The following is a 144179-nucleotide window of genomic DNA, read 5'->3' on the forward strand; positions in this document are numbered from 1 at the left end:
CCACAAACCTAGTCTGCAGAGCAATTTCCCAAGGCATTTTCATACACACCATTAATTCTCTGACCACCCCAAGCAACCGGCTGCAAAGAAGCAACCTCCTCATCACCCAGTATCATCCCAAACTTGAATAACTGAACTATATCCATTGCAAGAGGTTCAACCACTCTTCATTGTGACCAGAAATGAGGAACATCCTACCCACAATATTTTCCACCCCTTGCAAAGTGATAGCCTGCCACCACCCAATGTGTGCAAGCTTATGTAACACCCAGTGTTCTTCCTTTGCCACTTACATCATATCCCTGTGGGAGAGCCCGGTGCAAGACCTCTCCAATACTAGCCCCCACCCCTGCATATCCTACTCCTCCTCTTTTATTATATTACAAGCTTATCATATCCTATCAGAGGCCAGGCTACTTGTGAATGCAATCATCTCATGTACCAGCTCTGTTATAATTTCTTCACAGTACTACATGTAGGCATGACTATCAACTGTCTATCCATCTTAAAATGGCAAACACCAAATTGTGGCCTAGTGCAGAGTTGACCATCCAATGGCAGAACAGGCTGCTGAGCGCAACATGCTTGAATTCAATAGCTGATTTCCAACCCGTGCCATATGGATGCTTTCCTCCAGCTCTTCTGAATTATGTATATGGGAGTGACATCCTTTAATCTTTCTGGCTTTAATCTCCACTAGGCCTTTCCTCCTGCTCCACATTTCAGCTTCACTCCTCCTGCATTCACACACTTCTCCACCCAGTCTCTTTCTTCCTTTGTTCTATCTCCCCCTCCTAATCCACTCATAACTGTCCTCAATGGCAAATGTTCATCAGAGACAAGGCTACACCTACATCCATAACTGGCAAAATATCGTCAGGAGTACCCCATGGAAGTGTGATAGGACTGCTTAGATGGCTACTTCTTTTATATAATGTATTGTAAATGGTGATTAAGTGGATGATGTGTACTAGACAGAGTCAACGACTCTCACATTGGCTATAGATAATGTGTTTCTATGTACATTATCTTCTGAAAGAGAAGATTTTAAAACCATCGAAGCCATGAATTGAAGCCATGAATTGAATTCAATAGCTGATTCCCAACCCATGCCATATGGATGCTTTCCTCCAGCTCTTTACTGGTAGAGTAGCATAGAGAGGTGCATCAGGCCAGTCTTTGGACTGAAGACCACAACAAAAACAGGCATATGATCAACATGCTAGTGTTAGAGAGGTGCTTTATGAACTCCTGTGAATTATTATGGGTGGAGGTTACACTCAACAACCGAGCTAGGTTAATAATTGGCTCCTTTTACCGACCTCCCGACTCAGCAGCATTAGTGGCAGAACAACTTAGAGAAAATTTGGAATACATTTCACATAAATTTTCTCAGCATGTTATAGTCTTAGGTGGAGATTTCAATTTACCAGATATAGACTGGGACACTCAAATGTTTAGGACGGGTGGTAGGGACAGAACATCGAGTGACATTGTACTGAGTGCACTATCCGAAAATTACCTCGAGCAATTAAACAGAGAACCGACTCGTGGAGATAACATCTTGGACCTACTGATAACAAACAGACCCGAACTTTTCGACTCTGTATGTACAGAATAGGGAATCAGTGATCATAGGGCTGTTGCAGCATCCCTGAATATGGAAGTTAGTAGGAATATAAAAAAAGGGAGGAAGGTTTATCTGTTTAGCAAGAGTAATAGAAGGCAGATTTCAGACTACCTAACAGATCAAAACGAAAATTTCTGTTCCAACACTGACAATGTTGAGTGTTTATGGAAAAAGTTCAAGGCAATCGTACAATGCGTTTTAGACAGGTACGTGCCGAGTAAAACTGTGAGGGATGGGAAAAACCCACCGTGGTACAACAACAAAGTTAGGAAACTATTGTGAAAGCAAAGAGAGCTTCACTCTAAGTTTAAACGCAGCCAAAACCTCTCAGACAAACAGAAGCTAAACGATGTCGAAGTTAGCATAAGGAGGGCTATGCGTGAAGCGTTCAGTGAATTCGAAAGTAAAATTCTATGTACCGACTTTACAGAAAATCCTAGGAAGTTCTGGTCTTACGTTAAATCAGTAAGTGGCTCGAAACAGCATATCCAGACACTACGGGATGATGATGGCATTGAAACGGAGGATGACACGCGTAAAGCTGAAATACTAAACACCTTTTTCCAAAGCTGTTTCACAGAGGAAGACCGGACTGCAGTTCCTTCTCTAAATCCTCGCACAAACGAAAAAATGGCTGACATCGAAATAAGTGTCCAAGGAATAGAAAAGCAACTGGAATCACTCAACAGAGGAAAGTCCACTGGACCTGACGGGATACCAATTCGATTCTACACAGAGTACGCGAAAGAACTTGCCCCCCTTCTAACAGCCGTGTACCACAAGTCTCTAGAGGAACAGAAGGTTCCAAATGATTGGAAAAGAGCACAGGTAGTCCCAGTCTTCAAGAAGGGTCGTCAAGCAGATGCGCAAAACTATAGACCTATATCTCTGACGTTGATCTGTTGTAGAATTTTAGAACATGTTTTTTGCTCGAGTATCATGTCGTTTTTGGAAACCCAGAATCTACTATGTAGGAATCAACATGGATTCCGGAAACAGCGATCGTGTGAGACTCAACTCGCTTTATTTGTTCGTGAGACCCAGAAAATATTAGATACAGGCTCCCAGGTAGATGCTATTTTTCTTGACTTCCGGAAGGCGTTCGATACAGTTCCGCATTGTCGCCTGATAAACAAAGTAAGAGCCTACGGAATATCAGACCAGCTGTGTGGCTGGATTGAAGAGTTTTTAGCAAACAGAACACAGCATATTGTTATCAATGGAGAGACGTCTACAGACATTAAAGTAACCTCTGGCGTGCCACAGGGGAGTGTTATGGGACCATTGCTTTTCACAATATATATAAATGACCTAGTAGATAGTGTCAGAAGTCCCATGCGGCTTTTCACGGATGATGCTGTAGTATACAGAGAAGTTGCAGCATTAGAAAATTGTAGCAAAATGCAGGAAGATCTGCAGCGGATAGGCACTTGGTGCAGGGAGTGGCAACTGACCCTTAACATAGACAAATGTAATGTATTGCGAATACATAGAAAGAAGGATCCTTTATTGTATGATTATATGATAGCGGAACAAACACTGGTAGCAGTTACTTCTGTAAAATATCTGGGAGTATGAGTGTGGAACGATTTGAAGTGGAATGATCATATAAAATTAATTGTTGGTAAGGCGGGTACCAGGTTGAGATTCATTGGGAGAGTCCTTAGAAAATGTAGTCCATCAACAAAGGAGGTGGCTTACAAAACACTCGTTTGACCTATACTTGAGTATTGCTCATCAGTGTGGGATCCGTACCAGATCGGGTTGACAGAGGAGATAGAGAAGACCCAAAGAAGAGCGGCGCGTTTCGTCACAGGGTTATTTGGTAACCGTGATAGCGCTACAGAGATGTTTAACAAACTCAAGTGGCAGACTCTGCAAGAGAGGCGCTCTGCATCGCGGTGTGGCTTGCTCGCCAGGTTTCGAGAGGGTGTGTTCTGGATGAGGTATCGAATATATTGCTTCCCCCTACTTATACCTCCCGAGGAGATCACGAATGTAAAATTAGAGAGATTAGAGCGCGCACGGAGGCTTTCAGACAGTCGTTCTTCCCGCGAACCATACGCGACTGGAACAGGAAAGGGAGGTAATGACAGTGGCATGTAAAGTGCCCTCCGCCACACACCGTTAGGTGGCTTGCGGAGTATAAATGTAGATGTAGATGTAGATGATTGAGGTTTAATAAACCTGTATTTTGCAACTGGTTGGGTGTCATTTCTAATCCATTGAAGCACATGTAGAACACTTGGGCGACCCATTATTGAGTACTGGTCGAGTGTTTGGGATCCCCACCAGATTAAAGGATAACATTGAAGCAATTTAGAAGTGTGTTGCTAGATTTTTTACTGGTAGAGTAGCATAGAGAGGTGCATCAGGCCAGTCTTTGGACTGAAGACCACAACAAAAACAGGCATATGATCAACATGCTAGTGTTAGAGAGGTGCTTTATGAACTCAAATGAGAATTCCTGGAGGAAAGATGATGTTCTTTTTCTGAAATGCAATTGAGAAAAATTAGAGAAGAGACATTTGCAGTTAAGTGTAGAACAGTTCTAAGAACTGTGCAGACAAATTAAGAGAAATTAGGGCTTGTACACAGGCATGTAAACACTGGTTTTTCTCTCACTTCATTTGCGAGTGAAACAGGAAAAGAAATGACTTTTAGCGATACATGTCATCCTCTGACATTCGCCATATGGTGGCTTGTGGAGTATGTATGGAGATGTAAATGTAGATCAACATCATTGTGTGCTGTGCCCAACTTTTTCTGTCTACAGCCAGAACAGACTCACAAGTTCCACATCATAATGCCATGCACCTGTTACCTCTCTGTCTCAGGCGCCAGTCATGATAACAACAAATTCACATGTTGTTTATGGCATAATATATTCTATTGTACATTTTAGCTGATGTGTACTACCTTTATTGCAGATGTGGATAATGATATCGTATGGACCAAATATTTTTACTGGACATATCCTAGGGGGTCTGCAGCATAGTTACTACCAGCAGAACAGGGACGTTTTCACTAAAATCAGTGGTAAAAAAGCAGCTATTTGAAAAATATGGTGAACTACAAATGCATATGATTTGCAAGTGATGTAAATACGAGGGTTGGAACTTAAATAGTGGCAACTATTTATTAACAACAGATACAAAAGAGTTACATGTCTGCACCAGTTACCGTCCTTCAGAGTAGTCACCAGCATTGTGTAGAACCCATTGCCAGTGATGTGGAAGGCAGAGTATATCGTTAGCAGAGCCTGTTCTGTTCATGGTGCGAATGGAGCGGTCTACTGTCTGTCAAATCTCTGGGACATTTCTGAAGTGAATGCCACAAAGTGGTTCCTTCATCTTCGGAATCAAATCAAAGCCACAACGACTTAAGTCCAGGGAATATGGTGGATGGTACAGTACTTCCCAGTCCCATCGACCGAACAGAGAAGCCACAGCTTGGGCTGTATGCGCCCACACATTGTCATGCAAAATGATGGGTGGGTTGCGCAGAAAGTGTTGCCGCTTCTTTCGCAAAGCTGGTCACAGGTGATGCTCCAAAAATGAACAGTAATACTGTGCATTGACGGACTTCCATGGAGGAACGTAATGCGTTAGGATAACACCATCATAGTCGTACAAGAGAATCACCATAACTTTCACCATACTGGGGCTCTGACGCACTTTCGACTTTCATGTTGACCCATAATGATGCCATTTGTTGCATTGGCGTTTCAGCTTTGGCCCCATGTGGCCCATGTCTCATCCAGTGTTACGATACGGTGTAAGAAAGCCTCTCCTTCACACTCATAGTGCTCCAAATGCATCAGCGCAGCATTGTAATGCATCCTTTTCTACACTTCCATCAAGTCATGTGGAACCCATCGTGATACAATTTTTCACATGCCCGGACATTCCTTCATGATGCAAAGCACAGTCGTATGCACTAATCTGGTTTCGTGGGTGAGCTCACAAATCATACGGCATCGATCACTGTCCACTAACATGGCAACAGCATGCACTTCTTCTTCAGAGATGCTAGGACGACCTGCCCAATGCATGTCTGCCACAGTTTGCCGATCTTTGTTGAAGGCTTTTACCCAACGTGCCACTGTTCTGTACGGCAATGCCGATTCCCCGCACGCCTCTTGAAGACCTTGATGATATTAGTCATGCTGTACGACCTCTGGCACATTCAATCTTGATCCAAGACTGTTTCAAAAACATAGAGACACCGTTACGTTAGACTGCTGACTTACAAGTGACTGTGTTTCCCTCGATTGTGCGCACACCGGTGACGTGGGACGGGTGAGTCCATTTGCTTGGAGGTAAGGTAGGTATGTCTACATGTGCTATCAGCGACAATAGTACATTCCATTGCTTAGTGTCTCCACAGCAGTGTTGCCACTGAAACTTCCTGGCAGATTAAAACTGTGTGCCGGACCGAGACTCGAACTCGGGACCTTTGCCTTTTGCGAGCATTTGCCCACAAAAGGCAAAGGTCCCGAGTTCGAGTCTCGGTCCGGCACACAGTTTTAATCTGCAAGGAAGCTTCATACCAGCGCACACTCCGCTGCAGAGTGAAAATCTCATTCAGTGTTGCCACTATTTAAGTTCCAACATATGTACAAAATCAAAGAAAAGGAATGGTGCCAGGCACAATTGTCCAGCACTTACGTAGCCCATTTTGATGAGGCACCACTAAATTTCTTCAGTTAAATTACCTATAGTTTGTGTTATATTCATGATGAAGAGCCTTATATAGACTCTAAATGAGTTTTAGAAGCCTGATGCGAATAAGAGGAAAGATTTATGAACATTTCCTTTGTACTTCTGTAGATCTGGGTAGATCCATGGAGCAGGTCATGAGCTGAAAAATCAGTGGACTGTTAATTTGAAGAACTAAAGGTTTAGTAGAGTCCAACAATGAAACAAAGAATTGTTTGCTCCATGTACTAGAATATGTAGGTGCATAATGCTTTTCATGGTGCAGATTTTTTAACAGTGTAAAACTGGGAACAGCTGAAATGGACCTTCCTGTTTTTATTTGTAAATCTGCAATGTGCATTAAAAAATCTCAAACTGTCTTCTTTCCTCCATAAACCAGTGAAGTGCAGGAGACTTTCTTCAGTGGAGATGTGGCGAGGGATACACATGGGCAACCATGATTTTTTTTGCACCAGTAGAAAGCGTTAGTCACTGGCAACCAGCTTGTGAGTAAGGATGCACAGTGAGTACTCATTGGATTCCAGTAAGCTGTAAAACGATGGAACAAATTGTGCAGTGATATTGCATCAAATTTTTGTCAGAATCTTGGGAAGACCCTAGGGGAAGCAACTCACAAGATTTTACTGTGTCTTGGGGACAATGCCACCAGCAACTCATGGATAAAGGAATGGTACATCTGCTTCAAAGATGGCCACACTTTAGTGAGCAGTGTAATACATTCATGCAGACACCCAACAAAGTGAAATGATAGTTTCATTGGGCAAGTGCAGTACAAGAACTTGCAAATGAGGTAGGGATATACACTGGATTGGTTCATTCAATTATGACCAATGACTTGTGCATGAGGAAAGTGTCTATGAAATTTGTACCAAAACTGCTGGCACTGGTGCAGAAGCAACACTGTGTGGAAATTGCACAGGACATGATGAACAGCACAAACAGTAATCCCAACTTTTGGAACACTTTAATCACAGGCAAGAAGACATGGATTTATGCATAGAACCCAGAAGCCAAGATGCAGTCATCACAGTGGAAACATCCAACACCCCAAAGGCCCAAGCAAGGATATTGACCATTTTCTTTGACTCTCATGGGGTGATGCACCACGTGTATCCATCCCAAGATCAAACCACCACAAACAAATAGTATTAAGAGGTCCTTTGTTGTCTTGCAGGAAGTACAAATGAACAGACCTGTAAGCAGCAAAATATTGACAGCTCCATCATGGTAATTAACTGCTCATTTTTTGCATTTGCCTCAGACCTTCCTCACCAAATGTAACATTCCTCTCGCTAGTCATGCTGAAAACACTCCTGAAAAGGAATACAGTCTGACTGAAGAGAAGACATCACGCAGAATGCTCTGCCTGGCTGATTACCATTCCAGAAGAGTTACCAACAGTGGCAGGAGTGGTGACAGATGGGTCTGCACACCAGGGAGACTAGTTTGAAGGAGCTTAGGGTTATGTATCTCTAAATCAATAAATTTATTTCTGTCAACAAAGGTGGTTCTTTTTCTTCAGTTACCAAGTAGTGAACCTTATGATTTATTGTAGCCATAATTCCACTTCTACTGAATATATCTTTTGTTCAATCTACAAATATTTATGCCTTCTCCAGGTTGGTAATCAAGCATTCTTTAGGATAATCTTTGCTTATATTTATTATTTTTTGTCTCCTTCTGACACTCAGAATTAACTTCAGGAATCTCACACAGATTAGCTATACTGCCTAAGGGGAACACAGTGATCACCTTGTAAACAAAATCTTTTATTGTATTTATTCAGCCTTATCACACAATTTGTATGGCCCAGGGCTGGAAAAATACAATATAGAAATACCATTCAAAAATCTCATTTCTGCAGCCTGAATTCAGCTTTTGTCCTATTTCAATAATGTCACAGAAGAACCTGAGTAGCACTACTTTTGCCCACAGACTCATCGTGGGAGGTTTCTATGACACTCGTCTGTTCTTCAATTAATGGCTCAGCATTTGCTACGCACATGGGTCTTGAAAGGATCTGCTGTTCTCAGCGACAGTTAACTATCCACAATTCACCAAATCCATTCTTAAACGAGATGACAGAGGCTGGGATGACCAAGTTATTCTCCAGTAGTATGCTCCATGGGTTGATGATTGGCATGACACGTGACAGTTACCTTCCTACTGCTGACTGCAGGAATGTTCACTTCATCCAGCACACATAGTCTCCACATACTCAGATACGCATCTTCCTGTCCACAGTATCTCATTTCATCTAGCATAATCTTCAACCAACCACAATCTATAATTGCCTGAGAAGCTTTCAAAAAGTCCCATCCAAAAATGACGTCATGACTACACTCTTGTAAGATGATGAATTCTAAGGGCTGTGTACGGCCAATTATACCCACACAAGTGACACATCTTCCTGTAAGTTTTACATATTTCCCTTTAGCCACCTTCAGCAGAGATGTTTTGTTGTCGATGAATGTGGTTTTCTGCAGCAGGCAACGGTAGTTCTTCAAAATGACTGAATATAATGCTCCAGAGTCCACAAGAGCTTGGGCTGTTAAGCCATCCATGAGGATATTGACATAGTTTCCTGTCATTTTTGTAGTGATCGAAGGCAGAGGATTTTTCTCTTCAGTGGCCTCACCTCAAAGGAAAGTCGCACACTTTAGTTTTCCAGGTTGCAGCAGCTACGCGTGATTGGCTGGAGCTTCTAAATGGTGATGGAGACCTTGATCGGTGTGTTGGGGAGCATCCTCTCCAGCGGCTAGCTTGCAGCGATGGTGACCTACATCGCCCTGCACCCACATCTTCTTGTTCATCTTCATCGTCCCGGAGTTGGCGTTGGCCAAGATTGGTCTGCTGTCTTCTGGCATGGGCATCATCAAATATCCATCGCCTTTCTTGACAATAGTGCACCACATGTCCCAGTCGACCACAGTGGAAACATACTGGTCGGTTATCCTGGATCCTCCAGACATCAGTCTTCCTTGGTACCCAAACAGTTTCCTCATGTGGCATTACAGGAACGTAACTCCACCTGGGTCTCGACTTTTTCACCATTTTAAAGGGAAATGAAGGATGAGAGATTGGGTTCAATGTCTGTTCCACTTCCGCCCTTATGACCTCCTGAAGTGTCTCAGTTTTTTGCTTGTCATACAATCCAAGTGCCTTATGAACTTCCTCTCTCACTATATGATGAAGAACACTTGTGAAATCAGTTGGTTCCTCCATCACAGACATTGATACGATGTTTGGAAGCCGTTCAAACTTCTTGCGTGTAATTCTGTTTTTGATGCATTGTCTCGATATACTGGCACCATTTTATGAAGTCATTTGCTGTCGAAATCTCCTTCAGGGGTAGGGCTTGATACATGTCCTCAGCAACACCCTTCATGAGATGTGCAACCTTACTTCCCCCTTCATCCTAGGATCCACAAATTTTCACAGCTCCAAGACATCTTGAATGTAGGATGCTGTAGTTTCTCCTGGACGCTTTGCCCTGCACTTTAATTTATCTTCAGCCTTGCACTTCTGTCGTGTGTAGCTGAAATACTTACGCAGTTCCACCTGGAATACTTCCCAGCTTATGAACTTCTCTTCGTTGTTCTCATACCATTGCTTGGCAGTGCCCTCCAAGTAGAAAAATGCGTTAGCCAAACACATGGTGTCATCCCATTTATTAAATTTGGCTATGCGCTCATGTACCTTCAGGCACTTGTTTGGATCTTGGCCATCATCGCCAGAGAATCTGGAAGGATGTCTCATGTGGTGGTACACAGTTGCTGTCATCGTAATGCCCTCTTCTACTTCTGTCTCTGACAGATTGCGGTCTGTTGAATAGGGCTCGAACTCGGGTATCTCACCACGTAAACAGTGGCTCTGTTGTGGCCTGATGGAAGCCAATGTGTCATCGGTAATGTGCACTATCACAAGTTCCAATACCCAGTGCCTCCACAAGAATAATGTCACGTAGAACAAGGTGTAGTTAGATGAATGACGAACACTAACTTCACGTAACGAAGGTTTATTCAGCACTTGCAGATAAAAGAGCACGGAGCAAACTGCCTCTGGCTAGAACACTTACAGTATATATACAGCTACAGAACATTCCAGTAAAATGATTCTTGACATTTGTGGATACTCCTAGAATATACTCAAACTGAATATAGAAATTAAAATTGCACAGTTCAGGTGAGTTTTGAACTCACAATCCTCCATGCAACAGTTTAGTATCATAACCACTACACCACAGTGCTACTCAGCTTCTTCTGTGACAATACCCATACTCACTGCCAACAGCTCATCACAGTAATTATTTCATAGATTTTTCATTGTTGATTGTTGTATCTTTCTTAGATCTTTTGTCCAATGTTGTTCTACGGATTCATGTACAGTATTTGTGTGGATTTGTAGGTTATAGTCACTAGCCATTTCAATGAGTTCACTTGCTCAATGGTATTGCTTCCAGGGATTACCTTGCATTTCACGCTTATCCCAGAACTCTGGGATTTTGCACCAGCTCCACATCCCCCCCCCCCCCCCTCTCAAAGTCAATGTCATACTTTTGTCCACAGGTATTAAACTCAAGCATCACTCTTGCCCCCACTTTGAGCCATTAATAATTCTTTGATCCAATCTCATGGCATAACTAATTTAAACCTTCAACTGCAGGACATTAACACTCCCTTACTGTGGAATTTCATTATCTCTGATGTGGTAGATTTTCTCTTAGCCCACACTCTTTCAGCTAATTTACAATGAGATACACTAATCTTTAACTAGGTAGACCGTACCACTGGTTCTGATATTTCTTCCATCTCATGCAAGAGCGCCACTCTATTGTGCGAGCTAGCTGAAACCGCCACTGCAGTGCTCTCTCTTAGATCACACAATGACGAGCTTTGGGACAACAATGAAGCTCTCTGCTTATACATCGCCGCCAAGCAAGCCAAGCTCATGGATGCTCAGAAGAAGGTCATCCGTCACACACGGCCAATCCCACAGCCCCCGCACCACCTCCTCTCGCCCACCGCCAATACCGCGTGACTTTTCTACTGCTGGACAGAAGCTGTGTTCACGACACAACCAAGTACCCCACTGAGCTCCATCTGCCGGCCTGGGACACACAAGCATGTGCATTACAAGTTAGTCATGCTTCATCGGGTGCGGGTCCATCATCCCCATCAGTGTTTGCGATCAACAACAATACTGTCCATAGAATCAATACCATGGAAGGTCCACCACTGCATGCAAAGGCTAGGTGTTTAAACTCAGAAAAACTTAAACATGCCAAAGCGATTATTCGGGAACTTTTAGACAGTAAGACTATTTGCCCTTCTTCTTGGTCGTCACCCATTCATTTGGTGCATAAGAAAGATAACACTTTCTGTCTCTGTGGAGACTATCGAGCACTTAACTCCAGAACAATTTTAGAAAATTATTCTGTCCCTAATATTCAAGATTTTGCTTCCCAAATGCTCGGGGCACAAATTTTCAACGTAATCGACTGTCACAGGTGTACCACCAACTGCCAATGGTACCCAAGGATGTTGAAACAACAACCATCATCGCCGTGTTTGGATTGTTCAAGTATCTGTTTGTGCCATTTGGTCTTAAAAGTGCCGCACAGATGTGGCAATGGATCACTGACTCATTGGTTGGAAAATTGGGCTTTGCATATGTGTACCTGGTTGACTTGTTAATTTTTTCTTCCTCACTCGAGGAACATGAACTCTACTTAATTCATTGTTTCAACTCTTATAAGCAAATGGGGTCACAGCAAACAATGCTAAGTTTCAACTCCGCCGCATTAGTGTCACTTTTCTGAGCCATGTGGCTTCTGCCGATGGCATCTGCCCCCTTCCCAAACAGGTCGGTGCCTTTGCCCAAAGACTTTCAGGGCTTCTGCCGCTTCCTAGGAACTGTAAATTACTACCATGCCACTGACTTAGAAGCCACATGGACACTCTCACAGGCAACAACACTTCATGGTATTGGGCGGTCTTGTAGACCCCAGACTTGCGACATGCATTTAATAACGTCAAGTCAGCCTTACAGACAGCCATTACACTCAATCACCCCATCACTGATGCTCCCATCTCACTTACTACAGATGCGAGTGATACGGTAGTGGGGGCAGTACTTCAGCAATCTGTGGGTTCTGTTGTACAGCCGCTCAGATTTTTCTCCCACAAACTGTCCACATCTCAATGCAAATGGTCGACCTTTGATCAGGAACTATTTGCTATTTATGCTGTTGTCAAACATTTCCAAGATGACATCAAAGATCGTCATCTCTTGGTATTTACTGACTACGAACTGCTTGTACACGCTTTCCGCAACCCAGGCAAGGACTCATCCCTGAGACGTTTCCGTCATATGGACTTCATATGCCAGTTTATGGACAACGTACATTACATCAGAGGGGCAGACAACGTTATTGCCAATTTTTTATCTCATGTGTCGGACCTCAGCAAACTCCTTAGATTGCAAACAAATGTTACTGAACTTGCTGCATTGCACTCTGATACTACAACCATTCTGAAACTCGAGTTATGGATGCTTCCCGGGTTCTTGTCACCCATCTGGTCCGACGTTTTAACAGGATGCATACATCCAGTGATTCCTGCACCTCTCCACCGGGACATTTTTAATAGTTTTCTCGACTTGGCACACCCTGGCGTATGAGCCACCTCACATCTGGTATCCAAACACTGTGTTTGGCCCAGGATGATAACACAATGTCGCAGTTGAGCACGAGGACGTGTAGCTTGTCAGCATGCAAAAATAGAATGTCATGCACAGCTCCCCATGGGTACGTTCAACGTGCCAAAATGAAGATTTCAACACACACACATCGATATCGTCAGGTCCCTAGGCCCCTCAGGCCCCTTTCGTTACATACTGTCCACCATTGACAGCTTTACCCACTGGGTGGAGGAATTCCCCTCAATACTACCACACGCTGAGCCTTTTTATTAATGTGGATCTTGAGCTTTGGCTGCCCAGCTTCTATCCCCAATGACTAGGGCTGCCATTTCGAGTCCACCCTCTTCCGGTAGCTTTGTGAACTGTGTGGGCTGAAATGATTTAGGACAACAGTATGCCACCCCCAGAGCAACGGGCCTGTCAAATGCTGGCACCGAATGCTTAAAGCTACACTGATGTGCCACAGAGGTGAGTGGGCTGATGCCCTACCATGGGTAATGTCAGGCGTTTGGGCTGCATACAAAGAAGACCTTGGCACATCTCTGGCGGAAGTACTATACGAAGAACCTCTCACACTCCCAGCAGAGTTAATTGAGCTATCGCTCTCTCTGGATCAAATCAACAACTTTACCTTCATTGGGCATGTTAAGCAGCTAATCACAAACATTCATGTGCCACCTCCTCGGTCGCACTCACTTTCTCCCGTATTCCTGCATAATGACTTAGCGTCATGCACTCACATCATGGTGTGTGATGACACCATCTGACCGGCGCTCAGCCTCCATACTCGGGCCCACACAAAGTCATCTCATGGCGTAACAATACATTTAAAGTGCTCATTAACGGCACACCTCAAACCGTATCTGTCTGCTGCCTCTAACCTGCATGGTCTCTAGGAGAACTGCTCGATAATCCACCCAGTCGGCTCCCATTTCCTTCTACACATGCCTCACACGAGGTATCTACCAACGGTTCATGCCATCCCCACACATGTGACGGTAACTACTCCCAGTAGTGTGACACTGCTACAGGTGTGTGTGACATCACCCTACAGAGTGATGTGTGTGACGATTCCTTCTCCTACAGGCAGCCCCCTGCCTCTCCCCTATTAGTATTTAGTGATGTATCAGGGGTCAGCCTCAGAATTTGTGATGTTGCTGATGATGATTCATGTGGAGATTCTGTCACCCTCTCTACAGAAGTGGTAGTTAATGTAATCACTCATTTCATTTGTAGTTATAAAGTGTTTTTTGTTGTTCATCCTGATAATGTGTGTGTATTCTATGAACGGGCCAGCTTCCCCAATGACAATTTGACCCACATTCACCTTCTCCAGTTTGTCCCCTTGCCTGTTGGTACTGACCCATCAGTGGTCAAGGTCCTTCATACTGCAACAGGCATTCAGGTTCACTATGCCGACTCCTCAGAATCCACTGCCTCCTCCCCAGATTCCTCTGCTGCTGTACGAGGGTTTGCCTGGTTGAGCAGGACCATCCGCCCTCCTCACTGGCTAGAGGACTTCATTTACTAATGTAATGTATTGTTTCTGTTTAAACACCCTCTAGCCCCCCCCCCCCTCCCACTATATGGGGGAGGGGCTAATGTGGTGACTGTCGACCGAGTAGTGTATCAACATCTTTGTTTTCAAAGCTCTTTGGGAGCAGTTTGTGGTCTTGGGCAGAACTGTAGACACATATATGGGTTTCATACCAATAAAATCATACTTATTGTGTGGTGTATAGTGTACATCATTGGACCCAGCAATTCTACAACACTAAACCTATAGACTTATTGGTCTTGTAACATAATATGCTCATATGATAGCATAAGGGCAGAAATAAAATTATTGACAATAACTTCTCTATTGCAGTTTTGAAGCTCGAGTTCTATTTACTCTCTCTCTGGTAATATCAAGACATAAATTAAAAATAATGAGTGATAAACTGCTCTGTTGTCACATCACTATGTTAGGTTTTACTGATAATGACTGTACATCTTTCTCTATGCTTGTTTCTATATACAGGGTGGACCAGAAGGCAGAGTACGATTTAACATGTATATATCTTGTTTGATAACTGTTCTGTTTCTTTTGTTACAGGTGAAACACTGTGCTTTGGAGACTGTGCATGATAAATTACACCACGGAAGAATGACTAAAAATAGTGGAATTTTATCTTCAAAATAATAGGTCTATTATTCCGATGCAAAGAGCTTACCACAACCATTTCCAAAGCAGACATCTGGACCCTCAGTGATGATGATTCAGAAACTAATGGCTCGCTTAAAAGAAAAGGGTTCTGTGATGAACCTTCAACCTACTGGCAGACCATGTTTGGCTTGCAATCAAAAGAACATTGAAAGTGTCAGGACCAGTGTTGAAGAAAAACCAGAAACATCAATGAGAAGACATTCTAGGGAAACAGCGATGTCCTGAACATCCTTAAGGGGAATTTTAAAACATGGTTTAAAGATGTTTCCTAACAAAATACAGTTAGTGCTAGAACTGAGGTCCGTGGTCCATGAACTGAGCCATTTTGCGATTTGCATCAAAGAACTAGCCAGAGAAGACAATGAATTTATTCATCAACTTATCATGACAGACAAAGCTCATTTCCATCTGAATGGCTTCATCAATAAACAGAATTGTCAGTTCCGTGGTATGGTAAATCGAAGGATAATTCATCAGCAACAACTTCATCCTATCAAAAGCACAGTTTGGTGTGAGGTGACATTGTAGGAAGTTATCGGGTCTTATTTCTTCGAAACTTATAATGGTGACTTCTTCTTCTTCTTCTTCTTCTTCTTCTTCCTTAGCGTTTGTACCGCATGCTGGGAGGGTCCACTGTTTTGGCTTGTTGTTACAACTTCTTGCAATCTTGTACTTGATCAGAGCGAAGGCCTGAGATCTTGAGGTCTTCATGCAGGGTGTCCAGCCATCGCTGCCTTGGTCGTCCTGCTGGCCATTTCCCATTTATGTTTAGGTTGAAACTAGTCTTTGCCACTGTTGTCTCGTCTGCTCTAAGGACATGCCCATACTAACATAGGTGGCTTTCTCTCATTTTGTCTATTATTGGTGCAACACCTTATAGCCTGTGAACTTCATTATTTGTGACGTGGTCATGCAGTGTTAATTCCGTTGTCCACCTAAGCATTTTCATCTCTATTACAGCAAGTCTTTGCTCTACTTCCTTTGTTGAAGGTCAGCATTCAGCCCCATACAGTGCAACTGGATGGGTTACCGGTTGGTATACTTTTGATGTGAGCCTGTTTGGAATTTTCTTGTCGCATAGTACTCCAATAATGGAACGCCATTTGAGCCATGTGCTGCTAAGGCGGTTGGAGATTTCTGCATTGAGATTTCCACTGGCAGCAATTGTCGAGCCCAGTACTTAAAAGTCCTTGCTGTTGGGAGGTCAACACCATTGATTCTGATAGTCTCATTTAAATCTTTGGAAAGGTAATACGTTTTCAACACATTGAGTAATAGTCCAACATCTGCAAGGCGGTAATTCCAGGCTTGGACTTGAAAATGTAGATCATTCTTATCTTCACTGGCCAGTAGCACATTATCAGCTTACAGTAACGTCCAGGGAGAGGTTTTCTGCAGGTTTCTTGTGACGGTATCCATGACAATGATAAATAGGAGTGGTGAGAGAGCAGATCCCTGATGAACTCCCACAGAAATAGAGAAGTCGTCAGATAGTCCAGCAGCTGACTGTCCAACTCTTCGAGTTCTGGTAGAGCAGTGTGACCCACATAACAAGCTCTTCAGGTGCTCCATGCTCTCGCAGGGCAAGTCAAATTAACTCATGTGGCACTTGGTCAAGGGCCTTTTCGAGGTCGAGAAAGGCAAAGTGTAGATGTTTTGACTTCTCATGGTGCTTTTTGATAAGCAGGTGAGGTGCATGGATAGCATCTGTCATCCCATAGCCCTTCACAAATCCACAATGATTGATGGAGGAACTGATAATTTGTCAGATCCTTTTATCAATGATGTGCTCGAATACTCTCATGGTGTGTGACAGAAGGTGTATTGGGCGTTAGTTGTTACATTCAGCTGGACTTCCCTTCTGCTTCCAAACTGGAACTGTTGTGCTACATCTCCAGTCAGCTGGAATCTTTCCTTCCTCAATGATCTTATTAAAGTAGCCCATCAACCATTCAGCTGAATCCCAGTGTTTTGCTTTCCACAAGTCTGCAGGAAGATCATCTGGCCCTGTTGCCTTTCTATTTTTCATTTTCCGTAATGCTTCAACAACCTCATCCTTGGTGACTGGTGCAGTGGGACCCTCTACTAGAGTTAACACTGGAATTGGAGCATATGGAAACTCCTCATTGAAAACTTCCTCAAAGTATTTCCTCCACCGCTCTGCTACTTTCTTTCTGTTGGTGATAAGTTTGTCTTCTTCATCATTGATTTCATCATTGTATTCTTCATCATTGATTTGTTAGTGTCTGCAGTTTGTTTATGGCACTGCTTCATCAGTCAATAAATTTCTCGTTCTCCAGTAGGTGTTTCTAGTTTATTGCAGACTTCACTGAAGTGGGCTGATTTGGCTGCCACAACTGCTTTCTTTACTGCATTCCTAGCTTCACAGTAAGCCTTCCAGTTTTCATCTGTCCTAGAGGAACTTTTGGTATAGCTGCTTTTTAAACTGCACAGCCTTCTTCATCTCTTCAGTCCAGAGCCATGTTTGGTGATCGATTTTACGTTGGCCTGGTTTTGCGTAGCCTAATTTTTCCTGGGCCGCTGTTATGACATGATCTTTCAGGGCATCCCATGTTGTTCCTATGTCAGTAACAGGGGGAAGACTCATGGATGAAATAATGTGTCTTTCTGCTTCTTTGAGTCGCCACCATTTAGTATGCACTGGGCCATTGCATTCCTCTTCCTTTGATTTGGAGGTCTGATGCACAATTTGACAACTAGCAGGTGCAGTTGTGAAGCAACTGTTTCATATGGAATAGCTTTTGCATCCAAAATGAAGTTTAGGTTGCATCACTGTACAAGAGTGAAATCTATCTGACTCATGTTGTTACCACTGTAATAAGTCCAAAGGTTGGACATCCTCTTCTTGATGTAGGTGTTCATGATGACTAGTTCATGTGTTTCTGCAAAGTTCAATATTCTCTCCCCATCTACATTTCTTTGTCCAGCCCCATTACTACCATGGCATCAGTATCCAGCTGCATTTGAACCAAAATGACCATTGAGATCACCAGATACAATGAGACTATCTTCAGGTGGCACTTCTAAGATCTTATCGTCAAGCAACATCCAAAAGTCATCTTCTGTCTTTTGCATGCATCCTGTTTGCGGAGCATAACACAAGAATATATGGATGTTCCTCTTGTCCATAGCCAAGACAACTTTCATCAAACATTCGTCAAATTGCTCTACTTTTGCTACAGTGTCCCAAAATTGCAAGCTAACAATTATCCCAACTCCAATGATTTTGGGCTGCCATTATATATTATTTTATATCCACCTCCAGTATCTCGTGATTTTGCTCACTCCACTTGGTCTCCTGCACTGTGCAGAAGTCAATTTTATGCCTTTTTGATGCTGCCACTACTTCACATGCTCTTCCTCCCATAGAGTGGACATTAAGAGTGGCAAATTTTGTTACTGGAGCTTGCTTGTTTAGCCGACCACACTCTGAAAAAGTTGGTAACCCTTGCTCATTCCTCACGCCATTCGGGCCTGAATAACGTGCATCACCTGTGGGGGTTGCCTTAGCCTTTTTCATTCCTTTATATTTCAACATTGAGCCATGATGATGTGATGGAAGTGTACTGCCCGGCCTGTCGTGAGGGTCTGTCGCCGATCCTTGATGAGCCAATATCCAACTGCAGGGATGGCCGTTTTCCTGTTGGTCCACAGGAGGTATTTCATTTCCCTCCTACCACCCATATCTGGGAGGCATTCCCTTATCCACCACCTGGGAATGCGCTCTCTAAGGGTTACAGGCTCCCCCGAGGGAAACTGATAACGGTAACAATTATTTGTCAATTAACAAGGTTTTGAAAACATTGTTCTTGTAAAACACAACTACCTCCTTACACACACACAGTGTTGTGTGCTATTCTCAAGGGATTTAAAATTGATTCCATATTTGTAGATTTCCAAAAGGCTTTTGACACTGTGCCACACATGCAGTTTGCAGTGAAATTGTGTGTTTATGGAATATTGTCTGAGTTATGTGACTGGATTTGTGATTTCCTGTCACAGAGGTCACGGTTCATAGCAATTGATGGAATGTCATTGAGTAAAGCAGACATGATTTCTGGCGTTCCCCAAGGTAGTTTATAGGCCCTTTGCTGTTCCTTGCCTATATAAACGATTTAGGATACAATTTGAGCAGCCGTCTTAGGTTGTTCGCAGATGATGCTGTCGTTTATTGACTAGCAAAGTCATCAGAAGATCAAAACAAATTGCAAAATGAGTTAGAAAAAGATATATGTATGGTGCCACCGTTTAAACCAGATGAGGCAAGAAATCAAGGTGGCGGTGGAAGACCACAGGAACTGAAACTGGGCTGATCTGGTTGCCTCCCTAAACCCAGATGATGGCAGCGCATCACGAATAGCGAAAAGTTTCCTTCGCCGGTGGCACTGTATCCCGCCACTACAGGACGGACAGAACTACGTCTGCTACCTCGATGAGAAGGCCAGCATAATAGCAGACACTTTCACAGAGAACTTCACAGCTATTGAGGATGACATGGACCTGAATCACATCTGAAGTGTGGAAGAAGAACCTCCAATGTACCTATCAGCGAGGCAAGAGAATGATGATATCACCCCCATCGAGGAAGAGGACGTAGCAGAGCAGCTCTGGTCACAAAACGTCAGAAAGGCAGGAGGAGCTGATGGAATTGACAACCTTCTCTTATGAAATCTGTTTGCAGGAGCTCATTGGACCCTGACGACCATCTTTAACAGTATCCTTTGGACTGGAGTCTTCCCTTCTGTATGGAAGCATGGGAAGTCTTGCTAGTGCCAAAGACAAACAAGGATGCTCATGTGGCCACCAGCTACCGTCCCATTAGTCTGCTTTCATCCCTCTCAAAGGTATTCGAGAGACTCTATATCAAGAGGCTGCTGCATCACGTCGAAAAAGAGTCCGTCATCCCTGATGAGCAGTTCAGGTTCAGGAGCGGAGATTCCACCAACCACCAGCTGCTGAGGCTGGTGGAAGAAGCCATGCACTTCCTGGAGATGCAAGAGTACCTTGGGGCAGTGCTACTCGATGTTTCCAGGGCCTTTGACTCCATGTGGCACAATGGCCTCATGTACAACATTCCACATCTGCACTGAAGATCGACACAGTGGCCGATTGAAGCGGGAGTGCTGCAGGGATCAGTGCTTGGGCCCCTGTTATACTCCCCCTACACTGTCAATGCCTGGCGGGTAGCACGTGTGAAATTAGCCCTATATGCCGATGACACGGTGCTACTCGTGTGGAGTATGAACGTGGCAGAAATGACTGCAGCAACTTGGCTGTGATGCGCTCAGAATGTGGTCAAACAAATGGCGGCTGAAATACAATGCTGCCGGAGCCAGACAGTGGTGTTCTCAACAAAGTTGCTGCCACCTGACTTGCTGCCAGTTACCATCGTGGGAGACCCCATCCCATGGAGCAAGACCGGCCACTACCTTGGAGTCGCTCTGGACCAAAGACTGACATGGCTGCCCCAAATCAGAGACGTCAAGAGCAAAGCATTAGGGCGACTTCGCACACTATACCCTCTGCTCAACCCGTTGTCCTCGTTGCCTCCACACCATGGTTGTCACACTATACCTAATGCTAATCAGGCCAGTGTTAGAATATGCGGTGGTGGTGTGGGGAAACACGGCCAACACCAACATTGGGACACTGCAGAGGGTGCATAACCAGGCTCTGAAGCTCGCTCAGCTCCTTCCGAGCAGATATAGCACGCAAATGCTACACGAAGATACTGGCATCCCGCTACTGCAAGATAGGTACAAGCAGACAGCACACTGGATCTATGCAGAGATGGAAAACTCTGAAAACCGGCTCATCAAAGGCCTTGGCCAGCAGATCCACGTGCTGGCCTGACCTGCTGACGGAATAGAAATCTATCACACCAGCCTGAGGAAGGCCTAGCAGCCATCCTCAAAAGAAGAATATCCAAGAACTGAGGCACAACTACCCCAAACCAAATAAGAAAGGTAGGAATAGTGCACTAGGCGCTTAACCTACTTACAGTCAAGCCCAGGAAAGGCTTATCATTTTGAGCGAGAATCTGAGCAGCCGTCTTAGGTGTTTTGCAGATGATGCTCTCGTTAATTAATTAGTAAAGTCATCAGAAGATCAAAAGAAATTGCAAAACTATTTAGAAAAAGATATCTGTATGGTGCAAAAAATGGCAATTGACCCTAAATAACGAAAAGTGTAAGGTCATCCATATGAGTGCTAAAAGGAATCCATTAAACTTTGGGTACACAATAAATCCATCAAATCTGAAGGCCATAAATTCAACTATATGCCTAGGAATTACAATTACGAACAATTTAAATTGGAAAGAACACATGCAAAATGTTGTGGGGAAGGCAAACCAAAGACTGCATTTTATTTGCAGGGCACTTAGTAAATGTAACAGATCTACTAAAGAGACTGCCTACACTTTGCTTGTCCGTCCTCTTTTAGAATACTGCAGAGCAGTGTAGGATCCTTACCATATAGGATTGACAGAGTACATCAAGAAAGTTAAAAGAAGGTCAGTCCATTTTGTATATCACGAAATAGGAGAGAAAGTGTCACTGAAATATTACAGGACTTGGGGTGGACATCATTAAAACAAATGTATTTTTTATTGCAGTGGAATCTTCTCACAAAATTTCAATCACTAACTTTCTCCTCCGAATGTGAAAATATTTTTTTTGATGCCAACCTACACAGGGAGAAACAATCATCTTAATAAAATAAGAGAAATCAGAGCTTGCAGGGTAAGATACAGATGTATTCGTTTTATCCGCACGCTGTTCAAGATTGGAATAATAGCAAATTATTGTGAAGGTGGTTTGATGAACCCTCAACCAGGCACTTAAATGTGATTTTCAAAGTATCCATAAAGATGTAGATGTAGATGTACCAAGAATTATTACACAAGTCTGTGCAGTCATACCTGTGATGTCATCTGAAACACGTCATATCATTCTCATCACAAACTGACTTCATCTGTATCCATGTACAGAAAAGACGAGGAGAATCTACATCCATAATCTGTGAACCACTGTAAAGTGCATGGCTGAGGATAGTAGGATACTTACAACTTTACCAAATGTTAGGTCCTCTTCCCACACAATTCATGTGTGGAGTGAAGAATGAATGTTTAAATGCCTCTGTGTGTGCCACAGTTAATCCAACCTTGTCCTCATGGTCCTTAAGGGACTGACAGAAGGGGGCTGTAGTATATTCCTGGAGTCATCATTTACAGCCTGTTCTTGAAACTTTGTAAATAAGTTTTCTCGGGATAGTTTGTGTCTATATTCAAGTGTCTGTCAATTCTGTTTCTTCAACATCTCTGTGACACTCTCCCATGGGTCAAACAAACATGTGACCATTTATGCTGCCCTTCTATGTATATGTTTAGTATCCCCCATCAGTGCTATTTGGCATGGGTCTCTCACACTTGAGCAATATTCTAGGATGGATCACACAAGTGATTTGTATGCAGTCTCCCTTGTATCTGAGACCAATGCATACTTGATTAACTACTGTAAAGATGAGTTGTTGATCAATGAAATTGCAGGCATGCTCAGTGGGAGAAACACCGAGGTATGGGCCAGAGAATTGGTGGCACCTGCCATACAAAGAGGAGGTGCAACATGTGAATGAGTATTGTATTGTTGGAATACAACAACTTCAAGAAGTAGAAACTCAAATCCACAGAGACAGAAACTGAAACTGCGCATGAGTCTGTACGGGCAAGGATCGGTATCAAGTATGGGCATAAATATATTGCTGGGTCTTTCTGTCAGCCACAAAACTCACTTCCAGATATAATCAATAACTTTATAAAAAACTAAGTTCCCCATTATATAAGATCCCCAGTCACACTGTCGTCATTGGAGGAGACTTTAATCATCCAACAGTCAATTGAGGTAATTACAGTTTTGCAAGTAATGGGCATGAAAAGACATTATGCAAAACACCGCCATATGCTTTCTCTGAAAACTATCTAGAACATAGAATGAGAGTCTGCCAGAAAGTTTCATATCTAGAACATAGTTTGGATGGATACTCATGATGCAAATACAATGGGTTTAACCTCAACAAATAAACTTGATATGAAGAAGGAAGGAAAATTAGAGTTTAACATTCCGTTGGTCTGAAATGAGATCAATGTTTCGCAAGATTATGTTGTTGTATAAAAACATTCTCAGTTTACTTATCATGTATGTGTAAAATCTTGAGCTTTCAACAAAGTCCTCCACTACTTCATCTAAAACAATTTACTGTCACAGACACAATCTCCAGCAGCATGAAGTAATGATGACATATGTATACAGATCAATCACAACACATCTATGGGCTATAAATGGTCTCCACAACAGCTCTCATAATATTCAGCTGTTCCCGATGAAGATGATGGAAGATTTTGTAAGAAGCTCAAGATTTTAGACAAATGTGATGTGACAAGTAAACCAGGAATATTTTATACAATAAATAAAACTGACATGTTTTAAGATGTCCACTTTGAAATTGGTGTCAGTGACCATGAGGCAGTTCTTGCAACAATGATTACTGAAGTACGAAGGGCAACTAAACAATTAGAAAGATTTTTGAGTTCGACAAACTAAAGAAAGAGACAGTAATGTCATATTGTCACATAGAGGAAGGTGTAAGTAGATGAATGACGAACACTAACTTCACTTAATGAAGGTTTATTCAGCACTTGCACATACAAGAGCACGGAGCGAACTGCCTCCAGCCAGAAGATATAAAGTATATATACAGCTACGGAATATTCCAGTACAATGATTCTTGCCATTTGTGGATACTTCTAGAATGTACTTGAACCGAATATAGAAATTAAAATGTTTCAGTTCAGATGAGTTTTGAACTCATGACCCGCCATGCAACAATCTAGTATCAGAACCACTACACTACAGTGACTGCGGTACTCAGCTTCTTCTGCAACACTGCTCCCTCCTTAAGAGAACAGCATCTTGGTGTTACGGCCTCTCAGTCTGGGAATGAGTCATCGGTCCTGCATCACTCCTGTTGAATGATGTTCACCCTGGTGGTGATCTTCTTAGAACTTCTCTTGCCACTACATTCTTCAGTACCTTTCCACTTGTTGCCTGTTGCTGGAGCTTCGAATTTACCCTGGGTTGCAGGATGCTTATAGGGCTTCATTCGAAGGACGTGGACCATATCTCTGATCTTTCATCATCTTGTGTCGGGGTCAAAATCTTCAACTTCTTAAGTAACATCAGACAACTGTCGTACAACCTTATAAGGTCCAACGTAACACCTGAGGATCTTCTCAGAGAGACCAACCTTCCTAACAGGAGTGAAGATCCAGATGAGGTCACCAGGCTGATAGACAACAGGGCAGTGGCTCGCATCATACCTTCGGCGATCGTTTCCTTGAGCCTGCAGCATGCAGAGTCGAGCTAACTGCCAAGCTTCCTCAGCTCTGGTTAACATCTGGCCAATGTAGTCATCGTCCATGTCATCAGGATGCAACGGAAACACAGTGTCAATCATTGTCATCGCCTCATGCCCATGCACCAGGAAAAATGGTGTAAATCCTGTGGTGTCTCGTTTGGCAGTGTTGTAGGCAAACGTCATGAAAGGTAGCACCTCATCTCAGTTGTTCTGCTCAACACTGACGAACAATGATAGCATGTAGGCCAAGGTCTTATTAAGGTGTTCAGTAAGCCCATTAGTTTGCGGATGGTAGGCAGTCATCATGTGACGAGTAATGTTGCACCGACGGTTTATCTCTGTCACAAGATTTGATTGAAAAACTTTCCCTAAATTCGTAATTAACAACCTTGGGGTACCGTATTTTAATACAATGTCTTCTATGATGCATTTGGCTACCTTGAACGCTTTGGCTGTTTTCTCGGCTTTTGTAATGACATAGCACATCACATAATCAAAGCAAACAATAATCCATCTATTGCCACTAGCAGACATTGGAAATCGTCCGAAGCTGGTGGAATTGGTATGAATCGACCAGGTGGTTTCTGAGGAACCACCTTTCTCCTCTGCCACTCTCGACAGTACGAGACATAGTGATGAACACTCCTAAATAAAACTGGCCAGAAAAATCTCTTGTGGATCCTATCGTATGTCTTAATAAATCCTAAATGTCTGGCCTCAGGTGTGTCATGGAATTTCTGTAGAACATCTAAGTGCATGTGTTTAGGAATCACTGGTATCCACCTCTTTCCAAATGGATCAAAGTTTTTCTTGCAAAGTAATCCATTAACTACCTTAAATTGTCGTTTCACATCCTCTGACTGATTTAAGGCAGCATAATTTGAGATATCTTGATGTCCTTCTTCTGCTCAGCAGAGAGATCCTGGGGTGCAGTGAGACAGTCACTATCTTCATCAAAGTCTTGATGGTCTTGCACAGGGTTTCTTGAGAGACAGTCGGCATTTTTCTTCCACTTTTGTACACTATGGTAATGTCACACTCTTGAAAATGTAGTGCCCACCTGGTGAGTCATCCTGCTGGGTCCTTCGGACCTGTCAACCAACAAAGTGAATGATGGTCTGTAACAACTGTGAATGTCCTTCCATACAGATACTGTCGAAATTTGCACATGGCCCAGATCACAGCAAGACATTCTCTTTCTGTAGTTGGAGAGTTTCTCTAGGATTTTGTAAGTGTCCTACAAGCATAGGCTATAACCTTCTCTTTTCCATCTGAAATCTGCACCAGAACAGCACTGATCCCATATCCACTGGCATCTGTGTGTAGTTCTGTAGGTACTCTCTCATCATACAGACCGAGTACAGGGTCAGTTGTCAGAGCTCTTCGCAGCACATCAAAAGAATCTTGTTGAGCACCACCCCAGATAAATTTAGCATCGGCTTTAAACAACTCTTGGAGTGGCCTGGCTTTGATACAAAAGGCTTTGATAAAACAATGGTAATAAGAACACAATCCGAGGAAGCTTCTCACATCTCTAATACTTCCTCCCTTACGACCTCCTGAAGTGTCTCAGTTTTTTGCTCGCCATACAATCCAAGTGCCTTCTGAACTTCCTCTCTCACTATCTGATGAAGAACACTTGTGAAATCAGTTGCTTCCTCCATCACAGACATCGATACGGTGTTTGGAAGCCGTTCGAACTTCTTGCATGTAATTCTTTTTTTGATGCATTGTCTCGATATACTGGCACCATTTAATGAAGTTCGCCTGCTGTCAAAACCTCCTTCAGGAGTAGGGCTTGATACATGTCCTCAGTAACACCCTTCATGAGATGTGCAACCATATCTAACTCCTTCATTCGAGGATCCACTATTTTACACGGCTCCAAGACGTCTTGAATGTAGGATGGTGTCGTTTCTCTTGGACGCGGTCCCCTGCACTTTAATTTGTCTTCAGCCTTGCACTTCTGCCATTGTGTGTAGCCAAAATACTTGTGCAGTTTCGTCTTGAATACTTCCCAGCTTGTGAACTTCTCCTCGTTGTTCTCATACCATTGCTTGGCAGTACCTTCCAAGTAGGAAAATAGGTTAGCCAAACACACGGTGTCATCCCATTTGTTAAATTTGGCTATACGCTCATATACCTTCAGCCACTTGTTTGGATCTTGGCCATCATCACCAGAGAACCCAGAAGGGTGTCTCATGTGGTGGCACACAGTTGCTGTCATCGTGACATCCTCTTCTTCTTCTTCTGTCTCCGATAGATTGCGATCTGTTGAATATTGCTCAAACTCTGGTTTCTTGCCACGTAAACGGCAGCTCTGTCATGGCCTGATGGGAGCCACTCTATCGTCGATAATGAGCGGTATCACAAGTTCCAATACCCAGTGCCTCCACCAGAATAATATCACATAGAGGAAGATGTAATTAGTTGAATGATGAACACTAACTTCACTTAATGAAGGTTTATTCAGCACATGAAGATACCAGAGCACAGAGCAAACTGCCTCTGGCTAGAACACATACAGTATATATACAGCTACAGAACATTCCAGTAAAATTATTCTTGACATTTGTGGATACTTCTAGAATGTACTCCAACATAATATAGAAATCAAAATGTTTCAGCGACCCTCCATGCAACAATCTAGTATCATAACCACTACACTAAGGTGACTGCAGCACTTGGCTTCTTTTGTGACAATATCAGTGAGTAATTTTTAGCTTTGGACAGGAGCATGCATATGTACTGTGGCTGAAGTTTGAAAGAATAGTTGACCAAGCATGAGGTGTGTGAGAAAATTAATCAATCTGACAATACTCTGAGCGATCTGGCAATGTTGTGTTGTTTTACCTGTGTAGACCAGTGTGTTCATCCTTTTCAAGTGCTCAGTCCGAGTTTCAGCTCTGTACAACCATCATGTGATTTTCTGAGAGTGCCATTAGTGAAATTGTGTTTTTGTTGTGTGATACGAAAATGGAACAGTGGAATTTAGAGCAAAATTGTCCCATCAAGTTTTGTATTAAACTTGGTAAATCCATGAGTACGAGTTTATGCCCACTGAAAAGTTGAAACTAGCCTGTAGGGAACATTCCTCATCAAGATCACAAGTTGTTCAATGGCACAAATCATTTTTGGAATCAACAAAGATGTTGAATGTGTGTGTGCTCTTGTGACACTGTTCCCCCAGCACACACTGTCCACCAATTGTTTTAAAGATGTCCTTGAAAGACTCAGGAAAAGTGTGACTCGAGTGAGATTGGACATTGCAGACAAGTGGGTGCTGCATCATGTCAATGCCCCACGTTACACAGCCACTTCCATCACGGAATTTTTGACCTCAAAAGGCACTCCTGTTGTTCCACAGCACCCCCTAGTCACCTGATCTGAGTCCTTGTGACTTTTTTATTTTCCTGAAATTGAAAAATGTCTTAAAAGGACGTCCTTTTGGGACTCTGGAGAATGTTCAAAAGAATGTGACCGACATGTTAAAAGCCCTAACAGTTGAAGCCTTTCAGTGTTGCAACCCAAGACTGGGGACAATGATTCTACCAGTGTATAGCCGCCAAGGAGAACTACTTTGAAGGGGACAATATTGTTGTTTGAAAAAAATAAAAACTTTGGTAGACAAAAATTAGTCTCCTTACTTACTCACTACTTACCGAGTGATGAGAAATAAACTGATGGAGGTCTGGGTGCTGCAGTGCAGGCTGTATACATTGCAAGATGCTGAAACATCATAGGTATGTTCATTAATCAGCTCGCTTGTGGAATATGCTGAAAAAAAAAAAAAATAGTTCTACTGTCTGCTGCCAGCTGGAAACATGATGCTGTAAGCAGTCAGAATGTGAAATGTTTCCCGTTTTGACATCAGTATGCTGTTTGTCACTTGGTGACGTGTTGATTTCTTTTGTGAAGTGGCTGTTGATATAAGCAGTAAGAAGTTTGACGTTTTCTGTGTGTAACCCAATGACTATTGAGAAGAAAGACAGCTGGTAAAGTTGTTTTATGAGAACAGCAGCTCTGCATTATGGGAATATCACTGACAGAAACAGCTGTGAAGGGACCCCATGTGATAAAGAAATATGAAGAAACAGGTGAATTATTTGGTGTAGCAAGGAGAGGGAGACATCCATTCCCATGGCAGTTGTCAATGAAGTTGCTGTAACTATAGCCGATCATGCAGCACATGCCCCAAATTCTGCAGCCAGTGCTTGAGCTGTGTCATAGGAATTCTCTCTTCCCTGGTCAACAGTTCAAAATATTTTGTGGCATATTTTACACTAGTATCCCTATAAGATTCAGAACGTGCACCAAATGAAGCCAGAAGATAGGATACAATACTGTGACTTTGCCCTTCATTTTTTGGCACACATGGAAGTGAATGACAGGGAATATTCTTTGGATGGACGAGGCACATTTTACTCTGCATGTTGTCATGAATGCACAGAACTAACGCAGATTGGGTTCTACTCTGCAACATGTGCAGGAACATCCGCTGCACTCAGCTTCTGTGGCTGTGTGGTGTGATTTCACAAGCTCTTTCATTCTCTGTTCTTCAAGGAGATGATCCCCCCACAGGCCTGTTAGGTGTACAGTGACATCTGCATGTCATAAGGACCTCCTCGTGCAACATGGGACTCCAGCTCTGCAAGAATTCAACTGTGTTCACTCCACTATCTCCATAAATCTTTGGTAATTACATCATCTCTAGGCAATTCCAAGATGTGTGGCCTTCCAGATCCCCCCAAACCTAAATCCATGTGACTTCGGGTTGTGGGGATATATGAAAGATTATTCTATCAGGGATGTATCTGGACACTTCTGATCTGATGGACAGCATACAATGGCATATCACTCTGATTATACTAGATATGTTGTGAGAAACTGTCGACCATTCCATGTTACGAATGCAGCATGCTGCTGAGTCGGGAGACCATGCTTAACACATGTTGTAACTTGTGGCCATATCCTAATAAACATGCCCGAACCATTGTTATCATGTGTTTGATTATACCTCCCCTTTTCCTGCCCCCATACCACATTCTGACTGTTTACAGTGTCATATTTTCACCTGGTGGCAAGAAATGGAACTATTATTCTTTTCAGCATATTCCCCGAGCTTACCTATTAATGAACTATGCTATTTCAGCATCATGCAATGTATACAACCCTCACTATACCACTCAGAACACCATCAATTTAATTGTAACCATCCAGTACCTAGAAGAAACTACCCCACAATAGGTGTAAAACACAGAATAGGATTATAAACAGCAGTGCTACATGTAACATGATTAGGTTTAAAAAGGCTTATGCATGAAGCCTACAATGAATGCAGCAGCAGTATCTTATTGAAAGACCTTTCACAAAACTCAAAACAAATTCTAATCGTATGTAAAGAAATTGAGGGTAGCAAAGCAAAATTCTGAACTTTACAATGGAAAATCCAATAGTATTACCCTAATTTAATTCTCGCACCACAGAAAACATACATAATATAGATATTATTGTCAGAGGCATTATGAAACAATTGAATTCACAAAAACAACAAAGCTTCATAGCATAATGGAATCCTTATCAGGTTCTACAAAGAATTTGCAGCTGAGTTGGTGCCTCTCTTAACCACAATATACAGAAGAGTCCCTGAACAGAAAACTATACTTAGCAGCTAAAAGAATGTGCAGGTTACATCTCTCTACAAGAAGGGAAGCAGAGCTGAACCACAAAACTATCATTTAATATCTCTGACATCATTCTGAGCTCAAATGTGATGAGGCATCTCAAACAAAATACTTCTCACATGACATCCTGAAATCCATGGTTCAAAGCAATCAGGAGTATGCAGTATTTCATCACTTCCAAAAAGCAGTTAACTCAGTACCACACCTAAGATTATTATAGAAAGTAGGACTGCACGCAGTATCAAGTGAAACTTGGACAGTATTGAAGAGTTCTTAGGATGGAGGATGCAAGATGTTACTTTGAATGGAGAACCATTGACAGGTGTAGAATTAATGTCTGGCTTGTTCCAGGGAAGAGTGTTGGAACCCTTGCTACTGATGTTGTATATTAACAGCCTGGTTGACTATATTAATAGTAACCTCAACTTTTTGTAGATGATGCAGTTATCTATAACGAAGTATGCCTCAAAAAAGCTGAAAAAATATTGAGCCAAATCAAAGTGGTACAAAGACTGAAAACTTGGTCTAAATGTTCAGAAAAGTAAAGTCGTTCATTTCATAAAAACATAATATCCTGTGACTACAAAATCAGTGAATCACAATTGGAATCAGCCAGCTCATACAAATATCTGGATGTAGCAATTTGTACAGGCACGAAATGATGTGATCACATAGGCTCATTTGTAGGCAAAGCAAGTGGCAGACATCGGTTCATTGGTAGGATACTGAGAAAACATGATCAATCAACAAATGAGATTGCTTGCATCACAATTGTGTGTCTCACCCTAAAATATGGCTCAAGTGTGTGGGACCCTTACAAAATAGGAGTAACCCGAGGGGTGGGGGTATTGAATGTATACAAAGAAGGGCAGCAAAAATAGTCACAGACTTTTTCCCCACAGGTCAAGCGTTTTAATACATATGTAGGGCAAACAATCTACATTTACATCTGCATCTATGTGATTACTCTGCTATTCACAATTGAGTGCCTGGCAGAGGATTCAATGAACCACTTTCAAGCTGTCTCTCTACCATTCCACTCTCAAACGGTGCACAGGAAAACCGAGCACTTAAATTTTTCTGTGTGAGCCCTGATTTCTCTTATTTTATTGTGATGATCATTTCTCCCTATGTAGATGGGTGCCAAAAGAATGTTTTCGCAATCGGAGGAGAAAACTGATGGATGAAATTTAATGAGAAGATCCCGTTGCAATGAAAAATGCCTTTCTTTTAATTATTGCCACTGCAACTCGCGTATCACATCTGTGGCACTGTCTCCCCTATTTCATGATAGTAAAAAATGAGCCCCCCCTTCTTTGAACTTTTTTGATGTCATCCGTCAGTCCTACCTGATGCGGATCCCACACTGCACAGCAATACTCCAGAACAGGGTGGACAAGTGTAGTGTAAGCAGTCTCTTTAGTAGATCTGTTGCACCTTCTACGTGTTCTGCCAATGTATTGCAGTCTTTGATTTGCTCTAACCACAACATTATCTATGTGATCGTTCCAATTTAGGTTATTTGTAATTGTAATCCCTAAGTATTAGTTGAATTTACAGCCTTAAGATTTGTGTGACATATCGTGTAAATGAAAATTAGTGGATTTCTTTTAGTACTCATGTGAATAACATCACACTTTTCTCTAGTCAGGGTCAATTGCCACTTTTTGCACCACACAGATATCCTATCTAAATCATTTTGCAAGACAGCAAACGACAGCATCATTTGAAAATAATCTAAGAGGGCTACTCAGATTGTCTCCTATGTCGTTAATATAGATCAGGAACAATAGAGGGCCTATAATACTTCCTTTGGGAACACTGGATATTACTTCTGTTTTACTCGATGACTTTCCATCTATTACTACGAACTGTGACCTTTCTGACAGGAAATCATGAACCCAGTCGCACAACTGAGGCGATATTCCACAGGCACACAGTTTGGTTAGAAGACACTTGTTAGGAAAGGTGTCGAAAGCCTTCTGGAAATCTAAAAATATGGTATCAATTTGACATCCCCTGTCAATAGCACTCATTAGTTCATGAGTACAAAGAGCTAGTTGTGTTTCACAAGAACGATTTTTCCTGAAAATGTGCTGCCTACGTGTCAATATATTGTTTTCTTCAAGGTAATTCATAATGTTCAAACACAGTATATGTTAAAAAAATCCTACTGCAAATCAAAGTTAGTGATATGGGCCTGTAATTCAGCAAATTACTCGAGCAATTTTCCAGTCTTTAGGTACAGAACTTTCTATGAGTGAGTGGTTGTATATAATTGCTAAATATGGAGCTATTGCATCAGCATAGTCTGAAAGGAACCTGACTGGTATACAATCTGGAGGCCATGCCTTTATTAAGCAATTTAAGCTGCTTTGCTACACTGAGGATATTTACTTCTATTTTTCTCATCTTCACAGTTGTTTTTGATTGGAATTCAGGAATATTTATTACGTCTTCTTTGGTGAAGGAGTTTCGGAAAACCACGTTTAATAACTCGGCTCTAGTGGCACTGTCATCAGTGACTTCACTGTTGTCATCGCGCAGTGAACGTATTGATTGCGTGTTGCCACTGGTGTGCTACGTATAAGACCAGAATCTCTCTGGGTTTTCTGCGGGATTCTGAGACAGAGTTTTGTTATGGAAATTATTAAAGACATCTCTCAATACACAATATAAAATAATGTTGCATTGAACACCAGTGATACACTTACTTACTACACTCAACAAATTTGCAGGGACTGTACACTGTATTTCCACTAGCCATTCCATGGATTATGGCAGTTGAAGTATTGGTACAAGACTTGATAATATCCCGGATGCACTCCCAAAAAATGATGGAATAGTAATTTATGTTTTAAACACCAGGGAGAGCACCACAGAGTTGCCGAATAACTCAAATTGGCACACCCTTCAAACATAGATGTAAACTTTCCCATGAAAGTCTGCTGATAAAGTTTGAAAAACCAGTTTTAAGTGAGCAGTCTAGGAATATACTACAACCCTCACATATCGCTCCTGTAGGGTTCACAAAAACAAGATAACACTAATTACAGTGCAAACAGAGGCATTAAATAAGTCTTTCCTTTTGCTTCATACACGAATGGGAAGGGGAAGAGGCCCTGATAAGTGGTACATTGGAAAGCACTCTCTGCCATATAGCTCACAATGGTTTTTAGGAAGCTGGGAGGTTGAAATCCCCACCTAACAATCCAGATTTGTGTTTTCCTTCAATCATGTGAGGCAAATCCTGAGACGCCTCTTTTAACATGACTTGGCTGATTTCCTTCGCCATTATGAGCTTCTGCTCTGTCTCTAATGATTTCATCATGAACAGGACATTAAAGCCTAATGCTCCTTCCTTTTTGTGGCTGTTGAGTTCAATCACAATATCTGTAATATCTTAGCCCATTTCACCAGTATTTCATCCAGGGTGGTGCTCATGGCATGATGTTGTTCATGTCTCTAGTTTCTCATGTGTACCTGGCCGTCACTGTGCTTCAGAATGATGAAGAGAATTTTTAAGCAAGACAGTTGTTTGTCTTTTGGTATGCCATTGCCTGTACTGAGAACATCACTGTGGCTGGAGGCATTTTAGATTTTATAAGCAGGAAGGAATGGGTGGGGAGGGGCAATGGCAGGAGGTGGAATTTGCCAATGCCATACTTATAACAGTGCTACAGCGTTGTGCTCATGAGAGTGATGGGTCTCTAATTGTGCTGACAGCCAGTTTCAGATGTTTTACAACCATATTTGAAAGATACACATTTATTTATTGTTAACACTGTAGATAATTGCATACGTAAATGCAGTTTTTACTCATTCAATTCCGTGAATGTACGTTAACTGTGTGACACTGTGCACCCACGTAAGATGGATGTGAATCACTCATAATATAGGGAAGAACATGAAGTGTTTTTCAAAATCTAAATAGTGACCAGTTACAGTAAATCCTCTCATCAATAATATATGTCACAGTCAAACTGCTCAACAAACCATTACAGAGGGAAACATGTACATTTATGGGGGTTGCATGAGTCATAAAATGTGCATGTTGCTTTGTGTCTTCTTTGAAACATACAAGTAAATAATTTAATGTGTTGAACCCTGTTGTTGTTTTTTGAGCCATCAGTCTTCTGATGCCCCCCCCCCCCCCCCCCCCACACACACACACACACACACACGCACGCCCACCCACAAATTCCTCTCCCATGTCAACCTTTTCATCTCAAGATGCCACCTATGTACTCAATTGTTTGCTGGATGTATTCCAATCTTTGTCTTCCTACTCAGTTTTTATCCTCTATAGCTCGCTCTAGTACCATGAAAATTATTCCCCGATGTCTCACCACCAGATATCCTATCATCCTGTGACTTTTTCTTATCAGTGTCTTATATATGTTCCTTTCCTCTCCGTTTCTGCAGAGAATCTCCTTCATTTCTTACCTTATCAATCCACCTAATTTTAAACATTCTTCTGTAGCATCGCATCTCAAAGGTTTCGGTTCTCTTCTGTTCCAGTTTTCCCACAGTCCACGTCTCACTACCATACAATGCTGTGCTTCAAACATAATCTCGCAGAAATTTCTTCCTCAAATTAAGACCTATGTTTGATATTAGCAGACTTCTCTTGCCCTAGAGTACTCTTTTTGCCAGTGCTACTCTGCTTTTTATGTCCTCCTTGCTCATACATGTAGGCTATTTTGCTGCCTAGGAAGCAGAATTCCTTAACTTCACCTGCTTTGTGACAATAATCCTGATGTTAAGTTCCTTGCTGTTCTCATTTCTGCTACTTCTCATTACTTTCATCTTTGATTTACTCTTAGTCCATATCCTGTACTCATAAGACTGTTCACATGCCATGCAGAAGATCATGTAATTCTTCTTCATTTTCACTCAGGATAACAATGTCATCAGCAAATCTTGTCATTGATATGCTTTCACCTGAATTTTAATCCCACTCTTGAACCTTTCTTTCACTTCCCTCATCGCTTCTTTGAGGTATAGATTAAACAGTAGGTGTGAAAGACTACAACATCCCTGCCTTACACCGTTTTTAATCTGAGCACTGTATTCTTAGTCTCCCACTCTCATTGTTTCCTCTTGGTTCTTGTACATATTACATATTACCCATCTCTCCCTATAGCTTACCTCTTATTTTTCTCAGAATTTTGAACATCTTGCACCCTGTATTCTAAGTACAATGTCTGCTGACATAAATTTAGAATTTATCTGATAAATATGTCATGAAGGGTAAGACATAAATGGGTTCTAATCACCTCACTTGACAGGTTGTGTGCCTGCATCAGTTGGATAACACAATGCCTTCTCCACTGATTATCTTCTTCTTTAAATAAGTGAAAATGAGTATTTCTCACAAGGCACTAACACCATACAGTTGAATTTCACATAATGTGTAATGGCACAAAGAACTAAATACTTTAAAAGTAATATGAAAAAAAGAAATATTTTTTATTAGTCTTTTTCTGATAACATTATTCTTCCTCACAAAGTTTAATACTTTCACACTACTATGAAAGAATGAGATCCAAAATTCTCATCTTGCCTCCAGCTGTTGTTTATGATTTTGCACTTCATCATCTCTCCCACCATATCATTACATCAAAGAAATTTTGGGATTTATTAATATATACTAGGGCAGTCACAATTGATTTGTTAACTGTATCATACGAAATCACTACACTGAATGCTGTTCCACTTGTTTTCTGTATTTTGGGCTAATGCCTGTCCTTCGAAATTCAGTTCTCTCTGACAAATATTCCTCCTGGCATTCTCTTTTGAAATCTTCATCTTGATACCACCTTGTCAGACAGTCCCTCAGGGCATCATTCTCCTTGCGACACTTGATGACCATTGATAAACTGGACTCCTTGCAACATTTGTTGAAGTCTACAACAAAATAACTGGGATGAATAACCAAGCATTAAAAATCTTTATTTTAAGAAATGAACAGTAGTAGTAGTAGTAGTAGTAATAATAATAATAATAATAATAATAATAAATACCTTCAACCTCTTTTGCACACTTGTCAGTCTTGGCCTTCTCTCTCATTTTTTTTGGTATGAGTACCTCTACCTCCACTTTTCTCAATGACTTGTCATTAGGGTCACCTAAAATTTTGTGAAAAAAATTAATAAATGAATTCATAAGCACCTGAGATAAACAGTACAATTAAGAATCAACAAATTATACATCACAGTTCATGGGGCTCTGGTTGCAATGTTGGAAAGTATTAATATTATTCATCTACAGAACATTTTAATATGGTTAAGGGATTTGTCAGCTTAATAAAACCAAAAACTTAACAAATATATGCAAACAAACGAATATGTACAAATGTGTTCAAGGAGGAGCTGACAGGTGGTCCATTGTAGCATTGTTGAAAGAACCACCTCAGCATGTGTGTGAAGAGATCTATGAAAACTACAGAAAACCTAAACTAAGATGGCCAGAGACAGCATGACCTTCCATCCTCCGGAATCTGAGACTAGTGTCTTAACAAATGTACCAAAAGACATGAGATGTTCAAAAATATATGAGACACTTTGTCACTGAACCACTTGGCAGTATAATCACACACACAACTCTTTAGCAACCTTACTGGCAATGTACAAATGGTGGACGATAAAACAGTGCATTCATGTGGACTTATTACATCTTATGATAGTTGTTTTTGATGTGTCATCTAGTATCAATACATGCTCTCTGTGTAGATAACATAATGTTAGATCTTAATACATTTTAAAATGTAGGTGAAGCCTAAGAGCCTTCCAAGTAGGAAATTTAGTCACAGAACAAACTGAAAATAATACAGGACATAGTGAGGACAGTGTAAGAAAAGCAATACAAGTATTCACTTATCAGTTCATGAAAAGCAGGGAATGTTGCTGTCATGAGACTGAGGGTAAACAGAAAATTAACTCTTGTGAAGGCACATGTACATAACAGGAAATTAACTTTTGTGGAGACACTTATACATCATCTTCTGTAGAAGATACTTTTATCAATTTGGTAATGGAGGGAAGATTTTGTGTGTGTGTGTGTGTGTGTGTGTGTGTGTGTGTGTGTGTGTGTGGAAAGGGGGGGGGGGGCAGGGAGGTGTATTGTAGAGGACACAAAGGCTTAACTGTATTAATGAAAACAAGATAATCTAGTGTGGAGAGCAATTTCAGACCAATCGAACCAGCCCCTGCACACAACAACAACAACAACAACAACAACAACAATCTTCAATTGCAATTAGGAAATCTCAAGTTCTCACTGTCATTACGATTAACTCAAGCCAGGAAACTTAGTGGTCTTGGTTTGCACTCTGGTGCTGTGCTTTCCTCCTGTCGCTCTGTCCAGCACAGTCATGTGGTGCCAGGGTGCAACATTACAACAGAATGCCTGAAACACTGAGGGGCATCCAGAACAGGCATAAAGAGAGACTCCTTCTACATACAGGGTGTGACAAAAAGGATGGCAAAAACTTACACGGCTGAAAGTATACGATAATAGAGGCACAAATGCCCAGTAAACATGTGCTCTAAAATGCACACCTTAAAAGTTATGAGCACTTGTTCATTAGAAGAGTTGTGTTATAAAGTACTGAAGATGAACAGGTGCTCATAGCTGTTAAGGTATGCATTTTAGAGCACATGTTTACTGAACATACCACCACCATACTACCACTTCCCAAAATATGGAAAGCAAAGAGCTTGCAGTAGAAGAGATTTGTTTCACAATACTTAAAATCAAGAATCTCACATAGCTCTTAAGTATGCGTGTTTAATTGACATTTGTGCTTCTATTATCATGTACTTTCAAACGTGTAAGTCTGCACCATTCTTTTTGCTACACCATGCATAGGCACCAGTTTATATCTACATCTATTCTCTGCACATCACCTTATGGTTTGAATGGCTGGTACTTTTCTGTATCACCATCACTTCCCACATTTACCTGTTCAATTCATGAATGGTGGATGGGAAGAAAAATTGTTGGTAAGCATCAATTTGATCTAAATCTATTGAATTTTATCTTCATGGTTCTTCTGCAATATACATGATGGAGGAAGCAATATACTGATCATCTCTTCTAAGAACATATTCTCTCAGAATTTTAACAATAAACCTCTCTGCAATCCACAACGCCGATCCGTAGTGTCTGCCACTAGAGGTGGACGATCATGTCTGCGATATTTTCACAATTATTAAACATAACTGGATGAAATGTGGTATCCTTCTTTGGATCTTCATTATTTCACCTAACAATCCAATCAGGTAAGGACTCTAGACTGGCAAGCTGGAAAGTACCATCAAACAAGGGTTTTGTAAGCTAGTTCCTTTCCCCGTTGACCAAGCTTCATCTCTACCCAGGTAGTTGTCTGCATGTGGGGTGCACACAAGGTTCTTCCTTTTTTTTTTTTTTTATAGGTTAGGCTATCACCATCTAGTCTAGATAATGACAGCTGTAGGAGACCTAGAAGTATTAGTATGATATCAAAAGGAAAGCCCCCCCCCCTCCCCCCCCCCCTCCTGGGTGAGAGTAAGAAGTCCTAGTTGTAAATTGCCAACACATTCACAACAAAGTGCCTGAGGTTGAAGTGCTTCTGAAAAGCAATGAAGCCCACGCCCACACCACACACCAGCAAGCTGGTTAAAATGCGATGTTCATAGCTGTAGAATTTTTGGTGAAAATTTAAGTGTATATCAAAAGGATAGGCTAGTGGAAAATTGTGTATTTGTCACAACAGGCAATATACTAAATCCACTGGGACAGAAACTGAAACTGCATGAGAGATTGGTTTGCAAGACTCAGTGTCAGGAGTGGGCATAAAATTTTAATTGAATCCTTCAATCGACCACCAGACTCACATCCTGGTGTAATAAAAAACATTAGAGAAAAACCTCTTCACTTTATGTAAGTTTCCCAATTATACAGTAACCATCCAACAAACAACTGGGAGAATTTCAGTCTTTTTACTGGTGGGCATGATAAGACATCCTGTGAAACATTACTAAATGCCTTCTCTGAAAGCTACTAAGAGCAGGTGGTTTGGAACCCTGTTGGTGATGGAAATGTTTTAGATCTAATGGTAACAACAAGACCTGACCTCTTTGAACATGTCCACATTGAAACAGGTATCAGTGACTGTAAGGCAGTTTAGCAAGAATGATTACCCAAGTACAAAGGATGCCTAAATTAGTAGAAAGATGTAGATGTTCAGTAAACTAGATAAAAACAGTAGGGTCATATCTCAATGAGGAAATTGAAAGTTTCAGCACAGTACAGGAGCACGTAGACTATGACTCAAATTTAAGAGAGTAGTTGACCATGCACTGCATAATTATGTACCTAACAGAACAGTTCATGATCGAAGGGACCCTCCACGGTATACAGTCACTGTAAAGAAACTTTTAAAGAAGCACAGATTACTGCATAATAGGTGTACAACTAGCATAGGACTACAGATAGAGAGATGCCACATGAAACACATTTGGCTGTCAAGGGAGCAATGCATGAAACTTTCAATGACTACCACAGCAAAAAATTGTCAAACGGTCTTTTGAAAAACCCAAAGAAATTCTGGTCATATGTAAAGGCTGTTAGTGGCACCAAAGTTACTTCATTATGTGTGTGGAAGTGCCATGATGAGAAGGTCTGATGATAGGTGTCACCTAGGAATTCATGTGCATGGAAGCGCTGATCCAGGTGTTTGGCTGGCTTGTCGCAAGTGGGAAACTGTGGCAGTGCTGCGTGAAGTCCAGAGTCTGGTGGTGCATCACAGTAGGCAGTTGGGTAAGTCTGGTGGTGCATCACAGTAGGTGGTGCAGCAATGCCGGGGAGCTTCTTCATGGTGAGTTTTTGTGTTTGTTGCACGGATTGCAATGATAATAGCACTTGGCTTTTCAAGTCTGTGGTCATACTGAAATGATAATTACACATCGTCATACCAGATATATCAGAAAATGTCTGAGGAGCATCACCTAGCTTGCCACTAATGATAGCCAATACTTAAGACTGGGGCATAGGGCACAAAAAATAACAAGCTCCCAACTAGACAAAAACATTACTCATTTTATTAGGAATAGCATAAATGAAGACACTGCAATAAACATGTGCCACCAAATCAGTAATTTAAAATACAAAAGTAACTAAATGGCTCTGAGCACTATGGGACTTAACATCTATGGTCATCAGTCCCCTAGAACTTAGAACTACTTAAACCTAACTAAACTAAGGACAGCACACAACACCCAGTCATCACGAGGCAGAGAAAATCCCTGACCCCGCCGGGAATCGAACCTGGGCGCGACAAAAGTAACTTCTGAATGTAGTATGCACTGCTACTGTCTGACCATTTGTTAAATGTAGACACTTCTTAATTAGATGTCCGCAATGAAGCACAATCACTGCGAGTTCTAGTCTAATGTCTATGTGTGGGCATGCCACAAGTTGGACTGCTATCTGACAGTCACTAGAATAAAGGCTATGATACTTTGATACGAAGTCCAATGACAAAGTCCACAGAGGCCAATGCTTGGTGAGACAAAGGCTCTTAGTAAACTTATTGACTGCCCTGGAGGATGGTGCAGCTCAAGTGGTCCTGGATTGGCGACTTTACTGCATCTTGGTTTGACTGCTAAGTGCGACACGTTTGGTTGCTGGGATCAAACTGTCTGGTTGTAGTTGAGTGTCAGGGTCAATTCTGCAGTTGCATAGAAATACAGCACAGCACATGCCCTGGCAGATGCAAGTAGTGTTGTGATTGTTATGCCTCCTACTTGTGATGAAAATGCTGCCTGTTGATGACACAGGCACTCCTGGTTGCAGCAGTGGCTGCCATAGTTTCTTATGACAACAGTCTGTTGCTGCTGTTGTCGTCCAGGCTGATGTGTTTGGTTTGCAATGACAGAGCACTGGAGGCCCATGTTGTTGCTGTAGCCATTCGGACTGTTGGGTGTGTTCATGTTATGAGTCAGACTATAATGTAGATACATACCTCAAGTTTTGTTTCACACAGTTTTGAAAATCATATCAGGAATGTGATACTCCCTGAATAAAGCAATTTCTGATCATTATCAGCATAGCAGTAGTTTTGGCAATTTCTGCCTGTATTTTGGCCTTAAAACGCAAGAGGCCAAATCAGGGGAGCAGGCTGGCCACTCCAAACTCCCCTTATTGAGGTGAACCACTCTCGAAAGTGTTCCCTCAAAGCAGCCATTGATGCCCTTGAAATGTGAGCCATTGTTCCATCCTGTTAGAACCAAATGTCCCCCAAGTCCATTTCATCAAGTCATTGAGAAACAAGTTTCTCCAACATGTTCACATACCAGTGTGAATTGACAGTCACTGTGACCCCATTTTCTTCAAAAACATGAGGGGCCAACAATTCCAGCTGAGGAGATTGCACACCATAGTGTGGCTTTAGATAAATGCAGAGGCCTTTGATGCCATTTTCAGGGACTGGTGCCAGCTCAGCAGCACATGTTCATTTGTTGACGTATGCAGTCAAGTGGAAATAGGCTTCATCATTGAAAAAACAATTGTATCCTCAGAAATATTTTTGAAAAGAGCTTCAAGTATGTTCCTCCATGAACTGAAGCTGCTTTTGGAGAGTACCTGCACAATTTCAAATTTGTATGGATGGTAACAAAGGTCATCGTGAAGAATTCGACTGACTGAAAGGTCAGAAAGACCAAAGGCACCTGCATGTCTGCATGCAGAATGCTGTGAGGACTGCAAGACTGAAGCTCAATGTTCTCATGGGATTTGATAGACTGAGGGACTCCAGTTCTTTGGCTCATCATACTCGTAATTTGTCCGACTGTAGTGACCCTTGTAACAATTGATTTCTGGTATGGGACACGGCCCAGTGGGGCTATATTGATGGTGCACTGGGTTGCAATGACAGAGCATCTGTTTGAAAAGTAGGCTTTGACAGCAAACACATGCTCCACACGGTTCTAAAGCATGATGGTGACTAACCTGGAATACAACAATGCTTTAGAGCTGTGCCTGTTGAATGAAACCATTCCCACCATTCTGCAACCATCCCATTTGGAATGGTGCGCATGTCGATCAAGGAAGTTATATTGTTGTAACTGGGCATGGGAGGTGCCACCTACCCTATGTGATTTTTAAAAGTGTGTAAAACAAAAGTTTTGATATGTACTTACATTATTAAAAAATAAATTACAAAATCTAATTCATAAAATGGGTTTTATTGTGTTTTGAAATCAGGAAGTTACATTGTTGTACCCTGTATATAAATGACATAGCAGACAAAATTGGAAGTTCCATGAGCCTTTTCATGGATGTCACTGTTGTATACAGAGAAGTCGCTACACTGGAAAATTGTAGCAAAATGCAGGAAGATCTGCAGGGGATTGACATTTAGTGCAGGGAGTGGCAACTGACCCTCAACAAACAAATGTAACATATTGCCCATACAAAGACAGAAAGACCCGTTGTGGTACAATTACACAATTGCAGAATGACTGCTAGAAGCAGTTACCTCCATAAAATATCCAGGAATATGCGTAAGAGGTGATTTCAAGACTACATAAAACTAATCACAGGAAAGGCTGATGCCAGACTGAGAGATTCATTGGAAGAATCTTCAGTAAATATAGTCCATCAACAAAGGAGGTAGCTTACAAAATCCTCATTTGACAAATACTTCAGTATTGATCGTCAGTGTAGAATCCACACCAGATAGGATTGATAGAGGAAATAGAGAAGCTACAAAGAACAGCAACATGTCTCATTTCAGGTTTATTTGGTAAGCACAAAATTTCACAGAGATAACCAACTCCAGTAGCAGATGCTGCAAGAGGGGCATTCTGCATCACACTGTGGTTAACTGTTAAAAGTTCCAAGAGTGTACGTTCCTGGGAGAGTCAACAAATATAATACTTTCTCCTACATATATCTCACAGAAAGACCAATTCAAACCTGCAGTGAGTCTTACCTGCAATTGTTCTTCCTGCAAACTATTCATGACCGGAAAAGGGAAGAAGGGAAGTGACAGTGGTATACAAGGTGTCCTTCACCACATACTGCATGTTGGCTTGCAGAGTGTAGCTTTAGAAGCAGATGTCCTGCAACACTCCCTTGGTTTATGCCTGGAGTTATTTTTACATCACAAGATTTCTCTCCATTAAGAATAACATGCTGGTTTATTTCCTAATAAGTCTTTAAATTCAGTCACAGAGTTGATCTGATATTCCACACAGTTGTATTTTATTTATTAGGTGTCAACGCGCAACTTATCAGATGCCTTCTGGAAGTTAAGAAACACACCATTGACCTAGGTGCCAGCATGTAATGCCCTTTGAGTCTCATACACAAACAAAATGATTGTTGTTTGCAAAATCCATGTTGATTCCTACAGATAAGATTCACCAGAAATGTAATAACATATGAGTTCGAAAGTGTTCCAAAAGTCTACAGCAGACTCATATCAGCAATACAGGATGTAGATAAAGTCTAGGAACACTTTCAATTATTTATTGCACAAGAACTAAACATTGTAAAGATGTTATACATATTGCATTTTGAAGAGAAACTCTGAAAGTTTTTTTTACAAACATTCGATTTGTGAACCATGCGTGACCCGGCAGATGTCAATACAGTAATTCATACAGTAATCGAATTCTTGCCATACCCGTCACAGCATGGCGTTGTCGACTGTAGCAGTCGCTTTCCGTATTCTCTCCTGGAGCTCTGCTACATCATGTGATAGAGGCGGTACACAAAGCAGATCTTTAATGTGTTCCCACAGAAAAAAGTCACACGGAGTGAGATCTGGTGACCGGGGAGGCCATTTCATGAAACAGCTGTCCCTTTCTGTAGCACGGCCGATCCATTGATGCGGCAGCTCCGTGTTCAGGTATCCATGAACTTCACGATGAAAATGGGGTGAAGCCCCATGCTGCTGAAAGGTTAACGGAGAGTCTGACTGTATTTGAGGCATCAGCTATTGCTGCAACATGTCCAATTAGGAATATCTCAGCGAAGAAGAATGGCCCGTACAGTTTACAATGTGGCAAAGCACAAAAACAATTTACCTTTGGGGAATCACACTCAAATTTAATGGATGTTTTGTACCCCAGAATCGACAATTATGCCAGTTCATTTTCCCATTAGGGTGAAAAGTGGCTTCATCGCTAAAAATTAAGTGATCAACAATGCCATCCCCATCCTCACTCAATTATTGCAACTGCAAACAAAACTCAAAAGGCTTGTCCTAGTCACTTTCATTGAGCTTTGCACTAGCTCCAATTTGAATGGTTTCATAGACAGCTTCTGTTGCAGGAATTTCCACCACACTGCCATTGGAATCATTTCGAGTTCACAGGGTGCACGACGCACCGATTTCTTTGGACTCCTTATGAATGTCTCTCGTACGCACTCCACATTCACTTCACTCACACTGGGACATCCACTTCTCTTTGCTGGGCACAAGCAACCCGTCATAACGAATTTGTTGTGCAGTGGTAAATGGACTTGCTTGTTGGTGGCTTCTTACCATAGCTGGTTCTAAACATCCGCTGAACAGCTGTAGCACACTTGTTTTTGTCAAACTCCAACGCACAGAAAGCTCACTCCGCACCTGAACTCGCCGCATTTGCGACTAGCACTGACTATCAGCAAATTACCAAACTACACTGTGGTGGTATAAATGAAAAAAACTTTCAGGGTTTCTCTCCAAAATGACTCATGTATGATATCCGTACAATGTTTGGTTCTTGTGCAATAAATAATTGAAAGTATTCCCGGACTTTATGTACACCCTGTGTAGGCTTGTAGTTAGGTGTGTCTGTTCAGTGTTACACTGCTGCTAGAAGAGGGGCAAGTTCTTTTATATACTCTTATGTGAAATCTTATGGGTATGCCATGAAATCCAATCATCTTTCCTCTGCTCCATGGTTTTCACTGATTTTCTATCTTCCAGTCACCTATTTTGACATCTGTCATTTTGATGTTTGTGGAATGATTGTGGAGAAGAGGGATTTTTGAAGGCTAAGACAGTAAACCCTGAAAGAAAATCCTCACCTGTGTTAGACCTAGCAAGTCAGCAGATGGGCAAATACATACTGCTTTCAAAGACAAACCTCGGGTGGAAGCATGAATTAAACACAATATAATGACACATTTTCTAGTACTGCTCGAAGTAATGACAGGCAGATGCCTGATGCTCGTCAAAGATACCGGAAGACACAAAACCCTCGCCAAAAGAATGGCTGAAAACTGGTTCACTCAATATCCTCACTCCCACCGACAAATGTGGAGAATGGGTAGATCTTATGGGCAGTCATAAGCTTAGGATATTGGAGTTGAGAGAGACAAAGTCTTCCATAAAGATATAGACATACAGACAGATATCAAATGTATGTGTGACAGGATCATTCAGATGAGACTAAGGGCTGGTAATACACAGCATCCTGTTCTGCAAATATATGCACCACAGTCAGGATGCACCATGAGGAGAAAGAGCATTTCCTTAATGAACTTTAAGAACAAATAACAGAGGAGAACACCACCAATATGGGCAATCTGAATGCTCAAATTTGTAAATAAAGACTAGCATGTGAAAGCATCATGAGTCCTCACGGTTATGGGAACAGAAACCTGGAAGGAGAGAACCTAATTTATTTCTGTATGTGAAACAACTTAAGCATGTAAGACACGTGGTATCAGAAGAGGGACAGTCATAAAATAACAAGATACAGTTGGTGTGGCAAGCTCAAGACTACGATAGACTTCATCATCAGTGATAGAAAAGCTGGTCAATATGTTACAGATGTTAAAGTCATACCCAATGAGTGCCCAGATGGCGACCACCGGCTATTAATTGCTAACCTAAAAGTCCCAAAATTTAAACAAAAGAGAATGCCAAAGATTTTTGAAGGCCATGGAAAAGAAAAGAAACTACAGAGTGTGAATAACTGCTAAATTACCCAAAACTGAGAAAGGGGGAGTAGAAGAAACCCTTGTTACAGAAGCCACAGACATCTGCGGAAAAACGGATGCCACAACAAAAGAGAAGGAAACACCTTGGTGGAATGATCGGGTGAAGACAGCAGTAAAAGGGGAGAAGACAGATGAGAACATAATGAAAAGAAAATTACATCATGAAAAACAGAAAATAGATGTTAGGTGAAATGAATTAGCAATTGAACACCTAGCACAGGAATACAGAGCAAGGTACTAGCTGTAAAATGGCTGATCCAGGAAGAAAAGGAAAAGTGCTGGGAGCCCTTTACTACAAGGATAGAGGAAGACTGTCAGGGAAGTAGGAAATTACTATACAAAGACTTAAGAGTACGCAAAATGAACTTGTAAATATCCTTGCACTGTAAACAGATGAAGGTAACTTAACACAGACAGAGGAAGGGACTAGAGATGAAATGAAAAAGTACACCAACATGCTGCTACATGCAGATGGGGACAGCACAATCATCAACGACTGTAGAGTAATTAATGAAGTCCAAACCAACAGACATCCATTAACATGGCGAGAGTTAGAAACAGCATTGAAGAGCACGTGGAATGGAAAATCTGGAGGCTTTGATGGTCCCAGCTCAGACATGATAAAAGCAGTTGGAATATCTGGCTTAAACTGGCTGTATACAGTTTTATCCGTGATTTGGGAAGAAAGCAAAATCACAGAAGATTGGAGTAAAGGAGTCATCATCCCTCTGTTCAAAAAGGACAATCGGCAAAAATGTGGAAATTATAGAGGCATCACTCTGCTGTCACACACCCTGAAGCTATTATAAAAGATCATAGAAATGAGAGTAGAAAGATAGTAGAACTTTTGCTTGAGGAAGAACAACATGGATTCAGGAAATACTGACCTACTATGGATCTTATTTTTGCAGTAAGAATGCAGAAAAGTACTGGGAGTATCAAAGAAATCTTGTGACTGTATTTGCACAAATTGAAAAAGCGTATGACAGTGTTCCTCAAAACAAGATATGGTAATTTCTGGAAGACCTAAATGTTCCAAAGTACTTAATTGATTAAGTCAAGATGCTATACCAAAAGTGTTGTAGGTGTGTCCAGATAGGCAACAAGCGCCGTATCACCATTCCTGTTTGTAACAGAAGTGGACAAGATCATAAAATTTATCAAGAAAATAGGTGGAGAACCAAATGTCCTGGTTTTTGATGATGATCTGATAGTATGGGGAGAGCCACAAGCTGAAGCATAGAAGAAACTTAATGATTGGAACAATACATTCAAAAATTTTGGACTAAAAACAAGTAAACGAGAGACAGTATGAATGACCATCCACAGGCAAAGAACAACCTCAAATATATCTCTAGGAGGAGTCAAAGTTGAATCTGTTGCCCAATTCAAGTACACAGGAAGCATGATCTCTAAAGACAACACCATTAAGCATGAAATACTCAGCAGTATGCAGTTAGCATTAAATTTTTACACTCATATCAGAAATCTTCTCTGGGGTGATAAAATGCCATGGACACCAAAAGTGACCATGTACCACATCTATTCTGTATGAATTCTTATGTATGGTTTAGAAACATGAATCCTATTAAACAAAGACCTAAACAGAATCCAGGTAACAGAAATGAGGTTCATTAGACCTACAACTCAAACAACAAGAAAGGACAAAATCAGGAATGAGGTGAATAGAAAAGTAGTTAGTGTTGATGTCCATAAAGAAACTAAGGCTTCAGTGGTATGTGCACATAATGAGAGTAAACAGCAAAAGACCTGTCAAAAAGTATTTGAACCTAAACCTAGTAGGAAGAAGACCACAGGGAAGACCAAGAAAACACCGGAAGGAGACCAGAAGATCAGATGTGGTGGAGAAAGATAAAAATGGGAAGTTGTCTGGAACAGAGCATGTATGAAGATAGAACGACATGATGAGCACTTGTATACCACACCTGGGAAACTGGATCTGGAAAAGCGATGATGATGATGATGGTGATGACGATGATGGAATGATTGAAAGGATAAATCACAGTACAATCTTCCTGTGTGAAACAATTTTGGAAAAAGGAATTTAACATTTTTTCCGTTTCTCTGTCATCTTCCAGTCAGTGTGATTATGATCACTGAATGTGAAGACAGATGGCTTTGATCTGTTCACTGCTTTAACATAAGACCAGCATGCTTGTTGCTGAAGAATTTTGCATATCTGCTGTGATGATTCATACTGCCGCTCACAGTATGCACCAACAAAAACTCAAGAATAACAAATCAAATTAAGCTTCCTTAAAGGTGTAACACAAAAATCAATGAAGTAAAGTAATCAGTGACCCAAAGATTGGCTTGTATATCACAAACAAGCAAGAAACCAGTTGCCTCTCTCTCTGACTGAGGACCTGCTCACCCTGCCAGTTGTATGGGGACCTATTATTTATTGTGGAATTTGAATAATGCCCTTTCTGGCCAGAAGGCAGAATTTCAATAATGACATTTTTGCTCATACACAAAATGTGTAATGGATACTGACATGCAGAAAGTGTACTCAGTATTTTAACACACAAGTTTAGATCTTGAGGCAAAGTAATAAAAAAGCAACTTGCAAACTTTTTTACAGATATGTGCAAAGAAAGACAATGAAAACTGGAACAATGCTGTAATTATTCTACTTCACAACAAAGGCAGCAGACAAGACAAGCCACGACAAGAGACTATTCACCTTTCAGTCTCCCCTCCGTACTGTACAAGACATTCACTAAAATTACTACTAACTGCATAGAAAAATATGGATATTAATCAAACAAATTAACAAGCTGGCCTTAAAAAGGGATACATCATACTGATCACTTGCAACTGAAATTATACACGAGGTATTCATAAAGTTTTCTCACCTCGAAAAAATGAAGTCAGTAATCCCTTTTTTCATTTGTTTGTAGCTATATGTCTGCAGTCCTGGCAAACACTGAAATCCCTGTGCCTCAGTATCATAGCACACCGCTCAGGGAACCAAAACAAAATGGTGCAGTGCACTGATAAAGTGTAGTATTGGTAGTTGTTGTTTTTGTTGTTGTCGGTGTGGTCTTCAGTTCGATGAATGGTATGTCGCAGCTCTCCACGCTATTCTATCCTGTGCAAGCCTCTTCATTTCCAAATAACTAATGCAACATACATCCTTCTGAATCTGCTTACTGTATTCATGTCTTGGTCTCCCTCAACAATGTTTATCCCCCACACTTCTCTTATACTAAATTGGTGATCCCTCGATGTCTCAGAATGTGTTCTACCCACTGATCCCTTCTTCTAGTCAGGTCCTGCCACAAATTTCTTTCCTCCCCAATGCTATTCAGTACCTCCTCATTAGTTCCATGATCTACTCATCTATCTTCAGCATTCTTCTGTAGCACCACATTTCAAAAGCTTCTATTCTCTTCTTGTCTACACTGTTTATGTCCATGTTTCATTTCCATACATGGCTACACTCCATACAATTATTTTCTGGAAAGACTTCCTGACAAATCTATAATCATTGTTAACAAATTTCTCTTTTTCAGAAATGCTTTTCTTGCCATTGCCAGTCTACATTTTATATCCTCTCTGCTTCGGCCATCATCAGCAATTTTGCTGCCCAAACAGCTAAACTCATCTACCACTTATAAGTGTCTCATTTCCCAATCTAATTCCCTTAGCATAACCTGAAGTTATTTAATTCAACAACATTTTAGTATCCTTGTTTTGCTTTTGTTGCTGCTCATCTTATATCCTCCTTTCAAGACACTGTCCATTCTGTTCAGCTGCTCTTCCAAGTCTTTTGTTGTCTCTGACAGAATTACAATGGCACTGGCAAATCTCAAAACTTTTATTTCTTCTTCCTGAACTTTAATTCCTACTCCATGTTTTTCTTTGGTTTCTTTTACTGCTTGCTCAGTATATAGATTGAACAACATCAGGGATAGGCTATGAACCTCTCTCTCTCTTTTCTCAACCACTGCTTTACTTTCAAGTCCCTCAGCCCTTTGACGAGACGTTAAACACTAATCTCCGCTCCTCCCCCCTCAGCCTTATAACTGTTGTCTGGTTTCTATGTAAGTTGTAAATGGTCTTTTGCTATAAATGTAGGTTTGCCTTTCCTTAATCTATCTTCTAGGATAAGTTGTATGGTCAGTACTGCCTCATGTGTTCCTAAACTTTTCTCCAGAATCCAAACTCGTCTTCCATGAGGTCTGCTTCTACCAGTTTTTCCATTCTTCTGTAACAAATTTGTGACAGTATTTAGCAACCATGACATGCTAAACTGATAGCCCCTTAATAGTCGTACCTGTCAGCACCTGCTTTCTTTGGAATTGGAATTATTACATTAAAAAGAATGGAAAATCTGGGATAGCATGTAACAATATTATGAAAAGAATAGTTGCTACTCAACAAATAGCGGAGATACTGAGTCGCAGCTAGGCACAACACAAAGACTGTCACACAATAAGCTTTTGGCCAATAAGGCTGGTGAAACCAGAGACTGTGGTTGTGTGTGTGTGTGTGTGTGTGTGTGTGTGTGTGTGTGTGTGTGTTTTGTCTATTTTTGACAAAAACCTTGTCAGCTGAAAGCTCATTGTGTGACACTCCATTTGTTGTGTCTATCTGCGACTTAGTTAATACACTCATCTTGAAGTCTCAGGGTCTTTTATCTGTCTTATACATATTTCATACCAGATGGAAGAGTTTTGTCACGGCTGGCTCTCCCAAGTCTACTAGTAGTTCTGACAGAATGTCATCTATCCCTGGGGCTTATTTCAACTTAGGTCTTTCAGTGCTGTCAAACTATTCTTGCAGTACCATATGTCCCATCTCATCTTCATTGACACCATCTTCCATCTCTTTAATAGTACCTTCAAGTTCACCTCCCTTGTACAGACCTTGTATACAATCCTTCCACCTTTCCGCTTTCCCTTCTTTGCTTAGGGCTGGTTTTCCATCTGAGCTCTTGATATTCATACAACTGCTTCTCTTTTCCCCAAACACCTCTTTGATTTGCCTGTAGGTGGTTTCTACACTATGTGATCAAAAGTATCTGGACACCTGCCTGAAAATGACTTACAATTTCATTTTTGTTGTTGTTGTGGTCTTCAGTCCTGAGACTGGTTTGATGCAGCTCTCCATGCTACTCTATCTTGTGCAAGCTTCTTCATCTCCCAGTACTTATTGCAACCTACATCTGCTTAGTGTATTCATCTCTTGGTCTCCCTCTATGATTTTTACCCTCCACGCTGCACTCCAATGCTAAATTTGTGATCCCTTGATGCCTCAGAACATGTCCTACTAACCGGTCCCTTCTTTTTGTCAAGTTGTGCCACATACTCCTCTTCTCCCCAATTCTATTCAATACTTCATCATTAGTTATGTGATCTGCCCATCTAATCTTCAGCATTCTTCTGTGGCACCACATTTCAAAAGCTACTATTCTCTTCTGGTCCAAACTATTTATCGTCCATGTTTCACTTCCATACATAACTACACTCCATACAAATACTTTCAGAAACAACTTCCTGACACTTAAATGTATACTCGATGTTAACAAATTTATCTTCTTCAGAAACGCTTTCCTTGCCATTACCAGTCTACATTTTATATCCTCTCTACTTCGACCATCATCAGTTATTTTGCTCCCCAAATAGCAAAACTCCTTTACTGCTTTAAGTGTCTCATTTCCTAATCTAATTCCCTCAGCATCACCCAACTTAATTCGACTACATTCCATTATCCTCATTTTGCTTTTGTTGATGTTCATCTTATATCCTCCTTTCAAGACACTGTCCATTCCGTTCAACTGCTCTTCCAGGTCCTTTGCTGTCTCTGACAGAATTACAATGTCATCGACGAACCTCAAAGTTTTTATTTCTTCTCCACGGATTTTAATACCTACTCTGAATTTTTCTTTTGTTTCCTTTACTGCTTGCTCAATATACAGATTGAATAACATCGGGGAGAGGCTACAACCCTATCTCACTCCCTTCCCAACCACTGCTCCCCTTTCATGCCCCTCGACTCTTTATAACTGCCATCTGGTTTCTGTACAAATTGTAAATAGCCTTTCGCTCCCTGTATTTTACCCTTGCCACCTTTAGAATTTGAAAGAGAGTTTTCCAGTCAACATTGTCAAAAGCTTTCTCTAAGTCTACAAATGCTAGAAATGTAGGTTTGCCTTTCCTTAATGTTTCTTCTAAGATAAGTCATAGAGTCAGTATTGCCTCATGTGCTCCAACATTTCTACGGAATCCGAACAGATCTTCCCCGAAGTCGGCTTCTACCAGTTTTTCCATTCGTCTGTAAAGAATTCGCGTTAGTATTTTGCAGCTGTGACTTATTAAACTGATAGTTCGGTAATTTTCACATCTATCAACACCTACTTTCTTTGGGATTGCAATTATTATATTCTTCTTGAAGTCTGAGGGTATTTGGTCTGTCTCATACATCTTGCTCACTAGATGGTAGAGTTTTGTCAAGGCCGTCAGTAGTTCTAATGGAATGTTGTCTACTCCCGGGGCTTCATTTACTGCATTTTTATATTTTCTCCTTTCATCAATTAAATTCAGTATCTCTTCTGTTACCCATGGATTTCTACTAGCCCTCGTCTTTTTACCTACTTGATCCTCTGCCGCCTTCACTACTTCATCCCTCAGAGCTATCCATTCTTCTTCTACTGTATTTCTTTCCCCCATTCGTGACAACTATTCCCTTATGCTCTCCCTAAAACTATGTACAACCTCTGGTTCTTTCAGTTTATCCAGGTCCCATCTCCTTAAATTGCCACCTTTTTGCAGTTTCTTCAGTTTTAATCTACAGTTCATAACCAATAGATTGTGGTCGGAGTCCACATCTGCCCCTGGAAATGTCTTACAATTTAAAACCTGGTTCCTAAATCTCTGTTCTACCAGTATATAATCTGTCTGAAACCTGTCAGTATCTCCAGGATTCTTCCATGTGAACAACCTTCTTTTATGATTCTTAAACCAAGTGTTAGCTATGATTAAGTTCATACTGGAATTCAATATGGTGTTGGCCCACCCTTAACTTTGATGACAGCTTCCACTCTCGCAGGCATATGTTCAATCAGGTGCTGGTAGGTTTCTTGGGGAATGGCAGCCAATTCTTCATGGAGTGCTCCATTGAGGAAAGGTATTGATGTCAGTCGGTGAGACCTGGCATGAGGTCGGCATTCCAAAACATCCCAAAAGTGTTCTATACGATTCAGGTCAGGACTCTGTGCAGGCCAGTCCATTACAGGGATGTTATTGTCGCATAACCACTCTGCCACAGATCGTGCATTATAAACAGGTGCTCGATCGTGTTGAAAGATGCAATCGCCATTCCCGAATTGCTCTTTAACTGTGGGAAGCAAGGTGCTTGAAACATCAATGCAGGCCTGTGCTTTATAGTGCCATGCAAAACAACAAGGGGTGCAAGCCCCCTCCATGAAAAACAGGTACACACCATAACACCACCACATCCGAATTTTACTGTTGGCAGAACACACGCTGGGCACTCGCCATACCCAAACTCTGCCATCGGATTGTCACACAGTGTAACATGATTCATCACTCCACACAATGTTTTTCCACTGTTCAATCGTTCAATGTTCATGCTCCTTACACCAAGCGAGGCGTCGTTTGGCATTCACCAGTGTGATGTGTGGCTTATGAGCAGCCGGTCGACCATGAAATCCAAGTTTTCTCACCTCCCACCTAATTTTCATAGTACTTGCAGTAGATCCTTATGTAGTTTGGAATTCTTGTTTGATGGTCTGGACAGGTGTCTGCCTATCACACATTACAACCTTCTTCAACTGTCGGCGATCTCTGTCAGACAACAGACGAGGTTGGCCGGTATGAGTTTGTGCTGTACATGTCCTTTCACATTTCCACTTCACTATCATATCTGAAACACTGGACCTAGGGATGTTTAGGAGTGTGGAAATCTCGTGTACAGACATATGACACAAGTGACACTCAATCACCTGACCACGTTCGAAGTCCGTGAGTTCCGTGGAGTACCCCATTCTGCTCTCTCACCATGTCTAATGACTACAGAGGTCACTGATATGGAGAACCTGGCAGTAGGTGGCAGCACAATACACCTAATATGAAAAACTTATGTTTTTGAGGGTGTCCAGATACTTTTGGTCACATAGTGTGTCTTTCCCCTGGCGAGATATGCTTCTAAATCCTCACATTTGCCCCCTAGTCATTCCTGCTTAACCACTTTCCACTTCCTCAATCTCATTTTTTACACATTTATATTCCTTTTCATTTCCCCCATGAACCATGGACCTTGCCGTTGGTGGGGAGGCTTGCGTGCCTCAACGATACAGATAGCTGTACCGTAGGTGCAACCACAACGGAGGGGTATCTGTTGAGAGGCCAGACAAACGTGTGGTTCCTGAAGAGGGGAAGCAGCCTTTTTAGTAGTTGCAGGGGCAACAGTCTGGATGATTGACTGATCTGGCCTTGTAACACTAACCAAAACGGCATTGCTGTGCTGGTACTGCGAATGGTTGAAAGCAAGGGGAAACTACAGCCGTAATTTTTCTCGAGGGCATGCAGCTTTATGGTTAAATGATGATGGCATCCTCTTGGGTAAAATATTCCAGAGGTAAAATAGTCCCCCATTCTGATCTCCTGGCGTAGATGAACTGTAGATTAAAACTGAAGAAACTGCAAAAAAGTGGCAATTTAAGGAGATGGGACCTGGATAAACTGAAAGAACCAGAGGTCGTACAGAGTTTCAGGGAGAGCATAAGGGAACAATTGACAGGAATGGGGGAAAGAAATACAGTAGAAGAAGAATGGGTAGCATTGAGGGATGAAATAGTGAAGGCAGCAGAGGATCAAATAGGTAAAAAGATGAGGGCTAGTAGTAACCCTTGGGTAACAGAAGAAATATTGAATTTAATTGATGAAAGGAGAAAATATAAAACTGCAGTAAATGAAGCAGGCAAAAAGGAATACAAACGTCTCAAAAATGATATCGATAGGAAGTGCAAAATGGCTAAGGAGGGATGGCTAGAGGACAAATTTAAGGATGTAGAGGAGTCATTCCATGTCAAATCAACACACTTTAAATAAAAATATTACCTCACCCTCTTGGATTTTGCTGAAAGTTGGTATACTTATAGTGGGTGTTGAAACCAAGAAAAATACCAAATTTCATTTTTGTACCTTAAACCATTCCTGACATATGGTCATGTAAACTTTTCAAAAACTGGCCAAAAATGTGTGAATGGACTTTTTTTAATTGCCCTAGGAGCTGCCCTAATTGAGCTAGAGAACTGGGAAAGGTGTCATTTTTTAGCATTTTTCATGCTCATTCCAGTGATAGAAAAAAAACCATAGCTTATAATTAATAACCTTTTTCAAAATGGTAATTAATATTTTGATTTAATTTTTTTACAAAAAGTACATAATTGAAAATTTTCAAAATATTTCCATAGCTACTTCATACTGTTGTAAATCACATTGCAAAATATAAATGTGGGACGATGAGGGTTCATTGTTAAAAAAAAAATTATTCTGGGCTCTTGTTTTTCACTAACGTCCCTAGTTTGACCAAACTGACCTTTAAGGTAGTATGTCAGTAGAGGACCGTATACATAGGGCTTGATGTCTGTACAATAATTCAGAGACTGGAGCCATTGTTCAGATGATGTAGTCTGCATTGTTACCTTCTAAGGCTTTGTGTGCCTACAGCATTATTGTGCACTGTGGTTTTAGTGCAAATCAATTGTTACCTCTGTGTTGACCAGTCTGTATCTATTATATTTAATAGTTCATTTTCAAGTAAATCTATACATTCAAGGACAGTTTATAAGTGGTTTTTGTATAAATATGGAACCAAGTAAAAATTGCAGTGCTATAAGAGTGCAGCATTGTAATCCATTGAAGAAGTCAAATCATTTTATTAGAGACAGAAAAAAACTGAGAAATGTCACAACATGGATGCCCAAATTATTTCCTCAAATACCAAGTGGTGCCAAGATTTGTGATAAATGTAGGAAAGATGTAACCAAATTGAAAAATACACCAGAGCCCATCAGTGATGAAAGTGTTGAAGAAGAATCTTCTGGATCAGAGATAATCATCTGAGACCAAGACCCTGACTTCACTCCAACTTTCAGTAGCTGTTGAAACATTTAACACAACACTTCAAGAACTAGGTGAGTCCCCAATTGACAAGAGAAAACTAACGTCTAGGCATTACACAAAATCAAAAGTGAAGAAAATCTCATCAATGACACGTAAACTTTTTGTTGCTCCTGAAACTTCTTCGTCAGATACTGATACTGATGAATCCATTCTTGAAAATCTTAAAAGAAATTTTAAAAATTCTATAAGTAGAGCAAAAAAACTAATGATTCTTACAAGTTTACCTGAAAAGTGGAGTGTCAGGAAAATAATGAGGGAATTTAATGCTCCTAATTACATTGTTCGTCAGTCCAAAAAAAAATTTGAAAGAGAAAGGATTCATGGAAGGTCCAAACCCAAAGCCAGGGAAGTGTTTACCAACAGAAACTATCAAAACTGTGAATTCATTTTATGAAAATGATGAAGTTAGCAGGGCAATGCCAGGTATTAAAGATTGTGTGACAATTGCAGAAACAAGTGGAAATAAAACAAAAATATCAAAAAGACTTATTTTGTGTAACCTTAAAGAAGCTTACAAGCATTTTAAAGACAAGTTTCCTAACATGAAAATAGGTTTCTCTAAATTTGCTGAGTTGAGACCGAAACATTGTGTATTAGCTGGCCGGAGTGGCACACACACACACACACACACACACACACACACACACACACTGTCTGCGTGTGCACAACTCACCAAAACATAAAATTAATGATAGAAAATTCCAAACTAAATACAGTAACAAACAGCAGCTTAAACAATTATAAGCAGTGCATTGCAAAAATGCTTTGCAACCCATCATCAGTTGATTGCAACATGGGAAACTGTGAATGCTGCCCAGGAGAAACTGCCATACGTAAAATTTTAAAAGACTCTGTTCATGAAAACTAAATTTAACAAGTTCAGTTCCGACAGTGGATGTCAGTTGACCGATGTAATCTGGAAATTGTGCAGAAAACTTCTGAAGAATTCATAGCTTTATTTTGTAGTAAGATGTAGACTTTGATTCGGCATGACTTCATTGCCAAACAACAACGAACATTCCTTAACTCCACAAGGGAAAACCTTATGGAATCTGAATTTGTTGTCATACGTGATTGTTCAGAAAATTATAGTGTAGTTCTACAAGATGAAGCTCAGAGTTTCCACAGAACAAGACAACAGATTACCATTCATCCTTTTGTTATATATTACAAACAGGAAGACAAAATTGAGCATATGAGCTTTGTCATTGTTTCTGATTGCCTGGAGCACAATACAATTGCGGTTTACACCTTTCAAAAGAAGCTAATTTCATATCTAACAAATAAATTTCAAAAGATTCCAAAAAAGATATACTGTTATTCTGACAGTTCTGCCACTCAGTATAAAAATAAGAAAAACTTCCTGAACCTTTGCCTTCATGAGGAAGACTTCAACATAAAAGCTGAGTGGCACTTTCAGCCACAGCACATGGGAAAGGGCCTTGTGATGGAGTAGGGGGTTCAGTGAAGAGACTGGCAGCTCGTGCAAGTTTGCAAAGGCCATACCAAAATCAGATCCAAACCGCACGAGATCTATTTGAGTGGGCAGTAGATAATATCACAAATGTTGATTTTGCATGTTCCACTCAAGAAGACTACGCTGCTTCAGAAATATTCCTAATAAGCCGACTTGAAGAGGCATTGACAATCAAAGGAACACAGCAATTTCACGCTTTCATTCCCAACACCATCAAAATTAATAGTCGAATACTTCTCAGGTGATATGCAGAGTTGGGAGAGGGAAGTAACTACATCACCAGACAAACTGAAGTCACAAGATGTATCAGGCTATGTCACCACCGTATATGGCAGGAACTGGTGGCTTGGGTACATTTAAAAAAAAAAAACAACAAAAAAACGAAGAACTTGATGAAGTGAAAATAACTTTTCTTCATCCATGTGGACCAGCTAAGTCATTCTCTTATCCTGCACATGCAGATGACTTGTGGGTGTCAGTTGTGGATGTTCTCACAAAAGTGAATCCATTTACTCCGACACGGAGAACATACATTCTTAATGAAAGTGATGTAAACCAAACCCAGTCAGCTTTATTAAAATGTAATATGTGAAGTTCCAAGACAATTTATTGGGAAACTGCTTTCAACTCAAAACTTAATTTTTGTCTCAGGTTAGTGTTAATGTATATTTTATAGAAAGTTGTTTCAAAATTATTGTTAGTACCTATTGTGTTAAATTTAGCTATGTACAGATACCTGTTACTCAAAAACAAGCATTACGTATTTTATTTGTTTAATAGTTCCATTTCAAACATCATGGACCAGAACTATTATGTAAATACTTGTGCTTATTCATACTTTATTTCAGTTTGTAGTTAAATGCTCAATTTCTTGTTTTTGTTATATCAGTTAATATACTGTTAGTGCAGTTGTGCGAAATTAAAATAAGCAATCAACTTAATTATCAAATATGCTGATTAGTTTTGGTTTAATAAGGTGATGTTTTGATATTTCTAATACTTTTTTGACTTACCTTTCAGCATATTTTAAAGAAATTCCTGTTTGTTAAAGGTCAATTTGGTCAAACTAGGACCATTAGTGATAAACAAGAGTCTGGAATAAATTTTTTTAACAATGAAATAATCAGCATCGACAGAGATCCTGGGTACAGTATAGAGTGTGACCTGGTAAAGATTGCGTCGGCATCGAGACACACCAATGTTGAATTTGTATCTGTCCTGAGACGCCATGACCGGCCTCATTTGAACTCTTCTGTTGGGAGAGTTAATTTGGAGTTGGAACAGCTGCTTGGGTCGGGTGCGGGGGCTCATATTGGTGTGGTTCCTGTTGATTATCTCAGTAGATGGGACTATACCAGGCACGGCCTACATCTCAACAGGAAAGGGAAGGGGAAACTGGCTGGGGTAATAGCAGGAAATTTAAGGGGAGGAGGCACTGCCATGAATGGTAAAATACCAGTGGTTACAGGTGTTGGAGCAGCACCTTTTTTAGGATAGGTAAGACAGAAAGATGTCAAGTTCTACGAGAGGTCAGGATTGAAACAAATCTTCAGTTTAGGAAAGAAATTAAACAGCACAATTCTAGCACATGTGATCACCAATCACAGCTATCAATTATAAATTTTCACCAATCACCAGAAATTTTATCTCCACCAAGTTGTATCTCAGTCCTAGGTAATTGCATTGATGAATTAAAGTCACCCAACCCAGTTGACATAATCTGCCTCTCTCAACACCATGTGACCACTGGTATAGGAACTAGGCCTAAGCACAATGAGAAACTCAGACAGGAGAGTACTGCAAATGTTAGAATAAGGAAAGGTTCTCATAAAAGTATAATTAAAAATAATGTAAGTATATTTCATCAAAATATTGGGAGTTTAAAGAATAAAGTAGATGAGCTTCTGGTTTGTTTAGAAGATTTAGAAGCTGAGAATGAAATAGATATACTATGCCTGTCTGAGCATCACATTGTTACTGATATGGATAAGGTAAATGTAAGTGGATATAAGCTCTCTGCACATGTAATGAGAGAAAATATGGAGAAAGGAGGAGTTGCCATATATGTCAAAAGTTATCATTGTGCAAAAAGTATAGAAACAAAAAAGTTTTGTGTAGAGAAACATATAGAAGCATGTGCCTGTGAGCTTAAATTAAATAAAGGCACATTTATAATTGTAACTGTATATAGGTCCCCATCAGGAAATTTTCATCTATTTCTGAAAAATTTGGACTCCTTGTTGTGCTATCTGTCAGACAGGGGGAAGCAAATTATTATTTGTGGGGACTTCAATGTAGATTCTCTGAAAGAGGGTAATAGGAAAAATGACCTTGAAGTATTACTCGGTTCTTTCAATTTGACACCCGTTATTGATTTTCCTACTCGGGTGGTAAAGGATAGCAGCTCACTGATAGATAACTTCCTTACAGACCAAGATAAGTTTAACCAGATAAATGCTCAGCCTGTTGAGAATGGTCTTTCTGATCATGGTGCACAGCTAGTTACAATATATGACATAGCTCCATTCAGCAATACTAAACAGTCCTCCAAAGTAGCACGTTCAGTCAACGATTTAACAATTGCAAATTTCAGGGAAAGCCTACAGCAGTTAGACTGGGATGAGGTGTACCGTGAACCTGATGCCAATTTAAAATATAATTTATTTCATGACATTTTTGTAAATGCATTTGAAAACTGCTTCCCCAAGAAAATAGTTAAATATACTCGTAAGAAACCTTGTAACAAACCATGGCTTACTAAGGGTATAAAAATATCTTGTAACCGGAAAAGGGAAATGTATCTGACAGCAAGAAAGAGTAGTGACCCAGAAACTATTAAAAATTATAAAAACTACTGTGTTATACACTCCTGGAAATTGAAATAAGAACACCGTGAATTCATTGTCCCAGGAAGGGGAAACTTTATTGACACATTCCTGGGGTCAGATACATCACATGATCACACTGACAGAACCACAGGCACATAGACACAGGCAACAGAGCATGCACAATGTCGGCACTAGTACAGTGTATATCCACCTTTCGCAGCAATGCAGGCTGCTATTCTCCCATGGAGACGATCGTAGAGATGCTGGATGTAGTCCTGTGGAACGGCTTGCCATGCCATTTCCACCTGGCGCCTCAGTTGGACCAGCGTTCGTGCTGGACGTGCAGACCGCGTGAGATGACGCTTCATCCAGTCCCAAACATGCTCAATGGGGGACAGATCCGGAGATCTTGCTGGCCAGGGTAGTTGACTTACACCTTCTAGAGCACGTTGGGTGGCACGGGATACATGCGGACGTGCATTGTCCTGTTGGAACAGCAAGTTCCCTTGCCGGTCTAGGAATGGTAGAACGATGGGTTCGATGACGGTTTGGATGTACCGTGCACTATTCAGTGTCCCCTTGACGATCACCAGTGGTGTACGGCCAGTGTAGCAGATCGCTCCCCACACCATGATGCCGGGTGTTGGCCCTGTGTGCCTCGGTCGTATGCAGTCCTGATTGTGGCGCTCACCTGCACGGCGGCAAACACGCATACGACCATCATTGGCACCAAGGCAGAAGCGACTCTCATCGCTGAAGACGACACGTCTCCATTCGTCCCTCCATTCACGCCTGTCGCGACACCACTGGAGGCGGGCTGCACGATGTTGGGGCGTGAGCGGAAGACGGCCTAACGGTGTGCGGGACCGTAGCCCAGCTTCGTGGAGACGGTTGCGAATGGTCCTCGCCGATACCCCAGGAGCAACAGTGTCCCTAATTTGCTGGGAAGTGGCGGTGCAGTCCCCTACGGCACTGCGTAGGATCCTACGGTCTTGGCGTGCATCCGTGCGTCGCTGCGGTCCGGTCCCAGGTCGACGGGCACGTGCACCTTCCGCCGACCACTGGCGACAACATCGATGTACTGTGGAGACCTCATGCCCCACGTGTTGAGCAATTCGGCGGTACGCCCACCCGGCCTCCCGCATGCCCACTATACGCCCTCGCTCAAAGTCCGTCAACTGCACATACGGTTCACGTCCACGCTGTCGCGGCATGCTACCAGTGTTAAAGACTGCGATGGAGCTCCGTATGCCACGGCAAACTGGCTGACACTGACGGCGGCGGTGCACAAATGCTGCGCAGCTAGCGCCATTCGACGGCCAACACCGCGGTTCCTGGTGTGTCCACTGTGCCGTGCGTGTGATCATTGCTTGTACAGCCCTCTCGCAGTGTCCGGAGCAAGTATGGAGGGTCTGACACACCGGTGTCAATGTGTTCTTTTTTCCATTTCCAGGAGTGTATTAAGAAAAGTTATTAAAAAATCCAGGAGTATGTGTATCATGTCTGAAATCAGCAACTCTGATAATAAAATTAAAACAATTTGGAATATTATTAAAAGAGAAACAGGTCAACCAAGAGCAGAGGAAGACAGTATTACCATCAAATTGAATGAAAACTTTACGAACAAAAAGTCAGAAGTTGAAAATATTTTTAATAATCATTTTCTAAATGTTGTGGATATAGTAGGATCCAGGTGTTCATTAGAAGATGCTAGGCTGTTAATGGAAGAGGCCATACCTATGCAATTTGATACAATTGAAATCTCACCCACTTCTCCCTCTGAAATTAGGAAAATAATAAACTTGCTTAAAAGCAAAAACTCACATGGAACTGATGGCATTTCCAGCAAAATACTAAAAGCTTGTTCTCAACAGATAAGTAAGATTCTCAGCCACCTGTGTAATAGCTCTCTGGAACAGGGCATTTTCCCTGACAGACTGAAATATGATATTGTTATACCTTTGCATAAAAAGGGGGATAGATCTGATGTCAACAATTACCGTCCAATCTCCCTTCTAACAGCTTTATCCAAAATTTTTGAGAAAGTAATGTATTCAAGAGTAGCTTCACATATCTGTAAAAATGAAGTACTAACAAAATGTCAGTTTGGTTTCCAGAAAGGTTTTTCAACAGAAAATGCCATATATGCTTTCACCAGTCAAATTTTGAATGACCTGAATAACCGAACACCACCCATTGGGATTTTTTGTGATCTCTCAAAGGCTTTTGATTGTGTAAATCATGACATTCTGCTAGACAAGCTCACGTATTGTGGCATGAGTGGGACAGTGCACAAATGGTTTAATTCGTACCTAACTGGAAGAGTGCAGAAAGTTGAAATAAGTAGTTCTCGTAACATGCAAAGATCAGCACATTCCTCAAACTGGGGAACTATCAAGAATGGGGTTCCACAAGGGTCAGTCTTGGGTCCTTTGTTGTTCTTATTATATATTAATGACTTGCCATTCTATATTCATGAAGAGGCAAAGTTAGTTCTCTTTGCTGATGATACAAGTATAGTAATCACCTTGTAAATGGACTCTCACTGAATTTTGATAAGACACAGTACATACAGTTCCGTACAGGGAATGGTATGACGCCATTAATAAATATAGACCTTAATCAGAAGCATATAGCTAAGGTAGAATATTCCAAATTTTTAGGTGTGTCCATTGATGAGAGATTAAATTGGAAGAAACACATTGATGATCTGCTGAAACGTTTGAGTTCAGCTACCTATGCAATAAGGGTCATTGCAAATTTTGGTGATAAACATCTTAGTAAATTAGCTTACTACGCCTATTTTCACTCATTGCTTTCATATGGCATCATATTTTGGGGGAATTCATCACTGAGGAATAAAGTATTTATTGCACAAAAGCGTGTAATCAGAATAATAGCTGGAGTCCACCCAAGATCATCCTGCAGACATTTATTTAAGGATCTAGGGATATTCACAGTAGCTTCTCAGTATATATACTCTCTTATGAAATTTGTTATTAACAACCAAACCCAATTCAAAAGTAATAGCAGTGTGCATAACTACAATACTAGGAGAAAGGATGATCTTCACTATTCAAGATTAAATCTAACTTTGGCACAGAAAGGGGTGAATTATACTGGCACTAAAGTCTTTGGTCACTTACCAAATAGTATCAAAAGTCTGACAGATAACCAACAAGTATTTAAGAAGAAATTAAAAGAATTTCTGAATGACAACTCCTTCTACTCCATAGAGGAATTTTTAGATATAAATTAAGAAAAAAATAATATTTAAAAAATAAAAAAAATTAAAAAAAATAAAAACAAAAAACACAAAAAAATAAAGTTGTTATATTAACTTAAGTATGTTGTTAAATTAACCTAATTATGTCATGTATTAGAAAATTTGACTCGTTCCACATCATTACGAAATATCGTATTCATGATCCATGGAACTAGTATTAATCTAATCTAATCTAATCATCCCAGATTTATATTTTGCCGTGTGATTTACAATAGTATGAAGTAGTTATGGAAATATTTTGAAAATTTTCAATTATGTACTTTTTGTAAAAAAATTAAAATTAAATCAAAATATTAATTAGTATTTTGAAAAAGGTTATTAATTAGAAGCTATGTTTTGTTGTATATCCCTGGAAAGAGCATGAAAAATGACACCTTTCCCAGTTCTCCAACTCATTCAGGGCAGCTCCTACGACAATTTAAAAAAAAGTCAGTTCACACATTTTTGGCTGGTTTTTGAAAAGTTTACATAGCCATATTTCAGGAATGGTTTGAGATAAAAAATTGAAATTTGGTATTTTTCTTAGTCTCAGTGCCCATTATAAGTATACCAACTTTCAGCAAAATCTAAGAGGGTGAGGTACAATAGGTGTGTTGATTGGACACGGAATGACTCAGAAGCTTATCTCACTAGGGGTAAGATAGATACTGCCTACAGGAAAATTAAAGAGACCTTTGGAGGAAGGAGAACCACTTGCACGAATATCAAGAGCTTTGATGGAAACCCAGTTCTAAGCAAAGAAGGGAAAGCAGAAAGGGAAGTTGTACTTGAGGACAATATTATGGAAATGGAAGTGGACGTAGATGAAGATGAAATGGGAGATATGATACTGCGTGAAGAGTTTGACAGAGCACTGAAAGACCTGAGTCGAAACAAGGCCCCTGGAGTAGACAACATCCATTGGAACTACGGACAACCTTGGGAGAGCCAGTCCAGACAAAACTCTACCATCTGGTGAGCAAGATGTATGAGACAGGCCAAATACCATCAGACTTCAAGAAGAATATAATAATTCCAATCCCAAAGAAAGTAGGTGTTGACAGATGTGAAAATTACCGAACTATCAGTTTAATAAGTCACAGCTGCAAAATACTAACGCAAATTCTTTACAAACAAATGGAAAAACTGACAAAGGCCGACCTCGGGGAAGATCAGTTTGGATTCCGAAGAAATGTTGGAACACGTGAGGCAATACTGACCCTACGACTTTCCTTAGAAGAAACATTAAGGAAAGGCAAACCTACGTTTCTAGCATTTGTAGACTTAGAGAAAGCTTTTGACAATGTTGATTGGAATAATCTCTTTCAAATTCTGAAGGTGGCACGGGTGAAATACAGGGAGCGAAAGGCTATTTACAATTTGTACAGAAAGCAGATGTCAGTTATAAGAGTCGAGGGGTATGAAAGGGGAGCAGTGGTTGGGAAGGGAGTGAGACAGGGTTGTAGCCTCTCCCCGATGTTATTCAATCTGTATATTGAGCAAGCAGTAAAGGAAACAAAGGAAAAATTCGGGGTAGGTATTAAAATCCATGAAGAAGAAATAAAAACTTTGAGGTTCGTCGATGACATTGTACTTCTGTCAGAGACAGCAAAGGACCTGGAAGAGCAGTTGAACGGAATGGAAAGTGTCTTGAAAGGAGGGTATAAGATGAACATCAACAAAAGCAAAATGAGGATAATGGAATGTAGTCGAATTAAGTTGGGTGATGCTGAGGGAATTAGATTAGGAAATGAGACACTTAAAGTAGTAAAGGAGTTTTGCTATTTGGGTAGCAAAGTAACTGATGATGGTCGAAGTAGAGAGGATATAAAATGTAGACTGGCAATGGCAAGGAAAGCGTTTGTGAAGAAGAAAAATTTGTTAACATCGAGTATAGATTCAAGTGTCAGGAAGTCGTTTCTGAAAGTATTTGTATGGAGTGTAGCCATGTATGGAAGTGAAACGTGGACGATAAACAGTTTAGACAAGAAGAGAATAGAAGCTTTCGAAATGTGGTGCTACAGAAGAATGCTGAAGATTAGATGGGTAAATCACATAACTAATGAGGAGGTATTGAATAGAATTGGGGAGAAGAGGAGCTTGTGGCACAACTTGACTAGATGAAGGGATCGGTTGGTAGGACATGTTCTGAGATATCGAGGGATCACCAATTTAGTATTGGAGGGCAGCGTGGAGGGTAAAAATCGTAGAGGGAGACCAAGAGATGGATACACTAAGCAGATTCAGATGGATGTAGGCTGCAGTAGGTACTGGGAGATGAAGAACATTGCACAGGATAGAGTAGCATGGAGAGCTGCATCAAACCACTCTCAGGACTGAAGATCACAACAACAACAACAACAACAACAACAACAACAACATTCCTTTTCACCCACTTCATTTACAGTATTTCTTTCCTCCTTCAATCAGTTAAGTTCAATTTTTTCTGTGTTATTGAAGGATTTGTAACAGCTCTCATCTTTTTACCTATTTGAAACTCTGTTGCTCTTGCTATTTCATCTCTCAAAGTACCCCTTTGTCTTCTATTGAGTTCCTTCCCCCTCTTCTAGTCAATTGTTACCTAATGCTCCCTCTGATCCTCTGGTCTTTCAAGTCTTTCAACTTGTCCAAGTCCCATCACCTTTTTTTGCAATTATGTTTTAATCTATCATTCATAACCAATAAATTGTCCACCTCTGCCTCTGGATGTGTTTTAAAATTTAAAACCTTGTTCCTAAATCTCTGTCTTACCATTATATAACCAGTCTGAAACCTTCCAATGTCTCCAGATCTCTTCCAGGTGTACAGCCTTCTTTCATGATTCTTAAACCAAGTTTTAGTAGTGACTGACTTATGCTCCATGCAAAATTCTACCCATTGACTTTCTCTTTCATTCCTTTCTCCTAGGCAATATTCACCTACAATTTTTCATTCTCTCTCTTCTCCTACTATCAAATTCCAGTCCTCTGTCACAACTACATTTTTGTCTCCCTTTACTACAAGGTGTACAACTTTGTTTCCGCCATTTGCCAATAGGTGGCAACAACGGTAAGTAGCGGTCGAAAGAAACAAATTGCAGACATCAGGCAGTTAGCTTGGACATCGGTCAACATAACCTCATTCAAACATTAGTCAATTAGTGTCTGCATCATAAAGTTGTTCTTGATTGAAAATGTCAGTTTATGAGCCTAATTCTTGCCATTTGTGGGAGATTTTACTGTTTTATTTCAATATGAAGAAAACAGCAGCCGAGTCTCATCAAATACTCTCACGTACGTATGGTAAGGACGCTATTAGTGAAAGAATATGTTGTGATTGGTTCCAACACTTCAAGAACGGTGATTTTAACATTGTAGACTGGCATAGTGGTGGAAGAGAGAATGTTTTCAAAGATGCAGAATGGGAGACATTGCTGAGTGAAGACTTGCGTCAAACTCAAGAAGAATTGGCATGACTAGTGGGAGTGACGCAGTGAGCCATTTCAAAATGCCTCAAGGCTATGGGTTTGATTAAGAAAGAAGGAATTTGGGTTCTGTGTGAGCTGAAACCAAGAGACGTTGAAGGGCGTTCGTGTGTTTGAGAACAGTTGCTTCAGAGGCAAAAATGGAAGGGATTTCTGCATCACATTGTGACCGGGAACGAAAAATGGGTTCATTATGATAACCCTAAGTGCAAAAAATCATGGGGATATCCCAACCATGCTTCCATGTCAACAGCCAAACTGAATATTCATGGCTCCAAGATCATGCTCTGCATTTGGTGGGACCAGCTCAGCATCGTGTACTATGAGGTGTTAAAACCAAGTGAAACATTCACAGGTGCTCGTTATTGAATGCAATTAATGCATTTGAGCAGAGCATTAAAACCCCACGTTGCAAAAGAGGTCAAAATGTACTTGGAAACATTAAAATGGGAAATCCTACCCCACCTGCCGTATTCTCCAGACATTGCTCCCTCTGACTATCACCTGTTTAGATCAAAGGTGCATGGCCTGGCTGGCCAACACTTCCGATTTCTTGAAGAAGTAAAAAATTGGATCGATTCAAAAGGTGAACAATTTTTTCGATGTAGGATTCGTACACTGCCCAAAAGATGGGAGAAAGTAGTGGCCAGCAATGGAATATACATTGAATGATACGTGTGTACCCAATTTGTTTTATTAAAGCTTCAAATGTTGATGAAAAAAATGGCAGAATCAATGTTGTACACCTTGTATTTGAATAATTTCTCTTATCTCATGATACATTTCTTCAATCTCTTCTTCATATGTGGAGCTAGTTGGCATATAAACTTGTACTTCCGTGGTGGGTGGTGGCTTTGTGTCTATCTTGGCTACAATAATGTGCTCACCATGCTGTTCATAGTAACTTACTCACAATCCTATTTTCTTATTAATTATTAAATCTACTCATGCATTACCCCCATCTGATGATGTATTTACAATCCTGTATTTGCCTGACCAGATTTCCTGTTCCTCCTGCAACCTAACTTCACTAATTCCCACAATATCTAATTTCTTTCCCTATTCCCAGATTAAGGGATCTAAAATTCCATACTCTGATCTGTAGAAAACCACTTTTGTTTCTCCTGATGATGAAATCCTCCCAAGTGGCCCTGACTGGAGATCCAAAATGGGGACCATTTTACCTCCAGAGTATTTTACCCAAGAGGATGCCATCACCACTTAACAATACAGCAGAGCTGCACACCCTTGATAAAAATAATGTAACAAGGCCAGATCAGTCAATTATCCAGACTGTTGTCCCTACAACTATTGAAAAGGATGCTGCCCCTCTTCAAGAATCACACATTTGTCTGGCGTCTCAACAGATACCCCTCTGTTGCTTTATAGCTATCTGTATATCTTTACTCCTGGGGCAGGGGGGGGGGGGGGGAGGGGGGGGAGGGGGAATATCCCACAGGCAACATGAATGCATGTAGCAGAATGCCATGATGAATGAAGAAGTGTTGAGAAGGGCTTTATCCAGCAGCAGATGTAAGAGGACTGCTACTGATGGTGATATCTACACTCTGGACCACCATGAGGTGCTTGCCACGTCCCTTTGTACAAGTTATCAAGTTCCTTACTGTTCCATTTATGAATGGAATGCGGGAAGAATGGCTGTTAGAATGCCTCTGTGCCTGCAGTAATTATTCTAATCTTATCCTCACAATTCCCATGCAGGCAATACTTAGGGGGTTGTACTATATTCCAGAGTAATTATTTAAAGCTGGTTCTTCAAACTTTGTTAACAGACTTTCTCAGGACAGTACGTCTATCTTCAAGAGTCTTCCAGTTCAGTTTCTTCAGTATCTATGTGACACTCTTCCATGGATTACACAAACCTGCCCTGCTCTGTATACATCCAATATCCCCGGTTAGTCCTATCTGGGACGGGCCCACACATTTGAGCAATATTCTAGAACGGGTAGCACAAGTGATTTGTAAGCAATCCCTTTTGTAGATTGATTACATTTCCCCACAACTCAATCTATGTGACCAGGATATGATACCAGGATCATCATAAAATACTGTTGTTAGAGAGAGCAGTATGTTCTAGCTATGTCCTTCATATGACTCCTCATGTGCAGATTTTTGACACAATCTCCCAACACACTTTGTTAAAGCACTGTGCGTTAGACAACTTCTCTTCTTAAATAGGTGTCCTCCGCAGCTTGTGGTCTTGCGGTAGTGTTCTCGCTTCCCGAGCACGGGTCTCGGGTTCGATTCCTGGCGGGGTCAGGGATTTTCACCTGCTTCGAGATGACTGGTCTTTTGCGTTGTCCTCATCATTCATGAAAGTGGCGAGATTTGACTGAGCCAAGGTTGGGAATTTGTACGGGTGCTGATAACCATTCAGTTGAGCAGCCCACAAACTCATCATCATCATCATCATCGTCATCAATAGATGTCAATGCACTCACGCATATCAAGTCCACGAGCTGTATTTCTTCCAGAAGCAGATGTGTTCCTGTTAATGATTGTCTTAATTTTGTAAGCACAAGCAGTATATAGCTGTTTTGTGATGGTTAACTATTACTGGAGTATTATCTAGAATTAGTTTCCGATACAGATAGTTGTTTCTCCTTTGTTCATGATTTCCTCATTCAAACCCCCCCCCCCCCCCCAAAATTTTATGTCCTCCACATAACACAATAAATGAGCTTATCTCTACAAAAAAGGGCTAGTATTCAAATGTGTGTGAATTTCAAAGGGGCCAAACTGCTTAGTCATCGGTCCCTAGACTTACACACTACGTAAACTAACTTATGCCAAGAACAACACACTCACTACGTAAACTAACTTATGCCAAGAACAACACACTCACATGCCCGAGGGCTCGAACCTCCGGCGGGAGGGGCAGCGCTGAGCTAATATTAATAATGTGTACCGTGTGAACTTAACTATGCAATGTTCCATTGTGACTGTTAATTACAACATACAGTCCGTTATCTGATATAACTTGTTTGTAGTGTAAACAAACTATACATTATTAACTACTAACATAATACATGCTATTTTACTTTTTCCGATATCTTCAATTACAACACATCATAATTGACGTAGCAAATACGTAATATGCCGCAAATTGGCGACGTCACAAACATTTGAGTTTCTGGGAAATGTAACCATTTCACTAAGCATACTAAAAATGTTATAATATTTCACATTACCCTAAATAAGTTACTGTTAATGAGAGAACTTCTGAGAGATCGAAATACTAGAACCAAAATTTTACAACAGAATGTAAATGTCTTTAACAGCAACAAATGAGTTCGAAAATGTAAGAAAGTGAGACTCCTGCAATTTTGAAACCTTCGGTTATTGACAGCGAGTAGGACAAGAAAAACAGGCGCTCATTCAACTATATCATGTAGGGATTGGAGGCCGTGTATTGGCAGCAATGCGATGTACATCTTTTGTCCATATTCTGCTTTTTTGCCAGAGATCTTAAAGAAACTTAATTATAAAGTGGAGGCAATAATAAAGAGTATTTGTTAATGTCGTTTTCATTCCATCTGGAAAGAACTCCTGCAATGTAAACTTTTCGGGAAAAACATATCATTTTACTGGATTCCTGAAGGTTTGTCTGAAAGGTTATTAAGTAAGTAATGTGCCTCAGGTTAAGTATCTCGGTATGCAAAATTGTCACAACTAATTTAAAATTACAGTACGCCCATATCAAACATTTTCAACTATGCAAACGTTAGCCTCTGTTACCTAACCCAAGTGGACCACCTCGTAACTTTGGCTGACGACGCAACTCTTCCTGACCGGTGTCCATTTTGATTTCCCACAATGCTTCGTGAGATAGCAGATTTCAGTTCGTGACTTGGTGTGTAGTGAAGCTTAGTTAGAAAATTTTGACGTACGTAATAAACATTGGTGTGCAGAAGACAGGAACAGAGCAACGTCTTTGGTATAAAAAGTATGCATTTGTTTAGAGGTTTAATATATGTGAAATGACAGGGATGCTGGATATATAGCAGTCCTGTAAATAGCGTGCACTGAAGTATCTAAATAAATTTTGATATAAATTTTTCAGGTTTTACTTGTGCCAGTGCTATGGATCGTTTATTACGGTTAGGTGGGGGTATGCCAGGTTTGAGCCAGGCACCTCCGCCTTCAGACGCACCTGTAGTTGACACAGCAGAACAAGTTTACATTTCTTCATTGGCTTTATTAAAAATGTTGAAACACGGTCGCGCTGGAGTGCCGATGGAAGTCATGGGTCTCATGCTTGGAGAATTTGTTGATGACTATACAGTTCGTGTGATTGATGTGTTTGCAATGCCGCAAACGGGAACGGTGAGTCACTTTACTGTTCTTTCCTAATCAGTCCTCAGCTGTTTCAGTTGTTTAAATTAAATCCGAAAATAGGTCTTTCACATTAACAGGTTTTAAATCGGGGCTGCGTGTTGTAATAAATGGAACTGTTTTTCTTTTTTGTCTGCAGGGTGTAAGTGTCGAGGCCGTGGATCCTGTATTTCAGGCTAAGATGCTTGATATGCTAAAGCAAACTGGACGACCAGAAATGGTTGTTGGCTGGTACCATTCTCACCCAGGTTTTGGTTGCTGGTTATCTGGTGTAGACATAAATACACAACAGAGTTTTGAAGCACTTTCAGAGCGTGCAGTGGCAGTTGTGGTGGACCCTATCCAGAGTGTCAAAGGTTGGTAGTGAAGAGCTTGTTGGAATGTATGTAGTAGTTCATTAAGTCCTTTGTAGTATAATGTCCGTTTTCAGTGCACTTTAATTGATGCAAAACCAAATGTCAGCCTGAAGGCTACCACTGAAATCGGGCTGAATTGTTATCTTCTTTCACTTTTGTCAGATTTTGTTAGAGCATTTTTTTCTCCTCAGAGAAGTGTTGAATTACCATGTTGGCAAAGTTACAAAGCTGCCTTCTTTCCTGGATGACTACTAATTTGCTCCATTGTTAAATATATCTACATCATGCATGAACTGTTTTGCACAAGTTCACTACCTAACTGGTGCACTTACATTTCATGACCTTTCTCAGAAAGGCCCGTTATTTACCATCTTGCTTGAGTTATAAGTGATCACAGTAGTTTTCTTCTTCTCACATCCCATGCTTTGTGTGTTCATTTTTCTTAGAACAGTGATTTCTAAATTTTATTGTGTTGGGTGCCTGATTTTTATCTATCATTGCTGAAATGCTGTTAGCTATGTCACAGTAATAATATCTGCAATGGGGAAGCTATTTATTTTATGTATACTACAAATGCATTGTGTAGTATTACAGCTTTCAGTACGACAGTTAAATAAAATGAGGATGAATATTGAAGTACTGAGCAAAGCTGTGCCTCAGTAAGTGGATTGGCTTGCATTCAGGTGGAATAAGATTCAAATCCTGCCACTGAGGCCGCAAAATTTAGGTTGATTTTTACTACTACTACCACCACCATCTTGTACCCAGCGTCTCTTCCGACGAAAGCATATATTACGACTTCCGTTAAGATAACTGTAACGATGTTGTATACATTAGTTATTTACTTAGGACTTAACACTTGCACTTGTGAAATGTAAAAATTCACGAAGTCATGCTCACCGCAGTCTTAAGTCTTAATTGTTAATGTGGTTATAGCTTTTCCATATATTAACATGATAGGCTTAGCAAAAGGCATGCATGAAGTTCATACAAGACCCTCGTGAATTATGATGGTATATAAATAAATAATTCAATATTACAAATAGAAGTAGGGAGCAGTGGAAGAATAAACCATGACACTGTGCAGGAGACAGTCTGGTTTACCAATGGGTAGAGAACAGATGAAGTCACTGTGGTTGGGGTATAGAGGGTAGAGTAGACTAGAGAGCAGTCTCTCTAGGGAATTGTGCCACAGTATTGCAGATGGAAATATGTGCTGTCAAAGTGTGTGCAGAGGAGAATTTGTGTAGATTCTACAAAGATTGTAGCACCTACTTTTATTAAGATGGTCAAACAGCACTGAAATCTCTCTCCACCACTGAAACAAGTTCAAAGGTCATTGCAGAATGCCCCAAAGCCCTTGTGGGATGAGGGGAAAGCAACGGGATAAATTTTCTGTAGGTCTCTGGTCACCTAGGAATCACTGGCAGTGAACAAGCTAAATGGGTTGGACCCAGGACCTGTGTGATGACTTTATTTATTGGACGGGAACCTGTCCTAACATCACCAACGCAGTGGATAAATCAAAACTATGAAACTGAAGGTGATACAAAAACCTAAAAATAAATCCCCTTACCAGCCACCAGAGCAATTATTTATTTCCCTTCTCTGAACTCCCTCAAGATAAAATGAAGAAGCAAGTAAGACAGACTAAAGGGTCCATATAATCTGATTAGTTATAAACACCAGATGCCAAAATAACTGGGCTAGGTCCCAATGGCTAAGCCTTGGAAACATTGTGATTCCGTGAAAATATTTTTTTGAAGAATAAGGTACAACCTGTCGGCTTTGACTAGTGACATTGACACCACATCTATTTGTCAATATTGCGAATAAAGTATCGTGACTATGACATTATGCAATCTTACAAATTTTAAATGTCAAAGTCCAAGGAGAATGTTGAGGTTTTTGACAGGAATGCCTTCTATCACATTAAAATTATTAGATCACTGTTTGGAAAGTAGTTTTCATCTGGAACATAAATGTAACTACGGAATTCATAAGAACTGAAAAAAAGAATTGATTTTGGAGTAACTCAGGTATGTGGGCGGATGAACTCATTATACATTTCTTCCCTTTCTTAATTTTATTTTATCCACTAGAAGTGGTTAGTGAAAGCTTTTCTTCCTTCTAAAGTAAGCAGTATGAAATTTTAAGGTTTTACCAGATTATATGATATTTATCCTGCCGCATTCCTCCAAGTTATTCAAATACTAACAATTCAAGGAAAAGCTACTACTACTACTTCTGCTTCTACTTACAGTAAAGATGACGTGTTAAGTTCCAGACACACAATTAATTGTACATGTCTGCATCTTAATGTGTCATCTTTATGGTAAACAGCACTCTATCTATCTCTTCCTTGTATTGTTGACATTCCAATCAGCAGTTTCCATTATTGTATATGCTGGTAAAAGCTTAAAGAGAAATTATCATTAAACATTTGTTGGCTTTGCCAAATCATTATCAAACTGTCACTTTCCAGCCTAACCATTCATCCAGGGAAAAGCAAAAAACAATATGTCTCTTATATTTCATATTGTGCTACAGACAAATGCCATACAAGAGGGCATATTATGATACACATAAACAGCTATCAGTGAAATCTTGTTTTTCATTGATCCTCTTGAAAATATTTTTATTATAAGGTATGTCCGTGAATATCAAATTTATTTTATGAATATAAAAATCTGTATTATTATTTTTTTTTAAAATTAAAACTTAATTGCCATGGCTTCCAGCCTACATGGATGTGTGTCACGCATTTCTGTTGTTCTACCTCGGTCCATCCAGAACCAAATTTCTACTAGGATACCCAGCCCTCAGCCATTGTTACAATCCCAGTGTTTGGGACCCCTTTTATAAAAATGTGACACGCTGCCTCATGTGTCAACTAGACTGTCTGCATGTGAAAGCTTAAGACTCTCAACTTTCTTGTTCACACTTCAGGGGGTGCAGATCACATTACTCTCCTCCATATTTACAAGGCCTTGGTCTTGTCCTAATTGAATTGTGGTTCCCAGGGTTACTACTCAAAGGCACATTCAGCTTTGATATTGTTGGACCCAGTCCATTGCTGTGGACTAAGGCTGGCCAGTGGTGCCTTCCAGACTGGTCGTATAGGCAGTCTTTTGACTGAAGCAGGGATCTTCCCTCTTCAGTTGTGAGGGCACAAAGTCGTGCTCACTTATGCAGTCATCATCTGACAATTAACTAAATCATCCAACTTGTCAAATTCTGTTCGCACACTTGGGGCATCAAACACCTGACATACATCCACGGATGGGACTACCAACTGGAATTTAAGAGACCTTCTTCCAAGACCTCCACCTAACCTCCTTAGAATGTGCTTCTAATCTTATTTTGCCCCCTCTCCCCACCGCTCGTCCTCTCCTGGTGGTTAGTACCGAGACTATGGATTAGCACTTCAAGGTCGTAAAGTTTGTCACCCCTCATGGTCTTCTGACATCTCTTCCTCTCAGTTCTTCTGGAGTATTGGGCTCCTACTATCATTTACACTGATAGCAGTAAAACTATGGATAGGACAGGATACATTCTTGCATTTCCTGCCATTCAGGAACATCATTTGTTGATAAGAACATGTAGTGATTTTGTGTTGCATGTGACATTCACTATGTGCTATGTGTTATTAAACATACCTCCCTCAGCTGCATTCTAATTTGTAGTGACTCAGTGAGCAGACTCCAGGTTATTGATCGATGTTACTCTTGTTGCTCTGTGAAATCTCTTGCTATTCATGACATCTTTGACCTTAGTCCCACCGCCTCTCAGTTGTCTTTCTCTGCATCCCAAGTCATGTGGACATCCCAGGGAATTAAACGGCTGACCATTGGGCTGGAGAATTTATTATTAGCCCGACATTCACTTAGACAATTCCAGGTGCAGGTTTGCTTATGCAAATATCTCTCGTCACAACTTCATCTGGTGGTGTACTGGCCCCACTTTTTTCCATTACCAAGGAGATTATTGCTGCATAACACTCCTTCTCCTGTTCCTCCTGAAAGGGGTTCACCATTGTATGTCACCTCTGTATTGGTCATCCAGATTAACCCATTGTTTAAGTAATGAACCACCCCCATGTTGTGGTTGTGAAGCCTAATGGACAGTAGCTGACATCCCATTGGAATGCCCTTAACTTCTAGCTCTCCATACCAAGCACAGTCATCCAGACTCTTTGCTTTTAATATTTCAGACAACTCATTGACAGTTGAACTGGTTCTCCATTAAAGTGGTTTTTATTATCATATATAACATTTTAAACGATAAGGATGGGATGGGGTGGTTGGGATGTCTCTCGCAACATGCTGTATCTGGGGAGGGGAGATGGGGGGAGGGAAGGGACCTCAACCGCACCTCCTTTACCAGCTGCATGGGTCCGGTTAGCCCCTCTTTTCTGCCACAGCCTATTACCTGTTTTAGGGGTAGCACTCCGATGAGAAGAATCGGGCTTCAGCAGCCAGAGACTGTATGGTGAGTAGCAGTCTATCCTTTTGTAGTATTGTCATTATTCCATCTTGGATTGTTTAGTGTAAGGAAAAGATAGATTGCTACTTACAGTAAAGATGACACATTAAGATGCATACAGGCACATTTAATTTTTTATTATTGGCAGCCCAAGAGACATACATTGTGTTTTTAGGCTTCTCACTTTTACCATTACAGATCTTCCACTAGAAGGCATTCTACATGTAACTGTATGTGCCCCTGGTGGGGGCTCAGATGCTGGTGGGATTACTCACGGCTTAGATGAGCCATCTGGGAGATTTGCTCTCGCCCACATACATATATTTTTCCTTTAATTATTTCCTAACTCTGGCATCAGTATTGCTTTTAATGCCTCTGTTCTACCACTCCTACAGTCTTTCAGTATCAAATTTCTGACTAATGTCAATAATGCCATATGAAATACCTCTTGACTGAGGTGCAGATGACATATTTAGTCCCTTAGACCCCAACCGACCAACTTATTAACCTCTGTAAGCTGTCCATATATTTTGGTGTAATTTGACTGCATACAACTATTCCATGCAAAACCTGGACAGTAAGTGCCCTCGCACAAGCTGTGCGAGCAGTCATGTTGGACTATTGTTGAAAGAAGTGGCAGGATGCTGCCTCCTGACAGGAAAGGTGCACTCCAGCTTTGAATGTTCCACAGAACCAGTGATACATTGTTTATCTCATGCCACCAGACTGCAGTGATGACTAATCTAATGCCACCAGTAAGTATTGAAATGAATAGACTCACATTTTAAAGGTTAAGATTGAAGCCCAGAAAAAGAAAAACTGGCAGGGTCAAAAGCTATTCGAATTTCCAGTATTTGTTGGCTGCATGCGCACTGTCAAATTTTAAAAAGCCAGGGAAATCTCTGATATCAGTATCCAAAAAACAACCAAAATTTGTTACTTTGTAATGGACTGACTCTGTAGTATGTAAAACTGGACTAGCAGAAAGTTTTTTATAGAATGATGATTACTGGATACTATATACAAAAAAAGTTATTTGCACATCTCAAGAACAGCAGTTAATTTTGCCATCCAGTTAAAACTGTCTCCATTTTTAAAAACCTGTAATAGGTTATACTGTCTTTTCAATTACAAAACATCAACATCTGCCTTGTACCAGAATGTCTAAATTCTGCCTAAAATTAATCCTTTGTTTCCTGCGTACATGGGGTAAAACTTGTACAGAATCATTATTAATTTTTATTGTGAGCCAAAGTAAAGTAATCTTAAATTGATATTGCAATACATATTGTCTTATAGCATGCAGTTATTTGGAAAAATGTGTTACTTTCAAGAAACTACTATCATATGATAATGCTGTCAGTGTTGACAGAAATAATTGTCTGGACACTGAAACAGAAACTCTTGAGGTCGAATTGTGCCTTTAAATATTCTTTCATATTGTAGTGTATGTTTTGAAGGATAAAGTTTGCTTGCCTGTGGTAGCTAGGGGGCAGACACCTTCCTGGCCATTGAGCAATATTAAGTGTTGTCACAGGTGCCTCTAAAGTATGGGCATGTCACTGTCTGGAGGAGAGGTGTTATAACTATTCAATACTTTTCTTAGCAAGACATCCAGAGTAAGATCAGATACCAATGCCTTTTGGTTTTTAGTAGAAATGAAGATGCAGGACAGGGCTGCCTTTTATAATGAAATTTATTGTAATGGTTGTGAGAATCAGCTTAAGTAAGTAGCAAGCAGCAAACCTCCAGAGCTCTTTTGAAACCATGCCAAGATATCTAGAGATTTGACCACAATTTTTCATAAATCTCTTGCTAAGGGATAGGTTTATAGCAGTAATAAGGGTATAGGTCACTCTCCCTGTCTGCAAAAAAAGGAAGTGTATTAATCAAACAGAGCTGATGTCATCTATCTTAAATATGTAATTAAAACAGTATCTTTTAATATATTGAGTTCAGAAATTATGAATTTTCTGGCACAAAGTGGTAATCGACATGGTTTCCTAAAACATGGATTATAAACTCACACTTTTCACACACAGGTGTGAGGTAACAAGGTTCATTTGGTGTTACTGGAGTTCTGTAAAGTTTAAGATTCAGTAACACATTGATGACTGTAATGTACTTAGGTTCATATGATACTTGTAATTAGATTTGTGACTGGATTGAATATTTGTTAACAGGCACAAATGCTGTATGTTAACTGGGAGAGTGTACCAATTGTGTATCTGGTGTACAGGGGACAAGTATACAGGAGACCACTATTTTAGATATTAATGACTAAATGGGTGTAATAACAAAAATAATAAATATTGATAATTAAATATAAATGGATAAATAAAAAATCTATTCACCAAGTGGCAGCAGGGGAACACACATAAAAGGATTTAACTATTTCAAGCTAGTGGCTCCTTTTTCTGGTAGAGGAGAAGAGGAAGGAAGAGGAGAGGTGTGAAGGAAAAGGACTGGGGAGTTGTAGGGTAAAGGGTACAGTTCAGAAGCCATCCAGAACCCTAGGTCAGGGGAGACTTACTGGATGGGATAAGAAGGAAAGACTTTCCTTCTCATCCCATCCGGTAGGTGTTCCCTGACCCAGGGTTCTGGAGTGACTTTGGTGAAATGTACCCCTTTTCCTAAACCTCTCCAGTCCTTTCCCTTCACCCCTATATCTTCCATCCGCTTCAACTCGTCTGCCAGAAGAAGGAGCCACTGTCTCCAAAAGCATGTAATAGTTAAATCCTTTGTGTGTGGGTGGGGGTGGGGGTGGGTGTGGGTGTGGGTGTGGATAGTATTAGTTGCAATCTCAAAATTTTCGCAGTTGCTGCAGTTATATATGATCACATTTTATCTTTTGCAAATAGTAGTACTATCTAGTAAGACCCTATCAAAATATCAGTCTGCAGTAAAGGCTCATTATTAGCTCATAATCTAGATAAAATGAAATAGGGTGCAAAAGTTCAGGCATTTGGCATGTATTTCAGAACTTGTTTAGTTGAGTTTCATGTCATTGAGTGCACATGGTCAGAATTCAGTGCAGGCAGATGGCTGATAAAGAAGCCAAAATGAATTTGCAGAATCAAACAATGGAAAATCCAGATGGAATGCAACAGTTGAATTTGCAGAATTGTTTGTAATACATAGAATAAAATTGTTTGCTACAGGTAAAGTTGTGATTGATGCATTTCGACTTATCAATCCTAATATGATGGTCCTGGGACAAGAACCTCGCCAGACAACATCAAATCTTGGTCATCTCCAGAAGCCTTCGGTACAGGTGAGACTGTTTTAGACTTAACACAGCTATGGTAAACAGTAGGTCTGGAACTAGTTAAAGTAAAGAAACTTCCACAAATATGAAAATCATTCTGAAATAAATATACTTTATATATACTGAAGATCAAATGCTGCCAAAAGGAAATAAACAAAATTGTTTAGAATAATAATGGAATAATGTTCAGTACCTGGGGTGGTAATTTTAGTAACAGGAGGGAACAAATTTGAAAACTGAGTCACATTAAGTATGAAAGATTAAGGCCAGCAGTGAGTGGAAATAACTTGTCTTGATGTACTGTAAAGGAAAATTAGGGGAGAGAGGTAATTCTCCACTGGATGATCCAAGATACAGCATGCACAAACTGGTTTATTACAAAATTCGTTATGAAGTTGCCACCACCAAAGTGTACCCTCACAGTACAGTAAAAGTTTAGTGTCTTTTTGATTGGTACACGTTCAAATTTGAAAGATACAAGGATGGTCCATTGTGCATCCCCTTCAGTAGGGGAGCCTCACCTCAAGATCCCAGGTACTCATTTGATGGTAGGCTGATGAGCCATCCTGGAGAGGCTGGAAAGAGGAAGAATCATCACTTCTATCTGGAATTGAACCCAGGGGCTCTAGAGACCAGTGCTCTACCTGCTAGACCATCACGGTAAAAGATAAAAATGTCTATTTGTGAGTAAATAAGAGTGGTATCAATTTTCTTCCATAGTAGTAGAAAATGCTCACCTTGTCTAAAAATTAGAAAGGGCATTACAGTGTAGGTTATGCAAAAATAATTTTTAAGAAAAAAATCTGTACATTGTGCTGTTCAAAGCTAATTAGCATTGAAGATAGGCTATTGAACCATTGTTCACACAAATTCAATCGTCTCACCTGAGGTGGTGGTGCCAAATGTTTCTAGTTTGCTTTCCTGAAAATAAACGCAAGTGAGACAACACTTTGACATGGGATGGTAGTAAGGATAGACTCTGAGCCAAAGACGGGATGGTAGTGAGGATAGACCCTGAGTAAAATAGTGAGGATAGACCCTGAGTAAAAGACTCAGCAGTCACAAGCTATTCAGACTCATTCTGACCACCCTGTATATAAGACTAAAGATTTTGTTATTCTTTCGTGTTTAAAATGAGTTACAGTGCTGCACCATTCCCCTCCCTCCCTCCCTCCGTGTGCAGAGGTTCCGCTTTTACTGTATAGGCCTTTTACAAGTATGTCTGTTTGGAACAGGGGACTGATGACCTTGATGTTTAGCCCCCCATCAAACCCCAAAACCAACCAACCCCCCATCCTCCTTTACCTCCCTCACCCACCTCCATCCTCTCCCTCCCTCACCCACCTCCCCCCTCTCCCTCCCTCACCCACCTCCATCCTCTCCCTCCCTCACCCACCTCCATCCTCTCCCTCCCTCACCCACCTCCCCCCTCTCCCTCCCTCACCCACCTCCCCCCTCTCCCTCCCTCACCCACCTCCCCCCTCTCCCTCCCTCACCCACCTCCCCCCTCTCCCTCCCTCACCCACCTCCCCCCTCTCCCTCCCTCACCCACCTCCCCCCTCTCCCTCCCTCACCCACCTCCCCCCTCTCCCTCCCTCACCCACCTCCCCCCTCTCCGTCCCTCACCCACCTCCCCCCTCTCCGTCCCTCACCCACCTCCCCCCTCTCCGTCCCTCACCCACCTCCCCCCTCTCCGTCCCTCACCCACCTCCCCCCTCTCCCTCCCTCACCCACCTCCCCCCTCTCCCTCCCTCCCTCACCCACCTCCCCCCTCTCCCTCCCTCCCTCACCCACCTCCCCCCTCTCCCTCCCTCCCTCACCCACCTCCCCCCTCTCCCTCCCTCCCTCACCCACCTCCCCCCTCTCCCTCCCTCCCTCACCCACCTCCCCCCTCTCCCTCCCTCCCTCACCCACCTCCCCCCTCTCCCTCCCTCCCTCACCCACCTCCCCCCTCTCCCTCCCTCCCTCACCCACCTCCCCCCTCTCCCTCCCTCCCTCACCCACCTCCCCCCTCTCCCTCCCTCCCTCACCCACCTCCCCCCTCTCCCTCCCTCCCTCACCCACCTCCCCCCTCTCCCTCCCTCCCTCACCCACCTCCCCCCTCTCCCTCCCTCCCTCACCCACCTCCCCCCTCTCCCTCCCTCCCTCACCCACCTCCCCCCTCTCCCTCCCTCCCTCACCCACCTCCCCCCTCTCCCTCCCTCCCTCACCCACCTCCCCCCTCTCCCTCCCTCCCTCACCCACCTCCCCCCTCTCCCTCCCTCCCTCACCCACCTCCCCCCTCTCCCTCCCTCCCTCACCCACCTCCCCCCTCTCCCTCCCTCCCTCACCCACCTCCCCCCTCTCCCTCCCTCCCTCACCCACCTCCCCCCTCTCCCTCCCTCCCTCACCCACCTCCCCCCTCTCCCTCCCTCCCTCACCCACCTCCCCCCTCTCCCTCCCTCCCTCACCCACCTCCCCCCTCTCCCTCCCTCCCTCACCCACCTCACCCCTCTCCCTCCCTCCCTCACCCACCTCACCCCTCTCCCTCCCTCCCTCACCCACCTCACCCCTCTCCCTCCCTCCCTCACCCCTCTCCCTCCCTCCCTCACCCCTCTCCCTCCCTCCCTCACCCCTCTCCCTCCCTCCCTCACCCCTCTCCCTCCCTCCCTCACCCCTCTCCCTCCCTCCCTCACCCCTCTCCCTCCCTCCCTCACCCCTCTCCCTCCCTCCCTCACCCACCTCACCCCTCTCCCTCCCTCCCTCACCCACCTCACCCCTCTCCCTCCCTCCCTCACCCACCTCCCTCCCTCCCTCCCTCCAGCACCCACTTCCCCCCTCTCCCTCCCTCCAGCACCCACTTCCCCCCTCTCCCTCCCTCCATCATCCACTTCCCCCCTCTCCCTCCCTCCATCCCTCCCTCCATCATCCACTTCCCCCCTCTCCCTCCCTCCATCATCCACTTCCCCCCTCTCCCTCCCTCCATCCCTCCCTCACCCACCCACGTCCCCTCCCTCCATCCCTCCCTCACCCACTTCCCCCCTCTACCTCCTTCCCTCACCCACTTCCTCCCCTCTCCCCCCTCTACTTCCCTCCCTCACCCCATCCCCCCTCTACCTCCCTCCCTCACCCCCTGCTCTGCCGCTGCCGCCCCCCTCCTGCTCTGCCGCTGCCGCCCCCCCTTTCTGAGGTTTGGCACCTTGTAATCCAGCTAGAAGTTAAATGTTGTAGATATTGTGTTTATGTATGTATTTATGTCATTTACAGGCTCTCATACATGGACTGAATAGGCACTATTACTCTATCAGCATTAATTATCGCAAGAATGAATTGGAGCAAAAGATGCTTTTGAACCTGCATAAAAAATCTTGGATGGATGGCCTTATGCTAGCTGACTACTCTGAGCACTGCAAGCTCAATGAATCAACAGTGCAGGATATGTTGGACTTGGCACGTAACTACAACAAGGTTAGTTGCATTTTGCACAGATAGTATTGTAATAACTGCAGTATTGATTTATAATGGAATTTAATTTTAGCGGCAGTTTGCACTATTATACATCTAATTTCTGAGTTCCCGGTAGATTAAAACTGTGTGCTGGACTGGGTTTCATAGCAGATAGGGATTGCTTTAAAATCCTGGAGTTGAGTAGTCATATTTCAGTCATTTAGCAACACTGCCTATCCGAGCTCTTGCTGCGGCAGTACTGTGGATTAAATTTGTAATGGAGAGCAGTGGGCCACCATTAAGTTTTTGTTCTTTAAGGAGGCATGTAAAACACAAACCATTACTCTTGAGTGAGCTCGTATGACAATCCCCTGGTCAGAAAACTACATGGAACTTTTCCAGTCACAACTTTCAGTGAACTACTGCTGGCTGTTAAGTACCACACAACAAACTACTGTAACAATAAATAAGTATTCCAACAGTAAGAATGAAAACAAACAAAATCACAGGATGCATCGATCACACAGGATGGTAAACTACCTGAATCTAGAACACAATGCAAGTGGGAAGTGCTGTGGTAGTGAGGCAAAGGTTTGGCAACTTCGAGTGCTTGCTGCGGCTACAGATATCGTTAAATTGGTGGAATGCGGTCTGTGCCTCCTGCATGAGCTACCTCCTACTAGTTCAGTTATAGGTGTCAATCCTAAAGTAATTTTGAACAGACTACAGCCCTTTCAAGTTAAATGCACCAACTTTAGCAGTTGATGAAGAGCTAGAAGAGTTTTATGAGTCTCTTTCCAATTACCTTGATAATACACTCTTGGAAATGGAAAAAAGAACACATTGACACCGGTGTGTCAGACCCACCATACTTGCTCCGGACACTGCGAGAGGGCTGTACAAGCAATGATCACACGCACGGCACAGCGGACACACCAGGACCCGCGGTGTTGGCCGTCGAATGGCGCTAGCTGCGCAGCATTTGTGCACCGCCGCCGTCAGTGTCAGCCAGTTTGCCGTGGCATACGGAGCTCCATCGCAGTCTTTAACACTGGTAGCATGCCGCGACAGCGTGGACGTGAACCGTATGTGCAGTTGACGGACTTTGAGCGAGGGCGTATAGTGGGCATGCGGGAGGCCGGGTGGACGTACCGCCGAATTGCTCAACACGTGGGGCGTGAGGTCTCCACAGTACATCGATGTTGTCGCCAGTGGTCGACGGAAGGTGCACGTGCCCGTCGACCTGGGACCGGACCGCAGCGACGCACGGATGCACGCCAAGACCGTAGGATCCTACGCAGTGCCGTAGGGGACCGCACCGCCACTTCCCAGCAAATTAGGGACACTGTTGCTCCTGGGGTATCGGCGAGGACCATTCGCAACCGTCTCCATGAAGCTGGGCTACGGTCCCGCACACCGTTAGGCCGTCTTCCGCTCACGCCCCAACATCGTGCAGCCCACCTCCAGTGGTGTCGCGACAGGCGTGAATGGAGGGACGAATGGAGACGTGTCGTCTTCAGCGATGAGAGTCGCTTCTGCCTTGGTGCCAATGATGGTCGTATGCGTGTTTGCCGCCGTGCAGGTGAGCGCCACAATCAGGACTGCATACAACCGAGGCACACAGGGCCAACACCCGGCATCATGGTGTGGGGAGCGATCTGCTACACTGGCCGTACACCACTGGTGATCGTCGAGGGGACACTGAATAGTGCACGGTACATCCAAACCGTCATCGAACCCATCGTTCTACCATTCCTAGACCGGCAAGGGAACTTGCTGTTCCAACAGGACAATGCACGTCCGCATGTATCCCGTGCCACCCAACGTGCTCTAGAAGGTGTAAGTCAACTACCCTGGCCAGCAAGATCTCCGGATCTGTCCCCCATTGAGCATGTTTGGGACTGGATGAAGCGTCATCTCACGCGGTCTGCACGTCCAGCACGAACGCTGGTCCAACTGAGGCGCCAGGTGGAAATGGCATGGCAAGCCGTTCCACAGGACTACATCCAGCATTTCTACGATCGTCTCCATGGGAGAATAGCAGCCTGCATTGCTGCGAAAGGTGGATATACACTGTACTAGTGCCGACATTGTGCATGCTCTGTTGCCTGTGTCTATGTGCCTGTGGTTCTGTCAGTGTGATCATGTGATGTATCTGACACCAGGAATGTGTCAATAAAGTTTCCCCTTCCTGGGACAATGAATTCACGGTGTTCTTATTTCAATTTCCAGGAGTGTATTATGAAAAGGGTAGTTTGCTGCTCACCATGCAATGAAAATATTGAGTTGCAGGCAGGCACAACAAGGAGACTGCTAAACATGTAAGCTTTGTCAGAAGGCCTTCTTCTGAAATGGGAAAGGACACCCCCCGCCCCCCCCCCCCCCCCCCCCCCCACACACACACACACACACACACACACACACACACACACACACACACAGGATGCAGTGTTGTGACAAATACAGAATTATTTCACATACCAGTAAGATTCTTCTAAATGTCATACATAATTGCATAGACCCTACTTTGATAAGATAATACCAGCAGAGCAGTCTGGATTCATACATAATAAAGGGACCCAGGAGTGGGTTCTCAATGCCAAGACAGCTAATTGACAAATGTAGTGGAGAATTTAGTATCCATTTAGTTTTTTGTATGTACATAACTTGACACTGGCCTCAGAAGTGAACAGCACTGTAAGTATTCACTTTAGTGGTCTTGTTTTTAGTGAATGGATAGACGTTATTACTGAAAGTCAGTTGTGTACCTGACATTGATTGTATTCAGAAGAGAATGTAATGTTGCTAAAAGGAAAATATAGATGCTTTTAAGGATCAACAAATGCAAAACAAAAAAGTGATTCCTAGAAAGTAAATGCAAAAGCGCTCAACATTATAAATGTTGAAGTGAGGAACATAGTAATTTCAGTACTTGCTTTCTTCAGGAATGAAGTGAAGAAGACAAGTTTGGAAGTCAAAGAAATGTGAAACTACTACTTCAAATCATTGTAGCTGTATCTAACAGCTAAGAACTGTAGCACGAAGCAGCTGACATTGTTGTCCATGTTCTGCTTTCTAGTTTTTCCCTCAGTTGTTCTGAGCAGCTGTGAAAATCTGCTGACGTTCATGAAAAGTTTTGGAAGAAACTAAGAAATTGTGTATTTTAAAATTGTTCTCTGGTGTTTGTGAACCTGCAAACCCCTGTTCAGCTCTGTCTCACAGGAAATATTCTAATAATGTACACCAGCCAACTTTTAATCAGTGAGGCTTTTCCTACATTTATTGTCACTGCAAACTGTTTGATGACCAGTTCCAGTTATGTGTTGTACTGGCAGACACCATCTTACTACCCATCAGTATGGCAGTGGCAGACTATTCAGTGCGGCTTCAGTTTATGTAAGCAATCAGTTCACTAAATCTCTAAATCTCTTGATAAATGTCACAAGTAAGCTAACTTATTTATTGTTTTACATATCTAGTTCTGTAGGACGAAATTGAGGAGCAAATCTCCATGGTCATTGAATGTGTCAGTACATGAAATTACAACAGAAAAGTAATAACAGATAAAATAAAATGTTTATGAATCCGGAAAAGACGCCAAGCTATAAGTTTATGTAAACACAGTCAGCTATGCAACACAGGAATCAGTTTAATTTTTCAAGGAACTCCTGGATAGAATATGAGGAGTGACCCATGTGGTAACTCTTAAGGCTAGATTTGAAAGTGCGTGGATTACTGTCAAGGTTTGTTTTTTTTTTTTGGGGGGGGGATGTGGCTGAATACCTAGGCCAATGAATGGGGGTCGACATGAGGTTTGCAAAGTGGGACAACCCTCATTGCCCAAACTGTCTGATTCTGCGCCAAAAATTCCTTTTGAGAATGGAAAGCGCTACCCCAAAATGTAATACCATATGTCGTAAGTGAATGAAAATATGCAAAGTATACTACTTTTAGTAAACAAGATCCTGAACGTGGGCTTTCCATGAAAGTTTACTGTTTTTTTTTTTTTTTCTGAACACTTAGAAATTTTAGCTGCTCAGTCTCACTAATAATATTCCCATTCTGTATAATTAAGACATTAGGTTTTGTTCAGTTGTGTGTTATAAACTGTAAAAACTGAGTCTTACTGTGAATTAGTGTTACTTAATTTCTACAAGCCATGAATCTGTCTCGAACTGCACTATTTGAAACAGTGCCAGTGTTACACACATGCTTTACCACCAAACTACTGTCATCAGCAAACAGAAATATTTTAAAATCAACTGTAATACTAGAAGGTATATCTTAATATAAATAAGCAACAGGAGTGGCCCAGCACTGATCCCTGGGGCATGCCCCATGTGGATCCCACAACATAGCCATTTTGATTACTGTAGAGAACGACCTTTTTCTGGCTATTCTTAAAGTAAGAGGTGCACGAATTGTGAGCTACTCCCCTTATTCCACAATGGCCCAACTTCTGGAGTAATATTTTGCGATAACATAGTCAAATGCCTTAGTTAAATAAAAAGATGCCTGGTGTTCTAAACCATTTGTTTCATCCTTCCAGTACTTCATAGAGAGAAGAGAATAATGCGTTTTCATTTGTTAAACTACTTCTAAAACCAAACTGTACATCGGACAGCAAATTATGTGAGATGAAGTGAAATAAAACAATATGATCAATTATCCTTACACACACAGCCTTTCCTGCAACTTCAGCAAATCTGACGGCATAGAAATAGATCTAAAATTATCTCTATTTTCCCTTTCACCCTGTTTATAAACCGGCTTTTACTACTGAGTACTATAATCGTTCAGGAAACTGACCGTTGCTAGAGGAAAAATTACAAATGTCTGAGCACAAGGCTAATATATGCAAGACAGTACTTCTGTATTGTGTTAGATACACCATCACAGCCATGAGAATCCTTGGTCTTTAGTGATTTAATTGTTGACTCAATCTCCCCCATGTCAGTATCACAAAGGAGTAAAGCATTTTCCAAGTGTGTTATGATTCCCTGTGGAAACTAAGATTTTATTTAATTCACCATCTCCATTCAGAAAGTGACTGTTAGGTACTGTACATATATCTGACTTACCAGTAAAAGAAAAATTTTTGTTACATGCTGACTTTGTGTTTTCAACCTTGTGTTGCTGACCAGACACTTCCTTCATGACTGACAATATGGTTTTAATTCTAACCTGTGAATTAGCTATTCTATTTGTGTACCACATAGTCTTTACCTTCCTGATAACATTTTTGAGCAGCTTACATTGGTAATAGGCTGCTGTAGCCCGATTGCAGCAACTTTCAACATTTTGATGTAATTCTCACTTTTTTCTACATGATATCATTATCGTACTAGTCAGCCATAATGTTGAAATATTCATCTGGAATCAAAGTTATTCATATGTTGACACCAAAGGTTCATTGCAGATAGTATTATTCATGTATGGCATTAATACACTACATGAGTCACACGCATAGATAGATAATAGTAATATAGAAGACAGTCTTTCACCAAAATGTTAATACAGGGTGTCTACGACCCGGGAGATCCGGGAAAACCCGGTTTTTTTTTCATCCGGCAGAAAACTGGGAAAAACCCGGGGTATTTTTAGAATTCCGGGAATTTTTCATTGTTTTAGTTTTCAGTTAAATTTTTGTAATTTTGACTAGTAAGAACCGACACACTAACAAAGGATATTACTGTATCTCGCTACTGCAGAATAATACTTCAACAATAAAACATAAACGAGAGAAAAACGAAAATAACTTAAATTGCAGAGGAAATGCGCCATATACGACGACGACACAAGTGTTCATGCAAGCGTCTGCCAATTGAAAATGTGTCAAAGGCTTTAGGAAGACTATGCAGTGCTTCAGAACAACAAATTGCCTCCAATGAGCGAAAAGTCGCAACTGTTTACATTCGATTTGTTTTAGTAGTTAATGCGCGGGCTCATGCGCATGCGCAGTAGAGTCACGTTTGAGTAGTAGATTCTCCCGCTTCTGTCAGCAGGATTGTGGCTGTTGGCTGTGCAAGCAGTCGCAGCAAGCAGCTAGATACTACTGGGAAAAGGGGGCGCCAAATTCATATTCTTGAGGAAAAAAAACTTGTTTCACAAAGCACCTAGCATCCAGCGCACGTTTGCCTAGCAATTAGTCATACGATTTTGAAACGCTTCTCTGTTGGTTTTTTAACATTTTTGAACACATTTTAAGTTGATTTCTGAATGAATCATAAGCTGACTTTTGAATGCATGCATAGTGTACGTGATGTCTCTGTCAGGAGAATCCTCGTCGCATCTAGAAATAAACTTTCCACAGACAAAAGGGGACGGGGCTATACGAGCTGAGTGGGGTAAAGCCGAATAGATGAATGGCAATCGCTGTCTGATTATGTGGCTGATTGGGTGTGCGAATGATCAGCATTGTTATAATTACTAGCGAAATCCATAGGGTCATACTATCAGAGCGGAAATAAACGACTGGCAGGAATAACAGGTGAGAAAGATTATGTATTATCTTCTCGGTGTGTCCAAGAAAATGAAGTTTTGACAAAATGTTTGGCCAGATCGCTACACTAGTAAGGACCAGTAGTACAGTCCCCGGCTACCAGCCGCTTAAGTTCTGTTATGGAAGTAACGCGGAAAACGTGTTGTACAAACACGTAACAACGCCTAACTGGAGAATAATTGCGGGAGAACTTAACCAGTGATTCTGGCAGGGTTAGTGAAGTTATAGGCGAACAAATTTTGACAGTGGCAGCAATAGCTACAGAATTGGTGATGACACGATTGTTTTGTTAGAACGAGGACGGAGAAGAAACGAGGACATCACACAAATTATGGAAGAATAAGACGATTCCAAATTTATATAAAAATTTCGTAATACTAGTTTTCGATCTCATGCTAGAGAAGCTGGTGCATTCCTAACATAAAGCTTTTTGCTTGTAGTAGGCCTAATAGGCATTTGATATTGATACTTATTGGATTATATTCTGTCGTGTTATAAAAATGACCATTTGTGCCAAAACAGTCTCGTTTATTTGGTGTGTTCTAAAATTGCTGCCATATTAGAAAGGCCTGTTTTGTTTTATCTAGCAGACAGTGACAAAATAGACGTAATCAGATCGAGAAACCACACCAGTCTTGGATATTGTTTGTATTAACAGCTTTTTCAGTATTAGATAACTACATTTCGATTTTCCATGTAGCAAAACGCTTGACAAACTTTGATGAGGTAAAAGATTCTTTCACAGAAAGGAAAACACGCCATGTAAAGCTGTAGCAAGATTAGAGAGAAAAACATGCTAGGAGCTAAGGTTTGAAGAAATGTGTAATTTCTTGCTTATCTCTTGTCAGTACTGGTTTTATATATGCTATATTTAATTTTATGTCACACAAAACAGCGAGTTATTAACTAATGGGCAATGAAGAGTTCAGATTTTCCGAAGAGTTCTTGTTCTCTCGATTACAAATAATCCCATCTGCTATTAATTGCGAGATTTTTTTTAAGAGAGGCGGGCTGTCAAAACGGCCAACTGGGAGCAGGAGAGGCACCACAGGACATTTCAATTTCCACTCTCCTCAGTATAGTTTGGACGTGCGGTAGAAAAATGCTTTATGAAGAGGCATGGAACTGCACTTGGGCATACTTAAGACCAAATAATATGTCTTACATTTCCTCGAATACATACGTTTTATGTTTCAGACTTTTCAGAAAGATGTGCGCTACAAGATCAACATATTTTGAAGATTCGATTTTTTTTAGTATTGACCCGGTTCGCAAATGTCGTAGATCCGGGGCTGATGCGTAGAGCAATCTGAGCTGTAGTGGGTAGTCTCCACATGACACGTGTTTACGTCCAGTGATTTTGCTGTTTCCCCTTCGTTTACTCTCACGTCAAATGAAAACAAAACGGATATCCGTGGCCGGGAGCTATCAAGTGAATTAAAACACATTCACATAATTACTAAAGGCTGAAATATGTTATTAGTTTCAGATTTTATTTTATTTCCACCTTTCTGACAGTCAAGCATTAATCGCCTTGCGGAACAATGAAGTTATTTTTGTCAGTTTGCTAAAGAAATTTGACTTTTGCTAATCTTTTCCGCAGAGGCAGTCAATGTATTTGAAACGAACTGTTTAATTCCACAGTACTGGGCAGTTTCAACTGTTCGCTGCATTTCAAGTGCATGTTTTCATTTTCTAGCACGTATGGCATCATGCCATAATAAAGAACCAAACATGATATAATACAGTACTGGGGCTCCAAGAAAATTTACATCCTGAAAACCACACTTAAAAGCTTAATATCCGGTCGGGGTCTATGGTACTTCATTGGGAATCTGGACATACGAGTGTGCCTTAAAGTATGCACTTTAAATGTGCACATTTTAATATGGTTCACGAAATTCCGATGCTCTTGCAGTATCATCTTTCATTGATGATCTTTTACACGTACGTACATACGGGCTTCCTACGTCATGATATCTACTGAACCGCGGTGTCGCCTGTTACCTGAGCTCTCTGGCAACTGCTGAAACGAACCTATTTGTAACAGGTCGCGGGAAAATATTACGATTGGTGGTTTGAAAAGCGTTACTTTCAAAGTAAATATCCTTTTACGTAAGTTGAACTACGTACAAGAATGGACCGTGAATTTATTAAATCCCAAAGCGTTTGACTCTCATTTAAAAATCAGCTGTCTGATGACGAGACATTTAGAAGCATTTCGAACCCTGAAGATCAGACATTTATGTCATTATTAAAAATTTTACAGGCAGGCGTGTAACACACGCAAAAAAGATCAACAGTATATGCGAAAGCTTAGCTTCTCTTGCAGCTTGAGACCAATATTTTATGTGATAGCTTTTCTTTTCTTGTAACAACACTATGTATACTAATTTAAACTATTAACTTTCCCTGTTTGGCGCACTACTTAACACTGATGTTGCTATTGGCTGACTACATCACGTGTCCTATGCTCTGAATATCTGCTGTCATCGGCTGGCGAGATCACGTGACATGAGTTACGAACGGCTTACAAAAGCGCATCGAAATCTCGATTTCAATGGTTCGGAAAGTAACATGTGGTGTTTGGTGGAATTCCAATGTATGTTTCGTAATACGAAAATACACAGCGTACATGTTGCTGCACATCAAAGATATTTCCAAAACATGTCTTTTTCTCTGAGTTTCGTTTTCTAAAGTGCCGGGAAATTGTACGCCCATGTACAAAACCATAACCATTCAAAGGAGTGATAGGGGAAAATATACTGTCACACGGGAGAAAGTGTTTTTTTAACCGGGAAAAATCCGGGAATTTTTTTCCTTGTCCACGTAGACACCCTGTAATAGTGCGCTGAACGAACTCAAACTTGCTACGTAGGCTTTACCACAGTAATGGGTAGCCACAAACTTCTGTGGAAGGGTTAACATTGTGATCACTAACCACGGATTTCAGCATACTCCTTACCTGGATCTTATACGTGCTTATAGGTTGCAGGCTGTGGTTTTTGAGATGGGGTGGGCAATATAAAGACTTGTGTATGAAAATATTATACATGTTCATTTGAAAAACTGCTAGGTTTGATTTGTCTAGTTGAACTGAGGTTGGACAATAATTATGTTTATGTAGTAGATGATCATTTAACAAAGTAAAAAAAGTTGATGGAACTATTTAGCATGTCTGTCCTGTGAATTCCCTAATTACAAGTACAATAGCCGTATTTAGACTTACCATGTTTTGTTAAAACATTAATGAATGATGAGTGCTGGCTAAAAGCTGAAGTAAACAAACTAAAAAATGCCTTCTCAGTAGAAAAAACCAAGTCTGCGAACGTAAGAGCAGCGGACACTCACTTTGACCTGCTTTGTAACATCTCCTACACACCTAAAAAGGCTCATAAGGTGAAAGTTTCTACAGATAATTTTCATATCAAATTAAGTAATAGATATCAGGTATTATCAGACAGTACTGTAGTGCAAAAAGAGAAAGTCATTGCGAATTCTCGTGAATACCTTACGGCAAAAGGTCTCGATGAGAAACATTTAACTCGTTCTGGCAGCAAAAAAAGTACTACTAGATTATATATTAGAAGCAAATGTGATGATAAGGTGAACACTTTATTGCTGGGGAAAAATGACAGGGCTGAAAATAGGAAAGTAAATCAAGAAAATATTTACTTATTCTCAGACAGTCATGGGAGAGGGCTAGCTGAAATACTGAAAGCAGAAATGGAAAAGGTAAGTGTTATGGGTCTAGTGAAACCAGGTGCGCCTCTGCATGTTGTTACAAAAGATATCTATAAATACAAAGACTCGGGTTCAAATAACTCATTTATAATAATAGCTGGAGCAAATGATGTATATGAAAACGAAGCAAAACATGCAATAAGAGATCTGAAGAAAATGCTAGTGTGTGTGTGTGTGTGTGTGTGTGTGTGTGTGTGTGTGTGTGTGTGTGTGTGTGTGTGTGTGTGTGTGTGCGCGCGCGCCAGCACTCAAAATAACTATTGTTAGTATTCCTGAGCGACATGACCTAGCAAAAACATCTTGTGTAAATAAAGAAATAGAAATTACAAATCGTAAAATTGAGAAAATGTGCAAACTGTTCTGCAATGTGAGCTTTCTTAAAGCTGCCAATCTAAGAGAAGACTTCACAACACATGGTATGCACTGGAACAGCAGTGGCAAATCTAGATTGTGTGACTTAATACTAGAAAACCTAAATCAGTTCATGAATCACAGTACCCCCAGGGGGTCCACAACTCTTTCGTGGATACGTGCGTGGCGAGCACGGGGCCCCGAGCCATTGCAGCCTTCTTTCTCTCCCGGGCTGCATTTCCTTTCCCTTCCTCTCCTTTCCCCTCCATACCCCTTTCCCCTCGCCCTCTCCTCTCCCTCTATTGGTGTCCTTGCTTATGTTGGCCCCCGCTATCCTCCTGGTTCTGTTGGTTTTACACTCTGGCTTTGTTGCGTAATCATCTCCTCCTTTTGGCATTCCTTGGTCCCCCTCTGGGGTTTGACCTCCATTCCAAAATTTCTCTTCCGTAGTGTGAGCCATTTGGGGAAGAGCACCTTACCTAGTGTCTCCGACGTGTGCCCTCCTAGTATATTCCACCTTTTCTTCTACGTCGTTGTCTGATGCTAGGGTGCATAGCCAGCACGGTAGCCAGCCCGTGTGGTGGGGTCGCTATGTACCCTTTTGGTTGAGCCCCCTGAACACACAGGGATCACACTTCTGATACCTGAGCTGTGACCTCCTCATGCATGCCTTGGAGTGGTTGCTCGTCATCCTGGAGCATCGGAACTCCCGGCAATGGCCGCCGTGCCAGACGGCCCTTGCTGTGGCTGGGTGGCGCCCGTGAGGAGAGCCCCTGATCGGAGTGGGTGGTATCAGGGCGGACGCAATGCAGATGAAACGCATAAGGGTCCAAACCTCTGGCCGCTCTTCTGCGGCCGTCTCTCTGCGTGGTACTGATTCCTTAAGTGCTGCTTCTCTTGCCCCTTCGGCCTTCCCTTCCGTGGCTACCCCCTGGGAGGAGGGTCAGGCCCGTCGTCTAGGGGCAAAACCTTTCCCCCGTTATCTGGTTTGCACCAGGACTGATGGAGATACTTTCACCAGTGTCAAACCTTTATTCTTTGTTGAACACATTGAAGACAAGTTCGGCGAAGTGGACTCCCTGAGCAAGATGCGGTCGGGTTCATTACTGATAAAAACTGCTTCGGCTGCCCAATCTGCGGCCCTTCGTGCCTGTACCCATCTTGGCACAATTCCCGTGTCCATTACCCCTCACCAGTCTCTCAATATGGTACAAGGTGTGATTTTCCACAGAGACCTCATCCTTCAAACTGATGAGGAACTTCGGGACAATCTCGGACGGCGGGGTGTTCACTTCGTTCGGCGTGTTCAGAAGGGTCCTAAAGATAATCGTATTGATACTGGTGCCTTTATCCTGGCCTTTGAAGGGGATACCCTTCCTGAGAAAGTTAAGATTATGGTCTATCGCTGTGATGTGAAGCCGTACATCCCACCTCCTATGCGGTGTTTTAAGTGCTTGCGTTTTGGCCACATGTCTTCTCGCTGTACCCAGGACCCTCTCTGTGGTGACTGTGGACGTCCACTCCATGAGGGGAGTCCCTGTGTTCCCCCTCCTGTATGTGTAAATTGTCATGGTAGTCATTCTCCACGTTCAGCAGATTGCCCAGTTTATAAGAAAGAAAAAAAGATACAGGAGTATAAGTCTCTTGATCGTTTAAGCTACACAGAGGCCCGTAAGAAATATGCACGATTGCACCCTGTGTCCATGACATCTAGTTACGCCTTGGTTACATCTTCATCCCTTCCTCCCCCTTCCTTACCCCCGTCCCGGACCCCTCTCCTTCCCCCCTCCCCTGCGGCTCCCACACCTTCTCCTCTGGGCGCCGCTCCCCCTCCCCAGCCGGAGAAGTGTCCCACTCCTTCGGCGTCTGCTGGTCAAGGGCGCCTCTCCCGGGATGCCCCTTCCCGGCACCTTCCAGGTCAAAGGTCTGCTGCAGCGCGGCGACCGCGAGAGCCGCGGTCTATCGGCCCCCAGGTCGCCCGGTCTCTTTCTGTTCCTGATCTTGCTGCAGCTGGCTCCATTATGCCACACAGCCCTCCTCGATCTCAGCCTGAAAAGAAGAAGAAACATAAGTCCCGGGACAAAGAGCCTCTGGTGTCACCGGAGGTCCCTTCCCCGGCTTCACAACCGGATTCTGACCTGTCGTTTATGGATGTCGCCCCCTCCTTGTCGGTGACGGGTGGGGACCCGGCGGTATGACTGGATTTAGCGTGTTCAGCCCTCATTTAAACCATCGTTCTGTGGTTCTCCAATGGAATTGTAATGGCTACTATCGTCACCTTCCGGAATTGAAATCCCTTCTTTCGTCCTACTCAGCAGCTTGTGTGGTTCTCCAGGAATCTCATTTTACTGATGCTCACTCACCGACCCTCCGTGGGTTCCGTGTTTTCTGTCGAAATCGGGTCGGACCCTTGCGGGCTTCTGGTGGCGTTTGTACGTTGGTCCGTACAGACATTGCTAGCACGTGGATTCCTCTCCAAACTACATTGGAAGCGGTTGCTGTTAGGGTCCACTTAGACTCTGCAGTCACAGTATGCAATCTTTATCTCCCTCCTGACAGAACTCTTACACCTGCTGCCTTAACCACCCTTCTTCAGCAACTTCCTCCTCCCTTCCTCCTCCTTGGGGATTTTAATGCTCATCATCCTTTGTGGGGCAGTGCCTATCCATCTAGACGAGGTCTTCTTATCGACCAATTTATTGCAGACCACGACCTGTGCCTTCTTAATGATGGCTCCCCTACTCATTTCAGTGCTGGTCATGGTACTTTCTCTGCCATTGATCTTTCTCTTTCTTCTCCCTCTCTCCTCCCTTCATTACACTGGTCGCCACACGACGACCTTTGTGATAGTGACCATTTCCCGTTGGTTATCACGCTCCCTTCCCGCTCCCCGATGGAGAGGTTACCTCGTTGGTCTTTCCACCGCGCCGATTGGCCTCTATATACTGCACAGGTCGAGTTTCCTCCCTCTTTGTCGGGTTGTATTGATGACGTCCTACGTGACGTGTCTGACGCGATTGTTCGCGCTGCTAACCTTGCTGTCCCGCGCTCATCTGGACAATTTCGTCGTCGGCAAGTCCCGTGGTGGAGTACGGCCATTGCCATTGCCATCCGTGATCGCCGTCGAGCTTTGCAACACTTTAAGAGGCACCCATCTGTAGCCAGCCTTTCTACCTTTAAGCGCCTTCGCGCTAAAGCCCGTTATTTAATCAAACAGAGCAAGCGGATATGTTGGGAACGATTCGTTTCTTCCCTTGGTTCCACTGTCCCTCTGTCACGGGTATGGGCTACACTTCGCTCTCTCCAAGGTTGCCATCGGCAGTCCACCCTCCCAGGCCTTCACCTCCCAGATGGCATTTGTACGGACCCATTAGTTCTCGCAGAACATCTTGCGACCCATTTTGCAGTGGCATCAGCGTCGGCCTCCTATCCAGCTGCTTTCCTTCATCAAAAACAGCAGGCTGAAGCTGTCGCCTTATGTTTCACCACTTGTGAGTCGGAATCTTACAACGAACCTTTCACTGAATGGGAATTTCTTTCTGCTCTATCTGCTTCTCATGATACGGCTCCTGGCCCAGATTCCATTCATAACCAGCTGCTTCAACATCTCAGTGCTCCACAACGGCACCATCTTCTTCGGGTGTTTAACCGTATCTGGCTCCAGGGTGACTTCCCTTCTCAGTGGAGGGATAGCATTGTGGTTCCTGTCCTTAAGCCTGGTCAGAACCCCCTATCTGTTGACAGCTATCGGCCAATTAGTTTGACCAATGTTGGTTGTAAGTTACTTGAACGGCTGGTAGCCCGTCGGCTCACTTGGGTCCTCGAATCTCGGGATCTATTGTCCCCTTACCAGTGTGGCTTTCGAGAGGGACGATCTCCAATCGATCATTTGCTTCGCTTGGAATCCGCAGTTCGGCAGGCTTTTTCCCAGCGCCGCCATTTGGTTGCAGTGTTTTTTGACCTTCGCAAGGCCTATGACACGGCCTGGCGCCATCACATCTTACTAACCCTTCATCAGTGGGGTCTTCGGGGCCCACTCCCGATTTTTATCCGCCAGTTCCTGATCCATCGGTCATTCAGAGTTCGAGTTGGTACTGCTTTTAGTTCTCCACGGACCCAGGAGACAGGCATCCCACAGGGTTCTGTCTTGAGTGTCCTTCTTTTCCTCATTGCTATCGATGGACTTGTGGCCTCTGTCGGTCCCTTGGTCGCCCCTGCCCTGTATGTGGATGATTTCTGCATTTGGGTTAGTTCCTCCTCGATGGCATCTGCAGAACGGCAGCTCCAGGTGGCTATACGGCGTGCCTCTGCATGGACCCTCTCCCACGGGTTTCAATTCTCTCCTTCAAAATCGCGGGTGGTCCACTTCTGTCGCCGTACTACGGTCCACCCTGATCCAGAGCTCTATCTCGCTGCACAAAGATTGCCTGTGGTTCCACAGTTTCGTTTCCTAGGTCTTCTTTTCGACAACAAGCTCACTTGGCTGCCCCATATCAGACTCCTGAAGGTAGGATGTTTCCGTAAACTCAATGTCCTTCGCTTCCTTGCCCACTCCTCCTGGGGTGCGGACCGTTCCCTCCTCCTCAGTCTTTATCGTGCTCTAGTTCTGTCACGTTTGGACTATGGTTGTCAAGTTTATGGTTCAGCTGCTCCTTCCACGCTGCACGTGCTGGATCCAGTCCACCATCGTGGTATCCGTTTGGCCACCGGTGCCTTCCCTACTAGCCCTGTTGATAGTCTCCTGGTTGAAGCTGGGATCCCCCCCCTTTCTGTTCGGCGGTCCCAGCTTCTGGTGTCTTATGCCCTTACTATCCGTTCTTCTCCCGCTCATCCTTCCTATTCTATCTTATTCCCAGACCATGGACGTCGCCCGCCGGACTCCCGCCCTCGGGCGGGTTTACCGGTTGGGCTGCGCCTTGCGTCTCTTACCCGTGATTTTCGGCTTCCTTCTTTGTCCTGTCTTCCTCGCTCCCTCCCCTCCACCCCTCCTTGGTTAGTTCCTCGGCCTCGAATTCGGATGGATCTCCGCCGCGGTCCGAAAGATTCCATCCCCCCGGTGGTGTTCCGTTCCTTTTTCCGCCAAATTTTATGGGAGTTTCGGGATGCTGTTGTTTTTTACACTGATGGCTCTAAATCTGCTGATCATGTTGGGTATGCCTTCACGTCCTTTGTTGGAACGGAAAATCATCTACTGCCACCCTCATGTGGGGTGTTTACTGCGGAATTGATGGCAATTTCCCGGGCCCTTACCTTTATTAAACAATCCCAACACAACCGCGTTTTGTTATGTACGGACTCGATGAGTGGCCTTCTTGCTATTGACCGGTGTTTTTCGCGCCATCCCTTGGTCTCTGCCATCCATGACCATCTCGCTGATCTTCACCGTGCTGCATGTTCCATTGACTTCCTATGGGTCCCGGGCCATGTGGGTATCCCGGGTAATGAGCTCGCTGATCGTTTGGCTGGGGGAGCAGTTACTTACCCCCCGTTTTCTGTAACCCCTCCTGCAGCGGATTTACGGCTTCACATCAAATCCCACTTTGCACAGTCATGGGCCAATTCTTGGGAGGCTACTCCACTGTCTAATAAACTTCGTGCCATTAAGGTGAATACAGGCCCATGGCGTTCTTCCTTTAGCCTCTCCCGCAAGGACTCGACCACACTGTGTCGTCTCCGCATTGGCCATACCAGGCTGACCCATGGTTTCCTTTTGCGTGATGAGCCACCCCCGCTATGTGGTTGTGGAGCCTCCCAGTCAGTGGCCCACATTTTGGTTGAATGCCCCCTTCTTTTGGCTCTGCGTGCTAAGTACAGACTACCCCACACTTTACCTTTGATGTTGGCTGACGATTCCCGGATGGTCTCTCTGGTTCTAGGTTTCCTCCGGGAGAGTGGTTTTTATTCTCAGTTTTAAAGTTTTTAATCTCCCTCTGGTGTTGGGGCAGGGCGGTGAGTGTTTGGGTGTCTCCCACTGTAGGCAGTGTTCAGAGATTCCCGATTCACCTCCCTGACCGGAATCCTCTTTTCTTTCCCTTTTACTCTGTTTTTACCCCTTCTTTTTAAGGCTTGGTTAGTTTTTCTATTCCCATACGTACTTTCTGCATTATAGCAGTTGTACCTTTTAAGTCACAGGTGGTCTTGCCTATGCTGTTTCAGCATAGTGTTGAGTTCGTTTCTCTTGCCAACTTCCCTCATTTGTTTTTACTAATGACAACGTGACTGCCCTTTTACGTTTCCCCTTTATCCGTTTTATTTTTCTGACTATACTGAGATGTCCCGTTAGCAGAATGGAGTCTATTTGAAACAAGGGACTGATGACCTTGCTGTTTGGTCCCTTTAACTTCAAACAACCAACCAACCATGAATCACAGTATCTACCATTAGCAGTATGTATGGTGGAGCCTAATCTAGGATCACAGAGCAGTAAAACTGCAGTGACTTCGGATAAATTGAGAAACAATTCAAGTAAAGAAATCGACATGGATGATTTGTCAAGTTCAGTTTCTACTACATCAACTGTCCCGTCATCAGTGGAAGTGTCATTAACTCCAGCTACAGCAACTACAGCACCGGAAACATTAACATTAACTACAGCAGGATCAACAACTAGATCACAGTGCTCCATCAAAGCTACTGTAGTGCCACAAAGGCCTGCAGCAATTTACAATCAAAAGAGGAGCTTGAGGCCTAGGAAACCCGCTCTACTAAATCAAGATTTTTTTATGGTTTCACAACAAAAAGGGGAAAACCATGACTTAGGTAAGTCAGTCAGAAATGGCACTCAGCAAAAGATCAATTATCTAACGAGTGCGTGCAAAAACTCGCCCATCTTGAAACCTAGCAACTCACTTCCTCAAAAAGCCAGTACCAAATGTGACAAACTGTGTATTTTCCGTCAAAATATAAGGGGGCTAACAAATGAATATTAGTGACAGTAATACTATTGATAATGCCGATATCCTTTGTTTTACTGAACACCATGTAAAGGAGGGTATCAATATGCTGAATCTAGATGGCTATCATATTGCCTTTCACTTTTGTAGAAACAGTGTGCAGAAGGGTGGTGTAATTATATATGTAAAAATACTGTTTTGATCAGCATTTTGAAGCTTGTGGTATAGAAATTAGCACCAAGACCCCGTCACTCATTGTAGTAACAGTGTGTAGGGCCCCATCAGAGAAGCAATGTATGTTCTTTAAGCAACTCAAATCTCTTCTATCCCACATATTTTCAAAATAAAAATACTGTAGTCTTAGGAGACTTTAACATTAACTTTCTAGATTATGATAGTAGTAGAGCTGACCTGCTACATATAATGAACACACATAACCAACACATACAACCTAACACCAATGGTAGACTTCCCCACAAGGGTTACGAACTACTGTTAAAGTCTTATAGATAATATTTTCATTGATGAGAATAGAAACACCAATGCAACAGTAAAACAAGTCCTAAATGGTCTTTCAGACCGTGATGGCCAATTGCTATCAATGATATATGCCCACACAAGAAGGACAAAAGTCTTTAAAAGGTCATTTAGGGTAATTAATAATGAAAATCTCATAATCTTCAACAGTTATCTTCAACTCATTGGCTGGAGTCCAATTTATAGAGCACTGAAAGTCAATGACAAATTTAACCTATTTATAAATGAATTTATGTGCCACTTTGAAACTGTCTTCCCTCTAAGAACTGCAATGAACAAGTAACAGAGCCATACCAGCAAACAGTATCTCACAAAAGGAATAAAAACATCATATAGGACTAAAAGACTGCTTTATGTTTCTCTCAGAAATACAAATGATCCTGAAATAAGAGCTCATTATAAAAGGTGCTGCAAGATCTTACATGAAGTTCTGATAAAGGCAAAAAGGATGTTCATCAAATCAGAAACAGATACTTCTGGCAACAAAATAAAAACCATCTGAGGTATTATTAAAAGAGAAACTGGTAGTTAATCAAATGATGCAGAAGATATTGAAGTTAGACATAATGGGAATGTCATTTATAAAGGTGAAAATGTTGCAAAAATTTTCAACAATCATTTTTTACTGCAGTGGATAAAATAGGGTGTAATGGTTCTATAAATGAGGCTCTGAATCTTTTACAAAGAAGTGGACTTAGTGCAACACCCCAGATTAGCATGCCTCCCATCACTGTTGAGGAAATTAAGAAGATAATAAGGACCATGAAAAACAAAAACTCAACTGGTATTGATGGTGTTTCCATCAAAGTGTTGAAACACACACGCATTTTCATTTGTGAAGTCCTGTGCCACATCTTTAACCCTTTTAGTGCCTAATACGATCTGATCGTGATCCAGATTTTCGGCGAAAAATGCCAGTAACGATCTGATCGTGATGCCTTTCTCATTCGCTAGGAAATACTAACAACTTTGCCTTCAAGCACGGAAAAAATGAATGAGAAAGGCATCACGATCAGATCGTTACTGGCATTTTTCGCCGAAAATCTGGATCGCGATCAGATCGTATTTGGCACTAAAAGGGTTAATGAATCACTGAGACTAGGAATTGTCGCTGATAGACTTAAATATGCAGTGGTGAAACCGTTGTACAAGAAGGGTGACAGAAACGACGTAACCAATTATAATCCTATTTCACTCTTAACTTGTTTCTCCAAGATTCTCGAGAAACTTGTACACAGAAGGATTCTTGAACATCTTAGTAAATACAATATTCTCAAGAAAAGTCAATTCGGTTTCCAGAAAAACATCTTAACAGAAGATGCAATATATTCTTTCACCAATGCAATTCTTGAATAAGTCAATAATAAAATGTCTCCAACTGGAATTTTTTTGTGAGCTTTCTAAGGCGTTAGATTGCGTGAACTATGAGATTTTTCTGAGAAAGGCAGAATTTTATGGGTTAGCTGGAGAAGCAGGGATGTGGCTTGCCTCCTATTTAAAGGACCGGAAACAGAAAGTCGTGGTAAATGACACTAATGGGGAGCCAGTGTCCTCTTCTTGGGCACAAAAACTGTGGAGTCCCACAGGGCTCTATTCTGGGTCCTCTACTTTTCCTTATTTTCATAAATGACCTTCCAATGTGTACAAGGGCTAAGATAAAATTTACTTTATTTGCTGATGACACGACGATTCTGGTAGAAAATTCAACAAATACTAATCTTGAAATCACTGTAAATGCAATTTTTCAGGAGACCTTTAACTGGTTTACCTCTAATGGGTTATCACTAAATTTTGAAAAAACTCAATTGTTTCAGCTCCATACAAGTCAAAATATTGAAGGTGAGATTAATGTTAAATACAATGATGAGAATTTAGCAATAGTGGAGTCAACAAAGTTCCTGGGTCTACTTGTTAATAGCAATCTAAACTGGTCCTTACACATTCCTTACCTATATAAAAAACTAAGCTCAGCAGTTTATGCTATTCGTGCGATTGCTTCCTTCAGTGATTTAAATACTTTGAAAGCTGCCTATTTTGGTTATTTTCATGCCCTGATGGCCTATGGAATTATATTCTGAGGAAACCAGCCAAAGGCAGACAAAATCCTCATAGCCCAGGAAAGAGTCATTAGGATTCTGTGTGGTGTCAATTACAGACATTCCTGCAGGAAACTCTTCCAAGAACTGAGAATACTCACAACAGTATCTCACTACATTTTCTCTCTCATGTGTTTCTTGTGTAAAAACCATTCCCTTTTTGAAATGAACAGCATGTATCATAACTATGATGGTAGGGTAAAAAATGATCTACATCTTGAGCAAAAGAATCTAAGTATGGTGCAAAAAGGAGTACACTACTCTTGCATAAAAATATGTAATGCTCTCCCTCAGGCAATAAAAATGTCAGTTATTGACCCACCTACTTTTAAAGATCAACTTAAACAGTATCTTCTATGTAAAATCATTTACTCACTGGACGAATTTATGTATGAGAATACGTGAATTGACTTTGATCTATTGTAAGTTGTTACAAAAAACAATTCTTGTAAACATTTTTTCTATGTAATATATTATTCATTGTACAACCTATTATTATAAACAAATGTCTCGAATCTATGTAAGTGACACGTTCTACACCCAAGCGATTTATCACTAATGGATCTACAGAACACAAATGAAATAAATAAATTAAATAAATTGATAAAGTCAAGGTATACGCCTGGAACGATTTTTCGATTTATGGCTCACTATTGTTGAGTTTCTGAAGGATAAAGGAAAGCAGGGACGTAAAATATCCAGATCAGATTGTTGACTTCAATTTATATGGATTGGACTGCGCACTAACTGCAGTAAGATGAAGCAAGATGAGAAAAAACTTACTTCTGATTTAGTGGTGATGCATTAAAAAGAAAATTGTGTTTTGGAAGGGGCTACTTCTGACAAAATCTTGTCCATGTCGCAGAGCTCACTGACAGTGAATAAAGCACAAATTCTGAAGAAATCGTTATGATGTTGAAATGTTTTGAGAACACTGGCAATCTTACATATGTTTTTGAGTCTTTTTTTGGGGACTGTTTGCAGTTTCAGTTGAAGTTCCCATTTAAAATAATTATTGTACAATAAAACTGTCCAGGACTTCTACATTGTTTTCCTTGGAAGGAGTTTCCACATCTGCATAATGAGGTTGCAAATGTGAAGTGTTTTTATTAACATAGGTGCACAAAAGGCTTTTTTGATTATGAAACTGAGTCCCTATTACATGGCAAACTGAGTGACAAAAATCTGCAAAATTGTCCGCGACTGTATGTTTGCAGATTTTTACCAGATATAAATTTTATGTCTTCAGGGTGCTAAAAGGAAATACTACTGGAAAGTTTTGTACTTGTGATCTGTGTTGTTATGAAATTTGAAACCAAGCTAGATTCAAGATGTTCAGTGTTCCTTGCACAGTTGCATTGCCATCTAAATTTAAATGTGTAATTTTCACAGTTTGTTCCTCTTCCCCTTCAGGCAGCATGGTGTGGTAGTGGGAGAATGTGCAGCCAGGCAACAGAACTCTGCATGCGAATGACAGCACTGAATTCATGCAGAATTCTTGGTCATCCCTGTTATATGTTCTCTTCTGTTCCCTCTAGTGCAAATGGTCAAAGTGCCAAAACATTTTCTAACAATATTGTCTGTTTCTCTTGTGATGCATTGATACACACATAAGAAAGTAATAAAGAAAAATGAGGAAAGATGAATACTCATGTGTGGATGAGTGGTACATGGTCCATAGAAACAAGTAACAGCCCAAAGAAGTTACTAGCTTTTAAACTTGTACTACTTTTCCAGTGGAAGTGCACATTTTAACAATACAACTGCACCCATCTGCAGCTGCTTTGGTACTAACTGTTAGAATGATTGCTCAGGCTGACAGGGTCGGTCAGAAAGGAGAGGCTTATGGCAATTGGGAGATGTTAGATAAATAGCCAAGGAGAGTGTGATGAGGTAATTGGGGGTATGATAGCGAGGGAGGAGCAGGTGGCTATCAGTGGAAATAGTGAAATGAGGAGTGAAATGTGACTAAAAACAGAGAGAAAGAAGTGGAGAGGTGTGACAGGATATGGAAATGGGAGGGGGATAGGGGTAGGTAAGTAAAAGATTTGGACTGGGAGTAGTAGAGTGGAAAGTGATAGGAGAGAAACAGTAAGAGTATGTTTGTGCTGCAGCCTTGCTCCTGATACCTCATTGGTGCCACATACCATCTTGCTGTGAGACTTTATACATTTAAGCTGCAGCCTCACTGCTCGTTGGAAGTAGTTAAACTGCATCTGTTCACATAGTAAGTCGAGTGCTAGCAAAGTCAAACATAGAACTGCTGGAGTGACCTTGAAACAGAAATCATAGCTTAAGTTTCAGGATCTGTGGCAATGGTCAGATGTGAAACACAAACCAGCTTGATACCATTGCTTAGTGAGGATGATAGCAAGCAGTGATGGCACTGATTAAATAGGCTGGGAAGGCTCGGCAAGTTGATTCATCTTTGCTGTGCCATGCTGGCAAGCAGCAAGGTGGTAGCCTAAACACGCCCTCAGGTTAGGCAGTGGGGATGGGACTAAAAGAGATTTGTCCAAGGAATGGAGAAAATGAGGGCTATGCATGAGGAAATAGTTTCCGTTTACATCATTCAGTAAAGTTGGTGCCTGTGGGGTCTATTGTTATCATGAGCATTGCGGTGTGTGGAAATGCGGAGAAACCTGAGCTGGCAGAAGCCTGAACATGGGTTCTAGTTATTACATGAAAGCCTACTGAAAATGTTTTAAGGACTGGTATTAAGTAAGGAATCTAAGAATGCACTAAATATCCCTGTGTATCACTCAGGCAGGGACTGCATATACAGGGTGAAACAAATAACAGTATGTGCAGAAATATTTGAGCAATCATTGTTCCCTCTCTCCATACATAATTAGAATAGGAAGACACTGCCAAATGTGCTACATTGAAAAATACCCTCTGCCACTATTCAGTAGTTGCGGATGTACAGGTGGTCGGAGCCTTGGTGAAACATGTTGTTCACTGTATTTAGGCCTAGATGATACTGGACGATAAAAGTATTTTCGTGTTTCCGCAGCGTAAAGACTGTTCCATAAAACTTCGGGCATGCAGCCACATAAATTCAGTTTCTTTTAATATTTCGGCTGAATACCATTCTGCCATCTTCAGACTGAGCCGAGGTGACTAGTGCTCCAGCACTTGCTCCGTCCTTTTAACTCGAGGACCGAACCAATGCGTATGTGGCCAAAGATACACAAGGCACCAGAGATATTGATAGGCGGCAAAGAGGTGTAACATATCCTGAATAGTCGATCAACACAGTGATATCGATGTGTCACAGAGAGCTGTACCGTTGCACCATCTTCATGATTTATTTACAGAAATTGACAGATTCCATGATTTGTCCAAGCCGAAGCCGCTATCTCTATTAATTAAATTCGTCACCAACCGAATTTCAATTGCTTCACTACTGAGTCCCAGAAAGATGAAGTCGAGGATAAAATTTCGACATTATCGCAAACCATAGTGTGTCCAGTGTCAATACAGTGCTCTGCCACCGCAGATATATTAGGTTGTAAGAGACGGGTGTACCTGCAGTGCTCTGTGCATCTCTCCTGGACTGTACGTGTCACCTGTCCGATGTATGAATGGCCACACTCACATGGGAGCTTATAAACCCCAGGCTTCCGAAGCACCAAATCATCTTTAACGGAACCCAGGAATGCTGCAGTTTTTGGTGAAGGGCGAGAAATCACTTTCACTTTGTGTTTCCTGAGGATCCATCCTATTTTTGACAAAAAGCTTCCCGTGTATGGCAGGATAGCCATGGGTTTAAAACTTTCCGTGTCTTCTTCCGCTTTTCTTGTGCTCACAGCTGATTTCATTTGTAGTGCATTACGTATCTGCTGTGGAGAGTACCCATTGGCTTCAAAAACTCTTTTCAGGTGTAGAAGCACATTCTCCAGACTGCTCTCGTCAGCAATGATGGTTTTAGATACACTGCATGTCCGAAAGTGCCGTCATCTTTGCGCCATACCAACACATCCAAAAATGGAAGGCAGCCATCTTTTTCAATTTCCATCGTGAACTGAATTTGTCTGTGGATAGAATTCAGATGATTTAAAAATTCGTTTAGCTTGTCTTCACCATGGGGCCACATTACAAACGTGTCATCAGAATACCTCGAAAACACTGTGGGTTTCAAGCCAGCAGATTCCAGCACTTTCTCCTCGAAGTCCTCCATAAAAAAGTTGGCCGCCAAAGGTGACAAAGGACTACCCATGGCAACACTGCCTGTTCATAAAATTCGAAATTGAATAAAAAATATGTCGAGGTCAAAACATGTTCAAATAAAGCTGAAATCTTTTTATCAAAAGTCTTTCCAATGAGAGACAATGATTCCAGAAGAGGAACCTTTGTGAACGACGAACACTACATCGAAACTGACTAACATATGAGAATTTTTCAGGTTGAGTGATTTCAGTTTGTCAATGAAGTTTACAGAGTTGCACCAATACTGGCTTTCATCAGTGCCATTGAAGAAGCTGTTCGTCCTCTTTCTGCGGAATCAGTAGAAGAAGTAAGACACAAAACTTGTCGAGCAGTTAAGAAGGCTCGTCCACGAAGGAGTAACATATCTGTGGCAGAGAGGGCTGCACTACATAAGCTTCACCAGGATTCTGAGACAGTGGTTCTTCCAGATGACAAAGGAAATGCCACTGTCTTATTGTCTCGTGATGACTATCAGGAATAAATGAACAGTTTACTGAGTGACAGCACATACCGGAAGCTCAATAAAGACCCCACCAACCAGGTGGTAAGGAGGACTGCTTCACTTCTGATCGCCTCCCCCCTTCCTACCAGAAGTTGTGCAAAGAATGAAACCATGTGTTGCCATTCCTCCAAGGCTTTATGGACTTCCAAAGATCCACAAAAATGGTGTTCCTCTATGTCTGATAGTGAGCAACATCGGCTCTCTGACCTATGATTGTGTCAAACACTTAGTGTCGTTATTAAGGCCCCTGGTGGGGAAAATGCTCTTATCAAATATGTAACTCTGTGGACTTCATTGACAAACTGAAATCACTCAACCTGAAAAATTCTCATATGTTAGTGAGTCTCAATGTAGTGTCGTCGTTCACAAAGGTTCCTCTTTCGGAATCATTGTCTCTCATTGGAAAGACTTTCAATAAAAAGATTTCAGCTTTATTTGAACATGTTTTGACCGTAACATATTTTTTATTGAGTAACGAATTTTATGAACAGACAGACAGTGTTGCGATGGGTAGTCCTTTGTCACCCTTGGTGGCCAACTTTTTTGTGGAGGACTTACAAGGAGAAAGCGCTGGAATCTGCTAGCTTGAAACCCACAGTGTTTTGGAGGTATGCTGATGACACGTTTGTAGTGTGGCCCCATGGTGAAGACAAGCTAAAAGAATTTTTAAATAATCTGAATTCTATCCACAGACAAATTCAGTTCATGATCGCAAAAGATGGATGTGTGCGGATGTGTTGGTATGGCGCAAAGATGATGGCACCAGGGACATGCAGTGTATCTAAAACTGACCCATACGGGTTTATATTTACATGCAAATAGCTGCCACCATCCTTTGCAGACAATGAGTGTACTTGGAACTCTAGTACACAGAGCACACGTCATTGCTGATGAGTAGTCTGGAGGACAAGCTTCTACACCTAAGAAGAGTTTTTGAAGCCAATGGGTACTCTCCACAGTAGATACATAGGGCACTACAAATAAAATCAACAGTGAGCAAAAGAAAAGCAGAAGAAGACGCGGAAAGTTTTAAATCCTTTACTTTCCTGCCATACGTGGGAAGCCTTTTGTCAGAAATAGGACGGATCCACTGGAAACGCAAAGTGAAAGTGATTTCTCCCCCTCCACCAAATTCCGCAGCATTCCTGGGTTCCGTAAAAGATGATTTGGTGCTTTGGAATCCTGGGGTTTATAAGATCCCCTGTGAGCGCGGCCGTTCATACATCGAACAGACACGTGCAGTCCAGGAGAGATGCACAGAACACTGCAGGTACACCCATCTCTTACAACCTATTAAATCTTCGGTGGCAGAGCACTGTATTGACACTGGGCACTCTATGGTGTGCGATAATGTCAAAATTTTATCCTCGACTTCATTTTTCTGAGACTCAGTAATGAAAGAAGGAATTGAAATTCAGTTGATGAAGAATTTAATTAAGAGATAGCAGCTTCAGCTTGGAAAAATCATGGAACCTGGCAATTTCTGTAAATAAATCACAAAGATGTTGCGACGGTACAGCTCTCTGTGACACATAGATACCATCGTGTGGATCAACTGCGCAGCCATAGATTTAATTTCCATGCATATGTTACACCTCTTTGCTGCCTATCAACGTCTCTGGCACCTTGTGTATCTTTGGTCGCAGGCGCGGTGGTTCGGTCCTAGAGTTAAAAGGACAGATCAAGTGCCAGAGTGTTGGTCACCTCGGCTCACTCTGAAGTTGGCTGGACGGTATTCAGCTGAAATAGTAGAAGAAGAAACTGAATTTGTGTCTGCACACCTGAAATTTTATGGAACGATAAAAATACTATTCAGCAACTAGTACTGTTAGGTATTTCTGTATGCTCAAATCAGCTATAGACAGATGGTTGTCTTTCCTCATTTCTGTTTATTATTTCTGCTGGAATTTCTATAATTGCCTTAAAAGAGTAGGGGCAATATTCTTAAATTCACTGATTTAGTCTTCATAAGGCCAAGTTATGGAATGTGGAGTAATTTTGCACTTCATTTGGTGTAGCTATTTTGCACTTCATTTGGTGTAGCTATTTTGCACTTCATTTGGTGTAGCTATTTTTACACTTATTCCTAGGTTCATCCTAACACTACAGTCTTACAAATACAGTCATTACACTTCAGCTGATTTTTGTTATGTGCTGCAAGAATAGTATGTCAAAAGGCCAGTAATCCACATTATTGAGTAGAGTACCTGATTATTGTGAAGAGTATCATTTATATTGATTTCTAGAATGTGTTTTATGAAATTAGAGTATTTAGCACAATAAATTATTACAACAACAAAATGAATACACATCACTTGCCTTCCTCTAGATTTCCTAAGGACAGTGAGGGCTAAGATTGACCGCATTACAGGACAGTTTATTTTATATTCTGTTGTATTCTACAGACAATTGGTGAAGATTAATGTTTCTTTGTAGGAGTAAGTAATGGTTAGTAAATAGTAGAAAAGACCTTTTGCAGAAAAATGTACATTTGTACAGTTATGTCATATGGAATAATGTTATGGGGTAACTCATCCTTAAGAAGGAAAGTCTTCATTGTGCAAAAACATACTGTAAGAATAATATGTGGTGTTCACCCATGATCCTCTGGTAGACATTTGTTTAAGGTGTATGGCATTCTGATTACTGCTTCATAGTATATTTATTCCCTCATGAAGTCTGTTGTAAATAATCCACTACAGTTCAAAAGGATCAAAGAGATACATAATTACAATACCAGAAGGAAAAATGACATTCGTTACTCCAAAATAGGATTGTCTTTAGCACAAGAAGGGGTTCATAATGCTGCAGCAAAAATTTTTGATCACTTACCCAGTGACATAAAATGTCTGACAGATAGCAAAGTAAAATTTGATAACCAACTGAGGAAGTTTCTCATTGACAACTCCTATTTTGTAGAATAATTTCCATTACTGTAATGTGCAAAAGATAATGGGTAGGAATTACTAACTCTCATCTGTACATATTTTTTGTCATTCTGTAAAAAAAAAAAAAAAAAAAAAACAACACCACCCCTAACTTACGAATGATCAGAATGTAACCATATGTACAAATTAGTTTGCAATGTGATTCTAAAATGGCTCTATCATTATGATCCAGCGCACAAAATGATCTGTGGAACATGTAACTAACTAACTAACATGGAATTTTGTTCACTACACATTGAGACAACTGCATTTATGAATGTGTAAAATAGTATGTACCAAATAACTCGCCACAATGGTAGCTGTAGAGAAAAATGTCACACAGGCACAATAACAAAATGTCAGAAGTTAGATTTCCCAATTGCCACTACATTAGGACCAGTGTGAGAGCCACAAACCTCAGAATCTTCAACATAGATGTCTTTTGAATATGAAGTAATTTGATTGAATAAACTGTGTGTTGGAATAGTGAAGTTTAAGAATGTCAGAATCATTAGACTGCTTGCAAAATTGTGTTAAAAGGAAAGCAACAGATGTCCTAATGACTATACAGCAGAACAAAACCTCAAATAGTGTGCCAATCATCTTTACACTTGGAAGTGCATGTATATGCTTCTTGTGCATGAAATACTGTTTTAAAATATGGCAACAAAAGTCCCAGCAGAATGTAAACAATTTATGAGTGAAGGAGATCACTCACCTAATAGCAGAAACTTTGACTTGTGTACAACCACTCAAAAAAGAATGAAATATTTGATAGCTTTCCAAAACGAATCCTTTAATCTAAGAGATAGAGTACGCACGTGGTGTGTAGTGGGGTGAGGGGGGGATTGAGGCACACATGCGCTCCTTGGTCGGGTAAGATGCAGTTAACTTGTTTCATTTCATGCTCAGTTTACATTTATTCTTGTTTCTTGATATGTTACTACCTCTTGGGATGCAAACATATGCTATTTAATTATTTAAAAAATTAAAAACAAAATTCTTACAGCACATGTGATTTTAAGAGGTAACAGGCTTTCCCACCACTTCGTGCTCTCAGTCAAATATTTATTGTGGTGATTGTGTGTGACAAGTTACATGCAAGGCATGTTTGGATGATGTAATTGTTTGCACATTGCCAGTGAAAGGCAAAAGGTGATCAGGGTTCCTTTTGTGTTGTAATGTGACAAAATATACATCTCACTAACAATTTAGTTCACCCTGTGAATTGAGAATAATCAGTACAGTATTAAAATAAACACAAATTTACCATCTGCCATTAATGTACATGTCTGTTAAAACATTTGCATAAAGCAAAAGCAGAGCTATCAGTTTGCAAGTCCATTATTTTCCATAGTGTGCTATTAAGGAATAAAACTCATAAACCACATACAGAAGGAACCCAGATCTCCCTTCCTTTCATTGATAGTGTGCAACCAATTATGCCACTCAAGAATGCCTTGCACTTAAGTTGTCACGTACAATCACCACAGCAGATTTCTCTTTAGAGTACAGGAATTCATCCCAGTGCAGTTTTAACATTTACAATTCTTGTATGCATTGATAGAATTTCCTTTGGCAGGTCATTAGCCTTAAAATGAATATATAATTCTGAAGAATATTTTTTTCAATTTTTCTCTCTCCAGTTGATGTCTCCACAAGTCAGTTTTTCATTGTGTGTGTTTAAATTCTGTAACATTAGCATAACAGATGTAAATGTCATGTTGTTGTTAGTAATCCTGAGGGCAGATTCCACAAGAAAACCTTTTGCATTTTATTGTATGTAATATTTGACGTAACTAAACAAGGAAAAAAATTTAATGTGTTAGCAGTAATTTGTTGGGTGGCAGGATCACATGTACCAACCACCTAGTTAAATTTGTTTTTTGGTTACAAGCATTTTGAGCCATAATGGATAATCTGTGTTGATTTGTAATCTATTCCATCATTGCTGATAGACTCTTGGGTTTTTTTTTTTTTAAATATGGTTTGCAGTACTGAAGAAAGTGCATATAATGTTAAAATCAGAAGGAAAAGATGAGATAACTTGATTAAATAAAAAGTAAGATCAAGGGTGTAATGATTCTCTTGAAGATATAAGTAAACATTATCTATAATTGAGCTGCTCGGGGGAACACAATGGTAAGCGCCATCACCGTGTATTTTGTGGTGGATGGCTAATGACACCACCTGTGGGATGCACAATGCAGTAAACTTACTGGTAGTTCCAAATTCACTCAACAGATGTCAGGGAGGAGCTTAATGGTAAGTGCCACTGTCCGTCTGTTGCGGAAACATAATGGTAAGTGACAGAGAGAATGGCGGCAAGTAAAAACATCTCCAAGATTATGGCTACAGTGAACATGGCAGAAGACGAGGAATATACTTCCAATGAAACTAATATCTTCAAGAGGGATCCAGAATACATTCCTAACGATTCAGATGACTCAGAGGTATATTATTTTGTAAATATACTGTCTTTAGTACGTTTCACAGACATAATGGTAAGTGCATGTACATACCATTATGTTCCTGAAGTACAATTGAAAATTTCGTTTGCCGACAAGTACAAGATGTGTACAGTCCAGATCAGTGGTGCGAGATCATCAAGAAGTCGGCTAAAGAGAATCCATTGCTTGTGTATAATATGAAAAGAGAGGATTTCTATCAAATATGACACTCTAAAGAAGCTTTTGTCTTCAGAAAGAAGAAAGTTGATGGTCAAGATGTCAACCTAAGGAAAGTATGTAGGTAGAAGGTGACCTTCAAATATCCATCATCTTTATTCATCAGCGAGATAGTTTGTCATTACATTTGGCATGAAATAAGCTTTAGGAAACGTGGAAGGCAAGGACCAGTTCGTACACTTTGACTTAAATACAATGGACCAAGGCTTATTGAAAAGAAGAAAGTTGCTGAAGTCCTGTCGCTCCTAAATTACATACCTCCTGTCCACAATGGATTTTTCCTGTCACTAAAGCCAACAGTTTTGGATGAAAAAGACATTAGTAATGAGAGCGATGAATGATTTTGCAGTTTCAGTAAAGTGTTGAAGACTTACTGTAAAATTTAATATGTAATGTTCTATCACTATGTGTTGTTAATGGTGTATGGTAACGTAATAATTTTTGTATATTTCATTTGTTTTAGTCAGTTCTGAGTTTCATTTATGTCTGTATAGTAGAAGATAGATGTTAAAATCACTGCAGAATAAAAAGACTCTTCAAAAAAAAAAAATATTCAGATTTGCAGATCAATTGAAACTTGAGATGTGCTGTATCTCGAAACTGTGATTTTGGCGCTTACCATTTTGTTCCCCCGAGCAGCTCAATTCATTTTAAAGGTTTCCCAGGATATTAGTTTTATAGAAATGTAGTTTGTGGATGACAAATTTAAAAGTGCCGCCTCCAAGCAGCCAAAGTAGTTAAAGGATTCAAAGGTATTGCAGACAGTGACCCTCACTTGCCAGGGAGCTGCACTCTTATTGTGGCTGTTTGCATTTCTTGTTTTGAATGAGGGATATGTAGCAAGATATCGGGTGACTGATGATTCTTTCATAAGAAATGAGATGGGGTGAAGAAATGGATAAGTTTGAAATATGAGTATGACTGTAAAGTTTGGCAGCTATGTAATAAGAGTAACTAACATTAGGAGATCAGTATACTTTAAACCACAGTTGAGATAGGAGAGTAGTGGCTAAGGATTTGCAGTGTGAGCTACTGAAAAGAATGGAAACAGGATGTACCAACATTGCACTAAATCTGAACCTAGAAATGTGTAGCAAATGTTCCAATAAAGTACACACTTGAAAAGTATCTCATTTTACTCTTTAATAAAATTATTCTCTCAGTTGGCAAATTTCAGAAAATATGAACAGTTTTGTTCCAATGTTTCTACTGTATTTCTCAGCCGTGGATCACACAATAAGTGTCATACATGTGATAGCATAGTGATACTTGGTGTCACCCTTAGGGAATATGCGTAGCCTGTGTAAATTACTGTTCAATAACTAACAGTAAGTTTTCCATTGAAGTTGTTAATTTATTTTTTAATTATTTTCAGGCATTAGAAGATGAAGAGAAAATGACGCCTGAACAGTTGGCAATTAAGAATGTGGGAAAGCAAGATCCAAAACGACATTTGGAAGAAAAAGTGGACATTTTAATGACAACTAATATTGTGCAATGTCTAGGAGCCATGCTTGATACTGTTGTGTTTAAGTGAACAGTGTTATTCTAAACTGCAATTCCACCATCAGATTGCAGTATATGATGATGAACAAATAAGTGAATATAATTTATTAATATGTGGTTAAAGAGTTTTGTCCTTTGATAACGCACTATGGAAAACAGTGGACTTACAAACTGATGGCTCTGCTTTCACCTTATGCAAATGTTCTAATTTGCATAGTTAAAAGAAATTGTGTAACACGTGTCCAGCAATGGCAGATAATAAACAAAAGCGTGTTGTTTTTAATAATGTATTGATTATTCCTAATCCTTTGTGTGAAATACATTGTTGGAGAGGATTGTATCGATGGATTATGATCTGTAATTATACATAGATGTATATTTTGTCATATTACAATACAAAAGGAGCCAGAATGTGATTTTCACTGTGTCTGGTGAAGAAAGTAATGTACTGATTTCTCTAAATGAAGTTGCCAGCTTAAAGGATACAACTTCTATTTTTTAAATCATTAATATTACAATGACACTTAAAAACTAAAGTTTTGTAGAATTAAGACATTCTCATCTGAATGTCTTTGTCACAGACTGATTTATTGATATTTTTGTTGCAAATTTATCCATACAAGTGACATGGTTGATGATGAACTGTGTGCCGGATAAGATATGTGCAGTTGGTTGAAAGCATTTCTTTCTACCTCAGTGTGTGTCTGTTTACCACCAGTGGTAAACTTAAGTGTTACATATCTGTAATTCCTTTGCAAGAACTCCAGTGACTGAAAACGATTCTAGAAACACAAAATCCTACACTCTGCAAGCCACCTTGTGGTGGAGTGTACTTCACTGCATTTTCCCCATTTTCTTTATCCATTTGGAAATTGTGTGCAGGAAGAATGGTTAGTGGTTAGCCTCTGTATGATACTGATGAAGGAGAATGTTGCTCAACTCTTCGTCGAACCCCCTGTGATGTACAAAGCTCCTCTCATAACATATGTTGCTGAAGCTATATATGCATGTCCCTGTGCTTACTGAATGGACCAAAGACAAAATACACTCTTTTTCTTTGGATCTTTTTGTATGTCCTCTGTCAGTCCTAAACAGTATCCTAAACACTACAGGGAGACTAAAAAATTTTAGAATGCCATGGTTCTAAAGCAAATGAAATTTGTTTATATTTGACATATGTTTTTGCAAGTTTTGTAAGTTGACTGCAGTGTAATGTGTTTGATTTACTGTAATAGTTTGTAGTCATCATCATTTAAAGATTTTGTGTGCACCAAAAAATGAATTCAAGGAGACAACATTTCTGGCCCATGATGTTTGGAAATTAATGTCAGAGCAGTGTGAACATTGGCTTAGAAATAAATTTGATGAAGGAATCCCACATAAGACAAAAATTTATAATGGTACAGAGAAATTAAAAGATCATTTTTTTTTTAAATTTTATGAAGGACACTCATTGCAGAAGACTTTGAACATTTTATGAATTTATTCAGGGGATATTGTGCATTAGTATAAGTCAAATCCAAAACATTTTACATTGATGTTTAGAGACAGAATGAAGTGGTACAGTGGTTGGCACTCTGGACTTGCATTCTGGAGGAAGACTGTTCAAATCACTATCCAGCTATCCACATTTAGGTTTTCGATTACTTTCCTAAATCACTTAAGGCAGATGTGTGTATGGCTCCCTTGAAATGGCAGGATCGATTTCCTTCCCCATCTTCCCTAATCTGAGCTGCTACTTCATCTTTAATGACCTCATTGTTGGCAGGACTTAAACAATCTTCTTTCCTCCTTTTATTAACAGTTAGATGTGAGAAAACTTTGTCACTGGATTCCAGATAAACTGATTCCCAATCATAAACAATAATGCATTTATTCGTCATGAAAAGCTCTGAAAAAATTCCAAGGTAGTATCTTATACGAGACGTGGAGGCGGCCCTGCCTGCAATTTCGAGGGTGCAGTCGTCTGCAAGTTGTAGCTCATGTCAGCATTGATGACGTCTATTGCTTGGGTTCTGTGGCCTTTCTCTGTTCATAGAGGCAACTGGTGGAAGCGGTGAAGATTGCTGGCCTCACTTGTGGGGTGCAAGCAGAGCCCACAATTTGCAGCATTTTACGCAGAGTTGAAGGGGATCCTTTGCTTTGGAGCCAGATGGAAGGTCTCAACCAAAGGCTCCGTCAATTCTGTGACAGGATTGGCTGCAGATTTCTGGACTTGCATTATGCGGTGGAGAATTGTAGGACTTCCCTTGACAGATCAGGGATGCACTACACAAAAGAAGCAGCTACTTGTGTAGCAGGGTACTTGGGGAGTGCAGATGGGGACTTTACCTAAGGCAATAATTTGAGGTCCTCTGATGAATGCTAGTCAGTCAGTACACAGACTGTGTAAAGTAAAGGCATTTAGGCTGTCAAAATTGTCAAAGCATTCATAACAAAGTTCCTGAACTTATCACCCCCCCCCCCCCCCCCAGAAAAGTTCTCTCACTCAAATTATTCTTGGAACAGAACTGGCTGAAGCCTGAATTGGAAAATTCCTAAATATTTAGTGATGCATGGAACATATTTAAAAAAGACATTAAGACACCATTGGAGAAGGAATGTTCATAGCAGTCAGCAAAAATATTTTCTCTGTTGAAGTTGAAATTAGCGATAACTGTGAAGCAGATTGTAAATCGTGGTCTGGAGAATTATGTGCCTAGTAAATGGATAAAGGATGGCAAAGAGCCACCATGGTTTAGTAATGAAATTCAGAAGATGCCGAGAAAGGAGAGGCTCTTGCACTTTTGGTTCAAAAGAGAACACACAAATGACGACAAGCAAAGGTTACTAGCAATTTGGGAAATTGTGAAAAGATCTATGCGTGAAGCATACAGTCACCATCACAGTCGCACCTTAGCAAAAGATCTAGCAGAGAACCCAAGAAAATTCTGGTCCTTTGTAAAATTGCTAAGAGGGTCTGTCTTGCATTCAGTCCCTTGTTGACCAGGTTAGTGCGGCAGTTGAAAATAGCATAACAAAAGCCGAAGTTTTAAATTTCACATTCAAGAAAGCATTCACTCAAGAGAATTGTGCAAACGTAATAGTAAGCATCCCTGGCATAGAGAAACAACTGAAAGATTTGAGAGCAAATAAATCATCAGGTCCCGATGAAATGGCGAATGTTCATCAGATATGGTATCATCAGTAGTGCCCCACGGAAGTGATAGGACCACCACTGTTCTCTATGTGCGTAAGTGATTTGTCAGACAGGGTGGACAGCACTCTGGTCGTTTGCTGATGATGCTGCGGTGTACTGTAAGGTGTCAAAATTGAGTTATTGTAGGAAGATAGAAGACGACGTGGACAAAATTTCTAGTTGGTGTGATGAATGACAGCTAACACTGAAGTGGAAAAATGTAAATTAATGCGGATGAGTAGGAAGAACACACACATAATGTTCGGATACAGTATTACTAGTGTCCTGCTTGACAAAGTCACGTTGTTTGTAAATATCTGTGGGTAACATTGAAAAGTGATATGAAATGGAATGAGCTTGTGAGATTTGTGGTAGGTAAGGCGAATGGTCGACTTTAGTTTATTGGGAGAATTTGAGGAAGAGTGGTTGACCTGTAGAATTTGAGGAAGAGTGGTTGACCTGTACAAGAGACCGCGTATAGGATATTGGTGTGACCTATTCTTGAGTACTGCTCAAGTATTTGGGATCCATACCCGGTCAGCTTGAAGGAAGACATCAAAGCAGTTCAGAGACGGGGTGCTAGATTTGTTCCTGGTAGATTCGAACTACACGTAAGTGTTATGGAAATGCTTCCGAAACTGAAATGGGAATCCCTGGAGGGAAAGCAAGGTTCTTTTCAAGAAAATTTAGAGAACCGGCATTTGAAGCTGACTGCCCAAAGTTTCTATTGCTGCCAACATACAGTGCGTGTAAGGAGAAGATTTGAGATATTAGGGCTCATATGGAGGCATACAGTCAGTCAATTTTCCCTTGCTCTATTTGTGAGTGGAACAGGAAAAAGAGGTGACTAGTAGTGATACAGAACACCCTCCACTGTGCACTGTATGGTGGCTTGCCGTGTATCTAGTAGATGTAGAAGAAACTTAACTGTGCCGTGCCAACATGGCCATCTCAACAGTCAGGAACAGGGACTTTAATACAGATGTTCACAATCGTATGGCATTTCTGTTTTTGACCTTGCCTCGGTGTGAGAGCCAGGTAAGGAGAAATGGTGCTGAAAATATTGCAGAGCAGTTTGGAGAGATTGCTGCAATAGAGATGATGAGAAATGGATATTTCCTGATCAAAACATCGTACACCAATCAATCATGGGCACTTCAGGCCTGTGTCAAGATTGGAGAGATACCAGTCTCCTCATAAAAAGCTTAGTAGAATTCAAGATGTTTTCTTCCATCAGGACCTAATGCTACAAACTGATGAGCTGCTACTAACCTGATGCAGTGTGGAGTCCATTTTGCGTGGAGTCCATTTTGTTTGCTGCATCCAGAGGGGAGCCAAGCATAATATAGTGGATATAGAACTTTTATCCTGGAATTCAAAGGTAATATTTTATCTAAAAATTTTAATGTAATGGTTTATAGGTGTGGTGTCAGGCCTTATTTTCGTCCTCTGATGAGGTGTTTTAAGTGTCTAACGTTCGGGTGCATGTTCTGATGAGGTCATCTGTAGGTGATATGCACGGGTGTCCCATGAGGGAAGCCCTTGTAACTAATCCCTTTAATGTGTCAACTGTCCGGAACTGTACCCTCCTTGCTCACCACAATGCTCAGTGTTAAAAGAGTGGGAAGAAAATTCAAGAGTATAATATGCTTAACCATCTGCCTTATTAAGAAGCAAAGAAAAAGTTCAAAGACTTCATCCAACTGATATTGTCTCAAATTTTGTGCCTCTAATTTCAGGGCATGGTGAGAGGTAATCAAAGCCCCAGTCCAGGGTGATAGCCGGCCACGGTGGTCTAGCGGTTCTAGGCGCTCAGTCCGGAGCCGTGCGACTGCTACGGTCGCAGGTTCGAATCCTGCCTCAGGCATGAATGTGTGTGATGTCCTTAGGTTAGTTAGGTTTAAGTAGTTCTAAGTTCTAGGGGACTGATGACCATAGATGTTAAGTCCCATAGTGCTCAGAGCCATTCCAGGGTGATACTGGGTAATGAGAAGGGACTCTTTTGTAGCTGATACCTGGGACTGGTGGGATGCATGAGGATATGGCACAGGAATTCTGTTTGTGGACTACGTTGGGGGGGGGGGGGGGGGGAGGTATTGCCTCTCTGTGAATGCCTTTGTCAGGCCTTCAGGATATTGGGCAAGGGATTTCTCATCATTGCAGATGCATAGTCTGTGATTTGCAAGACTGTATGGGGGGATTATTTGGTGTGGAAGAGATAGCAGCTGTTGAAAAGCAGGTGCTGTTGGTTATTAGTGGGTTTAATGTGGACAGAAGTGTGGATGGAGCCATCACAGAGGTGCAGGTCAATGTCCAGGAAGGTGGGTCATTGAGTGGGTGAGGATAAAGTGAAGCGAATGACAGAGAAAGTGTTGAGGTTGTGAAGGAATGCGGATATGGTGTCTTAGCCCTGAGACCAGATCATGAAGATATTTTCAATGAACCTGAACCAATCTAGGGATTGTGTTTTTTGGGACATTAGGAAGGTTTCCTCTAGATGGCCCATAAACAGATTGGCATAGGGGGCACCATGCTGGTTCCAGTGGCTGAGCTGCAGATTTGTTTGTATATCTTCCCTTCAAAGGAGAAGTATTTGTGAGTGAGGATACATTTGTTAAAGTGTATAAGGAATGAGGTGGTGGGTTTCGAGTCCGAAGAATCTTAGGAAAGGTAGTGTTCGATAGTGGCAAGGCCATGGGGATGAGGGACGTTTGTGTACAGGGATGTGGCATCGACAGTGACAAGATCCAGGAGTTAGGGAGTTGGGGATGATGGAGAGTCGGTGAAGAAAGTGGTTAGTAGCTTTGATGTGGGAGGCTGTCTAAACCATGGAGTCCTGCTCCCGTCCCAACAGCTTAGCAGTAAAAATCCTGCAAATCTCTATCACTCACAAACCTAGAACTGCAGAAACCAATCTCCATGGCACAGGTATCCTAGAACCACCTCTACATCTACATCTACATTGATACTCCGCAAGCCACCCAACGGTGTGTGGCGGAGGGCACTTTACGTGCCACTGTCATTACCTCCCTTTCCTGTTCCAGTCGCGTATGGTTCGCGGGAAGAACGACTGTCTGAAAGCCTCCGTGCGCGCTCTAATCTCTCTAATTTTACATTCGTGATCTCCTCGGGAAGTATAAGTAGGGGGAAGCAATATATTCGATACCTCATCCAGAAACGCACCCTCTCGAAACCTGGCGAGCAAGCTACACCGCGATGCAGAGCGCCTCTCTTGCAGAGTCTGCCACTTGAGTTTATTAAACATCTCCGTAACGCTATCACGGTTACCAAATAACCCAGTGACGAAACGCGCCGCTCTTCTTTGGATCTTCTCTATCTCCTCCGTCAACCCGACCTGGTACGGATCCCACACTGATGAGCAATACTCAAGTATAGGTCGAACGAGTGTTTTGTAAGCCACCTCCTTTGTTGATGGACTACATTTTCTAAGCACTCTCCCAATGAATCTCAACCTGGTACCCGCCTTACCAACAATTAATTTTATATGATCATTCCACTTCAAATCGTTCCGTACGCATACTCCCAGATATTTTACAGAAGTAACTGCTACCAGTGTTTGTTCCGCTATCATATAATCATACAATAAAGGATCCTTCTTTCTATGTATTCGCAATACATTACATTTGTCTATGTTAAGGGTCAATTGCCACTCCCTGCACCAAGTGCCTATCCGCTGCAGATCTTCCTGTATTTCGCTACAATTTTCTAATGCAGCAACTTCTCTGTATACTACAGCATCATCCGCGAAAAGCCGCATGGAACTTCCGACACTATCTACTAAGTCATTTATATATATTGTGAAAAGCAATGGTCCCATAACACTCCCCTGTGGCACGCCAGAGGTTACTTTAACGTCTGTAGACGTCTCTCCATTGATAACAACATGCTGTGTTCTGTTTGCTAAAAACTCTTCAATCCAGCCACACAGCTGGTCTGATATTCCGTAGGCTCTTACTTTGTTTATCAGGCGACAGTGCGGAACTGTATCGAACGCCTTCCGGAAGTCAAGAAAAATAGCATCTACCTGGGAGCCTGTATCTAATATTTTCTGGGTCTCATGAACAAATAAGGCGAGTTGGGTCTCACACGATCGCTGTTTCTGGAATCCATGTTGATTCCTACATAGTAGATTCTGGGTTTCCAGAAATGACATGATACGCGAGCAAAAAACATGTTCTAAAATTCTACAAGAGATCGACGTAAGAGATATAGGTCTATAGTTTTGCGCATCTGCTCGACGACCCTTCTTGAAGACTGGGACTATCTGTGCTCTTTTCCAATCATTTGGAATCCTCCGTTCCTCTAGAGACTTGCGGTACACGGCTGTTAGAAGGGGGGCAAGTTCTTTCGCATACTCTGTGTAGAATCGAATTGGTATCCCGTCAGGTCCAGTGGACTTTCCTCTATTGAGTGATTCCAGTTGCTTTTCTATTCCTTGGACATGTATTTCGATGTCAGCCATTTTTTCGTTTGTGCGCTGATTTAGAGAAGGAACTGCAGTGCGGTCTTCCTCTGTGAAACAGCTTTGGAAAAAGGTGTTTAGTATTTCAGCTTTACGCATGTCATCCTCTGTTTCAATGCCATCATCATCCCGTAGTGTCTGGATATGCTGTTTCGAGCCACTTACTGATTTAACGTAAGACCAGAACTTCCTAGGATTTTCTGTCAAGTCGGTACATAGAATTTTACTTTCGAATTCAATGAACGCTTCACGCATAGCCCTCCTTACGCTAACTTTGACATCGTTTAGCTTCTGTTTGTCTGAGAGGTTTTGGCTGCGTTTAAACTTGGAGTGGAGCTCTCTTTGCTTTCGCAGTAGTTTCCTAACTTTGTTGTTGTACCACGGTGGGTTTTTCCCATCCCTCACAGTTTTACTCGGCACGTACCTGTCTAAAACGCATTTTACGATTGCCTTGAACTTTTTCCATAAACACTCAACATTGTCAGTGTCGGAACAGTAATTTTCGTTTTGATCTGTTAGGTAGTCTGAAATCTGCCTTCTATTACTCTTGCTAAACAGATAAACCTTCCTCCCTTTTTTTATATTCCTATTAACTTCCATATTCAGGGATGCTGCAACGGCCTTATGATCACTGATTCCCTGTTCTGTACATACAGATTCGAAAAGTTCGGGTCTGTTTGTTATCAGTAGGTCCAATATGTTATCTCCACGAGTCGGTTCTCTGTTTAATTGCTCGAGGTAATTTTCGGATAGTGCACTCAGTATACTGTGACTCGATGCTCTGTCCCTACCACCCGTCCTAAACATCTGAGTGTCCCAGTCTATATCTGGTAAATTGAAATCTCCACCTAAGACTATAACATGCTGAGAAAATTTATGTGAAATGTATTCCAAATTTTCTCTCAGTTGTTCTGCCACTAATGCTGCTGAGTCGGGAGGTCGGTAAAAGGAGCCAATTATTAACCTAGTTCGGTTGTTTAGTGTAACCTCCACCCATAATAATTCACAGGAACTATCCACTTCTACTTCACTACAGGATAAACTACTACAAACAGTGACGAACACTCCACCACCGGTTGCATGCAATCTATCCTTTCTAAACACCGTCTGTACCTTTGTAAAAATTTCGGCAGAATTTATCTCTGGCTTAAGCCAGCTTTCTGTACCTATAACGATTTCAGCTTCGGTGCTTTCTATCAGCGCTTGAAGTTCCGGTACTTTACCAACGCAGCTTCGACAGTTGACAATTACAATACCGATTGCTGCTTGGTCCCCGCATGTCCTGACTTTGCCCCGCACCCGTTGAGGCTGTTGCCCTTTCTGTACTTGCCCAAGGCCATCTAACCTAAAAAACCGCCCAGCCCACGCCACACAACCCCTGCTACCCGTGTAGCCGCTTGTTGCGTGTAGTGGACTCCTGACCTATCCAGCGGAACCCGAAACCCCACCACCCTATGGCGCAAGTCGAGGAATCTGCAGCCCACACGGTCGCAGAACCGTCTCAGCCTCTGATTCAGACCCTCCACTCGGCTCTGTACCAAAGGTCCGCAGTCAGTCCTGTCAACGATGCTGCAGATGGTGAGCTCTGCTTTCATCCCGCTAGCGAGACTGGCAGTCTTCACCAAATCAGATAGCCGCCGGAAGCCAGAGAGGATTTCCTCCGATCCATAGCGACACACATCATTGGTGCCGACATGAGCGACCACCTGCAGATGGGTGCACCCTGTACCCTTCATGGCATCCGGAAGGACCCTTTCCACATCTGGAATGACTCCCCCCGGTATGCACACGGAGTGCACATTGGTTTTCTTCCCCTCTCTTGCTGCCATTTCCCTAAGGGGCCCCATTACGCGCCTGACGTTGGAGCTCCCAACTACCAGTAAGCCCACCCTCTGCGACTGCCCGGATCTTGCAGACTGAGGGGCAACCTCTACTCCCTCCACAAGATTCTGTTACTGTGCAATCCTTACTACACAGAGAACATCTCCAGAATTGGAGCCCTTGTACTCCAGTACATGAAGGAGTATTCCAGACACCACCTCCATCCTCCCCAATTGTCCAACCTGTTGAAGTCTTACTCCTGCCTCGAGGCACTACTGTCCATCATCACCTATCCTACTCACAGTCACCTGGACCCAGAATCAAAGCAAATCCAAAACACTTATGTTAACATTTCCACCAAAAACCTCAGTCCCACAGAAGTTTGTCCTATCCAAAGGCCTTACCTTCAGCCCTACACCAAAGTTTAACCATTTTGGACTTGTCGAGTACCTACTCTTCTTCTGCTGATTCCTATAGCGGAAAAAATTGTTTACCACCAATCCCTCCAACCAAAGCTGACATAATCCCAACATTGATCCCTCCCTCTTCCAGTTCATATCACCATCCAACCATGACCTTGCCCCCTCCCAACTAACCACCCCCTGCTCACCTTCCAGGAATGCCTTGCCTCCAACTTGGCCTCTCCATCCTTCTGTAGGTCCCTTGCTAAGAACGCTAGCCTTACAGCAGGAGAAAAACCAGTCATATGCAACGTGAAAACAGATTCAGACCTAATCATCCTCCCTGCCGACAAATGTTCCCCGAATGTCCTGATGAGGTGTAGTTACTGCCTGACAGAAGGCTTCCACCAATTGTCCGACTTCTCCAACTACAAGCTCTGCCAGAATGATCCTATTCCAGATGTCCAGTATAACCTCAAATCCCTACTGAAATCCATAGATCCTCCCACATCAAATAGACCAGCCATTTCCTTAATGAGTTCTCCATCATGCCACGGCCTTGCCTCTGTCGAGCACTACCTCCTCAACATCTTCCAAAACCATCAACTTATTCCTGGTTTCCTTTGAAGGGAAGGCATACAAACAAATCTGTGGCTCAGCCATGAACACCCGCATGGCTCCCTCCTATGCCAACCTGTTTATGGGCAATAGAAGAAACCTTCCCAGCCTCCCAAAAATCACAACCTCTAGTCTCGTTCAGGTTCATTGATAATATCTTCATGACATGTACTTAGGGCTAAGATACTGTATTCACTTTGCTACACAATCTTAACACCTTCTCTCTCATACACTTCACCTGGTCCTTATCCATTTCTTGGATGTTGACTCCACTCCTTCTAAGTATAGCAGAAGCATAACAACAAACAGTAAAGAGTGGTGTGTGAAAAATTTGCTGTGTAAAACATAAAAAATGCACAGTTCTGAAGTGCAACTAAAAATTAGACTACATCTGTTAGTGTCTAAAGAAGAAAAACGTCAACAATGTGCTAGCAGATGGCATTTTGTGATGTAGGCGAGAAATCAAGCAGAAATCACCACCACTGATGATGCTTTACCTCAATAAAGTGAAATGTGTCTGGTGGAGGAAAAAAAAAACCTTGAAATTTTTGTAGTTTGCAACAACAGAACAAAAATACCCTCAAGAATTTCCTCTGGTACTTTCTAAGGAATAACACACTCAAGAATTGACACTGTTTTCATTATTTTAGCAAGTTGTTGCATAGAACTACTTCTGATATTACAGCAGTACTACTCATTTTCTGTGTTTTGTCTGTAATGATAATGTTAAATTCTAATGTTCCTTTAAATGTCTGATAACCTTATCTTTAACAGAACTTTAAATCTGACTCTTCTTTACTTCATCTTTCTTCAAATTCCTCTTATCTTTAATCTTAAGAACAAAAGTTATCTTTCCAGCCCATGTTGGCTTCAGAAACTAATGAATATATGCCAGTGATTGAGTTGTATTGGTTTGATACTAATTACTCATCTGCAGTACTAGTTTTGTAATTGATGATAAGATATTCATGATGATGCAAAATTTGTTTTTCTAGTTGTGTTGGAGCAGTCTTTGGGTTAATTTACAGCCTTGTGAACAGCCATCAATTCATCAAGAATATTTCAGCAGTGAAGATAATATCCTTACTGCTTTAACTTTAAAAAATTGCCCAGAGCTTCCAACTTCATCAGGTGCTTCAAACTCTACTAGCTTTTAAAAATTCTGCTTATAAAATAATGGAGATGATGATGAAGAAATTGATACCAATACGATTCCAGTTAGCTGAATGCAGGTAGGGGCATGTGTGTAGCACACAGTGAAAAATAGTAGTTGGAATAGTGAGGAACTGAACAGTGGAAAAAAGTGATTGTGGAGTAGGAAGTGGGTGTGTAGGTTAATGGGGTGAAGTTCAATATATGGTGACAGTTGGGTTTGGGACAGGTGCCAGTGAAGGTTGAGGCTATGAGGATCTCTGGATTAAATGATGTATTGTAAGCACAGTTTCTGTCTACGTAATTCAGAGAAGCCAGGTGGAGAATGATAGGAGGCTCCAGCTGATATGGACTATGAAACAGCCATTGAAGTCAAGTGTGTTCTGCCACTGGATGATCAATATTGCTCTTGGCCAATCATTTGGGTTGACATGGCACGACATTACTTCTTTCGAAGGTTCTCTTCCTCTGTCTCTGATAGGACAGGTTATGCTGGGTGTTTGTGTAGGACAGTTCTTGCACACAAGTCTTCCTCAGAGATGTGTCACGTGTTTCAAGGAATTAGGAGTTGGTGTGGCTTTGGGATGGACTAGGGTGTTTTGTAGATTGGACGAGATGAAAAGGATGTTGCTGGGTATGATTAAAGGTAGTCAAAGCCCTGGCAAAGAATGTGGTTACGTTGCAGTACAGTGTGATAATGAGTAAAGAGGGGCTACACCTTTCCATCTGGTTTGTGAGTGTTTCTAGTGGATAAGAACTTATGTGGATATGGCAAGTGTGGTCTTTTTATTGTTCTGGCTGTGAAGGCCTTACGAAGGCCTTCAGCATGTTGGATGAGAGATCACACATCACTGCAGAAGCATTGTCCGTGGGTGGCCAGACTGCGTAGGAGAGAATTTTTAATGTGGAAGGGATGGCTGCTATCAAAATGGAGGTACTGTTGATGGTGTCTCCCTCTCAAAATTCCACAAAACCCAGAGCATATCTTTTTAGACATCTTTGCAAGCCATTGAACCATACATACTCCACCCCAGATTGTTTTGGATTGTTATACCCACAGTTGTACCCAGTTTTCTTTTATAACAGGGTCCTTTCTTGTGCATAATTTTGTATCTTATTCTGTTTATTTGTTGGTTTTGAATATCATTATTGCAGTCTTTGAGGTACTTAAATTCAAATGAATTTCATTGAAATATTGAACTTTTTCATTAATGGCAATATTGTGCTGAACCTGCGATCTGTCATAAGCTTTGTGTGTAATGGGTGTATCACCTACAAACCATCTTAGATTAGATTACATACACTTTTGTTCCATAGATCCATAGTGAGGAGATCCTCCAGGATGTAGAGCATGTCAGAAGACAAGAGTGCACAATAAATATTTACAAAGGGAAACAAATATGCTAATTTATCTTTCACAGATCCCAGGTGAAATGATCCTCATGGATATGTAATAAGTCAAAAAATCTTAAACATATTTTCACTCAGAATGTAATAGCAAACTTGTCACAAATTCTTAGGCTAATGTAGCATGCATCATCAAATAGAAAAATAATTTTACAACAAATTACAGTGGCTGCATTACTGCACTGAATTTGTACAGGAGTCAAATTGGACGTTAATACTCATATTATTTGATATTATTAGTAACATACACACTTCAACTAGTTTTACTAATAAATTCATCAGTGGAGCAGAAGTCAGTCACCAATATGTCCTTTAGGCTCTTCTGAAACTGAACTTAATTAGTAGTTAACTTTTTATGGCTGCTGGTGTGTTATTGGAAATGTGTATTCTTGAACAATGGACATATTTCTGGATTAAAGTAAGTGACTTTAAATCTTCATGAAGATTATACTAAAAAATGTAAAATAATTTCTCCTTACCTCAGAAAGTTTTGTAACTCCATACTGATGGTCCTGAGAATTTGTGATTGTGAATTTTTAATAGCTATGATAATGGTTTTAAGATTTAAAATGAAAAATGTGGAACACATGCAGTAGATAATAGTAATGAGGTGAACTATTTCTGAATCAATTATGTATGCCCTATGTCTTTCATTTTAAATCTTACAAGTATTTTTATAGCTGTTAAAAATTCACAATCACAAATTTTCAAGACTACCTGTATAAGGTTCATAATCTGTATGGAGCTAAGAGAAATTATTTTATATTTATTCAAATAATTATTTTCTGCTTTTTAGCCTTGTGTGTGTAAAATTTTTCATTGATTTTAAGTGTGTTGATGAAATTATAAGAGAGACACATTGAATCTCAGGTGTATTTCAATCTCTTTTCAGCTGATAATATCTGAAACAAAGTAGTTTTACATCTACTTACTTATCTGTTTACGTGTTATTCTTTAAAGGAAAATAAGTAAGCAAGGAAAACTAATTTGTTATGATTTTTAATAAGGTTTTTATTTCAGTATTTGTTTTATAACAACACCTTCACCCTTGTATGTGTATTTCATGTATATTGCACACATCTCCTCTCCCTTATCTTCACCCATTTCTTCTTACTCCCTCACTCTGTCCATCTGCTCCTCTATCCACTCTCTGTCGCTTTACTCCTCCAACCTCTGCCTCCACCCAATTTCTCCCCATCTCATTCTCTCCCCCTCCCGTTTCACTATCTATTTCCTACTCTTTCCTCTCTCTCCACTCGGCTGTGCCTGTTCACATGATACCCCCTCCCCCCGTAATGCTTTCCGATACTACCCACACAAAATGCTGGTGCGCAGAGCAGTCTAGGTGTTAGGTATTACGAGCTTTTTTCACCCCGGTCCCTTCTGATTAGACCAACTAGAAAGTGGGTTGTTATTGCGTTGTAAACAAGTTCTGAGCTATGTTTAAAATTTTAGATCTCTAGCCCATCAGGAAGTTTGTTTTGCAAAATTTGTACCAGACAGACAGACAGACAGACAGACAAGAAAATAGTGGCCTAATAAAAATGTGGTAAAAAGAGCTATATTTTTAGCAACAAATTTCATTAATGAATAAATATGTTGGGGAGTGGTAGTTAGTATCCCTAGTACTCTAAACAGGTCTCTGCAGGAGTTCATACCACAAATAATTCTTGTTACACATTTTTGGACTCAGAAAACTTTTTGATGAGTTACCCCACAAAATAATCCCATAGGACACTCTGGGATGAAAGTAAGCATGGTATGCTAACTTTTTTAGTCGCATGTCACCTACATCTGACAACATCTGCATTGAAAATAAGAGCAGTTCTGTGGTATGCTCCTTCCAATCAAATTTACTGTCAAGCTGTAAGCTCAAGAACCTAACACTGTCAGTTTCTTCTATCTGCATGTCATACTTTAGGCCATAAATGATGGTGGGGAACATCTTCCAAGTTCTAAACTGCATGTCGTACGTATTTTCAAATTTTAGTGATGAAGAAGTGGCTAGGAATTATTTATTAAGGTCCATGACATTTTCATTAACTGATCTTTGTAAAACTATACTTGATTTGCTGATTACTGGAACGTTTCTATCATCTACAAGCAAAACAATCTTAGCATCTGGTACTGTCACAGATGAAAGTTCTTTGATATACAAAGGAAAAGTAAAGGCCATATGATGGAACCTGGTGGCTTTCCAAATGTAATTAGTTCCCAGGTGGATGATGTCTGACAGCTTAGTAAACATCTATTTGCTGTCAACTCCCTTTGTTTCCTGTCAATAAATACAGGTTCTGAACCATTTCGTCACCTTTCCTGTTACACCACTATGTTCTGATTTATGTAAAAGCATATAGCGATTTAGAGGCAACGGCCTTGCCACAGTGGAGACACAGGTTCCTGTCAGATCATCTAAGGTAGGCGCTGTCGGGTGTGGCCGGCACTTGGTTGGGTGGCCATCTGGGCCGCCATGTGCTGTTGCCATTTTTTGGGATGCACTCAGCCTCGTGATGCCAATTGAGGAGCTACTTGACTGAATAGTAGTGGCTTCGGTCACAGAAAACCATAATCTCTCCCTCTCCCCCCCCCCCCCTCCTCCCTCCCGCCCTCCTTGCTTCCCTCTCTCTCCCTGTGTGCGTGTGTGTACATGCACACGCCCCTTCACATTGTGCTGACTGGACATACAATACAGGGTTTGCAAGCTAGTGGCTTGGAGGAAGGTAGCAGGTTTCCTGGCTCAGAATGCAGTGGAAGGGGTAGCAGGTACATGGGCTTGGAATGTGACATACGGGTACTGGGACCAACAAGGTGCCATGCGCAATGAGGGTGATGTGGAGGAAAGGGAAACTGTTTGGTAGAGGGTGTGGTAATGGGTCAATGAAGTCTGGCTCCAAAAGGTTTATGGGAGCAAAGGATGTGTTACAAGGGTAACTACTATACACCGCCATAGTTCAGAAAAGCTCTAGTACTAGAGGGAAAGATCCAGATGAACCAGTTTGTGAAGCAGCCATCGAAATCGAGGATGATGTGCTCAACTGGATGTTGTCTCACTGTATGGTGGGCTGAGCACATGATAGAGTTCAATACCCTTGTATCACATGCCTAGTCCAGGCACCTGTCATCCCCCTCTCCTGCATTCTGATCCAGTGAACCTGCTACCTCCCTCCTGACAAGGATTTATACTGAAAACTAGCAAGTTTTCTTTCTCTTTTGTGTGTACCTTTTGACTACTCAATACTTCTGCTATTCAGTGAGTGGTCTCCTTTACTACTAAATTATTTTGTATTATTTTTTGTTAGATGGTTAAGAAAATAATTGTATATTACCTTTTCTAAAATTTTCAAGAATGCTGGGACAGAAATTTGATGGTATTTCTTTGTGTTCTTTATGAAACAAAGATTTACCAGCATATTTCAACCACGCAGGAAATGTTTCACTGATGAATGATTGGTTACACAATAACTATATAGTTTACTAAACTCAGAAACACACTCTTTAATTGACTTTGTTGATATTTTATCATAACCACTAGAATTTTTTGACTTTAAAGCTTTCATGGTGGACATAACTTCTACTGGAGTAGTGAAGGTCATTTTCATATTACTGAAGTTATTTATAATGACTGGTCTGAGTTATTCCATGGCAGCATATACTGAACCTGACAATCCCATCTTTTCAGTAACAGCTATGAAATGCTTATTAAAATTTTTTACAACAGTGTGCACGTCTGTTACCGACGTATCATTTGCTCTTACTGCTGTCTGTTCCTCTTCTTGTCTGGTTCTACCAGTCTCATCCTTCCACATTGTCTTTGCTTTGTTGCCTGATGAGATTATCTTTTTCTCAAAATGCATCTGCTTTATTTCTGTATTACTGTCTTTAACATTTTGCATTATGTCTTGTAATGAGTTGTAGCATCAATATCAGAGCTATTTCTGGCTGACAGGTACAGTTTCACAAGTTACTTTTATTCTTGAGTAATCCATGGCTTCTTTGTCAACTTTGGTCTAATCAGGGTTGAGTGAAAACAGCATTCAAATAATATTAGGACTTTATTATTAAAAGTGGTGTATTTTTCATTAGTGCCATGATCACTCCAGTTCATATCTTTTAGTATGGTCCTAATTTTTGGCTTACTGAATATCCTCTTTAAAACAGATTTAGTATATTTTATATTAGATTAGATTAGATTAGATTTACTTTCATTCCAATTGATCCGTAGTGAGGAGGTCCTCCAGGATGTGGAACATGTCAGAAAAACAACAATACATGACAAATATTTAAACTAAAACAAATAAGCTAATGTAGCATTCCACAGGTCCCAAGTGGAATGATCGTCATTTTTTAATGAACACTAAGAGTCATTTTACAAATACTATTGCACTGAATTTAAAATAAAAAAGTTTTTTATTTATTTATAAGGTAAGAAACATGTAATACAACTACTGTAATACTTATTTACAATGAACACATTACTGCACTGAAATGGTGCAGAAGTTAGATTATACTTACACACACACACACACACACACACACACACACACACACACACAAATTTTCAGTGAACACATTACTGCACTGAAATTGTGCAGAAGTTATGTTGTACTTATATACAAATCAGTTGGTTTTCCTCAGAAATTCATCAATGGAGTAGAAGGAGTTGGCCACCAATAAATCCTTTAGGCTTCTCTTAAACTGAATTTCATTGGTTGTTAAGCTTTTTATGGCTGCTGGCAAGTTATTGAAAATGTGTGTTCCTGAATAATGCACACCTTTTTGTACAAGACTAAGTGACTTTAAATCCTTGTGAAGATTATTCTTATTTCTAGTATTGATTCCATGAATTGAGCTGTTGGTTTGAAAAAGTGATATATTTTTAATGACAAATTTCATTAAGGAATAAATATATTGGGAAGCTGTAGTTAGTATCCCTAGTTCCCTAAACAGGCTTCTGCAGGATGTTCTTGAGTTCACACCACATATAATTCTTACTGCACGTTTTTGTGCCCGGAAAACTTTATCTTGGCTTGATGAATTACCCCAGAAAATAATCCCATATGACATTATGGAATGAAAGTAAGCATAGTATGCCAGCTTTTTCATTTTTATATCCCCTATGTCTGACAAAATTCGCATTGCAAACAGAGATTTGTTAAGACGCTTCAGCAGTTCTGTGGTGTGCTCCTCCCAGTTGAATTTATTATCAAGCTGTAATCCCAAGAATTTAACACCGTCCACTTCTTCTATCTTCTTGTCATCATATGTTAGACATATACTCTTGGGACACCCCTTACAAGTTCTGAACTGCATGTAGTGTGTTTTTTCAAAGTTTAGTGACAAAGAATTGGCTAGGAACCAGTGATTAATGTCTACAAATATTTTATTGGCTGATCTTTCTAAGACTACACTTGATTTGCTATTTATTGCAATGTTTGTATCATCAGCAAACAAAACAAACTTGGCATCTGGTAATGTTACTGATGAAAGGTCATTGATATACACAAGAAAAAGTAAGGGCCCCAAAATGGAACCTTGTGGGACCCCACATGTAATTAGTTCCCAGTTGGATGATGCCTGATAGCTTGATACATGTCTCTTTCCTAATAACACCCTTTGTTTCCTGCCAGAGATATAAGATTTGAATCATTTTGCAGCATTTCCTGTTACACTATAATATTCTAGTTTACTTAAAAGGATATTGTGATTTACACAGTCAAATGCCTTTGACAGATCACAAAATATACCAGTTGCCTGCAATTTTTTGTCTAATGAATTAAGTACATTTTCACTGTAAGTGTAGATAGCCTTCTCAATATCAGAACCTTTTAGAAATCCAAACTGTGACTTTGACAGTATGTTATTTGAGATAAGATGGTTATAAAGACGACTGTACATTACTTTTTCGAAAATTTTTGAGAATGCTGGCAACAGTGAAATTGGACGGAAATTTGATGCTATTTCTTTATCTCCCTTCTTAAACAGTGGCTTAACTTCAGCATATTTCAGCCATTCGGGAAATATTCCACTGATAAACGACTGGTTACACAGATAGCTTAATATGTTACTTAGCTCAGAATCACATTCTTTAATTAACTTTGTTGATATTTCATCATACCCACTAGATGTTTTTGATTTTAAAGATTTTATGATGGACATTATTTCTGTTGGGGTAGTGAGGGTCAAATTCATATTATGGAAGTTACTTGAAATGTCTGGTCTAAGGTAATCCATAGCAGCATCTACCGAACCTGACAACCCCATCTTTTCAGTAACAGTTATAAAATGTTTGTTAAAAAGTTCTGCAACACTATACACATCTGTCACCAATGCATCATTTACTCTTAATGCTATTTGTTCCTCTTCATGTCTGGTTCTACCGGTCTCCTCCTTCACTATATCCCATATTGTCTTTATTTTGTTATCTGATATGACTATCTTTTCCTTGTAATATATTTGCTTTGACATCCGTATTACAGTCTTTAATATTTTGCAGTATTTCTTATAATGTGCTATAGCATCAACATTGGAAATGTTTCGGATTGACAGATACAGTTTTCTTTTTGTTTTACAAGATACCCCTATTCCTCGAGTAATCCATGGCTTCTTTGTAGACTTTGCTCTAACCTTGGTAAGTTTTGGGGGAAAGCAGTGTTCAAATAAGGTAAGCACTTTATTAGCAAAAATGTTATATTTTTCATTCATGCCATGAGCACTGTAAACATCAGTCCAGTGAATGTCTCTGAGGAGTGTCCTAAAATAATCAGTTTTTGGCTTACTGATTACCCTCTTGAGCTCAGATTTAACAGATTTTATATCCTGTTCAGTATTAACATTTAACAGAAGGAACTGCATGTCATGGTCTGAGAGGCCATTGACTATTGGTTTTGTAATATAATTTTGTTCATTTGACTTTTCTATAAAGATATTATCAATGGCTGTTTGTGAGCAAGTGGTTATCCTAGTGGGGAACTTTACTGTGGGAATTAAGTTGAATGATAGTGTTACTAACTCAAATAGGTTCTTATTGGGAGAGTCTTTAAGGAAATCTACATTGAAATCACCAGCAACCACTATTTCTTTGTTTTTGGTTGTTAAATGGGCCAGTACAGCTTCAAGGTGGTTTACAAACAGATTAAAGTTACCTGCAGGTGCTCGATATACACTTAATATTATGAAAGATTTTTTGTGAAAATCTAATTCTGTTGCACATGCTTCCATATGCTGTTCTAGGCAAAATTTATGAATGTCTATGTTCTTAAATTTATGACAGTTCCTGATGAATGTGGCAACTCCTCCTTTCTCCATTTCTGATCTACAATAGTGAGATGCTAACCTAAACCCTGTAACACTTAAAAGTTCTATACCAGTGGTCACATGATGTTCAGAGAGGCAGATTATGTCAGCTGGGTTTGAAGACTCTAATTCATCTATGCAGATAGTTAATTCATTAATTTTATTTCTCAGTCCTCGAATATTTTGATGCAATAAAGATAGCTGACATTTCACATTGACTGACTTAAAATTGGATGGAGTTAAAATATCTGCTGACAGTTGAAAATTCTTAACCAATGGCTGTTTATGTTGATGTAATAAGCTGGAATTATGTTTTTTGATTTCTTTCTCAAACTGAAGGTTTGTCTCAGTTCTAACCTCTCTTAAAATTTGTTTTCTTTCTGTCCTCCCTACCCTAAAAAAGGGTCTTTTCTGAATCCTATAACCACTGGTATTTTACCACTCATGACAGTGCCTCCCCCCTTTAACTTTCCTGCTATTTCCCCAGCCAATTTACCCTTCCCCTTCCTGTTGAGGTGAAGGCCATGCCTAGTATAATCCCACCTACTGACAGAATCAACATGAACCACACCAATGTGTGACCCCGCACCCGACATGAGCAGCCGTTCCAGCTCCAAATTAACTCTCTTGACAGAAGAGTTCAAATGAGGTCGGTCATGGCGCCCAAGAACAGATACAAACTCAACACTGGTATGCCTCGATGCTGATGCAATCTTCGCCAGGTCACACTCTATGCTGTACCCAGGATCTCTGTCAATACTGTTACCTGCCCCACCCACTATAACCACGGTGTCTTCCTTAGTGAAATCTTTGCAAAGTGATCCTAAATCCTCTGTCACCTGCTCCAGACCAGCACTAGGTTTAAAAAAATTGGTGACCTGGTATTCTGATCCTAGTTCATCCTGCAAGAGTTGGCCAACACCTCTTCCATGGGAACTACCTAACAACAACACTTTCTTTCTCTTTACTGATTTCCCTACATTCTTACTTTTCAATTTGCTGCTGAAAGTTTGTTGTGCCCTGTCTACACCTGTAACTGCTTGAGGCTCACCAGCTTCTAACTGAAGCAACAGGTCAAATCTATTTTCCACATTCACCATAAAGCTGTCAGACAAAGTTCTAGGCCTGTTCCTCCTGTTGCCTGTTGCCACTTCCCACCTCTCTTTACCCTTCTCCCTCCTTAACCTGTCAAGATCTCCCCTGGCCTTGTCTAACTCAGCCTGAAGGGCAGCAATTTTCCCTTCCTGTTCCAGTATCTTCCTATCTCTACTACAAATCCTACAAAACCACTGATGAGTCTCATTTACTTCCCCTATTCAGTGTTAATATTTGACAAAAGAAACTGCATGTCATTGCCTGAGAGGCCATTGGCTGTTGGCTTTGTAATATAATTTGTTCATTAGACCTATCTATAATGATATCATCAGTGGCAGTTTGCTACCCCATTGGGACTGCAATAAATTCTTACTGAAGGGTTTTAAGAAAATGTGCATTAAAATCAGCAGGAACCACTTTTTCTCTTTTTATTCTGTTAAATAGGCCAGTGGATCTTCAAGTTGATTAAAACCACCTGCAGATGCTTGATACACACTTACTACTATGAAGGGTTTATTATAAAATTCTACTTCTGTTGTACATGCTTCCACATGTTGGTTTAGGCGAAATTTATGAATGTCTATGTTCTTAAATTTTTGACAATTCCTGATAAATCTGACAACTCCCCCTTTCTCCACTTCTGCTCAACAAAAGTGAGATGATGATAAAAATCCTGTTACACTTAACACATCTATACCAGTGGCCACATGATGTTCAGAGAGGCAGAGTGTGTTATCTGGATTTAATGACTCTAATTCATCACTGTGGATAAGAAGTTCATTAATTTTATCTTTTAGTTCTTGAATATTTTAATGCTATAATATTTCACAATGACTGAGATAAAATTGACTGAAATTAAAATTTCTGAAGATTGCTTAAAATTTTTGACCAATAATTGTTGCCGCTAATGCAGTATGCCAGAATTATGTCGTTTAGTTGCTTTCTTAAAAGTTTAAATATTTTAAATCAATAAACAAAAATTAGAAAAATGAACCATTGACACACACACACACACACACACACACACACACACACATACACTCCTGGAAATGGAAAAAAGAACACATTGACACCGGTGTGTCAGACCCACCATACTTGCTCCGGACACTGCGAGAGGGCTGTACAAGCAATGATCACACGCACGGCACAGCGGACACACCAGGAACCGCGGTGTTGGCCGTCGAATGGCGCTAGCTGCGCAGCATTTGTGCACCACCGCCGTCAGTGTCAGCCAGTTTGCCGTGGCATACGGAGCTCCATTGCAGTCTTTAACACTGGTAGCATGCCGCGACAGCATGGACGTGAACCGTATGTGCAGTTGACGGACTTTGAGCGAGGGCGTATAGTGGGCATGCGGGAGGCCGGGTGGACGTACCGCCGAATTGCTCAACACGTGGGGCGTGAGGTCTCCACAGTACATCGATGTTGTCGCCAGTGATCGGCGGAAGGTGCACGTGCCCGTCGACCTGGGACCGGACCGCAGCGACGCACGGATGCATGCCAAGACCGTAGGATCCTACGCAGTGCCGTAGGGGACCGCAACGCCACTTCCCAGCAAATTAGGGACACTGTTGCTCCTGGGGTATCGGCGAGGACCATTCGCAACCGTCTCCATGAAGCTGGGCTACGGTCCCGCACACCGTTAGGCCGTCTTCCGCTCACGCCCCAACATCGTGCAGCCCGCCTCCAGTGGTGTCGCGACAGGCGTGAATGGAGGGACGAATGGAGACGTGTCGTCTTCAGCGATGAGAGTCGCTTCTTCCTTGGTGCCAATGATGGTCGTATGCGTGTTTGGCGCCGTGCAGGTGAGCACCACAATCAGGACTGCATACGACCGAGGCACACAGGGCCAACACCCGGCATCATGGTGTGGGGAGCGATCTCCTACACTGGCCGTACACCACTGGTGATCGTCGAGGGGACACTGAATAGTGCACGGTACATCCAAACCGTCATCGAACCCATCGTTCTACCATTCCTAGACCGGCAAGGGAACTTGCTGTTCCAACAGGACAATGCACGTCCGCATGTATCCTGTGCCACCCAACGTGCTCTAGAAGGTGTAAGTCAACTACCCTGGACAGCAAGATCTCCGGATCTGTCCCCCATTGAGCATGTTTGGGACTGGATGAAGCGTCGTCTCACGCGGTCTGCACGTCCAGCACGAACGCTGGTCCAACTGAGGCGCCAGGTGGAAATGGCGTGGCAAGCCGTTCCACAGGACTACATCCAGCATCTCTACGATCGTCTCCATGGGAGAATAGCAGCCTGCATTGCTGCGAAAGGTAGATATACACTGTACTAGTGCCGACATTGTGCATGCTCTGTTGCCCATGTCTATGTGCCTGTGGTTCTGTCAGTGTGATCATGTGATGTATCTGACCCCAGGAATGTGTCAATAAAGTTTCCCTTTCCTGGGACAATGAATTCACGGTGTTCTTATTTCAATTTCCAGGAGTATATATATATATATATATATATAAAAACAAAGATGAGGTGACTTACCGAACAAAAGCGCTGGCAGGTCGATAGACACACAAACATACACACAAAATTCAAGCTTTCGCAACAAACTGTTGCCTCATCAGGAAAGAGGGAAGGAGAGGGGAAGACGAAAAGAAGTGGGTTTTAAAGGAGAGGGTAAGGAGTCATTCCAATCCCGGGAGCGGAAAGACTTACCTTAGGGGGAAAAAAGGACAGGTATACACTCGCACACACGCACATATCCATCCACACATACAGACACAAGCAGACATATTTATGGTCTTTAAATATGTCTGCTTGTGTTTGTATGTGTGGATGGATATGTGCGTGTGTGCGAGTGTATACCTGTCCTTTTTTCCCCCTAAGGTAAGTCTTTCCGCTCCCGGGATTGGAATGACTCCTTACCCTCTCCTTTAAAACCCACTTCTTTTCGTCTTCCCCTCTCCTTCCCTCTTTCCTGATGAGGCAACAGTTTGTTGCGAAAGCTTGAATTTTGTGTGTATGTTTGTGTTTGTTTGTGTGTCTATCGACCTGCCAGCGCTTTTGTTCGGTAAGTCACCTCATCTTTGTTTTTATATATAATTTTTCCCACGTGGAATGTTTCCTTCCATTATATATATATATATATATATATATATATATATATATATATATATATATATATATATATATAAAAAAACACACAGAGTGGTTAGAAACAGCCTAAAAACTTGTAATCGCCTTGCAGAGTAGGTTGTTCTGAGGATTAATTGTTAAGAAAAAAATTTGATATGTTGTGCTGTTTCCAAATTAATTAGCACTAAAGTTAGCCAATTAGACCCTTGCAAGCACAAATTCAAATGGCCCGCCAGAGATAGTATTGCTAAATTTGTACTTAATTTGGTTTCCTGAAAACAAACACGAGAGCGATACAAAAATTCAACATGGAACAATAGTTAGGACTGAACCCAAACCAATGGCTAAGCAATCTCGTGTGCTATCAGCTATGCTTTGAGAACAACTGACACTAATTGCATCTGGTGGACCACTTGAATCTGCACATGCAGTGGCCTGACCAGCTAACTTTAATGCTAATTGACTCAGAAATTGTCCAACATATTGAATTTTTGTCTTAACAATTATTTCTCAGCACAGTCTACCATGCAGTACCCTTACATGCTTATCAGACTGTTTCTAACTACCCTGTATATAATGATACACTATTATGAAAAGGGTAGTTGCTACTCACCATCACACACACACACACACACACACACACACACACACACACACAACTGCAATCTCTGGCAGATGAAGCAGCAGCAGTGCATGATGGGAGAGGCAAATGGGTGGAGGTAAGGAGGAGGCTGGAGCAGGGAGGGGAGGGGGTAGGGGGATGGTGAAGTGCTGCTGGGGAGTGTGCAGGAGGAATGAGGTGGAGGGAGGGTAGGGCAGTTAGGTGCAGTTGGGAGGTTAGACAGAGGACAGGGAGAGGTGGGGGGGGGGGGGGGGGGAGGTGTAACGGAAAAGGAGAGAAGTAAAAAGACTGGGTGCGTTGGTGGAAAGCTGTGTAGTGCTCAAATGGGAACAGGAAAGGGGCTAGATGGGTGAGGACAGTGACTAACAAAAGTTGAGGCCTGGAGGGTTATAGGAACATAGGATATATTGGAGAGAGAGTTCCCACCTGCACAATTCAGAAAAGCTGGTGTTGGTGGGAAGGATCCATATGGCACAGTCTGTGAAGCAGTCATTGAAATGAAGAACGTCATGCTCAGCACAGGGTGGTCCAGTTGTTTCTTGGCCAAAGTTTGTCAGTGGCCATTCATATGGACAGACAGCTTGTTGGTTGTCACACCCAGCACAGTGCTTGCAGCTTAGCTTGTAGACCTCATGACTGGTTTCGCAGGTAGCCCTGCCTTTGATGAGATAGGCGATGTTTGTGACCGGACTGGAGTAGGTGGTGGTGGTGGGAGGATTTTGCATCTAGGTCTATTACAGTGATATGAGCCATGAGGTAAGGGATTGGGAGCAGGGATTGTGTAGTGATGGATGAATATATCGTGTAGGTTTGGTGGACGGCAGAATACCACTGCAAGAGGGGTGGGAAAGATAGTGGGCAGGAGATTTCTCATTTCAGCGCACAACGAGAGGTAGTGAAAACTCTGGCAGAGAATATAATTCAGTTCTCCAGTCCTGGGTGGTACTGAGTTACGGGGGGAATGCTCCTCTGTGGCTGGACAGTTAGACTTTGGGAGGTGATGAGAGACTGGAAAGATAAGGCACAAGAGATTTGTTTTTGTATATGGTTGGGAGGATAATTATGGTCTGTGAAGGCCAAAGTGAGACCCTCAGCATATTTTGAGAGGGACCACACATCACTGCAGATGTGATGACCACTGGAGGCTCATACCCCTGTAATAGATCTAGATACAAAACTTGCCTCATACATCCTCCCACCACAACCTACTCTAGTCTGGTCACAAACATCACCTATCTCATCAAAGGCAGGGCTACCTGTGAAACTAGTCGTGATCTACAAGATAAGCTGCAACCACTGTCCTGCATTCAATATGGGCATGACAACCAACAAGCTGTCTGTCCGCATGGGTGACCACTGACAAACTTTGGCCAAGAAAAAACTGAACCACCCTGTTGCTGAGCATGCTGCCCAACATGACATTCTTTATTTCAATGAGCACTTCACACACTGTGCCATATGGATCCTTCCCCCTAACACCAGCTTTTCTGAACTGTGCAGGTGGGAGCTCTCCCTGCAATATATCCTACGTTCCTGTAAGCTTCCTGGCCTCAACCTTTGTTAATCATTGTTCTCACCTATCCAGCCCCCTCCCTGTTCTCATTTGAGCACTACGCAGCCCCCTATTCCACCAACACACCCAGTCTTTTTACTTCTCTCCTTTTCTGCAACCCTACAACCTCCACCTCTCCCCTGCCTTCCATCTAACCTCCTAACTGCATCTAGTGTTCAATATTTTGCTTGCTGTATTTCCTTTTGTAGATAACAGTTCCATCTATAAGCAAGACATCACTTCCACATACAGTCAGTAACTGTGAACTATTATCACTATAGCTAATAGTTAAGTTTTCTGAGATGTGTACACCTGTGTTTACAAATATCTGTTCAATAAGTGTAGTACTAATTCTTGTTATGTGTGTTGGTGAGTTTATTGCAGTACATAAGTTATACTCTTTAATAATATCAAGGAATTTTTCTCTTCGACAATTTTGAGTTAAGAGATCAATATTAATATCATGACGGAGAACTACAGTTTTGCAAGTATTTTTAAGTTTTAGTAGAGCAAGGTCAAGTTTTTTAAAGAAGATGCTTAAATTGCTATCAGGGGATCTGTAAACACACATTTAAAATTTTTTCTGATGGTATTTCAATGCTGAGGCTTCAAAGTATTTTTCACTACCTAACTGGCTAACATGGTGTAATGTCTTACATTCTATGTTTTTGTTTACATAAATGCAGCTTCCTCCGAGCTTTGATACTGATCTGCTAAAGTAGTTTGTCAGAGTGAAACCAGGAATGTTTAAATACTGTGAATAATCTTTCCCTAGCTAGCACTTACAAAAACATAAAACTGATACCTCCTTCCACTCACTGCTAAGGACATTTATTTCATCATGTTTCTTTGTTAGAAACTGTGAATTCTGGTGAATGACTTTTAAAGCACATGCAAAAGTTCATATGGTGTCACATTTTCCTGTGACAGAGTCTGCTACTCTAAAAAAAGTCTATCTGTTCCCTGTTGTGTGTTTTTTTCCCAGCCATTTATCCATGTGTGTTGAACTTTTTTTGTGTTACTGGTAATTCCCTTGAATCTCGTGCTTCTTTGTGAGACAATTTGGACCCCTACAATATGTTCTGCCTCATTGGGTGAGCTTATATTACCCTTGACAAGCCAGCTATCCTTGATACTGGCGAGTTTCCTAGTTCTATTGTTTACAAAACTACATATTTTCTCGGCTAGAAATTGTTTGCCAGTATAATTCAGATGGAGACCATGGCTGATGTCCATAGATCTGTTGATGGTGCTTACATCTATTACATATGCACGCTTAAATTTTCTACAGACATCATTAATGTCAGTGTTTGTTTTAATTACTAATATATTCACACATGACCAAGAAGATAGGTCATCCCTGTGCAGCTGGTTTGTAACTAACACATTCATGTGGACTGTCTGCTACAATACACATTCAAGAGATACTTTTATTTTTATGGCTTGATCCCTTCCAACATAATTTGCAGCTCCAAAAATTATGGCGCAGTCTTTTGGTCCAAAGATTTTTACATGACTTCACAGCTGAGTTTGTCACTTCAGAAATACGAGCTCCTTGGTTCATGAAGCCCATGACAATGAAGTTTGCTAATAGTCCTGACACTTTTTGCGCAATATAATGACCATGACTGTCAGTGAAGATGAGGACCTTTCATTCTTTTTTCCACAGTATCAGCTGGTTGACATCGTTAACAATAAAATTTTGTTCTCTGTTGCTTGTCATGCTGGTACCCAAACATTTTTCACTATACAGTTCTGACTGTTTTTTAATGTTTGAAGTAGATAATATTTGTGGTCTCAGCTTGGGAAATGTAATTTTTTGGAAGACTATTGCTTGAAGTACTGCTACTCAAACATTTTTTACTACACAGTTCTAACTGTGTTTTATTGTTTGAAACCATTTTTGAGTGGTAATATTTGTGGTCTCAGCTTGAGAATTGCAATTTTTTGAAAGACTTACGCCCAAGTTGGATTTTGAGCTCATTCTTCCCAAGTGGTCTCTGTTATTCCAATCGTTGTTTACGTTGCAGTTGG

At 41.4% G+C, this 144179-nt stretch overlaps 2 protein-coding genes across 3 annotated transcripts; one reads left to right on the plus strand and one right to left on the minus strand.

The window, feature by feature from the left end:
* Window positions 1-35829: 35829 nt before the first annotated feature.
* Window positions 35830-71471, minus strand: LOC126458364 (COX assembly mitochondrial protein homolog). Its single transcript, XM_050095335.1, has 3 exons — window positions 71336-71471; window positions 36408-36512; window positions 35830-36291 (listed from the first exon to the last, which is right to left on the minus strand). The coding sequence occupies exons 1-3, from the start codon at window positions 71397-71399 to the stop codon at window positions 36080-36082; spliced, it is 381 nt and encodes a 126-aa protein (XP_049951292.1). The 5' UTR covers window positions 71400-71471; the 3' UTR covers window positions 35830-36079.
* LOC126458363 (26S proteasome non-ATPase regulatory subunit 14) lies at window positions 71045-115710 on the plus strand. Of its 2 annotated transcripts, none has more exons than XM_050095334.1 (6): window positions 71045-71198; window positions 71661-71923; window positions 72072-72288; window positions 79935-80047; window positions 83288-83488; window positions 115294-115710. In XM_050095334.1, exons 2-6 carry the CDS (start codon window positions 71681-71683, stop codon window positions 115453-115455), a joined length of 936 nt encoding a protein of 311 aa, XP_049951291.1. In that variant the 5' UTR covers window positions 71045-71198; window positions 71661-71680; the 3' UTR covers window positions 115456-115710. The 2 variants fall into 2 exon arrangements, with proteins under 2 accessions (XP_049951291.1, XP_049951290.1); XM_050095333.1 differs by lacking the exon at window positions 71045-71198 and adding an exon at window positions 71407-71543.
* The last annotated feature ends 28469 nt before the right edge of the window (window positions 115711-144179 follow it).

This window comes from Schistocerca serialis, chromosome 2, assembly GCF_023864345.2.
Source record: "Schistocerca serialis cubense isolate TAMUIC-IGC-003099 chromosome 2, iqSchSeri2.2, whole genome shotgun sequence".
Taxonomy (NCBI): Eukaryota; Metazoa; Arthropoda; class Insecta; order Orthoptera; family Acrididae; genus Schistocerca; species Schistocerca serialis.

Bases quoted from the DNA above. Each gene is read 5' to 3' on its own strand.
- LOC126458364 (XM_050095335.1), bottom strand. From the start codon at position 71,399: ATGGACACCGGTCAGGAAGAGTTGCGTCGTCAGCCAAAGTTACGAGGT. The intron at 36,513-71,335 runs GTAACAGAGGCT...ACAAAATTTTAG, and splicing joins AGGTGGTCCACTTGGGTTAG to GTGACCCTAATGACAAGTCA. The intron at 36,292-36,407 runs GTATTTATTATT...ATTTTGTTGTAG, and splicing joins GTGTGCAAAAGAGGTTGAAG to ACTTCAACAAATGTTGCAAG.
- LOC126458363 (XM_050095334.1), top strand. From the start codon at position 71,681: ATGGATCGTTTATTACGGTTAGGTGGGGGTATGCCAGGTTTGAGCCAG. The intron at 71,924-72,071 runs GTGAGTCACTTT...TTTTGTCTGCAG, and splicing joins CAATGCCGCAAACGGGAACG to GGTGTAAGTGTCGAGGCCGT. The intron at 72,289-79,934 runs GTTGGTAGTGAA...TGTTTGCTACAG, and splicing joins CCCTATCCAGAGTGTCAAAG to GTAAAGTTGTGATTGATGCA.